Source organism: Pyxicephalus adspersus, chromosome 2, assembly GCF_032062135.1.
Source record: "Pyxicephalus adspersus chromosome 2, UCB_Pads_2.0, whole genome shotgun sequence".
In the NCBI taxonomy this organism is placed as follows: domain Eukaryota; kingdom Metazoa; phylum Chordata; class Amphibia; order Anura; family Pyxicephalidae; genus Pyxicephalus; species Pyxicephalus adspersus.
In genome coordinates, this window is record NC_092859.1 from 38,897,386 (window position 1) to 39,041,564 (window position 144,179).

The following is a 144,179-nucleotide window of genomic DNA, read 5'->3' on the forward strand; positions in this document are numbered from 1 at the left end:
TTTTTTTTGCTCTTTTAATGGAAGGCACAAAGACAACTGTTACACTTTAATGAAGAATTGCCATTTTTACTTTTTCTGTATATTTCACTTAGTATGCAGCATGACTGCATAATATACAATGACTTTAGGGCTGGATCCTAAAGGACACACGCACACACACACAAAAGCTAGCGTTTCCCTTTACCTGCCCTATTTGCATTTACCCTTATTTGCATTTCCTACTTTTCATAGCAACATGGTCTTATCCCATTGGGGGAATGGGGGAGAGGCAGGAATGAAGGCCTGGAACAACCAATCATCTACAAGACTTTGTGATGATGCTTTAAGATAAGCTTTTAATAGCCCTTCTTTTCTTTATTTTTTGCAGTGGAAAGGGTAAAGTCCCAGCTTAAAATATTTTTTTTTTTGTTTTAGTAATGTCTAATTGTGCTTTTATACATTGAAAGGAGCATAAACCGTATAATATATAAATACATACATTATATCAAATCATAGTTAGCTGCGGACAAGCCTTGATTGACCTACGTTTGTTTGTATATTGGGATTTGACAGCGTGCCAAAATTTGGTTTTGGGTAATTCAAGGAATACCTAACCTGGGCCCAGATTGTTGCAAGTGGATTTGCCAGATAAAAGACATGTAATTGCCAGCAAATTAACTCAATAATGACTTTACTGAAGAAACACAAATATTAAAGCTTTACAATTATACAAATGTATTTTATTTATGCATGTACTGTAGTTAACTGAATTTGATTTGCAGTCCTCTTTGTAGTTCCGCTCAGCTTGGTAGAGCGAGACAGGACTGTGCTTACCAGAAAAATACTGACAGAAGTGGGTAGAAAGTTGACCTCCTCAGTCTTTTTAATGTAGGATCCTCAGGTTGGGTCATGTGATTAGGGATGACCGAAAAGGCCTCTGATAGTCTCGTGAAAATGTCCTCAAACTTCTTTTGGGTCTGTGAAATTTTGGCGTACAGAATTTGCGAATTAAATTAAAGTCACTGGGCCAACTTTAAACAATAATAGCAAAGCCCCTATACATGTTAGAACCACCAAATTTGCTAGGTATGTGTAGGAGAACAATGGCAACAAGGGAAAAATACAAAAGTTCCAAAAAACCTTGTGTGTTTCCAGAAAATGGCAGGCAAGGAAGGTTTGACTCGGTATCTAAATATGCCTGAGTCAAACATTCCTTCACAGTGGATGTTCAACGAGGAAGAAAACCTCCTGTCACCATGGAAAACAAGTATACATCAAAAACATTATTCAAAAACACACCATATTGGTGTGTTATCTCCTAGCCAACGACAGTCGTGGGTGACCTTTAGCATGCCTTTATCTTCAAGCACCACTTGACTTACGACGATTTTAAAGACCCCTTGTTCCATGGTGAGGATGTCACATGTACATTTCTTGATTATCAAACAAACAAGATGGTGGTATTTATACAAAGTGAAGTAGGTGGTACACAAAGGAAATTAAAGTAAACAGTGATTTTTCAGGAATCCAGAGTCGTTGATAACCATGAACAATGCATGGTCCTGATGTCCAGGCTGTCTCCACTCATGCCCCAGTTTATTAGCCATTGTTTCTTATTTTTTTTTTATACTTTGGGTATTGTCATTGTTGTTACTGTTTCCTATTTATACTTTGGTTATTGTCACACAAAAGAAATTACATTTAGATTTACAGGACAATCACTCTTCACAATGCAGTAAGCTTTCCTGATTTTTTTTACAAAATGGCGAGCAATGGTCAGCTGGTTACAAGCCTGAACCCAGGAAAACAAAAGGTGTAGATTAAAAAGTCTTTTGTTGGTATGGGACAAAAGTCTTGAATATAGTATACTTTATGATTCCTTCTTATATATCAAAAAGTCCACATCATTTCCCTCCTCAAGTTCATTCCCTGAACTTATAATACCTTCAAGGATTTTGTACTCATACAAGAGACTTGGGGAATCTGCCACCCACACCACTTACTTGTTGGCAACACCGGCTTAGATTCAAATTGGGTGTTGGAAAAGCAAAGGAAATTTAAGGGTATCTAGCACAGGTAACAAAGATGCCAGGGAAGACTGCAGGTCTGGAGCCTGCACTTTGCATCATGATTCTCTTGGCATTACCAGGAAACCCTCACAGGAGTACTCTTTCATACTTCTGCATTGGAAGAATGAAGTAGTGCCCTCATATGTGAGATGATGGTCTATGGTTCAACTGGGCTGGTCTCAGGACCTCCTGGAAACTTTTTTTAAAAGGGTAATGGGTCCCTCCAGCAATAATCTTCAGGTGTGGGTATAACAGGGACAAGTGTACCTTAGCCATCTTGGATAAATGCAAAATCCACAAAACATTTAATGATATTGTAGTGCCCTGGAGCAATGAGTATTTTTGACTATTTGACATTTGCCTATTTCCCCTAAGCAAAGTTAAAACTTACTTTATTTCACCTAAAAGGGGTTGACTTGCGCTGTTTATAATGTGTAATTGCATTTTATATGTTGTGATATATATTCTGTTCATTATCACTGTATTTACATGGCTCTGTGGAAAGGGTTAATGAATACTGAGAGACTATTGGAGAAGCTAGTCATTTTTCACGGCTGCCATAGGGTTTAAAGAAGACTATGTTTTGGAGGGAAAAAAACAGACTTGTTTACCATGTTTTTGAAGGAAAAATCCAGATTTGTTTACCACAAAAAATCAGACAGCCTAACCTTTTAAATGTTTGGTTTTAGCTCTGCTGTTATGTCTGAAATTTGTTTTTGTCTGGAATACCTGCTGTGTCATTGCCATTGGGTATCATTGAAGTTATAATATACCAGACAGGAGCTGAAACAATGTATCTGTTTGTGCTGAGCTTCTCCACTCCACCCTCTAGAAGGTTCTAGTCTAGCAAAAACTGTATATAAAGAGAGCAGTCAGAGCCCCTAGTGTGCTGCAGTTGGGGACCAGTGCTTCGAAGAGGAGACTCTGCCAGACTACTGAGTGACCAGAAGAAGACGCTGAGATGGGGATCACCAGCCTTGGACCAGGGTACCAGCCTTGTGAAGAGAGAGGGACAGCTAGCTCAGGCCTTTTCCCAGCATCAAACCCTTCTTCTGCCAGGGCGGAGACTGGAGAAGCCAGCCTAATGCTTTGCCTGTTTTGTTTTGCACCTGAATTCCTCCAGTAAAGGAGCACCCTGGTTTACTGCAGACCCTGACTCTCTGGGCTTGTTTCCCATTGGGGTGCACCACGCCTTACTATCCCTTCCGTAGAGCAGCAACACGTAGTGACACCTCAACGATGTCAGGGGGACCCAGCCTAGTGTTGGGACACACCAAACCCGGCCACTGCAATATTCTTCAGGATAGACGAGGTCAGCACTGAATAAAGGTGATTTAGCATGAGTTGAAATATAGGATAAAAAAAAAAAACGAAACAAAAAAACTTTTAAGGATAAAAATGTATATAAGCAAAATTTTAGCAGTAAACAATATAATAACAAATAATATTTCATAATAAATTCAGTGATTATATGTTATGCTTATATATTATATCAAAAATGTTTTAAATATAGCAATCCTTCCTAAACTGGGCAATCAGAGTCACTCCCTGTACATGCACTTCACCAGAAGGATAATCCTTCTGATATAGTGGGACGCAGGCCCTTGTAGGCACCTCTTTCATCCCAAGGGGGTTGACTGCCCACATTTGGCATACCTGTTATGTTTATAATGAGATTCAATACATCTTTCTCAGAGGTGATCAAGCTCAATTGATACAATTGCAAAACAAAGCAGGTGCCCCCTTAGACGTCAGGAGTTGGAGGGTCCTGTTGAAGTGTTGTCCCTATGTTGTTCATCGCTCTTACTGTTCAAAAGGGGGTATCTAGTAGAGGTACATGCTTTTATAGTTTTTACACTTAGTTTCTTAATTTTAAAATACATGAATATCATACGCAAGTAAAGCAATACAGTGAAAAAAGTAATTTTGTTGTTTTAGGACTGTATCCAAATAAACTTTCCCACCAAGGTACCTTGGCTTCCTCCTCAAGAGCATGTGATACCCGCAACCATTTACTTAGATCATGAGTCAGACGTATGGTTGCCTGGTTTTCAAGCACCCTTGGTGTGTTCAATATTTCAATTTCTTTATCAAAATTCAATAACCAAGCTTTTAACTCAGCTCCAAATCCCAGAATTATTTTCTGCAACCTTACAGGGGTATCAGGTTTGATGTCTAACCCTTGATTGACTGCTACATTTAGGGATGAGTGAGAATGGCAAAATTTCGCGAAACCATTGGTAATCACTATAGGAGGATTATCACTGCTGCATTCATAAATACAGCCATGGGAATCCTCCTGTCAGTGAACGATCCCCGGGCACTACAGGTCAGAATGAGGGAAGCCCTCATTCTAGCCTGTAGTTCCCAGGGATCCTCACTGAGAAGAGGATTAGCGCGGCTCCATTCATAAATGCAGCCACAATACTCCTCTCAGAGTCCCGAGTCATGCGGCTTGCCTTTATGAATGAACACGGCCGTGGGAAAAATCAGAGGATTTTTCCCTTGCTGCATTTATTCATGAGCAGCCAGCGAGACTTACAGTTCCTGGATAGGGGAATTATCCAGTAACACACACAGGACTGCAACAGCAATCAGAGGAGTGGAGCTGACAAAGGAGCTGCTAGCAGTTCTGAAGCTAGGCGTGCCTGTTTCCAACTTTATCAATTCTGTCCAATCCGCTGGCCAATCAGAAGATAGCCTCTTGATCAGCCCCGGCTATTTAGCTGGCTCACAGGCTGCACTTTGTGTTATTGCAACAAGTCTTCCCTAGCCCCTTGCCCTGTGAACTAGTTCCCGTACACCTGTTGCTTAATCCAGTGTCCAGCTCCTGTGTTAACCCCTTGTTTGTTGTTTCCCAGCCAACTTCCCTGTGCTAATCCAGTGATCCTGTGTATATCCCTGCATCTCCTGTTGCTTCCAGTGTCTCCTGTGTTCCCTGTGCCCGCAGTGGCCTCTGTGTCACTGCTGTCTGTCTCCTGGATCTCTGGCTATTGACCCCTGGTGTGTGACCTGACCTATCTTGCTTGCTGCCTGTCTTGACCCCGGCTTACCTTGACTATCCTCCTGCCTGGTGATTTTGTAGGTGCTTGCCCACCTTGGTGTGCCCAAGGACCACAAACTGGCCGTAACCAGCAGCGCAACATTCTCACCATCAGAGGCTCTGGAGAAAACCTGGTTATGGCTTGGACTCCGCGCCTTGGACCTTTTCAGGGCTTGCACGACCTTCATACGCCACCTAGTGGTCCTGTCTCTCCCTGCATGACAATAAGATAACTAAAATCTGTGATATCTCTGAGCCTCTGATTTTCCTACTCCACTGAATGAAACCATTGATTTGTTGGTTGGTCCCCACCTGGTGACGGCTTTCAATGCAATCTCACAGGGTCATGAGCTTTCCAGGGACGCACTGTCTGTTTACATTTATGTCATATTGAAGCCTGATAAGGATCCTCAATTATGTTAATTGTGCTAGTTATCATTAGGGATGAGCAAGAATGGCTCGGAAATTCTCGCGAAAATTTCCTCGAACTTGGGTCCGCAAAATTTCTGGCAAACAGATTTCGCGGATCAATCGGAAGATCGAGGAAATCATTACAGGAAGAGAAACCCTGTTCGCGAGCCCTGGGCACTAGGAGTTAAATGAAGGCAAGCCAGTCCTCCAATCTAATGCTGCAGTCTTTACCTTTAGCAGCCCCTGCTCAGCTTTAGGAGACTGGTTGCATCCCCCAAAACTCTCTGTTGCCCCAGGACTTAGTGCGCAAGGGATGGTGTCTGGGGATAGGCCAGCAGTTGACCAGGAGCCCAACGATACACAGTACAGAATTACCAGGGAATCCAGAAACAAGCCGAAGTCAAACACAGGAGATCAGTAAACCAAACAAAGTGGTACAAAGGAAAAGTCACAAGCAGAGTCGGGGTCACAGGCAAAGGTCAGTCCAGGCTGAGTTCAAGCAGATTGTCAGGAATGGGCAAAGTTCGGCAATAGAAAAATACTCAGAATCTCTCCAGCACAGATAAGCCCAGCTAAACGCTTTAACAGGCACTGGTGAATGGGAGCAGAAAGGCTTTAAAGTCCCAGAAGCCAATAGCAGTGCAGGACTGTGTCAGGAGCTGATCAGCCTTTAGAATCCCCTTCAGCTGTGCACAGCCTACCAATGGATGCTGGGGATGCCATAAATCCATCGGGCTGCATGGCTAAAGGGAAGCAGGGGCTGCTGCTGCTGCAAATGATATTTCTGGACAGTGTTTTATATTGTGATGGCACACAGTACAGAGTCGTCGGCCAGATGAGCATCTCCTAACACTCTGAATATCACTATCCCTAAATCTACTCAGGTGGCATTGACCCCATCCTTTTCCTTCAAGTGGGCACATACGTCCATCTCGTATCTAGGCTTCCAGATCCCTGTGAACTTGTCGCGCACAGTTGAGCTTAACTTCTTACCGCTGCTAAACCAAATTAGAAAAGATCTTCAAAAATGGAAACTTTACTTGGGCCTTTACTTGGTTTGGGTGCTGTAACATCCAGAAAATAAATGTGATGCCCAGATTGCTGTATGTGTCACAGGCTCTTCCAATATAAATTCCGACCCAAATTTTGGACAAATTCCGATCAGAATTGATAAATTTCAGCATTCAGGTTCTCTTCGGATCGGTGAGAAGATTTTGAGGCTCCCCAAGGCTAGTGGCGAGATGGCGTTCCTTGACCTCTTGCTGTATTAGCAAACAGTACACCTAGCCAGATTACTGGACTGGTGTTCTAATGAGGGCTCCAAGGTTTGGGTTCGCTTGGAAGATGCCTGTTCACCTACCACAATCTATTCTTTAGCATGGGCCCCAGATTTTGTCAAAGTCCCAGTACTGCAACATTCACTAAATCGAATGACCCTAAAAGTAGTTTCCATATTTTTCAGCTTTGGGAATGTAACTACTTACCCATCACCTATCCTGGGAAATCCAGAGTTTCCTTACAGACTTTCTGACCCAGTTTTCCATCTCTGGCGTGAACAGGGTGTTTACAGAGCCATGCGTTTTCTTCAGAATGGGGAATGGATCCCATTGTCCACTTTGCAGTCTGACAGGGAATTGCCCTCACTGACCCCATGGCGCACCATACAGCTCTCTTATATGTTCAGGTCACTACCGTGGCCACGTAATTTCAGTCGTTCCATGCTGCCACTAGAATCACTTTGTGCTACTGCGCAGTCATTAAGAGGTACCTTTTCTTACACATACCAAATGCTTCTGACAATACATGCTCCTGACTCTCCTAATTTTGTAAACAAATGGGAGGCAGACCTGCATATACAATTGACTGAGGCACAGAAGGAGATGCTGCTTCATTTCAGTCATAAGGCTTCCATATGCAATAGATATCAGGAGACCAACTACAAATTGGCTACCCGCTGGTATAGGACGCCCTCTAAACTCACCAGACTCTTCCCTGATACGGATGGTGCTTGTTGGAGATGCGGGGCAGCACAAGGCACACTCCTACATATTTTCTGGGAATACCCTAGATTACATTTATTTGGGTCCTTAGTGGCAGACATTATTCTCAAACTTACAGATGTTGACATGTAGAAATAAACCTGCCTTAGCTTTACTCCATGTGTCTGACTTATCGAGAACGGTATATAAGCACTCCCCACTTAGACATCTCCTTAACGCGGCTAAAGCATACATTCCAGCTTGTTGGAAGAATGATAGCTCACCGTCTTTAGGCCACTGGTTAAAAAGGGTCGCTGATGTCCACTGTATGGAGGACATGATCACCACTGATTCCAATAATGCAGCCAAATTTACACAAATGTAGTTCTACTGGATTCAATTTACCACTTCTACTGAATATTGTAGGTTGTTACAACACTCTTAGTCTGATCCACCACGCTCGCCTCCAAGTGAGGTTTAATAACTGTAACAGTGATTAGTTATGGATTGTGTGTAAGGTAATAGGGTCAGTCACTTATTTTGGTCTCCCTCACCCCTATGTTCCTTCTCTCATCCTATTTTCCCATTATCCCTTTTGTGTTAATGTTTCCACTGTTATTTAAATCCACAATGTTCTTTTATGTACTGTTGTTTATCATTGTATGAACTTTAATGGGTCTCAATAAAAATTATTTTTCAAAAACAAAAAAAAAAGACTGTTAAGTCTACCTGATCAGGTTCCTTGGGAGAGGAAGTGGCCACAAAGATCTCTGCAGGTTTGGTACCATTTACACCATGACATTAGCTTTTTCATGACCCCTCAATTTCAACAACTGGCCAAAAGCATGACATATGGCAAAGATATACTGTGAGTCAGTGTACCTTGTACCCAAGTTCCAAATCTTTACTGGAGCACAGTTTTTCAAGAGTCCTCTGTTTCTCCCTTAGCTTAAACATCAGGACTTGTTAACAAATCACTGGGTAAGCTGTGGTTCCTGAGTTTTTCTCTAAAGGACAACCAGCTGTGATGCTATCCTAAAGCTACGTACACACTTCCAATTATTATCGTTGGAAAACGAACGACGAACGTTCATGCACGATATATACGAACGATCGTATAGCACCGATCCTGCACATAGAGTTAACGACACGATCGTTCGTAGATATTGTACACACAATAGATAATGTGCCATTGATTGTCCCCTTCTGATCACTGACTCACTTTTTTCTGGCTTCTACGGCCGGGTAACAGACTCTGTTAGGACAGGGATCAGCAGCTTGCTTGTCCTTTGAAGTTACTTTCAGTTTCACTCTGCACTGCAGCCAGCATTGAGGAGTCACAAAGATGTACACAGTATCAGGTATCAGAGGATGTCTTATTTGCGGGGGTGCTTTATTTTAATTGTTTGAGCAAAAATCGGGGGGTGGCTTATTTGATGGGGATGCCTTATCATAGGGGAAACACGGTAGTTACAATGAAGTTAAAGCATTTATAACAAGACCATTCTGTGCGGATCTGCCCACTGGCTTTCCATTCAAAGAATAGGGGTGTCTTGACATGTGCCAGAAGCGAGGGTCAACTGTCTCTTTTACAGTTAGATCCCTGTCAGTCAAATCTACACTCTGCTTCTGTGTGAAACCAACTTAACCTCACAAGGGTGAGTAATTCTGCTGATGTAATACAGTCACAGAATACAGTTTCTTTCGATCAGACCACCACCCAGACATCGACCTAATGATGTCCTCACATACAATATATATTCCTAGATAGGCTGATCGATCCAAAAACTGCAGCAAACAATACCCACATAAAGGCACCACATCTGGACTGCAATAATGTATTATCATTTTCACTCCCAGTAAGGCTTTATAACCTCACTGTATGAGTACATCGGTATCATGCAACATTCATACAAAGTATTAGTTTATAGCAAGAAGTGCAGGTAAAAACCTACTGTCTCAGGTGAGTGAGCTGGTGGAAGAGAGCAAGGTGAAAACAGACATAAAAGATAAAAATGCTTACAAAAGCAAGCTGTGTGTCTGCTTTGACTGCACTCACCTCAGCCTTAGTTGTCGCTCATCCAGGAGTTCAGTCTTTCTTCATAACCGGGCATCAAAAACTGTTAAAGATAAATGTATTCTCCTCTCGAAGGAACAGAGACTTTTTGCTATAGAAGGAGCTTTTACAGACACAGTGAGAATGAGCAAAGGTGGTTATTGTTCTGATTTACAAGCCTGAACCCATAAAAAAAGGTGTAGATTATAAAATCTTTTGGTGATAGGAGTCAAAAGTCTTGTATATAGTATACTTGATGATTCCTTCTTATACAAAATCATAAAGTCCACATCAACTCCTTCCACACACATACAATTACTGAATTATTAGTTTCATTTATAGTCATACCACACACTTTCCTGGTATCCCTATTGGCTGAATAGATGCACACTTATATGAATGGCTGCTTCTGAAGCAATACAAATAAATCTCAATACAGCAATACAGTAGGATTCAAATTCTTGACGCTCAAGTGTAAATGTTGGACTTTTTTCTGAATCTTAGGACACACTGTTATCTTGTGTTCTACAGGTTTCCTGAAATTAGTGGTGGATCCCTCATTAGGTGATATTTATTGGCATGTTTCTCCAGGAAAACCATGAACTGGTGGTTGGCATCCTTGTTGGCATCAATGTCTTGCAGATGGCTCCAGTACTTTTTAGTTGATTTATCTGTCTCAGTAAATCAGTAATTCTGAATTTCCAAAGAGTGTGCCTGGATTAGGACAATATGTCCCATACACCTTCCCTTCTTCTTTGACTCTGCCACAGGAAAGGTAATGCTTTGAGACTATTGTTGTTATGTACTTGGTGCAGTACTCTTCCCATTCTTTACAATCATTCAGCATACAAGAAGCATTCCTAGCTTCTAATCCTGTTTCTAAGAACCTCAATCATCCGTCCACTCCTGCTGCCCACCTATGGTAACTTTAGTCACCTCTGGATTAATGTTTTGGGGATTCCTTTGATTTGTCCTTTTTGTCCCAGAGCCCTAAACATTATGAATTAGCTTATTTTAGACATGGTGGGCAGTTCCAATGTAATGGGTAACCTCAGCTCATATTTCCCTGTTGGGTCTGGAACGGTTTGGTAGTTGTGAACGGTGACAACGACCTTGTGCCCTACGATAGAAAGGACTTACTGAAGTTTCTGGAAAGCAGGCATATATATAGCAAAATATTTTCTTACACACTTGTTTACATTTGAATTGAATTCGAATGAATATCAATAAAGTTACAAACATGGACGAAATTGGAGAAATCACAACTGTTAATAAAATAACTTGAAAGTGACAAAAGTAAAAAAAAATGTCAGTTCTTTCCATTAATGATCAATAGGATTTAAATCAGGGCTAAAAGGCCACATCACAAATTTTCCATGTTTTGTTCTTAGCAAGTCTATGGTGCTTTTAGTTGTGTGTTTTTGGGCAAAGGAGGTTACACCTACAGTACCATGGACATTAAACTTGACATTTACAACTGTTGTCATAGGAGCAACAAGCTACTTGGAGATGGGCTTATAGCCTTTTCCTTTACCACACTGGTCTTCAACCTCTTTTTTGATCTCAGACTATGCTTCATTTGCTTTCTTTGGTCCATACTTAGTTTAGCATACACAATATCAGACCATTTCAAAATATTTTTGTTCAATAACCATTATGTTTTACATTTGCTTTTCTTAAATGATGTCATATCAAACGGGCATTCAGGTATACACTGGACAGTAGCTCTTCAATTATTTGCATGATAAGCCTTATGAGCTCTAAAAGTACCCACAAGTTTGTATGTGTGTGTGTGGGGTGGGGGTGATTGCATTAATCATTAAAAAGACAAGGAAAATGTATCAAATATTTATTTTCAAGATGAAATAAAGTGCACCATTAGGTTACAATTAGTCTTATACCATATATTAATAAATTAATAAATTCTACTGTTAGCAAATTAATAATAATTAACATAATAACATAACCTTTTTTTAATAAACATAGGACTGAGCTGGTCACATATGAATTGTTAGTGTTTGTAAACCATTTCTACACATGGCTAAAGATTTTTCTTTTTGTTTTGTTGCTTCCAGCTAATTTGTATCTTAAAACAGATGTATATTGTCTTTTCATATCTTTAATATTATTCCTTTCATTTTGTATTAATAAGGATATAACTGTCAAATCCAAATTTCATTAGCATTAAGAGCAGTTTGTACAGTAAGTCACATAGTATTTTCCAAGTTTTTACCCAGGTTCATGCAGCTTTGTTGAAGCCTTTTTCAACCCTTCTAGCTCAGGGGTACCATGGCAATATTTGTGATATGCACAATTCATGGTACATTGGCTCTTGCTTTGTTACCCAGGGAGAAAACATCACTGTTACAGATACCCAAATAGATCATTGGTTTTAGTAGTAAGTGATCTGAGAGGCTCTAACTGCTCATTGCTCAAGGAAACCCTTGCAACCGCTGGGCCAGTGTTTCTGAACCAGGGTTCCTCCAGGGATTTCTAGGGGTTCTTTGAAATATGAGCAATCTGTCTGGCCTCTCGAAGCAGTTTAAGTGAAACCAATAACCATAAGGGTGAGATTCTTCCCACTCACCATCACACTATTGTACTAGGAGTTGTAGATGATATAGTCATTGTAGCAGAAAAGTTGTTTTAGGGTTCCCTCATGTTAGAGGACCTTCAGCTGCAAGTTGGGGAATGTTCCACAGATGTTGATGCAAATACTGACTATCATCTTAAATATGCTGCCAGTAGGCTTCAATCGTGAACAGAAGTTTGGTGTCCATATAAATGTCACTTAAAAGCATTTAACAAAGGTGCTTGAAAACTTGTAAATACTTTTATAAGCTTTCTGTACACATTGGTCCTTCATAAAGTGAAATCCACATGTACAGGGCCTAGGATTGGCTAAAGAAAGAGAAACGGACCCTGATGAACACAAAAAACCTTTCCAACTTTTGGGGCAGCACAGTCTTTGTCTTGGAAAACAGTAAAGCCAAAAGTGGTCAGTATTGGCAGACTCAAGTACATCTATAATAAATTGATTAGGTATTTTTCAATAAGGCTACTAAATACTGAAATACTTTGAATTGTCCTGGTGATCAGTCTGATTTCTTGGTAGGCTCAGGAATGCTTTGAGTCAGAGGGGTGAAACCCAACAGTAAGATATGTCTGTCATAGGCTTTGGTTTGCTTGAAAACCAGGTCTGTGCCATGTAGTCGGTCAAGTACTCCCAATACACCGTAACACTGGTTAAACCTAGGTAATAAGCATATTATACAATTGTTTATCAGGCCAAATGTAAAGAGCTTTTGCAGTGTGTAGCTTTGAAAAACAAAACAAAATAAATTAAGTTCATATCTGCAACACTCTTTTTTGTCCAATGTTTAACCCTTCACAAAAGCTAAAAGTACAAAACATACCCCAAAAATCCAATAACCTTTTAAATTCCTCTTTAAGCTGCCAAATACAGTGCTTCTGCTGCAAATAAATCTCAAAGTTTTTTTCTATAATAACAGCTGATGTCAAAAGCCTTCAAGTAAATCTATTGCTTTGCCGTTCGCAAACAAAGCCTAAGTGCAGTTTAAACACAAAATGTAAAAATTAAACCCAGGCTGCTTGACTTACTTCAGGTGGTGGAAGTCATGAAATTCTGGAGATGGCAGGAAGGGGAGGTGGTAGCCACAATGTGAAATGGTAGTAGTGATCAGTGCAAGACAGAACCACAACATAATTGTTGCTACGTGGGAGCCCATCAGCATTGGTCCAGCTATGGAAGGCAACATGTTGGAAAGCTGTAGTAAGACCAGAAGAAGGAGATTATTCATTATAAAACCCTGAAGCACAACAGCTGCTCAGCGTTTCTGGGACAAAAATGCAGTGGAAGTATTTGTTTTTGTTATGATCCTAGAACTTAGTAAGCAGCAATTAGCATCCACATCTTATCCTGCCTTCTACATAATACTATTAGATGAAACTTGCACTAATGGAGATCATTCATTGTGCATATTTTGTAAGTTTTGTATACAGTATAGAACAGCAGTTGCCAACTGGTGATGGTCCGCAAGAAAATGTAGGTGCTCCATGGCTCTGCCCAGTGTGGTACAACCAAATGGTTTTTAAACAGTCCAAATTCTAGATAAAATATACACTTTTTTTTTGCAACCAACATGAGCAGTGATATACATGGAACAAGAAAAAAAAGCACCTTGCCATGCAAAATAACACAGAATGTTAATCCTCATGGGAATGCACAGGTTTTCAGAGCATTTTTTACTGCTAGTGAAGACCTTACCATAAATCTTAGCATAGTTTTACAAAAGCAATACTGCCTGAAGAAAATATGAAAGTATAGCTTCATTTCTGTTAGGTAAAAAAATAATCCTCCCTAGGTAAACTATGTACCCTGCAAGGATATTAACACACTTTGTATAAGATTTAAATGTTTCCTGTTATAAAAAAAAATAGCTGGTCCACCAGGTCCTATGGAATAGGATTGCTTAACCGGAATGTCTGATCCAATACATACAGCTGGTGCACTTTATGTGGAAAGCTGCATGTCTGCATCCTTTTAGAAGTGATTACACCTTGTGGGGTTTTCACCAAAACAAACTCCTATTGCTGGGGGTGCCTAAAATTTGACTCGTATTTTAGGGATCTATTTTAATCTAACATTCCCTCAGACATTCCCTTGTGGGGATGAATTACTGCCATTGAAACACAAGGACTTGGAAGTCTCCTACAAGAGAATGTTTGAGGAGATGTCTGATTCCCTGTTTTGTAAGTAAAGCCCTTAGTACAGACTTTTGGGAAAATCAGTGAACCATTCCCCTACACAGGAAATAAAATGTCTGGGGACTTTCAGGCTGCTATAATAAAATTACCACTGTAGGGTTTAAGGTTATGTTTAAGTGGCCATTAGAGGCCTTGCGACTCGCGATATTATCCACCATAGGCCAGGAACATTGACACCTGACAGCCTCCAATTACCCAAAGTGGAATATGCAAATGCTGTCTCTGTTACAAATGAGTTGACTTTTTTGGATGTCATTTGCTTTGTTATATGGTTTTTACTGAATTGTTTGTTCTCTATTATTGAAACTAAAATCACCACTGTAATCTAAAAACCGACAAACAAATATTCTGTATTACTATTAAATTACAAACTTAATTGTGGAGCAAATACATATTTATATTTTATTCATATATATTTTAAACAAAAGTAGAATTACTTTTCATATAAGGACAAAGTTGTCACCAAATAAACAGGACCAGAGCAGAAATAAAAAATTAGGCTATAAAGATATAAAGAGCTGAAATGGTTCCATATATCCTTTTCAGGCAGAATGGGAATATTTTTGATCATTAATAATAAACTAGCACCACTGAAGCTACTTTGTTCAGTTATTGTCTCCTACTTACAATATGTTCCAGGGGATGAGCATATAGTGACACTACTCCCACAGGGGCCGTCCACTCATGGTGCTGTTTATGGACATGTTTGTAAATGCTTGGGTGATGAAACAGCCTATACAATGCAAAACATATAACCAGTTACTGCACAAATACATTTTAAAATGTACCCCTATAAAGTTCTAGGTTTGAAAAGGTTGAGTATGGCATGCACTAGAACCTTTGTTGGATTTGTATGTTTATCCACATTGTAGATATATATATATCTTTAACTTCCTCTCGGGACAGGAAGTGCAGTGAAATGTCTCCAATGTGGACAAAATACTAAGAGATCTTAAACAAAACACTTTTTTAGTAAATGACAAAGGGTTGGTACCTCAGTCAGGATATTACTGCCTGTGGCTTCTTGTAATATAACAAACGCACCCCTCATTTCATGTCTTGCAGACAGTAATAAAAGGCTGACAGAAAGTCTTCCCAAGGCATGCAGGCCTGGAATTCTGACTCTTCACTAGCTGCATGCTTCCTCCATGTCAGTGGCCCACAATGTAGTTAAGCCAAGATCAGACCTGTTTTGTCAAGGTGCATGTAATCAAGTTAAAAAAAAAAACATATGCTTTAGTTCTATCCCAATCAATCTTTACCTTACCTGTGAGAATAGTAGAATAGTATTTCTTCAACAAGTGCAAAGATGGAGAGTTCCAGGAGGACCCAATGGAATGTGGGCAGTTCTGTTCCACATGGATTGCCCCGCCACTGCATGAATGGGTACATGAGAAGAACCATGGGGAATGAGAGGAAGACTTGGTTGAATACCACAACTTTTACTGCATGTTTCAGCTTACCAGGGTCCACCTAGATGCAGGAGATAGAAGACAATGATGTCAAACCAAGTCACATTAAGCAGTAAAATAAAGACAAGGACAACACCTTTAAGAACAGAAGCAGTTCCTAAATTAGTTCCTGACAGTTTCCATCTACAAATAGTCCTACAAATCAGTAAGAAGTAAAAATAAGCACTTTCATAGAATTCAAAGATCCATTATGTACAGCCTAGACCTAAGATCCAAACTTATTCTATACGAACAAAGTATTAAGGAATTAATGTGAATTACCCTTTGAACTAACATATTTCTAGGACTAAATTGCTGGCAACTTGTGGAACAAATGGGTGGTTGTTACTTTTTAAATCTGGTTCGAAACCTAGGCGTAAGCTGTGTATTTGACTTTACCCCAAAGCAATGGTTAAATTGTATGTAAAGCTAGGACTTTTTATGTTAAAATAGCAATTGGTTAAGACCCTGTAAGGATTTTGTTCTGCCATTGGGAAGATTAACACTTACTTCCTATGAAAGGTATTCTCCCCACCCACTAACTTAACCAATTAAAAAGCTTTAAAACATTGCCTAAAATATGGGATTGCATGTTACATCTTAGGCTTTTAGACCTAATGGCCTTTGCCCAAATAAACACTGCAATCTTTTGGTGAAATCCCTGGTGAAGGATTTGGGAGTTCACTTTTCCCCTTGCATCATTTTGCTGCGAGAAAATTCTTTCACTATCTCTTATGTCAGACTTTGACTGTGTTTAGACTAGTGGCATAAGTTCACATCTTTCTACAGAAATTAGAAAATGCCTGTGTAAGTGTTTTTGGCTATTTTAATACCTAAAAGTCTTCTTTAACCCCCTAATATGGAAACTAGACTAAACGGTAGTTTGGGACCTTTCTGGATAGGAAATGGGGCAGCAAGTGTATGTGCCAATTATCTTATTTTTTAAAGGTTCTATGGAATTTGTTATGCTGACAAAGGAAGGGGGAAAAGCATGTACCCTCCCTACCTTTTGGCAACAATCATATACCTGCCTATCCCCCTTGGGGACTGCCCCAGCTAAATGCAATGATGTGAGTTCCACCCACTGGGGCAGATTTTATGTTATTGTTCATGTGTTTAACCAATCCAACAGGACAGCTGTCCTTTGCTGGATTTGCTGAAAGGAAGCATCAGAAAGTAGTCACTGCTGGAGGGAATAGTTGTTTTTGTACCACACAGGATTTTGTAAGTATTAGTTAAAAAAGGAATAAAGATTTTTTTTTTATTCTGTGGTGTCATTATTTCCAGGGCTTCATTACCCTATATGGAAATGGGAAAGGGGTAATATGTACCCATGTAGTCATTACCCAGGGTAAGGAGGTTGATATTTGACAGGCCCTTATTAAAAGTAGATTTCAAATAAGCTTCCCACCCGCAGACCCCCACTATAAGGGGCAAGCACAGGCCTGTTTTTTTTGCCAAAAGTAAAGGAAAACCATGTAGACCCCTTACCTTTTCTGGAAAACCAGATAAAAAATAAACAAACCTCTTCATGGCAATTTTAACTGTTTTTTTTTGCAGGAGGTTTTGAGTAGTAAAACTTCTTAGAAAACCTGCTAGTCAAAACATGTCTATATTTGCTTTTGCTAAATATAACTGAATTGACAATGTATCAACATTTGTGTGCTATAAACCTCACTTCTCCACTATCTATCCTGCTCACTAATTTTAGTGTCACCCCTATCCCATGTATCTAAATTGGAATCCAACACCTCCAAATGCTATACAAATATAGCAACTATAGAACTAAATCTTTTCTCATGGTGGCATCTTTTTTCATCCAGGATCTTCTACCTAGCTACATTGTCTTTTTGAAAAATATGGATTTCCAGACAAAACATTATGTCTCCTACACATACACATACGTTTTTTTTTTAAACTGAAACTACCAGTATAACAGTTTGAATACCAGTCAAAAAAGCCCTGTCTAACTCAGGTCCGAGTACTTTTACTTGGGCATAACATTTCCCTAAAACCACAAAATGCCCCCCTCTTCCTGCATTAATTTCACCTTCTTCTTTCTCACCTCACCCACCCATCCTTTCTTGTGCCCCCCCTCCCAAAAAATTACTATCCCATCCACTCTTCTTTATTTTCTGCCTTTGTGACTTACTTAAACTCTGTACCTAAATCCCTTACCCATTCTTTCTTACACCTCAACCTCCTTATACAACATGTCTGGACAAACTTTTTTATCCGCTAAGTGCTGTAGCAAATTAAAAAAAAAAACTGCATTAATAGCAGTTAAAGTCTCAACCCTTAAGGAACAGCCCAGCTCTCTGAAATGTCCCTTTGAACACCTAATCAAAAGAAGGAGATGTTGATTACAGGAGAGCTCCGCTGGACACTGTAGAGTTTGTGAGAACTGTGGTCTAAGCAGCACTTTGCCCAAAAAAATTGTCAGTTTTTAAAAGTGACAGTTTTTTACTGTATTTTCAGTCTGACTGGGATCAATTAATGATTAACATGTTTCCACCTCAGAATGTGACCTGTGCTACTTTTATTCAAACAGTATGGATATTCAGCAAAACCTACTGGATCATTTTTTTCTGGCTGGATTTTGTAGCGGGTAATGAAGTTCGGTTTTCCAGTTAGGTCGATCATCATTAGCACAGCATTATATATCCAGAATGACAAGCTAGGGATCAAAATTGCTCCTGCAGGACAGAGAGAATGACAATTCATGTCCGGTGTTTAACATAATATAAAAAAATATGTAGACAATTTCAGTAAGGAAAATAAGATACTTGTCAGTTCAACACTAATCCAACTGCAGCTGTCATGTTTTGTAGTAGTGACAGAAATGTGAAAATATTTAATTAGTTGCCATGACTAATAAACTGTCCTTCCTTCTTGTTCATATATATGTATGCCAACAAAAGAAATAAACATGACAATACCAAAAGATTTGTAAATGCAACAATTTTGTTTTGGGAGAAGTGGTACATTTTCTGATATAAATGTAGGGGTTCCAATATTTTAGGTCATGATTTATATATATATATATATATATATATATATATATATATAAGCTGTCAATGAAGAAAATACATGTATACCATTTCCAAGCCATTTGGCAGCTAAAACCAGAATCTTGAATATAAAATTAATGCTTTAGTTGTTCTTAAATCACAATTGAAATGGTTGAGCTAGTCCTGAGATGTAGGTGGGCTGGTGCCTTTACTTTTCTTTTCTAGTCTCGTAGATTGTAAGCTCTTTGTGGCCTCTCCTCCTTTGTCACTGTCTGTACTTGTCTTTCATTTGCAACCCCTAACTATTTAATGTACAATGCCTAATAAATTGGCACTAAATAAATCCTGTTCATTCTTCTTCTTCTTCTTCTTCTTCTTATTATTATTATTATTATTATTATTATTATTATTATTAATAATAATAATTTTATTATTATTATCATTATTAATGTTATTATTATTATTATATTATTATTATTATTATTATTATTGTTATTATTAAGAATAATAATAATAAGGCATTGCAGTTTGGTCACAATCCGCAATGCCCTCCCCACCTGTGTATCGACAGTGAAGAAAAAACAATGGACTGAGAATGGATAAGTAACCCTCCCATTTCTTTTACTGTCACTAGATTGCTTATTATAACATGTGCATCCAACAGCGTCTGATTTGTTCAAAGTTTGTTATAAAGACAAATTCAAAGAATAAATACAGACAGTAACTGCCTTAAATTGTGCATCTGAATTAAACTGGAGTGTAGCTGTTAAGCTTCAGAGAAGTAAAACAAGACATACTGGCTCATAATGAAGGACCAGTTGTATGATTACTCACCCAAACAGTATAAGGCTAATTCATTTCCACCATAGTAGCTGTGCAGCTTCACCCACTGGGCCTGCCAGAAGTCACCTGATGCTCCCCAGAAACGCTGAAGGTGCCTAAAACAAGGATACAGTCAGGAAAAATAATGTACAATGGGATAGCTTGGGTTCAGGATGTCAATATATAATCAGTGAGATATGCATTTAATTACTGCAACTCCATTCCTCTGAAACAACCAGCTGCAGCTTAGTAAGAGTATAATAAATAAACATTTAGTTTGAATTCCAGACAGTTATTAAAAATACCATTTACACTAAGATGTAATGGTAAAAATAATACAATTTTTCCTATGCTATGTCAATTCTAAATTCTACTGTTACTGTGCCACTAGGTAAATCTGCTTCTACCAGGTCCTTCCCAGTGACATCACACCTTCATCACACACATTGGCCTTCTCCTATATCTGTCTTCCAGAACATACACATTGGTCTTTCCCCGGAATCCCTCCTTCAGCACATACACAATGATCTTCCCCTTTCATCTCTCCTCCAGTGCATGAACATTGGTATTTTCCCTGCATCCCTCCTTCTACACAATCACATGCTAGCCCTTTCCCTGTAACTTATCTCCAGCACACACACATTGGTCTTTTTTTTCTGTATTTATCCTCCAGTACAAATATGTTAGGACCTTCCCCTGTATCCCTTCAAAGCTTTGCTCAATTTGTCATGTCTCTAGCACTACCTCCACTGTTTATGGACTCACAGTCCATGTTAATATCTTGATTATATTTTAGTGTTTCCTTTTTAACTCCCTTTGTCCCCAATTGTATTAGCACACTATGTTTTAGTATCCTCCCCACTACTTTAACAAACCACAGAGCTGCTAACACAATTGGTGCTACCCCCACTGTCCAAGAATAATCTGCTCCATTTTTAGCATCTTTATTTACTAAACCTCTGAAAAAACATTTCTGTATAGATCTTAACTTCCTGCTTCTGCTTTTTAATTATTCAGTTTTGTTAATGGTAATATCTGCACAAAATAAATCCATGGAAGTAAAACACAGATACACACTGCATGCATGTGAGTTATTTATTTAGCCTATTGCCATGAGTTCAGAGTTAATGGGTCATTGACTTGTGATAACATAGATGAAAAGCTGCACTAAACTACAGTCACAAGACCAAGTCTCACATAATAGGAAGCCACATAAACCAGAATAGATTCAGAGCTGTCTAGAACTGCTGAAAGCTTTAGCTTCTACATTTAACCTTTATGAAGACATTTTACTATTACTACAGATATGGGATGTTCAGGAACATACTGTACAGGGTTAGTAACTGATAGCTTTTACATGCGGAATCCTTTAAGGATCATGTGATATACAGTAGCTAAGTATATGGTTTTAAGGCAATCTCATTTTCATTCTACCATTTCATTTCTCCTTTTAATTATTTTGCATTTGAAGCATGTTTTGTGAATATATCACTTGACTTTACATTGCTGGTCAAACTGTGCACAGGAGATGGCAGCAAAGATGTCTCCAGTATCCCAGAAAAAGTGCCTAGGAAAAGTATGAATTTTGTTTTGCTTTTTATGGTCAAGCCCAATCCATGAATTTTCTGCACATGCATACTTTCCAACTTTTTGGAATGCAAGAAAAAGGACACCTTTTAGCACAAAGTACATGCCCCCGACAATTCCTCAGTTCGTTAGAGGATGTCAGAACTAGAATTGAGGGAAAATCTTCTCCAAGGACATACAGATATTATTTAGGGCCAATATAGACGTATGCCCTGTAGGCATGCAGGTGTGTTCCTGTATAGCATGATGTGTTGCCTTAGGCAATCTCTACTTAACTAAGCTGCCTGGAAAAGTAATTAATTAATTTGTTTAATCATCACTCTAGAGACTTCTTTTTTAACTTGCACACTTTACCACCATAGGTTAAAGCTGACTGATTTCTGTGTGCCTGTTAGTTGATGAAAAAAATAAAATAATCAATTTTAAGAGGAGGCCTCCAGCACACATATCTCATTGGAAACCCAACAACTGTGTTGTCAGGTGTTGTGCAAATAAATTATTTGGATTCTAATAGAACAGATTGTCTCTGAAGGGAAACAATATATTTAGGTATTTATTGTGGAGTTACTTTAATGAAGGGAGTTTTTTTTCTTGAACGTATCACTAAAGTACAGCAGCCAAGAGCTGTGAAATGGAACTACAAAGATTAAAGCTTTCTATCTGTGCTGTTTGACCCTGCACCTTGCCAAATTGCTTGCTTGTTCCCATATGGAAAAGCACTAGACCAACCATGCCCCAATAATTACATTAATATATAACATGGATGTAGCTGATACATTTTAGAGACACAAAATGGAACATAACAGATTTCTGTGCATAACCTCACCATGTGACTGTGTTTCTGAAGGCAGCAAACGTTAGAAGCCCAGTGCCTATTACAAAAGCTGTTTTCTTCACGGAGTCCCAAAGCTGTCCATCCTACAGTGATGTAAACACAGCAACATGAACAGGATGTAAATATGGTATCTGTTAAAATGGTCCCATTATAAGCTGTTAAAAATATAATAAAAATATGGATGTTTAATACATGTGAAAAGAGTATTCCATACTCTTTCATATATATATATATATATATATATATATATATATATATATATATAAATATTTATTCTACCTTCAACTTTTTGTGGGGGATATATTTGGGAGCATGTCCTGACCAGGGATCTTTTAGATATTCAAGAAGAGCATCATCTGTCAATCATTCATTATAATATTCATCATATTGACAGTAATATTGGACATTGACATTTACCCCTTTAGACCCCAGGTTTGCAGGTTACCTAACAGGAGGCACGGCTCTTTTTACATGTGCTTTTTTGTTTACCAAGGTGTTCTAAATAGCTTGTTGGCAATGGTCACCAACCTTTCTGATAGCAGGGCCTGGAAAAATAGAATAGCCCGGAAGGATTGGGGGATATCTTGCAGGACTGAATAACAAGGAGTGAAAAAATGCCACACTGGATTACTATACAGTTAGTGAATGTCTCTGCAGGGACAGCTGCCAGACAAATGTCAGTACATGGAAATGCAACCTAGGAACCATTCACAGTTATTTTAACCCAATGTGTGCCTGGATCCAGGGCATGAAGGGTTTGGCACACATCACATACCCACTAGCTCGCCATTGGCTGGAGAGGATGCTGCTGACTTACTAAGAAAAGTCATTATTTACATGAAGACACATGCTGTGTGCGGTATTGATCTGGTTATATATTATCACTTTCTTGGGGGTCTAAATCAGTCCATCTGGAAATGTCAACATGGCGATTCTCCAGAAAGATGGTGATCCAATGTTATATGCTGTCCAATCAGACACAACCTGAGTTTCACTTCTGCTGTCCAATTGGAAAACCCCCAACATTACAGAGATTTCATGATGTCAGCTTTATATAAACATTTACTGATATCATTCACAGGAATTCTCTTGACTTCCAAATTTTTCCATATACATACAGTCCAGAGTCCATATACCTTAACCAGCCAAGGAAACTACATTTCCCACTGAAAGTGGAAATATGGAAAATGTAACAATTTCAGGTACTCTCTACACATGTGTGTACCTACCTCCTACCCATCCAAACCTAACACTGGGTCTAAATAGGTTAATGTCAATGTCCGCATCCGTCTATTGCCCGGGGGTTGAGGATCTTTGGTCTAGAAAGATCAGTTGTTGAAACCAAAATGTACACAAAACTGAAAAGGGCATTAGAGCGGTAAATCATGCTTTATCAGATTGCTTGGTCTGAAATGTAATTTAAACAAAGCCAGGTACATTGCAGTCTGCTAATGCTGTGTTTTCATGTTAGCTTACCTAATCATTAGTCATTTAATAAATATATATAATATAGTATCCACTGGGACATTACCTAATCTATATTTCTGTCCTTTCCCATGGTTTATTTATATTCCTAACTCAGGTTCCACACATATTCTCATAGGGCTGCCACCTGAACATGTAGCCCATACTTGGGAGTCTGTAAAGCAGTAAATGTCACTTTCACCAAACATTCTCTGTTGGTGAATCAGTCACCTAGAAGATTCACCTGCAGTAAATGTTTACTTAATGTCATATTCATTGCTTTAAAAATATGTTGTTTAAAGTTTTCATGTTACCCGGCTTCTGCGTTCCAAGGAAGTAGAGGTGTCACTTTTTCCCATCTGTAAATAGAAAGACATTTACCCATCAATTTTAGGCAAAACTATATGAAGAAGCACTTAAGGTGGAACATGAGGCCTATTATCAGATGTTGCCTTAATGTAAAAAAATAAGGTTGTTCCAAAAGCTCAATAGTTGAAACTAGATTTACAAAATAAAGTGAATAAAAGCAACAAATCCTCCTCTCCCTTGATTTGGCTCTGACCAAAGTTTTAGTCAATTGTATTCAGAGACAGCATAACTGAAGCAACAAAACAATTTAGCTCTTCATTAAAGAATCCATAGTACAATGGACAATGCTTTGGCAGGGCTATAGTTTGTATTATTTGAAAAACAAAGACTAAATAATTAGTAAAAAGTTAGAAATCAATACAGTTAAAATGTTTGAAATGTAAGACAAAGAGACCCAATGTCCATACATTGTCAGAGTTTTTTTTATTATTATCTTTATGCATGGCGTCACTAACACAAAACACAAGGGCTGCACGTACACTTTGGTATCAGTTTGTGATTACAGTTCAATATCTAGTAATACATACCGGTAGTATACCCAGTGTTTTCAACACTGACAGAGAGATACTGTATCAGTACAGCAGCACTACTGAAAAATAACAACAAAACCCATTCACTCTGCTAGGAGTAGACAAAATGAAGGTAAGGGTGGCACTATAAGTGAGCGTGGTTACAAAGAGTCCGGGCCTACAATAACCCATATAATAATAAATACCCCACATCAATAACCTCCAAATAAAAAAAATTTAAACAAAGTGACATGAGTGCCAGTGGGAGGAACCACAAAACACAGCAGGAGACTGGAAGAAGGGACACTCTCTGAAGTGTCAGTTCTGAAGAAAACACACAATATCTCATCATCAGAATGACCTTTGGCAAAGCAAGCGCGAAGGTGAGGAGCCAATCTTGACTCTAATAAAAAAAGTCCAAATATGCATGTCTCTGAAAGGACTGATTGTTATGACAGTTTTCACCTAAGTTACTAATTTACAAAATGTAACAATTGATAACCCATTATATTACAAAGACATATAATAAATTATAATTATGAGATGGGTTATTTATAGCTATGTTATTTATATGTCATGTAAATTACAGTAATGTGGGTGGAGATGCTGTTAAGGCATCTAGATGGGTAGATATAGGGTATTTTGATGGATCAGTGCTCTGCTCTGCATGTTTGAGCCTCCTTTAGTTGTGTTAACAATAACACCTTCAAAGTAGGTGCTAACCTTTCCCCAATTTTTCCAAAGTATATTTTTAAGTGTTTTCACTTCATTGGAATTTAAATATGTATGTAGGTCTTGCTATAATTTTCTTTCACAATAATGCTCATTCTAGTGTTGAGCTTAAGACCTTTTGCTGATAGACATGTTTCTAAAGCTAGGTACACACTTGCAATAATTATCGTTAGAAAACGAACAACTAACGATTATGCACGATTATTTTGAACCATCGTATTGTGCACAATTCTGTTGTAACAATACGATAGTTCAAATATAATCCACCAATAGTGTACCCACGCTAGATATGATCGTTTGAGCGCTGCACGTGTGACATGTACAGGAGAAAGTGTATTGCAGAACCATCCACGATCACTGAACGACTGTACACACAACAGATAGTGAACGATCCTCGCCCAATCAGATCCACCGGGACAGTCGTTCGTTTCCAGCGACAATCCCCGTTCGTCAGCGTCATTGTGCACTTTTTTTTGTTAACAATTATCGGACGATTGGTTGTTAGTCGTTCATTTCCAACGATAATTTTTGCAAGTGTGTACGCAGTTTAAGTGCATGAAATACAGTCCTTACATAATGCTGGTGTTCAGCTCACCCAGGTATCAAATCTGTTATTGCCTAATTAATGTGTATTGTTCACAGTGAATATCCATAAAGTCATCCAGAGACAGGACTTCTACAGATATGTCATTACTTCACCAATAAAAGGTGTCAACAGAAAACATGTTTATACTGTGTGAAAGGCACGGGTGACATTTTACAGTGTCCAACATACTCAATAACCACCTGCCTGGAGCTTGAACTAGCTGCACCTGTTATTTATGATTCAGGATTTGCTGAAACAGTGTACCAAGCATTAAACTAAACAATACTTTCAAAAGTCTAAATTAAAAATTCTATTTTTCTAATGTGCTTGAAAATTACGCTGAATTACATTTTCCAACTTACAGCTGAAAGCAGTGCTGGCCAAGTTTATTGATATAGTGACCTCTAGTTCAGCCCCAACATCAAGAAGGGGAGGCTCATATCTGTAGAGACTGCAAATATACTTCAGAAGATGTATCATGATAAGGATGCAGACTGGTCAAAGAGTGCAGCCATGCTAAAGGAGATGGTCAGGGTCTGCGACCATGCTATGGATGTTGTTGGAGACTAGAGGCATGCTTTAAGAGACAATCATGGACTGGAAACTTGAGACTGCTTGAAATCATTAATAATACAGAAACCTTAATTTTTTTTTTGACATTTGTTTTCTTTAAAGCACAGCAGAAAATGGATATAGTGCAGAGAAATGATAATGTAATGTTAAAAATAAACCAAGCCACAATTTTTAGAAGGCCATCATAAGAAGTTTCCTTCTGCTGCCTTGATAATCCAGGCACCTATGTAAGAAAAACACAGACCAATGTCTGCAGTTGCCCTGAAGTTAAAGACCCACAGTCTGGACATTGATTTAAGGGATCATGAACTTTTAGGACTAAAACCCCCTGCCCTTCCTTCCTTCCTTCCATAAGTCATGGGTCTGGGTGGGACTGAGAACTTTTGGAATGGGACATAAACACAACCAACTTGCCCTTTCATGGTGGTGTCAGCTTTTTTGTGTTAAAGAAGGTAGACTATGTTTGCCATGGTACAGCCAAAATTGCACTTGGTATTCAATTACAGCTTTCAACATTTAATCACATGACAATTTAGAGCTGCAGTAGTAGTCTCTGCTAAAAGACATCCCTCTCTGGATGTAGTGGTCACAGCTCTGGACAGGAAGCAGGTAACTTTATGTTGTGAAGCAGCTGTCACCGACTGGGAGCCCCCTCTGCTGTTTTTCTCCACTTGAGATCACAAACCCAACAAATCTTGTTTCTACTGGCTTAATGGGCGAATGACCCATATACCCAGATGAGTCCTTCTCTGACTCAGCCATTGAAACCATAAATAGCCTAAAGTATCACTGGGCTGCTGAGATCTAATTTGCACTGCTCTTTTATAGCTATTAGCCTTGGCCCCTCTACATGCAGTTTGCAGAATCAGATAGCATGGTATTTGATGATTGCTTCAAGCTTCATGCTGCACTTGGTAAATTCTTTATTAGGGATGGAGGTACATGCATTTAGCTCCAGGATCCTGGAAATGGTTCAGAACCAACTTTCTTTTAGTTTGTCTTACCTGATACATGCACATGGGACTTTGCATTCCCCCTAGCATTAGAGGAAGCCAGCATACATATGTGTCAGAAAACATGAAGCAATAGGGCTGTGTCTTCATAGGCAAGTGGGGACCTGTCTGTTTTTATATTGTCTGTATTGTAAAGCTATCACTGCTTTAGATTTATTCTCTAAAACACAAATAAAATAGTAATAGGCAAAGCCCCTAACAAAGGAGTGGGACATCCCCATAACATTTCTAACAGAGATGAAGACCTGGAAACCTATTACGGGTAATGTTAATTATTTTTAATACATCTCTTTATACAATTTAAAAGAGAGAGAGACTCCAAAGGAATTCACTTTGCTAGAACCCAGCACTGAATCATATTGCATATTACACAACATATTACAGCACTGCGTAATATGTAGGCGCTATATAAACCCTGTTTATTATTATTATTAATATAATAATATTATTATTAGTTGTCTCCCTTTCACTTTCATTACGATTGTTCCTTGTCCATCGTCCGTGGTTCTGCCAGGACGGTTGTTCAGGCGATGGACGACGGGCGCTGTACACACGCCAGATTCTCGTCAGATATCAGCCCTATGCCGATTTTTGGGTGAGAACCATTGGATGTGTTTACGTAGCTTTAGTTATAATGATTTGATCCTGAGCCTCTAAGATTGAAATAAATAATATAAAAGGAAAGGCCAAGCAATTTCATGAGACTGTACAACAATCCTCCTCCAAATGGTACATAGCTAGAAATGATCAACTCAGTCAGTAGAGTAAAAACTACCAATAATGTCAAATGGGTGGGCCTGGAAATGCATTTGCAGAAACATGCTGTTTGACTTCTTGGTATGTAAGGCTAGGTACACACAGCAGATGATTCTCGTCCGACAATTGCTTTAGGGCTGATATCGGACGAGAATCAGGTGTGTGTACAGCGCTCGTTGATCCACGGACGACGAACGACGAATGATCCTAATGAAAAGGAAGGGGAGAAAGTGCACCCCTACCCTCTTTATAGAACAGAATAGCGCTGTATGTACAGAACTCGTTCATTCATCGTGCAATCCTTTCCAACGAAATTATTGCAGGTGTGTACGCAGCCTATTTGAATTGAGCTATTGTTTAAAAATCTGGATATGATAGCTGGTAGTTGGATAAAAGGGCATTATATCGCCAATACAGTGATTTTAATACCATAGTGTCTTCCTCAGAATTGGTCACTTCACTGGCTGCACATAAAGCAGAGTTTTTTTTTTTTTGCTACAGATGTTTATAAATTATCATTCATCTTTTCCTGATAATACTGATTGTTAAATAAATAACCAACATAAATAATTTTTAAATACAAGTTTTACATGTAAAGCCTTTAAACATAACACATGGAGCCTGTTCTACAAGTACACAAAAACAATATTTGTAATTTACAATAATAAGAAATTCTAAACTTTCTGACAATAAAGGAATGAATTCATGAAAGTGGGAGATTTCAAGTTTTCATAGCTTACATTTGAACACTTTACCTTTGCTTCTTCTTCCTTTATCTTATCCAGGAACAGCCAGCTCTGTTTCTTTGCAGATCTTTATTGTTATATCTTTTGACTGCTTCTCAAACCCTGAACTGGGAGTCCACGCCTGCTTATGATGCTGAGCCATAGAGCAAAGAGTTACAATAAAATCTTGGAACACCTCTTAAAGGGACAGGCCATACTGAACTCAGCAAGCACAGCTAACACTGTATATTGGTTTACAGTATTTAAAGTGGAACTGAAACCTGCTCAGCTTAATACTTGGTATGTGGCAACAATTTCTTAAATCACCAAAATATAACTGTTTCCTGACACCCTGAGATGCTTAGGTATCTCCCCTGGGTCAGATGTAGAATGAGCCTAGATCAGGGGTGGGCAAACTTTTTGACTCAGGGGCCACAATGGGTTCTAAAGTTTGACAGAGGGGCCGGGCCAGGATCAGATGGATGAAGCGCCAAGACGGGTGTCACTGAACGTGACGTCATGATGACATAACACCGTCATTCTCCCATTGTTGCCTCGTACAGTTCCCGCTCATCAACCTTTCTACCGACAAGACCAAACCACTGATTGCTATTTGTGACCACTGATACCAAACTCCTTTATACAAAGGTTCCAGTTTTGGATTCCCACAAGTACAGATCATTTCAGAACTTTAAATTCCCTGCACAACACATATATTTTTATCAGACAATAAGCCAGATCTTTAGAATAAAAAACACCAATCACAAGAATATTTTGTGGTGTGTCCAACAAGCAAGGACACAGAGTTTACAGGACAGATCTTCAAATTCCTGACTGTCCATTGAAAGCAGGGGCACTCTCCCATCACAGATTTGAGCCTGCCTGGGATTTGTATAGGGGACCACCAAACGGGCCTGATTAATAGGCCTAACGGGCCGTATATGGCCCGTGGGCCGTAGTTTGCCCATGCCTGGCCTAGATTATTAAGGCAATAACCTATGACTGATACTAATTGAAGGTGTGTGTTTCACTTCTAATGTCTTTTCGTCCCTTTTATGACATTGCAGTTTGTTTTAGTACATGATTTTGATGTACATTATATAGTCCATTCTTTGTAAGATGTTTGCTGTGTTTTACAATTGTAAATATTTAATTATTGCCTTGCCTAAATAAAGAATGTTTTTAAAAAAAAATTAAATAGGATTGGAAAAGTTTTGAAGGAAAGACCTATACTATTTTCTTCTGCCAAAAATCCACTTTCTACAAGCAGTGTACACAAAATATATCTGCAAGTAGAAAGGAAAGGTAAGCCAAGCGCGTAAATATAGGTGTTTGATTGTAGGGATACATCATCATTCACTACCCTATGAATAAAGAAATACAGAGGAAAGTGGAGAAGATAGTAGAAAAGATGGGGAGCGTATATATATATAATGGGTGTGTGTTTTTATAGGAAACGTTTGCTATGATGCTACAGCAGCCACTCCAGCCTCAGTAACAATTTAAATTAAATAAAATGTGCCATTGCTGAACTCCCTGAGGAATTTTAGTTATCCGCCTGTCATATTGAACTTAAAGCTCCTCTTTTTGGGTCTGATTTAATATGGATCTTCAAGACTGGAAAAGATAGGCTATAATGGGATAAACTGGGTGATCCAGCAAACCTCAAATGGATCTTGTCCAGTACTGAAACCCTTTTTTTCCAATCAGATAAATACATTCTGGATGGATCAAAGCAGGTGTACTTAGTGGTTCTTTAGACCAGTGGTGGGAACCACAGTTCTTGTGAGGGTTATGGAGGCTAGCAACTTGCCAGCCAACTGCAATTCAAAAATATTGAAGAGATTAATGCATTTAGCATTTTATGAAGGAGGCCAGCAGTGTTGGCCAATGTTTTTGTCTCAAGAAAAACACATAATGTAAATACAAAAACAGTCCTGTTGCCTATTCAGGGCAAAGTGAGAGGGTGTTCTTTAACGTCCCCTCAACCTTATAGTCACCTTTATAAAATACCCACTACCTCTGGCTACAAGGTAACACGTAAATAAAAGCCAAAATGACAGGGTCTCTTTAAGCACACACATTAATGCCAGAAACATCCTATATAAATGTTGCCTGCCAATCCACATATAGCAGATTTATTACTTAGCTAATGTCTCTTTACACAAGATCATATGGCTGCTGGCAACCTGGTGTATCTGCCCCTGTACTTATATAAACAACAGAATCTCAAACACAACTGTTATTGCCAAACGCAAAAAAAGCTGCTTGCTTTGCATGCTACAGAACCACCTCTTTCCAATTACACATAATTCTGATTTGATGGTCTGCCAAAATATGTATTTCCCTGATCAAACTCCACTGCAACCTCCTGACAGCACTTGTTGGAGGAATAAAGTTTGCACAACACAAAAAGACTCTCAGTCCTATCCTGAGTAGCCTGATCCATAGCCTTGCTAAATCTGAATGCATGGGGCACACTAAAAAAGGGGACAGTCAGGGACAAGACAATATGGTCACTTTTGCATCACTAGATTACCTGACCCCCAATTCCAGAAATGACATCAGCAAGGGACCTGGACATTGAAATTAGCAGAAGAAAGCAATTCTTCATATGATATGTTTACAGAAAACAAAATTGAGTTACACAGAAATGGGATTTTGAATTGAACTTTTTTAAAGTCAGATAACTACATTCTGGATTCATCAAAACAACAGGTGTACAAAGTCTTGGCAGTTCTTCAGACAAGTGGTGAGAACAACAGTTCCTGTGAAGGCCAATAGGCCACCCTCACAACTGCAGGAGTCCTTTAATGCAGCGGTCCCCAACCACCGGGCCGCGGCCCACTACCGGTCCGCGGCGGTGTTTTCAGTGGGCCGCGAGTACATGATCCATTATTGAAAACGAAGCAGCACCCAACCACCATCCGCGGACCGGAAGTGGTCCGCAGCGGTGTTTGTATGAGATGCCGGTAAATGTACACAGTAGTCTGTGTACAAGCAATGGGAGCACATGACATGCAGCTCGATTGGCTGTCAGATGTCATGTGATCGCTTTGAAGCAGCAGAGGTGCACAGAGAGAAAAGAGAAGACGCCAGAGTATGTCTTCTCTTTTCTCTCTGTGCAGCCCCCCCCCCCGGTCCTCAGAGAAATTTCCTTCCGTGAAACCGGTCCCTGGGGCCAAAAAGGTTGGGGACCGCTGCTTTAATGCACCAGTTATTAAACATTTTACAAATGGCAATGCTGAACTGATCACTATTGCTCCTTCCCTATGGGAAGATGCAGATAAGATTCACTATGTGGCCTCTCAACTGTGGGTGCCATTCACAGGGGTGAGAAAGTAGTAACCACAATGCAACCTTACTGCCAGTCTGCACTAGTCAAGTTTTCTTTAAAGCTGGAAATGTTTTCCTGCTAAATATTTCATAAAAAAAGAAGTTTATTGTAGAGGTACTCAAACAGGATTTCTGTTGCCCACAGGCATCCCCTACTGCCATGACTGAAGTGTGGATGCAACTCCAGGACCGAATCCCCATCAGTATTCACAATACTTCCTAAATGCAAAGGTCGCACTCAGCAGGTGGGGACCGGCTTTAATACTCAATTGGCCTGATTTATTCAAGCTTTCCAAGGTTAGAGAGAATACTCTTTCATAAGGGAAGCTGGGTGATCCATCCAACCTGGAATGAATTTCTTCAGTCAATTGTTATTAGCGTATACTCTCCAGCCTTGGGGAGCTTTAATAAATCAGGCCCATTGAGTATAAAAGCCGGTCCCCACCTGCTGAGTGCGACCTTTGCTCAGTGTGGGAAAGCACATCCCCTAATAAGTCAGACCCCAAGCTCTTCAATCAGCAGGAAGCATGAACTTTGCTGATTGCAGAGTTTGAATCAGCAGTGACTGCACTGGTCAGCCAATCATAATGTCAGAGCACATGTGGGGTAGGGAAGGGAGAGTCTTTAGACTAGACTCTATTTCCCTATACCCATTAGTACCCAAAGTAAATCTTTCCAATCGGTGAACAATACAAACAATGGGAGAAGTATGATGATTCATTGAATCTGTAAATGTGTCCTAAAGATTGTAGTTATCTGTTAAAATTATTTTGTTCTATCAGGCAAAAGTATGATTTGAAGGATATCCAATGCAGTATGGCAGGTCCTCATTAATGCAGGCATATTGCAAGATTTAGATTTCCTCATACATATGTTAGCAATGAATTAGAGAAATACCTTTAAATGCTTATTAGAGTTAGAACTGATGGATTTCACTGACAAGCCTTTTCAGGGGATTTACTCAGAATTATTTTTGTTACCAAAGAAACCAAATAGCTCAGAGCTTTACACTGTTTTTAATTATGTCCAGGCAGATAAAATAAAGTCATTTAATAATATAAAATACAACATGTTTGATAGTCACTTATTTATCTAAAGTAGTTTTACGATCTTGTATATTTCTCATCTAGCAACTCAGCTCCTAAATATAAATATTCAAAACAAAAATATAAATTCTCTTCTTTTTCTTTTTCTCCTAACCTAAAACAGAGCTCAGTTTAAAAAATTCAATATAACATAAAATTGCTACACACACATTTCTAGTCCAACTATCTAACAGCTATATTTTATTAATATAAAAAACATGGCTTCTTTGTAAGGGGGTGTTCTGTGTGCATCTGGAGTATGGAACTCCCCTATATCTGTCATTTTTGCTCATTTAATTGACATTACCCACAGTCTGATCATGTGACTATAGCAGGTAGATTTGCAAACTCTGCATTCAGGAAGTATTGTGAATACTGAAGGGGATTCAGTTCTGGAGTTGCATCCACATGGCAGTAGGGCAGGACCTATGGGCAACAGAAATCCTGTTTGAGTACCTCCACAATAAACTTCTTTTTTTTATGAAATATTTTGCAAGAAAACATTTCCAGCTGTTTCAGATTTCTGACCTACAACAACCCTTACAAAATCCAAAAGTAAAGAGTGATAACAAATTACAAACGTATTATTTCATCCAGCAGAAAACCATCCTATATCCCAATAAGTTACTAACAAAAATGTTCTCTATATGCAGTACAATCTGACTGTAAAATCTTTCATATATGATGTATAACTGTGACTTTTTATATATATATATATATATATATATTTAAAGGCACATATACCTGAAGCAATATGAGTGTAATCTTAATATATTATAATCTTTTCTAATTCTTTATAGCATTTTGTAATGCCCAGCTCAGACATTAGCAGTTTCAGTTGCCAAATTCACATCACAAAATCCTTTCAGATGTTGTAAGAAGCCTCCAGAACATAGAGAATGTAGGGAAAAGGTCAGTGAGTTAGATTTGCAACATAGGAATTTGTTGCTTTGTCCAAATGAATAAAACAGTCTGAGACTGATAAATATCCAATACCGAAAACCTGAAATAACACACTCGTGTAACTTTAATTTTTTTATTTCGTAACTTTAAAATGCAGAGAACAGTGTCTAAACATATAATGAGATTTAGAGATAACCCATACAAATACAAGAAGAGAATGTAAACTTCATGCATATAGGCTTCCTGATGGGAAATAAGACTTAGACCGCAAGGTGAGTTTGTTAGCTACTTAGCCTACATGTAAAAATACAGAATGCTAAGTATTGCTTGTGGTCTCCCTGCATCTGATTTTTATATTGACTTACTACCCTTTGTTCTGCACTGTATAGTTGTGTGTGTGCAGCCATCTTAATAGAGGCAGAGCTTTGCTTCCACATGTCAGAGCCTCCAGCAAAAAGAAGTGTGCAGCACAACAGTGACATCAGCAGATCTCTCATTATCAGAGGTAACAAAGCCTTAGAACTCACACTGCAGATATAAAGCTATGATATTTATACTGTAGCATGGGGGTTACGATAGCATTTAGGCAAGTCTAGTGACATTCTCATAATTTCACCATTAGTTTTTTTGTGCTGTACATTATCTTTACATGAAAGCAGCAAAAGCAAACTTTGCCACTAGATGGGTGAGTAACTATAACATAAAATTGAGGAACCCTCGCTACTGGGAGCAAACCTAACATTTTTCCCAAACAACACAGCACTGGATAGAAAACTTTTCATCATTCCTTTCCTCATTCCCACCACAGACATGAGGTTTCCATAGAAGGACATATTAGACTGACCAGATCTGTTCTTTTATGTTAGCTGAGCACTTACACCAGGGAGAACACCAAATCCCAGATTGGATTTTTTAAATGGCAGTGCAGGGGAGAGAAATCTGGGACATATGTACAGACCATCTATCACTTTCCCAGACACTTGACCTCTGCAACTGCCACACAACACAACACAATATCTGTAAATTATGGTCGTAAAGTTCCGATGAGAGTTGATATGAGCCTGGGTCAAAGGGCCTGGGTTAACCAACAAAGGGGCCAGGCGCAATTGTTGGGTTTGGAATAGGCAGCAAGGAAGCCTGGTGCAAGCGCAGGGTCTAAATTACCCAAAAACGGAGCCAGTTGAAAATGGAGGGACAGGTTCCACTTGCACCTAGCTTCCTTGCTGGCTTACTAGACCCTCCACTTGCACCTGGCTTTTATTTATGGCTAGAACAGACCCCTCATTTCCTCCTTGCTGGCTAGCCAAGATTCAGAACATGTACCTAGCTGCCTTGTTTACTGACCAGGTGCAAATGGAGGGTCTGGGCTAAACCAGCAAGGGAGGCAGTTGCTGCATGTGTCTGGTTTAGGCTAAACAGCAAAAAAGCCGGGTGCAAAGACGGGTCAGGCTAGTAGGTCCTGTAAGTAGTGGTCCTGTAAGTGCTATGACCCGTTGCAACCAACAAAATAATCTGGAGTCAGTCATGAATAGAGGCCTAGCATTAGTTGCTACTGGTTAGAGCATTTAGGGATACACCTGGGTACTGTATATGGCCTCAAATAGAGGAGAGAGTCACTGTGGAAATCTAACAGAACACCATCAAAAGAAGTGGCTGAGCTGCTGCATGATGACAGTCAACCTGGCAAAAAAAGAAAAAGGTTACATAGACTTAGCTGCTCATATCTATGAGGTTGTAAGCACATGAGCATCTTCACACACAAAGAACATATCAAATCCTTTTTTTCAGATGCATTTTAAAGCCCATCTCTGGGCAAAATCTATACCTCCCCCCTCCCTCATCTTACCTTTTTAGCAGCTGTTTATTTTTTCCCTTGACTCACTTAGGTCTGCTGTCTGGGTACTGGCACCATTTTCAGGTGCTGGGGTGAGTAATCCAGGGCTGCAGATGTGTCTGTGCCAGTTGGCCACCATTGGTAACCTTTTCTGGTGTTGTTGCCAGAAGAAAGGCCCTGTTTCATGTAAACAAAAGAAGTGAAAAGATTCAGGACTGGACATAGATTTGGGCTAGTAAAATGGGCATTTACATAACGATTAGAGGAATGTGGGGTTGAGAGTGATGGGGGTGGTGGAGGAGCTGGATTTTCAGCTTGTTCATGTCATAGGAAATAGGGCTATTTGCCTAGTTCTTGCATTAGGAGTACCAGCATATTGTAAGGAGGCAGGTTGTTTATTGCAGAAGAGTCAGGCTATGTCTCTTATGCAATAAGATAAACTTACCTGCCTGTATGAAATTTTTAGCTACGTTCTCCTATCCTTGCTCTGTCATGGGCGCTGGCATGTTCACCCAGTTCTCCTTTCAGGTTCAGGATCTTTAGCCATCTTGACTGGCCAGGCCAGAATTACATAAATCTGATGCATGTGAACATAAGTTTATTAAATCCTGGAAGCTGGATATGCAGGGATCCTAGAAGCCAGGATCATACACAATACTGTGTGTGCATGTTACAGTAAACATTGCAAACAAGCAAGTAAGTTTGTTTCTTTTGCAGAATAGACATGACCCATCCCTTCAGCAATAAACAACCTGCCTATTGCAATTTTATTTTGAAAGTATAGTTCTACTTTAAGGCCAGAAAATCATAGGATTTGCATTTCAGAAGAGGCATATTACAACTTCTGCAAATACATCAAATACATACAGCAATGCTGCTTTAACTTTTGCAATGTTTTGCAATGTTTCCAAAGACACTCAAAGTTCAAAACTGAAATGTATCTTAGCCTGAGATCAGAGGTTTGAGCGAACAGTGATCAGCGTCCTTGAGAAAAGTCCAGTGTGGATATATGGAAATTTTTTTCTAAACCATTGTGAAACAAGGTCGACTAATATTTCACATGCACTGTACAATAAAAGATAACAAAGTGTGTTCTCTGCAGGATCAGCTATCTGCCAATGATAACACACTCTGTTCCATCAAATCATTTATACTGTAAGATAACAAACTCATCGTCATTCAGCTATGATTATAATTTATGTCTGATAAGCGATTATTAATATGAAATAGGGAACATTCTTCTCTCCTTTAGTTTGGTATTTATGTTTGATAAATTCAGAGCTGTCCTGTGAACACTTCCGATGTTAGCTCATTTTAAAGTTCTGTATTACAGAACAATAAAGGCCTAATAAAGGTGTTGGTTCCTTGTCCCTCTCCACAGAACAGAATGGAGCTGTGTGTACAGCACTTGTTTGTTCACCTGTCAATGGAAATATTTATGAAAGATTGTTTCCCGTGACAATCATCTGGCGCCTGTTTAAGGCTTTACTATATCTCAAATAGGTTGACAACCTAATAGTCAAATTACAGTTTGAGGGAAGTCAAGTAACCTACCAGTATGTTATTTGGGATATGATTTGCAATATATACTTGTAGTCATTTGGAATATATTCTGCTGACAAGGGGAAAGAATGGTAAAATGAAGTTACAAAATTGTTAGTTAAATTGCACAACTGTTTATTCGGATACAGATAGGAAGCTGAACTTAAAGTTCCACTAAATTCAAAACCATTTTAATGACTACAATTAGCATAGCCCCATTTCCCCTTCTTCATCACTATGCTGTAGAGCCTACAAATGTGAACCATACCATTAATGATCCACAATGCAAGGAATCATGGGACATGTAGTTTTCTTGTAGACAGGAAGCTAACATTGCAGTCCCTCTGCTACCCCCTACTGTTCATCCAGAAATATTATTATCTAGCAACAGCTTCTACACAGATTTGCTGCATATAAGAACACTTTTCAAAGAATAAATATATTTTTGTGTTATTACTTAAATATGATGGTGTTTTTAATTGCTAATGTAGCTGTGACTTCAGATTCCCTTTTATTAAAAGTTGTGAATTTTGTAGAAACAAACACCAGTAGACTCTGTAGAACATATTGGGGACTGTGTGTTATCCTGCATAGATTGTCGAAGCATTTTCATTGGCTAGGAACAATATTTATTATTTTTGGATTGGCTGTGTGTTTGACATGCAGTGCTTGGTGTGTATTGGCTGGTGCTGGCACTACATGTATAGAGGAATTGCAACTCCAAACATTAATAATGAAATCTGTATAACTTTTTTTTTAATTCATAGGGCTCTAATAATAAAACAGGGAATCTGACATTCCCTCAAACATTCTCTGATGGGAATCTTCCAGGTCTATGTGTTTCAATGGCAGTAATTGATTCCCATCAGATTCCCTGTTTTATAAATAGAGCCCATCATGTCCTAGATTAATTCTAGGTATAAGGGACCAGTAATAATACCTAGGAGTGTTTCGGGTGAATGTACAATAATTTTGGATAGAACAAGGAAGTGTTCCCATTTCTCTCAGGTTTATACTTCTGGGTCTCTATTGTGGAGACTTAACCTCACTTCCTGTCTGGACAGGAAGTAAAGGGAAATCTTTCCAACAGGAAAACACATCTTTATTAGGAAGGGCCGAAACTCCAGGCAATGATGGTATTTCTGTCTTTCCAGGGTACAGAGGCAGGACAAGAAGAAATTTATACAATGGGGTCACACAGAGGGTAAATATATACAGAAATGATAACTCTTCCTTACTATAACCAAAAGAAAAAAAAATGGAGTTTTGTAAACAAAGTCCGGCCTAGCAGTAGGAGTTTGTTTGGACTGGCTGACCAAATTGCAATGTTAGCAGGTAAAATGGTTCCCATATATGTGTTGTATCTTTGTATTCACTTCTTGCCTGGACTTCAGGTAAGACTCACATATTTAAAATCATTTAAAATCACGGAGTATGAAAGTATTAGAATTCCTTGCAATAACTTCCACACTTCGTTATAAAATAACATTCACACAGCCACTGGGCAGACAGCGCATGCGCAGTAAACATGGCAGCTCTACCACAGCACACGCGCGCCCTGACTCCGCAGTCTTGCAGGTTTTTTTTTTTTTTTTTTGCTCATTACGACGCGGCATGCGATTGGTTGTTTCAATTCAGTCCTCCCGCACCATAGAGTCGGGCGACTGTACCATCGAGTATTCGCTGCGTATCCTACACACATCTGTAGGAAGAGGCTTATTTGTGGCGGCTCGGGATAGAAGATCCCGGGAGGTAAGGGAATGACAATTATCAGGCTTTTAGGTTTACCGGGAGGGAGATAGGTGAAGGTAGTGCACGTCCCAGGATACCCTGCTATGTGTACTTCCGCCGCAGCTGTGCCTGACCTGTACGTGTATAAAGCAGCTACAGGGCCCCGGGCCCCGGGGTGTCCTGGAACTTTACTGGAGCTGAACAGTCACCATGTTAGTTATATATGGAAGCTTAGCTATCCATGTTATTGGCTTCATCTGTACAGTTCAGGGGAGGCTGGGTAAAGATTGGGGAAAGGCCTGTAGATTCACATTGGATTGTATTAAATACAAAGAAATCCTTAACTTTAAATCTGCATAGAAAATCCTTAGAGAGCCTTCCATCAGCATCTAGTAATCCAGATATCAGAACAATCTGCTTTTACTGATTTTACTTTCCAAACTATTTGTTTGCAATGTGCTTTAAACTTAGTAAAACTTATAAAAGTCAGATTGCTAGAAGAGCCCCCTCCCTTCTTATACTGCATAGCCCTCTTATCTGTTCAGAGGAACAGGAAGCCAAGAAATATCAGACAAAGCCAAGTATCCCCAATACAAAAACTGTGATCAATGGTGAGGGCCATAGAGGAGGACGTATAATTCCTGTACAATATTATCAGCTTGCCATGTTAGTCTGTATATTACAGATCATGGGTGGCCTATGTAATTGTGAGGAGTCTGTGTATGTAGTGTGAATTCAGAGCACCCCATAGGGTGACAACACTGTTTCTCTATAGTCCTAGAGTGTGGTCACTCTAGGACAGGAAGCGAGGTATTGTTGGGACTCCAAGAGGGAAAATGGCCAGAAAACGTGTTACTTAATTTACTTTAGTTTGCAGATCTTGAGAAGGCTAGAACACTAGATCAATATTTCTTATCCCAGGTTGCTAGGGGTTCCTTGAGCAATAAGCAATTTTACTCTCGATTCGCTTTAGCTTTTCTATCTCTAAGGATGACATTTTTTCTGCTGGCCAGCAATGTAAGAAACATTCCACTATAATGTACTGTGAGCAGTGGATATAGTAATTACTTTTAATTAATTTTAATTATTTAATCTATAATTATAGACGGGGTTCCCAAAGACCTGAATGTTGTTTCAAGGGACCCTCCCATGTTAAAAAGGTTTCTTTACAGTCATTTTTCTTTTTGTTATTTCTCTTACATTTTGTGCACAGCTTTAAGGATTCTTCTCCCATTTAGGTTTGAGTATCCCCCAAGGAACGCCCCGCCTCTGTATATACCCAATCACTTTGTACCACTTGTTCATCAGCCCCCAACAATGCCAGCTGCTGTGGTGGACAACAGCCAGGTAATATGTGAGGTATGGGCAGTCAACCTGGAAGAGGAGATGCGCAAGATCAGAGAGCTTGTTCGCACATATGGATACATCGCAATGGTGAGTGCATTTCTTTCTCTATACCCGGGTTCCTTCATCAGTGGGATGTTTGTGCCTCTCAGGTCAGTTAGTGACCACAATGATCTAAGGTATCTGTAAGGTTGACATTCTTCCCACTGGCCAGCAATGTAAGAGGTGTTTTTACCACTGACCACTACACTAATGTATTGTGAGCTGTGGATGTAATAATTATAGAAGGGTTTCCTGAAGATCTGAAAGTCATTTCAAGGGTTTCTCCAAATTAAAAAACAATGAGAGACTGCACTACACAATTGGTTTGTGTATTTTTGCATTTTTTTTAAGATTAGGTGAAAGAGCCCAGCCTGGGTAAATAACCTGGTTAATATGTGACAAATTTTTAAAACCCTTGTGTTTGTGCATTTTTTTATATAGGAGAACAGCCCTAATTGATATATACCTGATTTAAACTGCTAAATAATAGTTTCTGTTGATCTCTCTACAAGTCTACAGATAAGTTCTGCCTATTTGAATACAATAGATCTTGTTTGTTTTATAGACATCCACACTGCCTCTGGTAGCAGACAATGCAATCTTTGCCAGTGTTTAAAGAGAAAGTAAACTCAAAACCCACCCAGAACAAAAAAATACACTAACTTCAATCCTACAGAGCAGTCAGTCCTCAGGTCTCTTCCATCTGGTCCCAGCATCCGTCTTTGGATTAGGGGGCGGTGCTGCACCTTTATTTTTTTTTTTTTTGGGGGGGTGTTGAACTTAAAAAAAAAAAAACAACAGAATTTTTACCTTACATAAAAGGGTTGTCAACCCTTTTATGTAAAGTGAAAATTGTGAGTTTAGGTACACTTTAAGGTCATATAAAGGATCCTCATATTAGTTCACAATATTAAAACATGCTTTTTTGGACTGGTTTCCCCTAGTGCTGGGATCACAGTGACACATGACAAAGCAAGTCTGCTTGTTACCAGTGCAGGGGTTCCCAAAACAAGGCAAACCAATCCCAGCTATAGTCTATCACTTTTTGAACCTTTTATGCCAATGAAAGACAGTTTTGCTATGGGGCGACCTGTCAACAAGGTCAATGGCTTTATACCCTGAAAAAGGCTAGGAATATGGAATTACAAGAAAGAAAGTTTGTATCGTTGGAGGTGAGAGGAGTATAGGAAGTCTACTTTCTCTAAAATCAGTATACACCTTCTTCTTGTGCTGGCTCTGTCCCCTGCTGCTGGTCCCTTCCTCATGTTCACATTGGATGATGGCCAGTTCTACCATTGGCAGTAACATAAGCCAGAGGCTTGGAATTTATTCAAGGAGAATTTCCACTTACATCCTAAAGACAGTGGTCAGTGAGACAGGAAGCAGGATTTTATTTTTACCCACTTGACATCTCTTGCAATTTCCATATCTAGTTTTCCAGGACCTTGGGGTATGTTAGTGGATGTTGGCAGGTAAAAGGCCTTTGTTTGGTGCTGAGCTATTCTTGTCTGTCATGTCTATGATGCCTTATTTTTTTGTTTGTTCCTGGCACATTTGTGCTGTATTAAAATACATGAAAAGTTGCATAGTGCTTTACTAGGAAGATTTTGCTTCAATTTCTGCTGACTTTTGTTTCTGCAGGATACCGAGTTTCCTGGAGTGGTTGTCAGACCAATTGGGGAATTTCGAAGCACGATAGACTATCAGTACCAACTTTTACGTTGCAATGTGGATCTGCTGAAGATTATTCAGCTGGGTCTCACCTTTATGAATGAAAAAGGAGAGTACCCCCCTGGCATCAACACATGGCAGTTTAATTTCAAGTTTAACCTCACGTAAGTATCTCCAACTTTTCAACATTTGGATAACTTTGGACTTGTTGGTGGACATTTACAGGTCTATCAACCAGAGATCTCCCACTGCCCCATGCTGCGTATTACTGAACTGTATTTGCTGTAAGTTTCTGATTTGCAGATGTTACTTGTAGTGTTGGACAAGCTTTCTTTAATTTATCTGGTAATTATGCAAAAAAATACCCTTCTGTCAAAGGTCACCTACTGTAGACTACTTTTTTCAAGTCTTCAAACTTTTCTTCTCAACTCCAAAACATGGGGAGGGTAGGATTAGTAGTTTATATAAGATTACTTGCAATCAGGGGATGCAAGGGGGACTGATATACTGTCAAAACTGGGGCCCTGCAGCTAGGCTTTGTGCAGAGTTCTGTCAGTAAATCTTGGCAACCTGGCTGAGATGTGTACATTTTGTATCATTCTCCTTCAGAATCTCTGAGCAGAACTGACAGACTGCAGGGCCACTAAAGGGCACATATTTAACTCCTTGTCGCCTACAGAAGAGCCCTGGTGTACCAGGCTGTAGATTTGCCTTACAAGGGCAGGTTATAACCTATGACAAGAGCAAGCGATCCTAAGTATTACCTAGCAGCTGGCATCTTGCCAGCCACTTGGCATTTGGACTGGTTCTTATAACCAGCATTTGCAGATTTAACATCAGATGGTCCACTCAGTCACCCCCATCTCCATTGAGCTGCTTGTGCTTCACTGACTGTAACTGCACTGCATAAGCATAGTCAATGTTTAACATTGCAACAAATAGTTTTTTTTTTTTTTGCATTCACATTTTTTTTAAACGGTTTCAGTAAAAAAAACTTTACTGGGCCTTTGTAGCCAATTATAGACGCCTGAAATAGCTTACCAGTTACCACTTGTTATCATACCTGGGTGCCTAGTGGTTGCAATAAGGGCTAATGTGATCTATGTCTGAATTATTGCACTACATTAATTTCACTATTATACCCCCAGAAGAGATCACACTATACAAAACATGGGACACTAGGAAGTGGGGTCACAATGCATGGGCAGTGGACAAAAAGGGCATAATACAAAGATAATAGAAAAATAGATGTTCTGGCATTCAAAAGTTAAAACCAAGTATAGAGGTGCAGTAGAAAGCTTACACAATTATAGTGAATAACTATGACATAAAGAGCAAATTTGTTGTGCGTTTCCCTCTTTACTTTTTGACCACCCAGCTACAGCTACTCATCTGAAAAAAAAATTTCTGGGTCGAACACTGTAGTTGGAAAGGTTTAAACTAGTGGCCTGCGGGGGAACTTCTGATCTGAGCATCTGGAGGAAGTCAGGATGGAGGTGGCTGGCTGTTTGTTGTGTTGGTGTTAAAGATGGCAGTAAAAAGATGCATGATCCCACTGATCCCCTACTGTGTGGTACAGCACTGCCCTCTCTGCCCCTCGTATTGATGGTGTCCTGACAAATTTTACTACCTGGAAGGATAGAAGTGTGGAAGGTTAAGGTAAGGTAAGGCTCTAAGCAAGAGCTGTAAGGTTAGGCAGTGGGCAGGAGGGCTTTAAATTTAGGGTAGCCACCAAGAAGGATGGTTTGGGGTTCATAGTTAGGCAGCACTATGGGATTTTAGCACTAGAGGTGGCAAGATCTGATAGACCAGTGGCTCTCTCTACATGCAGCCTCATTTAGTACACAGGTTTATTCCTTAATACTGTAATAGCATGTATCCTCTATTTATGGCTGACTGACTCCAGATGAATTTTTACTGGTTGTGATGGGTCACTGAACTTACAGGACATGCTATCCTGGCCCACCTTTGCTCCTGGCTTCTTTGTTGTTTAGCCCAAACCTGACACATGCAGCACCTGTCTCCATTGTTGGTTTAGCTCAGACCCTACATTTGCACCTGGCCAGTAAGCGAGGGAGTCGTGTATCAGTGCTAAATCTGAGCTAGGTGAAAGTGAGGGGTCTGGTCAAGCCAGAATGAGAGCTGGGTGCAAGTGCAGGGTCTGGTTAGTCAGCAGGGTACAAGTGAAGTCTCTGACCTTCCATTTGCACTGGTCTCCCTTTCTGGCTAATCCAAGCCCTGCACTTGCACCTTACTCCCTTGCTTCCTTTCTATTCCAATCTCAACAAATGCACCTGACTCCTTTGTTGGTTTGCCCAGGCCCTTTGACTTTTGCTATGATGGAAGTAGAGTTAAGATATGGGGGGTTGGGGGTCCAGAAAACTTGCATAGTAAGGGGCCCAGAAATTTCTTTTGAAATTTCAGAAATGGTGGCCCTGTTTGCAAGAAAGATAAAAATGTTTTATGCTTTAACTTTAATTTAAAAAAAAAACACAAGGACACTTCTGTTTTTGGAAAGATGCCAGAAATGTTTTTGCCTAAATGGTCTATGGGTCTAATAATTGAAGATGCCTTGAACAAAAAAGAAAGGAACCTATGAAGAAAACATTGTTCGACTCCCATATGTTACATACTCTATATCACTTTACGTATCTCCCCGTTAGTGCTATGCTGTGCCCTGCATTGTTACTGCTTGCCCACCAGCATCTAGCAGGGAAAATTTAGGCCCTCCATACCTGCAAGGTTCATCTGCCCGCTTTTTTAGCTCTGAAAGGAAAACAAAATTGTTTTTTTTTTTTTTTTTTTTTTTTTTTTTTGTTTAAATTCTATTTTACTTGTTGGTGTTGTAACCCAGTGTTAACACAAATGTGAAGAGTAATTGTACAAGAATATTTTTGACGCACTGATTGTTGTACATTGCTTTGCTTTTTGATGATATTTTTGGTGTTGAAGTCATTGGCGCATGCAGCCTTCCCAAGTTGAATTCTCTTGACAAAAGCTAAATTATTTCAGAAAACTTTACAATTCAATTAAGATTTTCAAATAAAGGCAACCTTTGTTTGGAAGTCATTACAGTTTTGATTTCTGTATTTTGAACTTTTGAAGCTTTATTCTGTTTTTTTCTTTCATCTTGCAGAGAAGATATGTATTCTCAAGATTCAATTGACCTGTTGGCAAATTCTGGCCTTCAGTTCCAAAAGCATGAGGAGGAGGGCATTGATACCCTGACCTTTGCTGAGCTGCTTATGACTTCTGGGGTGGTTCTATGTGATAACGTCAAGTGGCTTTCGTTCCACAGGTAAGCACTGCATGTTATTGAGAAAGTTGTCTTGCTCATGGAGAGTTTTATTAATCTTTCCTAGCATAAATGTAAAGCGTTTTGTGTAGGTTTCCTTCATGTTTTAAAATGCAAGAAATGTCCTGGGCACGAATGAGCATTTCTAGTAGAGTGAGGAACTTCGGGGACTCGTCTGGTTTTCTTTGCTTCCCTCTTAGTGAGATTGTAAGCAGGAGAAAATTGATTATAGACACAGCCAGAAACCCAAGGCTTTAGCACTTTCCTGCTCCAATCCAAAACCCTTTAATTTAAAGAGAAAGTTTTATTCACTTATATTTTGCGTTTCTTTGAACTGGTAACATCACCACTGGATCTTGGTGCATCTCTGCTGACAGTATGCCTGTGTACTCTTCTGAAAATTCCCCATCCCAGATACAAGCAGTGAGCTGGCTTTTAGGAGGAGATGTGCAAATATCATAATGCTCTAATGGGTTTTTTTCTGGAGCAGTCAGCAGTAGGTAGACTTTTACCTGCACATGTGATACTGAGTCTCAGTGATTGAAAGCCCTGAAATTCAATGAATGAATGAAAGGATGGTCTAGTGACAGTAATGCTGGGTTGCCGGTCGAACCTGCCAGGGGGCGTTGGGAACTACCAGAGCCGCTGGAGCTCTGGTGCCGCCTCCTTGCGTTTGCTCCCCTGTTTACTGCGGACGGCATTGATACTTACGCCGCCGCGATAAATAGGGAAGGCTACCTGATCGCAAATCCCTCTCCTCTGTATGCATTGCAGTAGGACTTCACTTCAGGGGCGTTCCCTGGTGATGGGCAGAGCCATTAGGGCGGGTCTCGATCCGGCCTAGTGTGCTCCCACCCACCCCTGAAATGGCCCAGTGGCCATAAAAGTTTGTCGACCGCTGCTCTAATATTTCACATGTACACCGTGAGAAGCTTACAGCATGCAGTAAAATTTAAAAGTTAAATATAATTTAAGAATCTTAGAAGCAGGCACAGCTGTTCAAGACAGAGGGTTAAGCTTTGTCTGATTCTGTTTTAAAATGTTTTTTTTTTCCCCCCTACAGTGGTTATGATTTTGGCTATATGGTGAAGCTTTTAACAGATTCTCGTCTCCCTGAGGAGGAACATGAATTCTTTCATATCCTGAATCTTTTCTTTCCATCAATTTATGATGTAAAATATTTGATGAAGAGCTGCAAAAATCTGAAGGTACAAAAAATGTAGTTCTTGTATTGACCAATTACTTCGGAAAATGTGCTTTATAAAGGATAACTTTCACTATTATCTTTGAATACTTTTTCTGCCAGAACGCTTAACCATGTCCTTTAAAATTAGGGCTTTATCAGTGCTCTGAAGGGTAGAGGGGGCAAAGAGTAAGATAGTGTTGTAGTAAAATGCACTGTTTTCTTTTTTGTTTTCTAAAATAAACATGTTTTTTAACCACCTAAGCGTTACACTGAGGTCTAGATTTCTGTACCAAAAGTGATCCACTGTTTTTCATGAAATTTTTTTTTAAATTGTAGACCTGTAACTTACAGAAATATCCGAACAAGGGTCTAGTAGATAATATGAATATAAAAAATGTTTGAAACACACAATCATGTAAAAAAAAAAATTACTTTTAATAAAATTAAAGGAAAAACACAAAAATCAGCAATGTAAACAAATCATAAATACTGAAAAAGCAATAACTCTGTATATTGTAAAGTACTATATTATTCTAAAACACCTCCCTAGTGTGGCAATTTTTAAAACTTTGATTGTGTATTTATTGGAGTTTGTTTTGAATTATTTTGTATTTGATTGGATACGGGAGTTTGTATCCAATCCAATACAAAATAAGAATTTGAATTTCCAAGTTATTTACTTTTATTTTATTTTTTTGTATTGGATTGGATGCTGGAGTTTGTATCCAATACAAAATGAGTGTTTGAATTTACCAGGTATATACTTTGTAATTATTTGAATTATTTTGTATTGGATTGGATACGCAAGTTTGTATCCAATCAAATACAAAATATAAATTTGAATTTCCAAGTTATTTACTTTTATTTTTTTTTTTTATTTTTTATATTGGATTGGATACGCAAGTTTGTATCCAATCCAATACAAAATGACAGTTTGAATTTACCAGGTATATACTTTGTAATTATTTGAATTATTTTGTATTGGATTGGATACAGGAGTTTGTATTGAATCCAATACAAAATGTTTGAATGAGATTCAGTTTGAATTTCCCGCACACGCGCCGACGTCATCACGCACGCAGGGAGAAGCCGTCCGGTTTTTTTTTTCTCCGCCGGACGGCTTCTCCCTGCAGAGATCATCCGGCGCTGGAACGAGCAGGACGTCGGACGATCAGCGGGACCAGGTAAGAAGCCGGCCGGCTTCTTACCGGTCCCGCTGGCACCCGACGAAGGCACCCGACGCTGGAGAGATCGGCGGACGATGACCGATGGAGGACGACGCTGGATGAGCACAGGGGGACCAGGTAAGTGAAAAATCTCGGGCTTAACCATCCTTGCAATTTTTTTTTGCCCGAGCGAAGGTCGGGCTTAACTGCAAGGAGGTTAAGTGTGAAAATAATGAAAACAGCAAACATGTTTATATACAGCAAACAAGATATATAGAATAGAAATAGGCCAGTTGCAAATATATTAGGTTTGTGTAACTACTTTTCAAAGCTATATTTTTATTATATTTAAGCTTATATTTTTTATATTTTTGTGCTCAAACTCAATACAGGCCTTTTTTTTTGTTTAATTGTAAGCTGGCAGTACAAAATGAGGTAGTAATTTATAATGTAACAAATTTCAAAACAACAGTCCAAAACCAAGTCTAAAACAACAGTGACTGAACATGCCATAGATTTAGAATTGATGTGCTATTGAAGTGCTTACTTTTTCCCTACATTTTTGAATTGTAGCTTTAATGTCAATAAGGATAGGTATATTTAGAGGGAAGATAATATGTCAAGAACCTGGCAAACCTCCTAAGTATTATTAAATAGAGGGTTAAGCCCAACTGCAACTCAGTTTTTATTATCCCCATGTTGAGATCTGCTTTCAGTACTGATGATACCCCATAACAATTGCCGTCAGGACAGGAAGTGAGGGGTAATCGCTCCAACAAGCCCAACCAGACATAGGAGAGCACCCGATGGTGGAGAATTTGTTTGCTATAGACACCAGATGCCATCAATAAAGCATTATGGTTTTAGATAAAATAGAAAACTAAAAAAAACAAAACTTGAGCATACACATTTGGACATGAAGCACTTTTTTTTTGTCTAGGAAAGAGTTTAAATGTAATTCTTTTGTGACTATAATATAATTCTCTCTTTTACACAGGGTGGTCTGCAGGAGGTGGCTGATCAGCTGGACCTGCAGCGGATTGGTAGGCAGCATCAGGCTGGTTCTGATTCTCTGCTCACTGGCATGGCTTTTTTCCGGATGAAAGAGGTGAGCTTTTCACATTTTGTAAATGTTAATGTAAAAGTTAAAAATGTTACTCGTTCCAATAATTATCATGGTGAATTAGTGTGTTTATTTATTTATGCGCTATTGGGGCTATGTTTAGAGCTAAGCTTAACTTGGCCATTAGCAAAGCTGATGGAATTCTTTAGGGGATCTCACTAGGGGATGATGAGTTTGTCTGGTATCAGTAGCCCTAGCTGTTTCACATAGAGATTTACAGTCTTGTGCCACTTCAACTATTTTTGTCATATTGGATGAAAATAGCACAATGTCTTGGCAGAATAGATCACTTGCAAATGAGGTGAAGTAGTTTTGTGCTTTAGAATGTGTGTGTTAACTGTCGCAAAGTTATGAGATCATCTTTTCATCCAGGCAGTTAGCTTTTTGTACGAGTTTAACATTTGCAGCCACATATTCTCTGTGGTAGGTCTGCTTTAAATGTGTTTCTGGTACAAAATTGGAGAATTCTTTATACACATACACATTTTGGGTTGAGGGGGATTGTGAAATATGAGCTTAACTAAAGGCCTGCAGGAAGTGTCTAGGTCACAATTGGTACTCTATTTATTGATATGTAATCACCTTTCCTAAAGAATTCCATCCCCCCGAGCTGTAGTTGATAAATAATAATTTTGTTGTTTTCTTCCCTAACAGCTGTTTTTTGAGGACCACATTGACGATGCCAAATACTGTGGACGCCTCTATGGGCTGGGAACAGGTGTGGCTCCAAAATCCAGTGAGGATGCCGATGAGAAAATAAACATTATGTCTCTTATCAACAATGGACAACAATGATTGAGTCATCTGGTCTTCAACCTTCACATCTGCTCCTCTCCACCGTATGCTGCGCACACCTTGGAACAAGCTGAAAAGTAAAAAAAAAAAAAAATCAGTAGAAGTGACTGCTTGTATGAACATTCTGCCCAACATGTCACTTATTCTTTGTTTTAAAACTTTTACGAAAAAATATCAACATCTAATGGAAAGAAAAAAAAGACAGTAAAACTTCTCTTCTAGACCACCCACCTGCTCTTCAACCCTTGAAGAACCATGCGGAACCTAGTTCTAGTGACATCTTAGCAGTGGCTCCAACGGCATATTTTTCCATTGTTTTCTGCTCAGATGGTTCATGTTCCTTAAGTAGACTTCATGTTCCTGGACTAGGGCAGTGCTTGTCCTCATAGGTAACAACAAAACCAAGCACCTTTAGTATCTCTAATCCTGTACTGGACTTGGCAGAAAAAAGCTTAAGAAGGTTTAAGGAGACTATAGTAATTCTGCTGACTTAACATATACAGAGCATACTAAATTTAATTTTAAAAAATGGAGGAAAATAGGCGGTGAAAAGTTAAAATTTATTACCGGCTAGAAATTAAAAACAAATGTTAATTGGATTCTGGATTGGTTCTGTAAGTGAGATGTAATTTTGTACCTTTCCTATTTCCATGTCTTTCGTACAATATGTAAATACACTGTAAACAAGACCATCATCCTGTAAAGAAAGCTTTATGGGCCCTGTTGCTATTCTAGAATTTAAGCAGCTACATCTTATAATAGGAAAAGGCTTTCTAGGAGGTGGTGAGTCCAATCTTTTATATTTGCAGTTAGCTGAACTGATGATATCCCCACACTTCTGGTGTCTGATGGCATGTCCATGGTAGAATGCTTCTGAGCATGCTGCTCCTATAGTGTCCTATAGTGATGTACCAGTCAGTAAGATTAACCATGGTAGCCAGAAGGAAACTATCTGGTACACCAAGAAATGTTGGATAGAAGCAGTGCTGTTACCTGTGACACCGAACAAAAAATACAGGTATTTTTTTTTCCTAGAAAGTGAAAATGTTTACTATTCCATCCACTTCTGAGAAGAAGCTTTAATTTTGGCTTGGTTACTTCATATTACTGTGGAAATAGGACTAGGAGTCTAAGAATACAAAAATACTTATATGCCTGTACATGTACCCTCCAATTTTTTTCTTTATACATAGTAACATATGGAGTCACAGTGATTACTTGGTCTGGAAGCCTAGCTCTCTGCCACAGCCAACAGAAATATGATGAGATTGCCTTGGTAGCATTAAAGATCCAGTAAGACATTACTATACTTCACGCTAGTTGCAACTGAGAATATTCAAGGTGGATTTACAATTTAGTTTTCTATGCATTTTATCTGCCGTGCCTGCATTACCAGACCTGCCTTTCCCAACTGGGCAAATTCTTAATTTATCGAAAAAAAAATATCTGCCTACTATGTAACAAAATAGTATTTATTGTAGGCTATCAAATTCAATGTGCAAAACTTCCAGAAATTATCTTTTTTTATTTTATGGATAAGGTGTTTGTCTGAAGGTCTCTTGCCATTTTAAATCTCAGGAATATGGCCTTGGACCTTTTTTTTTTTTTTTTTTTTTTTTTTTTTTTTTTTTTTACTGTAAATTGTCATATTTTTATATGTGTATCAACTTGTAAAGCTACAGAAATGAGAACAAGCACTGCCCACACTCCTCGAAACATCATTGTTTATTAATAATAAAAAAAAAATGATGAAAAGCCGAAAGCATTGGAAAGATACTGTGTTATGATACAGTTGTGGTTTTAGCAAGCCAAAGTTTTGTAACTCATATCCATTGTTGTAAGCTGGAGTTTAAACACGTGTAAATATTATTTATGTTTTTAAATTTGTAAAATAAAATAAATGTTTCATTTTTGTTTTTTTAGTGAAAATAAGTATGTTGCACTTTAATTTTAAATTTTGTCTTTTAAGAAGTCTTCTAGCTTTTACTATCTCATATCTCTGTTTTTCTTAGCATTTTGAATTACCCTCTGCACACTGCCACACACCCTTATAAATTTCCTGTTACGCATATATTTCAGTATATGTTAAAACTGGACAACTGTGAAATGAACAAAGTAATCCCCGCGTGTCCAGACCATACTCTGTATGATAGCAAATACTCCTAGCATACTTTAGTGGACATGGAGCAGTTGGACACAAATAGAGAAAAGCAAAGAAACTTTGGGCTGGTCACTATCCTGTCCTATGCAATAAAAATGTAGAGATGTCTGTTCAAATCCAGAAAGGTGAACATTCTAAATTCACATAGAGATAGATATATTATACATTTCAGGTGTTGCATAGTGCAGGGCAGTGACCAGATAAGTCTGTAGCTCTAGCACTCCTCCTTCCTGTTTTACCTCATTTTGGCATTGCTTTCAGCAAGTAAATATTTGAAATTTTGCACAGTAGAGTAAGGACTGGCTAGAAGGGAATCACTTTGACACAGTTGCAACATATGCAAAACTAAGAATCTCTGTTTTCATGCAAATATTTGCTAGAATTATGTCAAAGTGAATAGCAGCATTTTTTTTATTTAAAGTTTATTATTAAATTTAATAAATATTGGACATATTTCCGTCAGTTATGCCCAAGAGTTATAGGCCTACAATGTAAAATAAATGTTCATGAAGGACACTTTACTGCTTTTATACTTCAAAATGAACCGCTCAGGAGGTTAATAATTTTTAACCTTGTGGTCAGTGTTTACAAGCTTTATTAAGTATACCTTGTTAGTACTGGTTTGGTTTCGCATTTTGCTTTAAGAACTAATGTAATTCTTCATGTCAAAGAATCAGCAAAGTGATGGAAACATTCCTCAAGGATTTTGGTCCATATCGATATGATAGTATTGGCCAGTTTCAGATTATTTAGCTGCACGTAGATGATTCAAATCTTCCATTCCCCGACATCCCAAAGGTGCTCTATTGAATTGGGATGTTGTGACTGTGGAGGTCACTTGAGTACAGTGAACTCAAATTGGATTCGAGAAACCAAATTGAGACGATTTAACCTTTGTAACATGACACGTTATGCTGTTGAAAGTAGGCATTAGAAAATTGGTACACTGCTATTTTAAAGGACGGAAATGGTCAGCAACAATACTAGAGTAGGCTTTGGCATTTAAATGAGGCTCAAGGGGACTGCATGTGCGTGGCCAAGTAGGAAGAAATCTGCCTTGGCTCCCACTGCATGCATTTAAAACTAGATGGTGGCACAACAGGACATCCCAATGGGTTGGAGATCTCAGCCAAGTCAATGGCAGTCATGTTCGAGCCAGCAGACTCAGGGCATTGGATTCTTTTTTTTTTTTCCTGCTTGCACTTTCTAACTGATTGCATTCCCATCAGAGGGCTCACTGAAACTATTTCACGTAACGATTTGTCAGCAGCACCAACTTCCATTTTCAATTCTCTACTGCATGCCCATAAGGATGCCACCATTGAAATTGATCGTATTCATTGCTCACTGGGCCTCAAAAGTCTTGACTTCATCATCTGAGAGTCAACTCATTTCATGTTAAAGAGACTGTTGTGAGGGAAGCCAAGGTCTCAGGATTCTGTCAAGTTTCAGGAATCGGAGATTCAAATTCTTTAGGACCTCTCTCACCACACTCATTTGGCTAGCCAGACCCATAAATCGGTTCTGGATCTTTTACAACAGAACCCTGTTCTCTAAAAAAAAATGTTTCCCTTTCAGCTGGTGGCCCACAAGGAAGGAAAATTTACAATTTTTCGCCAAGCCTTTAACATACCTTCATTTTTGGAAGTGTTTGGCTTTCGCCTTGTTGCCACTCTCGAATGGTCGTTGGAATTAGATCAGCTCTTCTGGATCCCAGTGGTTCAGGCCTCATAAGAGCTCTAACTGTAGGAGGACCCCTCTCCAGCTAGACAACCTGGCCTGACCATGTTTTTCAGATTTTGTGCGTCTGGCCTCTTCTGCTTCCTAAGACTCTTCACTTTAACACTATGGGTTTTTGCCCTTTGTGGACTTGCTGTTAACTGGCTCTGCTGCAGCTGTAAATGTATCCTTTGTAATGCTACTTGATTACTGTACTTTTAGAGACTAAAACTTAACTGACCTTTTTAGTTACTGTTTTCTATAGATGTCTGTGGGTCGTTTATTTATGTTTGCCACACTTTTGTTTTTATGATCATTATCCCTGTAACTCTTCTCTGTAACTTTTCCTACACCATCCCCTAGTTGTTTTGTCTCATAGTAACGTAAAGACATACATACAGACACTTAGGGCATGGTGTTTGTGAAAGGTACCCTGGCAGAGAGGCCTGAAATTTTAGCTACAATCTATACCCCATTCATGGGCCAAACTACCCTTCCATGTATTTCACTGGCACAGCTGGAAGATTTTCATGAAGGTTTTCTTATTTTAGATTTTAATTTTGTCCCTGATCATGGTCTGAACATGATCGGTTCTGTTCACAGACCTTTGCCCACTATGGGAGATAATCTTAAGCATTGTTGTCACATTTTGAAATGTTGGATGTGTGGTGGATTTTATATACTACCACAAGGGATTATACTTTTTTTTCTCTCGAGGGCACCAGGTGTACTCATAGATAGACCAGTTTTGGATTCGGCATAAGGATCTTTCTCAAATAATTGACTGTTCTATCGGCACTCGGAGGCTTTCAGACAATACTTCAGTTTTCTTATCACACTTATCACTTTGTTCTTGGCGTCAGAAACTAAAAAAATCCCTGCTCAAGGATGTGGTGGTGGTGTCTAACCTTGCTACTGAATTACAGCATTTTTTTCTTTACTAATTGTGGCTAGTAATGTTCGCTTACAGTAGTCTGTAGGCCGTAATGAGAGGTCTATTTATGCACCATGGTTCCAGGATTTAAAAGAAACATGTCAGAAATGTCCAGGCATCTTTCCTGTTTTCGGGAATTAGATACACTTCACAAAATGAGTGAAGATTTAGGGAACAAAATTATCGTTTTTTTGACAAATTAGCAGCCCTATGATCAAAGCTAAGGCCATTGTGGCTACGTGTAGTCCACTATATTACGAACATTTCAACAAAGTGGGAAACTATTAACTAGAGGCCTGTGAGAGTGCACTCCTGGCCCCAAGGTTTCCCCTTCATGTACTACAAGACCTTTTATGATATTCAGGCTCCACACTTTGTGGCCACCTTTAATTGCTTGACAGCTGGAGACCGGCCTTGCTTCCACTGATGCAGAGAAGGCCTTTGACAAGGCAGGGTGGACTTTTATGATGCAAACCCTCATACACTTTGTCTTGGGTGACAATTTTTTGTCCTGCTTGTTAGCTCTTTAACCCCACTTCTTCAGTAAGGGTCTGGGTATCTGTATTTTATTCTTTACTTCACAGCTTTGCATGTGGCTCCATCTTAGACTGGTGCAGACACACTGATAATAAGCAGTGGGTTCTGACTGAACAAGCGTTTAACCAGATCCCTTTGGTAGCCTTGCCTTGGCATCTCAATTTAGATTGGCTAGTCTTTTGCATGCACCCCTCCATTTCTGGGACCAGGTCACTCTGTAAAAAAAAAAATATATATATTTTAAAGATTTCTGGTCTTCCTCATGCCCATCATAGGCAGGCTGACCTTTCCTCTAGGTCTGGAGAACCCAATTTTTCTTTAACTGGATAGAGATGGTTCTTTTAGCGCTCTTCATTTACTACATAAGGGTAGATGGATGGATAGAGGAAAGCTGGGCTCAAGAGCTCTGGAATATAAGCTAGGTTTCTGAAGAGTTATCCAGCTTTCCTGTCTTTGCATTCACTTTCAGGGTTCAACTTTCAACCAATCGAATACAGCTTTTGAATCATTTATACATGCACGGGAACAGGAATTGGGCTGCATGTTCAATGCCACCCACAATAAAATGATTTGTAAGCTGGAGCATAACTCAGTAGCAGATATCCCACTGGTATAGAACATCTGCACCTCCTTTTTTTCCCTAATAAATTAAAAATGTGTTGGAGATGTGTTGTGTTGGAGATGGGATCCATGCTGCATATTTTCTGGTCCTGCCCTCTTTTCTGAAGCTTCTAGGATTCTGTGCCTCTTCTAATGCAAAAATTTACCACTTACACTGCCACACCTGATCAAATTGCTTCATCACAATTCTTTTCTTATGCTTCTTGTCTCTGCTTATTCCTGCTGCTATGTTGTCAGCCTCATGAAACATTTAGATATACAAGATTGGTGAACCAGTTCAGGGTTGGTTCCATATTGAAGTGATACATCTCAATTCAGTATGATATACTAAAAATAGTCTCTTTAGAGAAAGTCCATGTCATATTGCCTTCTCTTTCTGTATAACACTTGTTGAGTTGAGAGGACTAGGTTGTTCCATGTAGTTCAGATTTGTCACCTAGTCTCCAAAAAAAAAAACATTCCTCCCAAATAAAATTTTTTTGCATTGGGTGCATCAATTCCTTCACTTAACTAGGCATGCTTTTATTTACTTGCAGGAGTTTGGGATTCCCAAAATGTTCCAGGGAGTTTGTAGCATTAAGCAAGCATCACTAGAATGCACACAAAAAATAACGTTGAAAGGTCAGAGTGAAGCAGGCCCCTTTAAGGCACAGGGACATCGGAGTCTTGCTCTCTGCACAGAATAGAACATTTCTGATTATTAGCTCCACAGAGTTCTCCTGGTTCCCTAGGACTGATTTGTTTTGATCAGCTTCACTATTATAGTTTGAACAGTGGTTAGTGTATATAAGTTTGAACTATGTCTGTAGGACATTAAGATCGGTATTTCAGTTCTCCTGCCTAACTTTCAGACTGCCTCTGGTGTGTCATTTGCAGGTAATGTTGATAAATGAAATGGTGTCTCATGCTGAGTTTGGTAGACCTGTGGAAACCTTCAGTCTTTACGGATGTTGTACACTACTTCCCCTTTTTTAGTTCACTTTGGATCTCCCTTGCCATCAGTGGTTGCTAGTTGGGGGTCCAATAGCTTTACTAGTATATACTGTCCAGATGATCAAGACATTGGTTTACAGCCTTCATGTTCTGTCCTTTTCATTCTAGGCCAAATAAACAAGTCTTAATATTTCTATGTGATATGTTTTTGGTTGGTTTCCATTGAAGTTTGGATCACATCACTTCTAAATGTCTGCCACTCTATAGCATTATAGCACATTTTTTGTCATAGTTTAGATCTGATTTTGGATCCTGAGATGTTGGTCACTTAAGTAAATTTGTTGATCAGCTCCTCAGCTCCTGAAATGTATACAGTTGTATATTTTCCTAATTTTTTATCTTTCTATTTTAGAACCTGAACAGAACTAACAGGTGGCAGGGTCACTGAAAGTACAGATAGTTAACTCTGTGTTGCCTACAGTAGAGCTCTGGTGTACCAGGGTGTAGGTTTGCAGTACGTGGTCAGTTTTAGACCTAGGGCAGGAGCAAACAATGCTGCGTCCATCACCTAGCAGCTTTAACCTTGCCAGCCAATCAGCACTTGCACTGCAGCAATGGTTCTTAAACTACCATATGCAGACGGCCACTCACAGCCACCCCTATCTCTACTGGGCTGCTATGGGAGATGCTCCATACCATGCTGGACACCCCTAGAAGTGGAGTGGGGGGGGGGGGGACACCCTAGTTGGAAAAGTTCCACTTAGTAGCCTACAAGACAACTGATTGCAAGCAGCTGGTGGAATTTGGGTAGGTAGGAAGAGATGGAGGGTGGTTGCCTGTTTTGTTGTATTGGAGCTGGTGGTAGAAAAAAAGTGTGATCCAGTACTTGTGTGCTAATAGCACTGCCCACCCTGCCGCTCCCATTGATGGTGTTCTATCAGATTTTTCTACCCATCATATTTTGCCCCCCCAGTAGGATAGAAACCTGGTAGGGTAGATTAGGCACTGAGCAGGAGGGGTTTGTATTATTACGGTTTATAGTACTTGCTTATATAACAAGCCCGGAATGAGGACTGGTGTGCATGAACTGTAGGTATGCATTACTAGGTTTCATCAGCAAAAATATTCTGGGTAGTAAAGGAAGAAAAGGGGTGATGTTGCCACATGGGACTGGTGCCTAACTAGGTCAGACCAATAGGAGGGCTTAGCCACAGGCCTCAGTATTTTTTTAAATATATTTTTTTTGGAAACTGTATGTAGGAGAACAGTAAATGATGATTTACTATCTTTGTGTTTATGCAAGCACGTATTTTTATGTTTTAGTATAAAAAAGACCAGGTCATTGTAGCCTTAGCATAAGCAGATGAAAGAGAAATGTTACAACAGACATATACCGTACATGGCTCCTTGATGAAATTATGAGTTTCTGATATCTATAAATTACAATATATACAGTTTCAATGCCCACCCCTTTTTGTTAAAAAATGTAATGCCTTTGTTAAAATAAAATTCCATGTAGTGAAGTTTGGACAAAGATAGGCACGTTACTGCAACACAGGTTGACACAGAAACCCTACTGTGGTGCAATTCATTTTGAGTGGCACCCCCAACACACTAGTACAACAACATGAAATGTGCTAACACTGCAGTTGCTAACATGGGCCAACAATGCACCTCAAGAAAAACCTGTTGTGTGCACTTTTATTTACTTTATGTGCATTAGGTAAAGGAAACCTGTTTTTTAATTGCCCATGCCTGGAATGTATTTTGCTGTAAAGGTTGGGACTAATGTGTGTATTGTGGTACACTACGTTTACTTAGTCTACTGGGTGTAAAGCCCAAATTTATTTGGAGGCCTCAAATATACAAAATCTGGTAGCTGGTGAGTGTTGAAAGGTCGCATGTGACCAAAATCACTGTAAGTGGGCAGCAAGAACAGATCAAATAAAATTTCACTTTTTACTACTAGAGGTCCATCGCAAATGCTTCACCAGGAACCTAAAAACCAAAAAAAATTTTTTTTGCCAACCTCAGCTTCTTAAAATGCTATATACCTTACTCTTCTGATCTGAAATCTACTTTTTCAGTTCACGGAGCCAAATATTAAGGTCAGTAAGCTAACAGCCAGACAACCAGAATTTTCAGAAAGTCAGCAATGCCAATGACTTGTTATATGGTCATTTAAATATACCAACATAATTCACATATCATGTAGGATTTATGTTCTTTCCTGATACAAAACCAAACTACAAAAAAAACACAACTAGAAAACAGCAACATAAAGCAGGTTCCTTGGCATTATACTGCAGTGCAAACAGCATAGGTGGCAGATCAAAGGAGCCAGATATCTCCAGGTATAGCCTAATAAATAGTCCAGCTTGAAAGAAAATGCCTTTTGTTTAAAGCGCTGATCCCATGCACCCGTTAACCTCACTGGGCCATAATTACCAATGCCATACCATGGAAGAGTTATCTTCGAGGATCCCTGTAGCCCATAGTAATTAGATTCTTCCTTTCAATGCACTGGGAAAAGAAAAGGGAGAATCTAACTGGCAGAAAAAGACAACAAAGTTTGCCCTCTGCTTAAATATGTCAATAAGAGGCCCAATGAGTGTAATATTGTTTCATGATAGCAATTTGCAGCTGCTGGCTACAAAGGTCAAGGCAGCTTTTGGCCGGTGGCACTAGTGTGGTAGTTATTGCAGAGCTGGAAGCGGAGGACAGCCCTGATTTAGGCTGTATGCCTTGGTCTTTATGATGATAATGAGAGGAACTTGCTGGCTGCTTTATTGTGATCAGGTGACCCCGAACTGTGTTTCTGTAGGAGTCCTATTGCTTGGGCCTTTAACTCGGAGGTCAGCATCGAAGAAGGGAAATGAAGTAGCACCAGGCAGCTCTCCAGTACATCTGGAAATGGTAAGACCTGTGAGGGAAAAGATTGAAACTGTAATGTATAACTAATAGTTGCTTGAAAAATGAAACATTTTTTACCTAGGTGGACAGCCTGGCTAATCTTAACCCAAGAAAAAAGTCCCAGTCTAATAAGTCTAGGTGGTTGGAGTAGGGTAGCTAAAAGTGCACAGTGGTAACCAGTATATATATCTCGATAATTTACCTGGTCGAGCACCTTTTGACCAGTGTATGGTCGGAGTTGAGACTGGTAAGATGCAATACATTACATTGGTGATCTTCAGTTTAGATAGTCAATATATGTCAAACAAAATGTATATTTGTAGTTTTATGTTGCACCACAGATCTCACCTTTAAATACTCTGGATATTCGGCCAACTTATGGTTTGCAGCAGAAAGCTTCTTCATTAGCTCAGCCAGGGAGACTGGACTTGGGGCAGAACTGGAGAAACAAAACAGTAATTAGTGAAGAAACCACTATCAATTATAGGGACAAGAACAGAGTCTATTGTAACTTCAGAAGGATAGACAACACTATGTATTTGTAAAGGAGAAGGAGCATCTGGCTATCACTTATTAGAACAAAGAGCAGCAGTACCCGCTTCCAAACAGCATAGATTTTTAGAGTAAATTTTTAGCACTAAGATTGTTTCTTCTATCGTTTATCCTTAAAAAGGTCTCTACTCACATCTGGCTCCCGCTGTCAGGACATTTCTCTGGAGTTTGGGCTGAGCCTGTGTCAGGGTCTTGTTCTAATTCCAGAGAGTTATCTTGAATCTGCCGGCTCCTCTGATGCTGCTGTATCATCTCTCGGAGAGCCATTTGAACATCTGCAATTTCTCTCTGTGCATTCTGAAAGCCAGCATGCAGTTCTGAAAGTAGCACCTCGAAATCAGACATTTTGTCATGAACGTCCTTTCCTGCTACTGAGACATCCTCCTCTATTCCAGCAGAGGTATCCATCATGATCTCCTGAGATGTGTGATCTGTGTTTTGACTCCACCATAGCTCATACAGTTTCATATATGCTAGGTATGCCTGCAGACTGTCACAAGCAGAAGAGCTTTGTTTATTTTCTGGATTGAGGTTACTTCTGAGCTCCTCACAGCCTAGATAAAAAAAAAAAAGAAAGAAAAAGAATATTCCTGTTGTGAGAATCATCATTGTCAAGGCTTAAATTCTAAATAATAATAAATCAGTATGGCTGGTGCCCAAGATAACCTGGATCATAAGGATAACTAAGTGAAGGTGCAGGGTTTAAGAAATGTCCACTTCATTTAAATCCTGCATATGTACAACATTTCCAATCCTGTACTGTTTCTTCTCTCGCTTTATTTTAACATAGTTTAAAAACGAATTCCCAAAAAAGTTGTGTAATTATGAAAGAATCTGGACCCTTACTACACTTTTTGATAAAAGTATTCGAAAAAGTAACTACTCCTAAAGGAACATTCCAGAGAAAAATGCAAACACAATTATTCCTCCTTAATAACTGATAACTGCTAAGTGGTAAAACAAATGTACAGGTATGTATGTATGTATGTATGTATGTGTATGTATGTATGTATGTTTTTTAACAACACTTTAGCACAATCTGTTGAAATATCTGTAGTTATTTTGTTTTATTAGATTTAAAATCAATACCTTTCTGTAGTTATTTTATTGATATAGAAAGTTAAACTCATCAGACATCATGGGTAACAGACAGCTATTCTTAAAAAAAAAGAAATTTTTTAGCAAATACTTTTTATTTTTTTAGTTTTGTCAGGTTTTTATTACTGCCTGTGTCCCCAGTTGGTAAGCTGCCCAGCCAGTCATGTATTGCTCCCCGCTCACCATTCCTGTACCAAAGAGCAGAAACTACACCATACAATGCATCCTGTCAGTTTTAGGGGGAGCTAATCTTTTTTGTACCCCAAAATCTCTTGCTATGGATACATCCAGAGAAATGCAATTCATGAGACAGATAGCCAAGGGAGACATGTTCGTACTACTACATCTTCAGGTCTGTACATCTCCCCATTCCTGAGAAATTAGGGTTCACATGATGTAAGTGGCCAGCTACAGTTAGGTCCATAAATATTTAGACAAATAACTAAATTCTAATTTTGGTTCTGTACATTACCACAATTAATTTTAAATGAAACTCAGATGCAGTTGGACTGCAGAGTTTCATCTTTAATTCAGTGGGCTGAACAAAAAGATTGCATTAAAATGTGAGGAACTAAAGCCTTTTTTTTTGTACACAATCACTTCATTTCAGGGGCTCAAAAGTAATTGGAAAACTGACTAAAAGGCTATTTCATGGGCTGGTGTGGGCAATTCCTTCGTTATGTCATTATCAATTAAGCAGATAAAAGGCCTGGAGTTGATTTGAGGGGGGTGCTGGTATGTGGAAGATTTTGCTGTGAACAGACAACATGCGGTCAGAGGAGCTCTCCATGCAGGTGAAACAAGCCATCCTTATGCTGCAAAATCAGAAAAAAACCCATCCGAGAAATTGCTACAATATGAGTAGCAGCAAAATCTAGTTTGGTACATCATGAGAGAGAAACGAAGCACTGGTGAATTCAGCAACGCCAAAAGACCTGGACGTCCACGGAAGACAACAGTGGTGGATGATTGCAGAATATTTCCATGGTGAAGAGAAACCCCTTCACAACAGCCAACCAAGTGAACAACACTCTCCAGGAGGTAGGCGTATCGATATCCAAGTCTACCATAAAGAGAAGACTGCATGAAAGTAAATACAGAGGGTGCACTGCAAGGTGCAAGCCACTCATAAGCCTCAAAAATAGAAAGGCTAGATTGGACTTTGCTAAAACATCTAAAAAAGCCGGCGCAGTTCTGGAAAAACATTCTTTGGACAGATGAAACCAAGATGAACCTTTACCAGAATGATGGCGAAAAAAAGTATGGAGAAGGCGTGGAACAGCTCATGAGTCAAGCATACCACATCATCTGTAAAACATGGCGGAGGCAGTGTGATGGATTGGGCCTGCATGGCTGCCATGGCACTGGGACACTAGTGTTTATCCATGATGTGGCACAGGACAGAAGCAGCTAAATGAATTCTGAGGTGTTCAGAGACATACTGCCTGCTCAAATCCAGCTAAATGCAGTCACATTGATTGGGAGGCGTTTCATAATACAGATGGACAATGACCCAAAACATACAGCCAAAGCTACCCAGGAGTTTATTAAAGCAAAGAAGTGGAATATTCTTGAATGGCCAAGTCAGTCACCTGATCTGAACCCAATTGAGCATGCATTTCACTTGTTAAAGACTAAACTTTGGACAGAAAGGCCCACAAACAAACAGCAACTGAAAACCGCTGCAGTAAAGGCCTGGCAGAGCATTAAAAAGGAGGAAACCCGGCATCTGGTGATGTCCGCAAAGAAGTGGAATATTCTTGAATGGCCAAGTCAGTCACCTGATCTGAACCCAATTGAGCATGCATTTCACTTGTTGAAGACTAAACTTCAGACAGAAAGGCCCACAAACAAACAGCAACTGAAAGCCGCTGCAGTAAAGGCCTGGAAGGAAGGAAGGAAGCCCAACATCTGGTGATGTCCATGAGTTTAAGACTACAGGCTGTCATTGCCAGCAAAGGGTTTTCAACCAAGTATTAGAAACGAACATTTTATTTTCAGCTTTTTAGTTTGTCAAATTATTTTTGAGTCCCTGAAATTAAGTGATTGTGTAAAAAAAAGGCTTTAGTTCCTCACATTTTATGCAATCTTTTTGTTCAACCCACTGATTCAAATCTAAAAGTCTGCAGTTCAACTGCATCGGAGTTGTTTCAATCAAAATTAATTGTGATAATGTACACAACCAAAATTAGAAAAAAGTTGTCTCTGTCCAAATATTTATGGACCTAACTGTATGTGTGACAGAGTAGCACGGAATGACAGGTATAGTTTTTCTGATCTTGTGATGGAGCCGTGGAGATGTAATGTTAGGGAAAGTTAGCCACACCTGTCCTGCACTTGCAGTTGAATTTCATGGGGTTCATGGAGAGTAAGGGGATAGTTATGTGTGACAGGGTTGCATGATATGATGGGTATAACATTTTAATGGGGAAGGTGGGGGACAAAAGGCATTTCCTACTGGCTCCCAGATTTCCAGTTGCCAACAACCCTCTGTTTCAGAGAAATTGGAACTCACAGAAGGTAAGTGACCAGGTATGTGTAACAAGCAGCTCACCAGCCACTCAGTCCCTCGCAGATTTGACTTTCAGGCAGTTGTGAGGGGTACTGATTGTTTCCCCCTAGGCAGTGTTCTATGGCATGAGGAAGGGGTAACCGCACCAAAACCTCACCAGCAGTCTGAGCGCAGCCTTGAAGTTTTGTGAACGAGCAAGTATATATTTGGTGCCACATAACTGGCCACTTACCTTCTGTAAAGCCTAATTTCACAGCACAGAGCGAATTGACAGTACTCGAAAGCTGGTTGCCATTGAAGTTGCTCCCAGGGGTCCCTAATATGCAAACTCAATTTGGGGGCTGTGGTCTTGAAATAGCATCCCTTTATGTGAAAATATCCCTGATTGTTATTAGGATTTTATGCTTGTGACCCCGTACCTGGTTACTTGTTATGTTTAGGTGAATGAAATTTTGCTTAGTAGCAGCTCTCAAGGTCCCCTGTATACCCTGAAAAATTTTTGTTTCTATGGCAATTAGTGTGAGAGATATGAAGGTTTATACATGGGGATAATGACAGCTGCATGGACACAGCAGGAAAAACACAGCTTGCTTGAGTTGCATTTTTAGTTCCAGAAGTCTATTATATACAATCCTCCTACCAAATTTCCATCCTTTTAATGATTAGCCCACTTTGAAGTTGTTTTGAGTTTTTGATGGCAATGCATAACAAATGTCGCCATGTTAAACCACATTGGAATTTTAATGGTATAGGGCCCGATTTATTAAAGCTCTCCAAGGCTGGAGAAGATACACTATTTTCAGTGAAGCTGGGTGATACCATAAACCTGGAATGGATCTGGTCCAGGACTGAAAACATTTGCTAATATTATTATTATTAATAATGAACAGTATTTATATAGAGCCAACATATTATGCAGCGCTGTACATTAAATAGGGGTTGCAAATGACAGACAGATACAGACAGTGACACAGGAGGACTGGAGCTTACAATCTAGGAGATTGTATCAAACGATTTTGAAGAAATCCATTCCAGGTTTGCTGGATTACCCAGGTTTACTGATGAAAGTGTATCCTCTCCAGTCTTGGAGAGCTTTAATAAATCTACATACAGACACTTTTATGATATCTTTTTGAGATGGTCAGAAAACCAAACTATGACTTGATAATATCATCAAAGACAGAATGCTGGCATGGAATTCAACCTACTAATGCCCACTGAAAACAAAGTAAAAAAAAAAGTTTAGGAGGGGTAGGAAAGGGTAAGTAATTGAAGTTTATAGTGAATGCATAATTATTGGTTACAGTTTTATTTATCACCCATGTTTTCAGTTTCAGAAGTATTTGCTAAACAGGTGCCTACATCAAAGAGTTTGCATTGAGAACAAGATATTGTACTTCAATTTGGACATCCCACTTCCCTTACCATTTGGAAGCAACAGTCGAGCAGTGTCTTGCATTAAAGTGAACTGTCCAGCTTGAAGACATCTGGAGAGGCTGCGAAGTAAGGCAGATGCAGCTTCATCCCAATTCTTTAGGAGGTAATTGAAGGTGGTTAGCGCCACCTCCTGGGAGATGTGGAGCAGCAGCTGAATGGGTAAAAATAGAATAGATATGAACAACCACAGTTTTAAAAAGCAAATTTTAAGAAATTGTATTAATTCATACTATATAACCTAATGAGCACTGCTAGACAAACTCATCACTTGACATTTTAGAAAAACCTCTAATTTAACATCTGGGCATGTGATTCTGTTGTGTCTTTATCATAGTAACTGAGAACATAACTTACAGAGAGCAAAATAAAGGTAGATCCATTAGAAACATACAGGAAGACCTTTTTCCCTGTAGTAGCCATATATAAAATTTCAATTTTATAAATATTTTCCTTAAAAGATACATTCTTGCGCCTCATTGTTGGAAGCACAGAGATGTCCTGAACAACCTCACTTTTTCAAATATCTATGTAAAAGTAAGGCAGTGCCAGTGTCTAGTTGTGTCAGAGTGACCCTGCTGCCACCTAAAATGAAAAGTTATCAACAGTGACATGGATTTTCTAGCTGTCACTATTGTGTCCCTGTGTGTCCCACACAATGAGGGATGCAGACAACCAACACTCCTAAAGGTGAAATAGAGTAAAGATTGGAATCATGGAAAGCTGGACTGATAAGTAATAATATAGGACTTTTAAACTTACTTTAAATCCTTTTCTTGAAGTTCCTTGATGAACAGATTTATTTCACTATCTGGTTATACTGCAGCTCACAGGAAGTTTTGACATGGAACACAAAAAAAGTGTACGCCAGCCCAGTATTTCTCCTATTACCCAGCATGCGTCTGTGTTTTTAGTTCAGTATTTGTAGTATTCAGTGCATTACCAAGGGCATTATCATAAAAATAGATGGGTAGGACCTTTGTCCCCAACAAATTTCAAGAATAGGATTTGACTGTAAATTGGAACATCTAAGAACAGTCCAACTGAAAGGTTGGTCAGAAGTAAACAAATGGTAACAGCCCATGAAAACAAAAAGACTGAGAACTGCTTGCAGCTCACACAGCCACCTAAAGGACCTTACATCCAAGATTCTTACCTGTATGTTCAGAAAAGAGTGCAGGATGTCATCTATTGCTTAGTCCTATAGTATTTATTACCTCTGCAGCAACAAGCAGCAGTAAACAGTAAAAAATGAGGCAACACCTGGTGCCAGATTAGTCTTAAATTATTCATTAGTCTGGGCAAGTTCAGAGTCAATGGCAATGTCTCTGGACCTAAAAATGCACAGTGGCCAACTTGTTACTAGAATATGGCTGCGTTGTTTGACAGCCGTGTAATCCTTTTGCGGGTAACACAACTCCCACATATTTGCATTTCTTCTGTGTAATCAGCTCTTGCCTTGAGCTTACAAGACATTACTATTTGATGTTCTCCTCTAAAGTCTGAACAAAATTTCCAATTCATAATGTGCCTAAACTTGAAAAATCCTATAAACCAGTATAATTTCACCTATGTCATTTTATACTGCTTCAACGTAAAACAAACGTGGACCCCATTTCAGAAGCTGCTTAAAGTAGCCATCCATTACCTGCTTAGGGATGGTATTAGGGGTGCTTGGAGGAGTCTCAGATGAACAAAGTTGCTGATAGGCCTCACTGTACTGATCTGCTGTAGACACTCCATACTCCTTCTGCCACACTCCAGTGAGCTTAGTTATAAAAGTGTCCTCAATGCCACTGCTAGCCCATTCATGAAAACATGGGGTGGCCTGTGTCTTCCAATCTATTGCAGTCTTCTCAGTAGTGTGACTATACAGAAGTTCACTAGTACATAGTAACAGCCTCTGCCCCTGTATATAAAAAAAAAGGAAAAAAGAGATTTAAAGATTAACTTTTTAAACAGAGAGATGTGTAAATCTCTCTCTTTATTTGAAGAAGCCAGAAGCAGAATTTTTTCTAATTATCTATGCAGAGCCATTTGTGTGGAGTTCAAGGGACAATTTTTATGTATGTGTATATATATCTATATATATATATGATTGTTTCCTAATTACACATTCTGTGTGTTGGCTTTCCACCACTTAGAAGTTTTTTGAAACAAAAAAATTTTACCTTAGTCCTATGAGACTGAAAAAACGTTCTACCAATTTGCATTTTCTTCTGCATGGCCAGCAACAAATTTCAGTCTACAATTTTTTTTGTTTTCCAGTAATGGCTTGTGTCTTTTACATAAACCTCACATGGGGTTAAGGTCTTCCAATGCCCTGCTTACTTTGTGATCGAGTTTTAGCAGACAGGTATTACTAGGCAGAATGGCTAACTAAATTCTATTTAAAACTGGCACTAGGGCTTTTATCTGTTGCCTCTTTGGTCAGACAATGAAAATATTCACCTGCATTAAAGTGGAACCAAACTATAATGCAGTAAAAAGTCTACAGTTTCATTATTGCAGAAGAGAAAGGTGATGCAATAAAATACCCACACCTGCCTGTTCACAATCTTTTTCTCAATGTACACTGAGCTGCGCCTACACAGCTCAGCCGGTATACAATAAAGATGGCTCAAGATCTGAAACACAGATGAACACCAATTGAAGATGTTGGCACCTGGACTGGTGCAAGAACAGGTCAGTGTATTTGAAAAAAAAATTGCAGGTACATTTATTTTATTGATGAAGGGACATCACCTGTACCTTCTGCAATATTGGACCTGCTTGGTCTCCATTTTCACATTATTAGGTTTAGTTCCATTTTAAGCTAGACTGGATTTTTAGTGTGTTGCTGTGTCCTAAGCCCTAGGATAGGGCTATACCCAATGTAAGCCTGCTCCCAATTTATTTTATGCATGCCTCACTTTGAGAGTTCAGAGTTTGGCTAGCCATGCATGCAATATTTTGATCAATTAGATGAAAACCTTGAAAAAAAAAATGTTGTATTTAAGTTAGATTTTTAGGGAGAACAATGTTTGGAATTAGTTTTAGAACCACACTTTGCAGAGTGCCTTGGCACAGCAGTGTGACTTAATATATATTTGTGAACATATGCAATAAAAACTGCTATAATAAATCTACATATTAGAAGAAGTTAGAAGAGGTTTCCTGTGGTGGCTAGATGCACTGAGTGCTGTGAAATCAATTACCAGCAGGCTTGAATGAGGTTGTAGACACTGCTTGGCCCCAACCCAGTTTTTCACAGTGACATGTTCTTGTGCACAACGCAGTGCGAAGGAGGCAGCCAAGTCTTTCTCTCCCGCTAGTAAGGCTAGTTCAGAAGCAGTACTCAGAGACAGCAGATCCCCTTTTTTGGCCAGGACTTTAGCTGCATCATAAGGAGAGGATGCCCCCAAGTAACTATGGGAAGGAGAAAAGAAATTAAAACAAAGATTAAAAACAAATTTATTTAAATAAAATGATGATGAAAACAGAAATTTAAATTTTTTTTTCAAACATGCAGCAGCCTACAAATCTAGTAATTCCATTAAAAAAGTTCAACCCTAGCCAAAAATGTCTATTTTTTGGATAAAGCAGGAATGCTCTGTGATAAAAGTTCGCCTATGTCACAACCGACATGAACAAAAACCCATTTTAGTAGAGTAGTAAGGGGTTACAAATTCAATACTGGAGTTCTTGACTTTCTCTTTCTGTCCTGTTGACAACCACCCCTTCCATGTCTTCCATGGGTTGCACAGGGATGAGAAACAAGGGATCTCCCCAATGAGATAAAAACAAAAATCTTTTAGAGATATTAACTTGGTTGTAGTTAAAGTGTACATCTTGGCAAAATAATACAAACATACAGTAAATCTTTTATACACATTTCTCATGTTTTGTCTTAAAAATGCTGCATATAGATGTTCATCTAGTTATCGCCTAACTTTATGGAGTGAGCTGACAACTCTACCTCTGCTGCACTGAGATCCCAAGTATTACACTGTTCTTCCTTGTTAGAAAACATGACAATCAAAGCACAACTTAAAAAGAAAAAAAAAAATCACTCACCTTTACTTACTTACTGCAGAGGTTGCCTGAATTACATCACCCAATCTCTCACTGTGCAGGTGCTAGATTGGGTGACGTAGCCTGCGGTAAATGGGGGGGGAAAAAAAAGAGTGCCGATCTTACTGCGCATGCATGAGATTGGCAATTTTTTTCTCCACTGAAGAAAAAGCTCCTTCTCCGCAAGCCCAAGATCAGGCATGCACAGAAGGAGCAGCCTGTGCTCCCATTTTGTCTTTATCATAATGATTTTACCTTACACAAAAGGGTTGTTTACAGTTTTATGTAAAGTAAAAAATTTAGTTTAGGTCTGCTTTAACTGTAGTCCAGCAGAGGAACCCTTTAGTGACGTTTTAATTGAACCATTAAGTGGTAAAGAAATATACTAAATATCCCATGTATTCCATGTTTAGTGTGGATGTTTAGCTCATGAATATATTCCTGGACTTTCACCAAAGCCTTTTTAACCGTTATATACAGTATTATGTGTGTATACATCATTTACCAGTCCTTAGTGCTTTACTCAGAATCCACCTAGTGCAGGGGTCAGCAACCTTTTCTATCAAAAGAGCCATTTTGCCTCCTCTTCCACTAAAGAAAAATAGTCTGGAGCCGCAAAACATAACACTGATTATAAACTTTTAAAAGTTTTATTATTTTTTAAATTTTACCTGTTACAACAAGTGTGCATGTGTAGGCCTACTTTGAAATAAATTAAACACTGAACTATTCCCCTAGAAGCCTCCAGCTTCTAACATATCATCCTGTTACATTAGAAGCTGGAGGCTTCTAACGTAACAGGGTAGATTTTTTTGATGGGCAGAGTTCTTTATGTTCTGACGATGCCTTAGCGATTTAATTGTAGGTGGTGTTAGCCATAAGTGTCCCCCACTTGCACCTCTATTTTGGTCACCTGTACCGCCTCCCCCCGTTCCAGAGAAATTGGGGTTCAGATGCTAGATGCTTCCAGCAATGTGTAACAGGATAGATTTTTTTGATAGGCGGAGTTTTTATGAATTTTTAGGAGGTGTTAGCCACAGGTTTCCCGTACTTGCACCTCAAATTTTTTTCACCTGTACCCCCGTTTCCAGATAAATTGGGGTTTAGGTGCTAGAAGCCTCCAACAATGTGTAACAGGGTAGGGTTTTTTGATGGGTGGAGTTTTTAGGAGGTGTTAGCCACAGGTGTCCCCCACTTGCACCTCTAATTTTTTTCACCTGTACCCCCTTCCTGTTTCAGAGAAATTGGGGTTCAGGTGCCTCCAGCAATGTGTAACGGTAGATTTTTTTGATGGGCAGAGTTCTTTATGTTCTGATGATAGCCTAACAATTAAATTTTAGGGGGTGTTAGTCACAGGTGTCCCCCACTTGCACCTACATTTTTGGTTTTGTACATCTTCCCATTCCAGAGGAATTGGGGTTCAAAGGAGGGGGATGTCATTGTACACACCCATTTGTACACGCCCCGTGGTAGATTTATTTCACTGGTAGATTTTTTTCATTAGAACACCGGATAGGGAATCCCCCTCCTCCGCTGTGTCTTGGGAGGAAGGGGATCCGCCATCAGAGATCTCCCCGCGGCAGCCGAAGGGAGCCACAACAAGGAGGCTGAAGAGCCGCAGGTTGCAGACCCCTGACCTAGTGCCATATACTATTAGATATAGTCAGGTACTTGCCACTTAGCAGCCATAGCATAGTGTCCATCCTGCTCCAGAACTGCAGCCCAGCTGGTGTATAGTTCACGGAGAATAGGGTCATCTGACAGCAGGCGTGCTTTAGCCACAACAATAGCTTCCCTGAAACAAACAAGAGGAGTAATTAGAATCTTTCAGCTGTTTTGCCATTACATGATAACATACTCACCATCTTCTCAATAGTTCCTACAAAAATCTATGGTGACTGTAAAAATACATGAATGGGAACAGTAGAATAAATGGGATGTTAACTGCCTCACTGCTGGGGCGTTTTCACATGCATGCTAAGACATACATTTTTGCTCTAAACATTCTTAAAACCCCCCACAAAGTATACATTTTCTGAACCAAAGCACATATAGATGAAAAAGATGGCAGATTCAATTTTATGCCAAACAACACTCAATAAGTGACCTTTTAAGAATCTTTACAGATCACATTAGTATAAACCATACATAGTGGCCAAATAATTATTCCTCTAAGTACATTTATTTACTTTATTGGAATTAAATGTAACACCTTTTTCCCATTTAATTTTTTTGGCTATCAAAATGGACCTGACAAGTGAACACATCACTGCAAAGTATAGTAGATCCAGTGGCTGTATAGTTGCTCAGATCAATTCTACATTTTAGCCTGGCCGATCTATGAGCAACTCATGGGGAAGAACCAATATAAAAGTCAATAGAGGAAAGCACAGCAGTGTGCAGCTCTCTGGATCTCCCCATCCCCTCTTCATAGAACAGAACAACACTGTGTACATGCTTGTTCATTCATCTGTCACTCTCTGCCACTGGAAACAATCATGACAGATTGTTTACAGCAACGAAAATTGCATGTGGGTACATGGCCTTAGTCACTTCTAAGCAATAGAATAAATGATTATTAGTTAAGTACCACTGTGGTATAGTAAAATATAGTACCACACCTACCTGAACAAATGGTTTCCTTTCAGAAGCTGAACAGCCTCATATACTTTGTTAATGGACAACAGGTGAGAAGCAGCTTTTGTGTATTGTTCCTGGAAACACAGCTGCTTTACATAGGATTCAACTGCCCAAACCCAGAACCAGTATCCAGCTACAGAAATAAAAATATTGAATAATTTTAAGTTACTATACGTTACTATCAAATCATACATACAATCCTTGTATAATCAATGCTAGATTAACCAAAACTATCCAATCAGGCAAGCCCTTAATCTATGTTGCTGTGGATTTATTACAGAGTGCAATATGTGTTTAATAAAGTCTTTTTAATCAAAAGAGTTTGAAGATGATAGTAGTACATCTGCAGCCAACTATCCTCTGTATACAGAAAATATTAAGGCTTAAGGAAGACGGAATAGTGTGCACATGCAAATGTGGTCAAAAATGAGTGTTGTCATTCTGACCCTCTTACCTACCCATGGGAGACAATGCCACCAGCTGGTCCGTGAGTTCGCCTCGCTCTGCGGCTAATTGTAATGTTCCCTTTAGGTCCCCTTTCCACAACATGATATGGTGCTGAAGGTCAGGGTGTCCACTGTCCAGATGTGCTTTTCCTATCAATAAAGCAATAAAAAAATTATTTAAAAAATAGTTGCATAGTTTAGATTGTTTTTTGCTTTAGAAAACACTAAATACAAATAATTAACATTTGGAACATAATCTCAAGGGTATTTTTTTTCTGTTTGCTATCTGCATTTTCCTGCCAGTTTTATATACTTTTGGATCGACTTTTAATATACTTTTGGACTTACTTTTTTATATACTTTTAGACATTGTTGGTAAAGGGACTAAAGAATGTGTTCTCCAAGCTTGTACCAGATCCTATTAACAACTATAGAAAAACACCCTTCAGATCTTTGGGGAGATTTACAGCTCAGCTAAACATAAAAAAGTTTATTCTAATCATATGCCAATTCAACTCACAACATTACTTTAACTGTATTTAGGGGATAATCAAAAGCCAGTAAGAGGTAAGAGACCATTCATAGCAAGCAGTATTTGGTCAAAAGAAAAAAACGAGTTGTACAAACCTTCTTCCTCCATGAGTCGATGTAGTGTAGCTCTATCACTATACAGACCAAGGTGAACAGAATCTTCCAGCAATGCATGGGATCCATCAGCTACAGGAAATGAAAAGCAATTATTATACAGAAATATATTAATATATTTCTATATATGGTGGTCCCCACCGAACCACAATTTAGCTTATATATAAAATACAAAATTTGAGCTCTTATCACCTAGCAGCAAGTCTATTAGGCTACTACAGTAAATAAATAAAAGGAATATAAGTAACAACACATTCACTAATTATACCGTGCACCAATACTTCAAACTAAAACTTACACAAAATATAGTACAGTAGGTCAGAAGCTAAATAAATGTACACTTTTGCATTAAAAGTCCATGTTTAACCAATCCTACACTTGGGAGTTTCATTGAGAATAGGTTGTAGATGTACATTTCAGGAAAATATAATATGGCTAATGTGTGTCTAGTTTAAGAATGGTAAAGGGTTAGAAAATTGGTCCCTGCCATCAATGTGTGCCTTCCTTAGTGCTTATTGTTATCTGTATACCTATCAAAAAGACACTCTAGTCTAATCCAACATAAACACCTAAAAGCTGTTAGGCTCTGGGATTTATTTTGGCCTTGGATGCTATGAAAAAAATGTATAAATGGCACAACGGGTGCAACAAACTGGAAACATTTTGAAATCATTGCTGTATCATTGCTCCTGACTTCCCAAAGAAGGTTTGTGTATCAGTTTCTAGTTCTTGGCATTTCTTTGTACATTATCGCACAAGTATTCCCTTACCTCCCTTGCAACAAACTGCTGCTGCCAGCTTCACACAATCCCGATGCTGTTCTTCCTTAGACCGGTGATCTTTGCTGGTACTAATAGGAAGGAGAGACTGAGACTTCTTCTTTCTCCCTCGTGTATCTGTTAAATGAAAACAAAAAGGATTTACAAAATCAAAGGTAGAAATGATTTACTACTACTTTAAATGTCAGGTCATCTTGCTTGTTACTGTAAGAAATACCTTTCATCTATGAGAGGTTCAAGGTAAAAAAAATAACTATCAACTGAAAAATTACCCTGCCACTAAAGACAACCTCATTTAGGGTTGATGGATGGAGTCCTGCCCTGTCCTGCATCAAGCAAATACAGATATTTCATGATTTTCTTGCCTGCTTCCTCACTGTAGCTTTTTCCTTCCTGTATCTACCCTACGATATCCCAGACCTAATAAAATTTAAAGCAGGATTTGAAAAGTTGTTTTCTGGCTCTGTATATTTTTTATATTGTCTGTCTCTTTTTATAGTTTTTAGGTACAAAAGAAATATTGCATATGAATATTAACTTTTTTGATATGCAGCCAGATGTCCAGTTTTGAGTTCAGAAAGATTCAGGAAAAAGTGCTTTGGAATTCCTGCATCATGGGTGAACCATGTGAAAAACAAGCAATTAAAATGTATAACATAACCAAAAGCTTAACCATTATAAACACCTTTTATTGGTTAGAGTTAAGTTTAGTCAGAGTGTTTGGGTAAGGTTAAGACTAATAGCAGGGGTTTATGGATAGCAGGCAAGTACAATTCTATATACCTATTTACTTAATATGCATGAATATATTTTCCTGCCATAGTTTCTGTCCCTTCCCTGCCACAAGGCCATATTAAAAATACCAGCTGGACTCCTATTTTGCCATAATGATATTAATCACACAAAATCATTTGAACATAAGTTCAATATTTTGATACAGTTATAAATTGGGCTTAATAAAACAGGTATGCCTTTGTCATCCGTGTGTAGTTTTTTTCTGTTTACATCACACAATCATACCCATCATTACAGGTGTCTGGTCTTTTACCAGAGGTCCGTACCAGTCTTGAGATGAACGATTTATTTATAACATTATGGGCCTCTTGACATGACCAGTAGGAGTCTTTGTTATGACAATCTTGGCACTGTGATGTGTTACACTCCACAGGTCTGACATCTCAGCACCTGGATTTTTCCAGGATCTTGTAATAATGATTTCTTCACTAGGGCATTAGAAAAGGATATTTAACATCTATCATAACTTTATCATAAGTTACCTGTCTTTTCTTTGATGTGTTCTTTCTTAACAGCCACTCTTTTTATGGTTGGACTTGGACTACGTGCTTCTACTGTTGGTATTGATGGCGGCATATATGTCACAGTGTCAGACTCTCTGGTGGCTGTAACTGTAAACAAAATATGTTATTACACATAAAGTATTATATTTAGTGATGTGTTTTGGTGCAACCAGGCCTCCTTCAGTGACAGAGAGAACAAATAATAAAAATGAAGAGGTGGGCCAATGTTCCTCTTCTAGACCCTAGGTGAGGGTAACCAAAATACTCCAAAGATTCTTGTAACACAACTGGTGAGAGCAATTCTTAAAAAAAGACAATCTACTGAAGTGCAGAACCTAAACATTAGCTAAATGTTTTTATATTCCAGTTTTATTGGGTTTAGAAACAGTTAATCACTAGTATGGCAAACAATTTGGAAGCTACAAATATACCAAGCATTTGGATCTATCAGTGATACTCAAGTAGATCTGGATCTAAATTCTTAGCTGAAGTACAGTACTAGAAGCGTTAATCTAGGAAGTTCAAGTTATTTTTAGATGCATCCTCTGTATTTTTAAGGGATGTCACTAGGCCTTTTATTAGTTTTTTGTCTTGTATTTTGTTGAACCAAAACAAAATACACACCCTGGCAAAATTAAATTCCATTATGTGCTCACACAGACAGTAAGAAGCAATATGAATGATTAGCTTTTTGTGCACTACACTAAGGCTTAGTCTACATGGACATGTGTTTCCCCAGCATTTACGCTGAGCATTTAAATGCCCATGCTTGAAATTCCCATGCATTCCAATAGGCTAGTCTACACCAGAGCGTTTGCTGGGGGGGACATTTTTTAGCATTTAAGAGAACACTACTTGCTGCGTTTTTAAACCATTAGTAAACACCTATACACAATAAAACACCTACAAACGCTTCCAATGAAATCAAAACATTTAGGCCTGTTTTTTTTTTTTTTTTTTTTAGTTACGTCATCTGGTGGTGCTGGAAGACATGTCTTTGCTGTAACGCGGATCACACAAGTGACCATGGCGGTTGTTCTGAATTAAACATGAGGCTAGCGACAAGGACTTCACCGTGGATGATGATTAAAGTATCCACAAACTGACATAACAAACATACAAAGAGGCTCTGGCAGTTATGGAAGGGTTGAATGGTCAGGACTTCATGGTACAGCCAGTCAGCGTGAACTAGTGTTTTGTTCTGGGACCACCAAAGTAGAAGTGATGAAAGAGGATTAGAAATCCAGACAGGAGAAGCCATTAAAGATTCCCCATCAAGTGTTTGTGTTTGTTATTTATGTATTAGTGATTTCATTTGGGTTGCTGTGGAGTGCTCACTGGAAATTATCCTTCCAAGGGATACCATGTTAAAAAGGAAAGTATACACATTGAAACACAAAACACTATATATTTTAAACTCCTGTAAACACTTGCATAAACTCTTATAAATGAATTTGGTGCATTATGGGTCTTAAGAGTTTACAGGCAAGCTTTAAACCTTATGTAAAAGCTTGTATAAATGCAGGTAAAAGCAGTAGGAGCCTTTATATTGGTTTAAAAAAAACATTCTTTGTAGACTTAGCCTACACGAAAGCCTTTCAGAAAGTGTGTAACAGTCCCTTGTGGCTCCCTGCAGTGCCAACCTCTCCATCTCTGGTATGTAATTATTGAATCTGCCTAAAAAAGTTAGAACTCTTTACCAATGACACGATTTTTGTATCCTTGTGCCTATGTTGTGATTTCCTCTAATAAAAGTGATTACTATGATGTAAGAAATTGATAACCTTGAATTTGCCTTGCTTCTGCAGTAGTAAATTTGGGGATCTTTATACCAGATAGTCAGGACTGAGAGTAAGATGTAGGGAATAACCTGCCTAGCAATTGTGATAGTCACTCCTACGGTTGGGTATTTCTGTACTTTTTGTACGGTTTATCCAGAGCAATTCAAAAAACCTTATAATGGTAAGCATGGTCCAATTTGCACCAACAGGCAAAGAAAAACTATTTTGATGTCACAATAAATATAATACTTAGTTATATTCTGTGTATTTAGAAATGCATCCAGCGTGTTTTTAAAACAATCTTTTACACTTGCTAAAGATTTCTCCTCAGCTTCACAGTAAGGTACAATAGTAATACCTGTAGATAGGAATGCATTTGAGTACTTCCCTATTACACAAGTCGATTTCTTTAAAGGCTTGTACAAAGAGTTATTTGTTAATTTCTTTACCGTAAGACAATATATTGGCTTGAATTATATTCATGAATTAGCTAATTATTTAATATTATATGGTGTTATTTTATTCATGAACAGCTCAACATGGCACTATAGAGTAAACCAAATGAAATTCTGAATGCAACATCCAAATTTATTTATAAATAAATTAATTTTTTACAGAAATTATTATCTTAAGACACCTCATTCAGATTTCAAATACATTCAAAAGTCTTGAGCTAACCCAAAGCTTGTATGTATGTGTATATATATATATATATATATATATATATATATATAGATTTGAATGAGAAACTTAGGATTTTGTCTCGCTATCACAAGAGGTATAGAACAGTAATACCTAATTGAATGGCCAAATGAAGCCACATTCAATAAACACATTTCACCAAGGGACCATTAGAAAATTCTTCTTCTTTTGTAAACTACTTTGTTTACTTGGGGAAAGTAAGCAGCTGCAAAGAAAGCCAGCCATTTTTGCTGTAACCAAAAGAGTACACAGCAGCTGCATCTGGACAATTCAGGTTTAGTAGGAGCTTACACCTTGACCATAAGCTGCTTGAACACATCATCTTTTGGATTTCTTTAGATCTGATTTCGGATACTTTTGAAGCCAAATTTTGTGGAGCTGTTGAAGTTAGCCTATTGTTTACGCTTAGGATGTACACTGTAGACAAGGCTGGGGTATCAGGTTGTACCCAGGACAGGATTCCATCTAGCCGTTTTGCTGTATCAAGGCTCGCTTTTTAAGCTTGGTGGGATAAAGGTTTAGGCGGGTGACATCCCCTGTGTTTTGGGCACTGTGACCCAACTGCTCAGTAACCACCCGAAAACAGACAGGTGGTTACTTAAATATGTTGAGTGGTGCACCCAATTAAAAGGGGCTGGGGAGGACACTGCTGTCACTAAGCATGCTACAAGCAGCTACAGTGCACTTTGGTCCAGCTGATGACAGCTGCAATTTAATATGAAATGAAAGGAATTATTACACATATTGCTAACGGTTATCAGTGGCCCATTGTACAACCTATTTAATTGGGATAATTAACATACGCATAGATGTTAAAGTTAAACTGAAAAAAAAACCCATTATCCTAGTAATTTGACAGGGACTGACGATTCCAGACATTCAAAAAGGTCCCGAAACTTTACCAATCCAACTTTAGGTATTAATTACCTTCCTGTTGCATAGTCTTGTCTCCAGTCACGATTTCATTAGAACCCCGTTCCTCATCTTGATCAGATGTCTCATTTTGTGCTGATGGGAGAGGACTATCATTCTCTCCTCTAACTACATCCCATCCATGTTCCTGTTTAGGACTATCTATCTTCTTTTTTTTCTTTGTCTTGATTTTTGGCTGCAATGATCTTTTCTTTTCCAGGTCAGCTGCTTTCTTTCCTGTTGAAAGAAAATACATTTAAAGGAAGGCTCTTTGCACTGCATTCACAAATGCATTAGGAGCCATTTATCAAAGTTTTATCCCAAGACATACATATATTTTACATAAAATATCATTAGAAAAGTGTGTGATACCAGACCAAAATGTCATTGTGCCATTTTCAACTAGGTTCAACTAGGTCATAGTCTGTGAACATTAGTAAATGAAAGTGTTATTTACAGCATCAAAATATCCAATTTTGGACATAGGAGACCATTATCAGCACATTAGGACGCAGAAAAAATTAGCATATAGCTATAAATTAGTAATAAAAATAAAAAATAGACATAATATGATACAGCTCATTAAAACCTTTAATATATTTTTTTTTACAGAAAATAAACATAACTACCAAAGCCTAACTTAATACCAACCTTCTATATTCTCTCACAGTTAAAGTGAGATTGCAAGAGTTAACATTGACAGGCAGGGCTCTAATGCTCTGCACAGCCCCAGCAGTGAACATTCATATAAAATGGCACAGTACAAGGATGACTGGACTGATGTTTCTCTTTTACTGACCAATCATAGGCTGTCATACATCCTAGGCCAAAGTCAAGGTACCTGGATCATAATAGGAGTGGCTGAACACAATTACTTTCTCTTTGGAAGTACAAAAGCCCACTTATATGTAATTCAAACATATATCTCAGTGGTTAAAATGCAACTCCTAGGCATCTCTAAACAGATAAACAAGTCCAGAAGATGGTACTGACCTTTGGGTGGCCGGCTGTGCTCCTGCCTGGATAAGAGCCAACTGTGTAAACAGAAGTCATCAGCCCCCGTCCACACCTGGTCTGCCTCTACTGGAGACCACTGAACACAGAGAAGCCTCCCCTTGTGTCCACGATAATTACTGAGAGGTTCTTCCTGTAGAACATCCCAAATCTAGAACAAGACAAAGGTTTAAGGACAAACGTTTTAGGGCAAAGGTGACAATTTAAAGGTAAATCCGTAACATAATTTCATTTTTGATGACTGAACATCCATTATCCTGCACTTGGCACCCTAGAATGCCTATATGTCCATCCCCACTGCTGCTCCAAAAATTACAGGAAACAGAAATGCTGACATTGGCCATGTCTTTAGCATGCCCCTCATTACAGCTTGATGGTTAGATGCTCACTTTTGAGTAGAGTCAATTGATATGTATGTCATGCCAGACCCAGAAGAATTTTGGTTAAAATTTTACAAACTGGTTTCTGTCAGTTTTCCTTTTTAATTCCTCTGATTTATTTTCATAAAAAACAACCTACAGATCAGAGATAACAAAAGTATCTACAACGTTACTGAAGCACCTACAGCTGAGTTCAGAATAATATTATACATTACAATACAAATATATAAATGCATTGGAAACACTGCACATTTTATTCCAAAACAAACCATGGGAAAACATATCAAATTTGTGTTATTCCTTTACAGAAAGCAAAGAAAAGGAAAGATTAGGCTGCTCAAAATATTAGCAGTGTGGAGTTCATTCATTCTGTGACAAATCCGGACCTTATTTAACAAAGGAAGGCAGCAAATGCTGTACATGCTGGGTATAGTGCATTTCTCTCTGGCAAAATGGATTGTTCCAAACATTGTTCAGAAGAACAGCATACTTTGATTAAAAAGTTGATTGAAGAGGTAAAAACATATACAGAAATGCAGAAAATGAAAGACTGCTCAGCTAAAATCACCTCAAATGCTTTAAAATGACCACTAAAAACTACCATTCACATGAATAGAAAAATAGCCAAAATGGCAAAGCTCTTAACTCCAGGAGGATCAAAGAAGGTTACCTGTAAGTGCTGTTACAATTAGAAGATGTGATATGAAGCCAATCAGCAAGAAGCCCCCACAAAATCCCAAAGTTAAAATAAGGTGTGCCGAAGGGGTTACAGTTTGCCAAAGAACACACTGACTGGTCTACGAAGAAATGGTGCAACATTTTGTGTACTGTTGAAAGCAAGATTGTTACTTTTGGGTCTAGGAGCAGCAGACAGTTTGTCAGATGACCCCTAAAAACTGAAACCAAGCCAAAGTACACTGTGAAGGTGGAACAAGCATCATGATATGGGGATTTTTCTCATACTAAGGTGTTGAATGGTATCACATACCATCATGGATCACGGATCAGTTTGAATACATTAAATACTTGAAGAGGTCATGTTAACTTAAACCAAAGAATACATGCCCTTGAAATGGGCGTTTCAAAAAGACAACAGCCCCAAACACACCAGACCAGAGCAACGTCTTGGTTCCAGACCAACAAGATTGAAGTTATACAGTGGCCAATACCCAGACCTTAATCCAATAGAAAACTTCTGGGGTGACATCCAAAATGGTGTTTTTGAGGCAAATCATGGAAATGAAGAATTGCGGAATGTAGTCCAAATATCCTGGGCCGGAATACCTATTCACTGGTCCCAGAAGTTGGTCAACTACATGAAACCCTGATGTGCAGCTTTTCTCAGAAACAGTGAATATACAACTAAAAATTACTTCAATAATTCAAGGTAAAACAAAATCTTTAAAGATTTTTTAGTTTATTCACGTCAATGTTTGTAAAGAAAAGAATGCAGACACTGCTATTTTTTTTGAACACCCTAATATTTCCTTTTCTGTAAGGGAAGAACGCAAACTTGTTGGAAGAACACAAAATATGCAGTGTTCAAATGCATTTGCGTTTATAGAAATAGGAGCTATCGTAAAGATTTGGAGCTTTTTCACCCACATGCTATATATTATCCTTATGAAAATGATGAAAATAACAGTATATAAGAGTTTCACACCACATTAAAAAAGTTTCAGCTACAGCATTGTATAAATGCAGGAAGTTAGGTTTTGTACATGCAGGCATCCCATCGGCTTGTACAAGCAGGGTGTACAGTGAGCTTTTACAAAGACTGCATTGCTCTCATCAAGTTTTACAAAGCTGTTTCAAAGCAATCCAAAGCTTCATTTGAAAGAAGTTTAACCTTTAAAATGTATTTTCTCACATGCCTTTGAAAAGCTGTACACACTGCTCCTATTCCAGCCAAGGCCTGTATGTACAAAAACCTGAACTCAGGCATTTATCCACTTCATTTGTTTATGAAACTTTTTTGGATTATTCTTGGATGCAGTGCAACAATTGTGAATTTCATTGTAAGCAGCAGAGTTCACTGCATGGTGTCTCTTAATGATCTAAATACATAAATGGAAATATTTGGGTACCTAATAAATGCATGCCAAAAACAGGCTACATTTCTGGGAATAGCTGCTGCCTGTGGCCTGCTTCTTGTGTATACATTACCACAAGAAACTAAAAGATAGTTGCATTGCTTAAAAACTATGCAGCACTATTCATATATGTGTTTATATGATTGAAACACAATAGGACCAGAATAAGGATATCTTTACCATGTAGCTCATCTCACCTGTGATGTACCATCATAGCTGGCAGATGCCAGCCTGGCATCATGATGCGGGCTCCATGACAGACTTGTGATCTTTGCTGTGTGCCCACACAGGGTTCTGTAAGGCTCTGTAATTGTGATGGGGGCATCAGAGACGTTTTCTGGGGGAATAAAAAGAATTAAAAGTTTTTATTTACCAACTAAAAACAATATTCTTTTACTGAATTACAATCTGAATGGATAGTATTATTAGCCCCAGTGTTAAACATTTTCTGCAGCGCTGACTGTAAGTGAAATCAGGTACTTCAGCATTAAAAATAAATTTTTTCATGTTTGTATCACTTTAAAGTATGTATAGGCACAACTTTTTCCTGTAGCTTTGGATAGAATAGGATAGCGTTTGTAGTCTGTGTCCTGTTGAGAGATTTTTTAATGATTTTCTGTACCAAATACAATGGAAGTAAGAGAAAATAGGGTCACTGGAACAGATATTACTGCTATATTATATTTGGCACTATAGTGTGTTTCCAACACTTATTTATGAAAAAAAAAAAAAAAAAACAGGACTCTTTAGGCATCCAAGTTTAGATACTTCCTTGCACAATTTAAACAACCAAGAACAATCATACTTTTTATTTTAATAAAAAATAATAAAAACAATTTAAAACATTTTATTGGGTTGATCCCAATTGATAATAAACTCAAAAGCTTTCCTGACCCTCCAAATTCCGATACCTGGTTAGTATCAACAAGCAACAATCAGGGGCCACCTCAGTTAGATCCCACATAACAGAGGATTTCACACTTCCAACAGAAGTAAGCTGCACCATGGATGATGCAGGGAGTTCATTTGGCTGCACTAGGCAATAAAACTAAGAGCGGGTATCCTGGGCCAACAATTTTTTTTCTGTTTGCCAGTAATCAACCGTCCAATAGGCAGCAGGGAACTCAGGAGGTATAAAAGACTTTTTTTATTCTTCTTTTAATGGACAAGATAGACGGACAGATTTTTATCAGGACTGTTGCATGTGTGGTGTATTAATTCTTCATGTTATAATCTGCACCATGCAAAACCACAAGATTTATTTTAAAATTTGGTTATAAACCCATATGAAACAATTTGAAAGAAACTAGCAAACAAACATAGTCCCAATAATAGTTCAAATGGTTAACAAAATCAAAAAAACATGTCCATTAAACAGACATAGATTTTTTAGAATACATAGTAGTTTTGCATTATCAATATGCGTTCTCACCCAGAGGTCCCTTTAGGTTGTGCACATAAACCATAGCATTGTTGGATCCTGATGCCAAGAGAAAACTTAGGTTTGGGTCCTCACTGTGATCATGATGCCAGCGAAGAGCATTCACCAGTTTATGATGTTGTTGGATAGTGCAGATCAGCTGAAGATTTGGAGCCCGGAAGATTTCAATACTCCTATATACCATAAAAAACCACAAAATCAAATATACAACTTGTAATTTTCCAACCCCAAAAAATGTAAGAATATTCTTTAGGGCTTTGCGATTTGCCATATCCATTTAAAAGTTCTGTGCATCCTAAAATAAATTTATAATAACTTCCTAAACCTGCCATCTTAGGGTTAGAAGATGAAAGATTTCAGCACAATAACCTGTACCTTTTTCAGCACATCCTGAAGTGTGCCTTGATCCTTCATTTACAGCATTTTTTCAAATATATTTTACTGTCTGCTCCGGTAAAGTGCTCCATTCATCCTGGGAGAGCCTCAACGAGTAATTGACAGATTTTGTTTTCTAGTTTTGGCAAACTGTTCCTTGTAGTCTTGGAAATGTAATGGAGTATTATTCTCCAAATATTAAGCATGGACAGGTTTTCACAGTGCACCAAATACAACAGCTGCTCACTCTAGTACTGTATGTTAAAGAAGGGCGTCATGTTAAAAATCGTAAAAAGCTGCAGATTTCAGCAATGACTTCCCACAGACACAGTAAAGACAAGACGTGCTCATTACAAAACCAACCTGTTGTTGAAATGTTTCTAAGGTTGTAAAATACTAGTGTGAAAAGATAGTATGACCCAGGTACTAATATTTGTTACAATATAATATTATTTAGATTTGACAGTATACTTTTCCAAACTTTCTGTTCCGCTTTAAATTAAAAAAAAAATTTACAAGGATCCAACTAAAGTTTAACTTTTCCATTATTCTGTTATTTTACTACAAGTCACTTACCCATCTTCATTGCCAATGGCAATGTGCTGCAAGTCAGGTTTCCAGCTCAGTTCAGTGTGTACAGGCAACTTGTGCTGATAAAACAGAAGAGAAAAAAATATCACACCACACATACAATATTTATGAAAGGAAGCATTGTCCCAGCATCAAAACTTTATATGTCACTGCTAAGAGATGTGACACACCTACAGCTGTGGTACTTATTAGTAGGATGCCACAGTGGTAAATGTTAAAAACTTACCTCAGAAAAATTCTGTGTGGCCTAAAGGTGTCATATTTAACCTACCAGCAGCAATGCAACTGAAAATATATTCTTTTTGGGTGGTATAGCCTATTAAATTCCTAGTAAAGTCAATAAACAGGCATTTCTAAATATCCTTACCATACAATTAGGAACAGAATGAGGCTTTCAATATTATTGGCCTAAATCCAAGTGATGAAAATTCTTAAATTTGGCATTAGCCAGCAAAGCTTTTATACTGCACCAACAGATAGTGCTGTAAATTTTCTCTTTAGAAGTGATAATACTCACTTTAATGTCATTGGTGTCTTGGATCAGCTTGTTAATATCCTGAGCCTCCAATGAAAGTTTCCAGGGATGGTGCTGGAAGATGATTCCTTCTCCCCCACAGCTGTACAGAGTGAATTTGGAACAGTCCCCTTCTGCTCCTGCACATAATTTGTCACAAATGAGCTTTCTATCACATTATGTAATGTATGATTAGGAGTGTCATAACTGTAAACTCACCAAATGAGAATGGGGGCAGTGGTGGACCCCAGCACAAAGAATAAACAGTCTTCTTGTGGTAGGTGCTAGAGATCTGTGGGGGCCTAAAGTTAAAAAGAAGCATATTCAAAGGCAACATACGGCAACACTTCATCACACAAAAGGAATAATGAGCCATATAAAGATGACATCTGCACAAGCCAGTTCACCCTGTCCAAGCAACTTGTGCCCAACACTCACCTATGCTTTCTTCTATCTTGGGGGGAGGGGGGGGGGGTTACAGCAAAAAGCAGATAATTTGGTTTAGACAAGCATATAAATGTCACATGCCTGTGATGCAAAAGTTATAACATTGTCTCCTCACCTAGCCCCACTTTATCACTTGAGTTTGAGTATCACTAGATGATGTCCTTACACTTAGCTCCATTTCTGTACATAGATAATGCTAAAAGTATCAATGAAGGACTTTTGGAGATAAAAAGTTTTCATTTTTACCTATAGCATAGTTCCTGAGCCATGCTTTGACCAATCAGTGCAGCTAAAGTGACCCTTCTACCTACTACTATGCTTACCTAAGCATACATACAGTAAGCCCTATTTATATTCTTTCCATTGTGCTTATAGATATGGTAAAATGCCAAGTAAAGTGCATGTTAGAAATGTTGTTTATACAGTTCAATGAAACCTGAAGGCAGTAAATGGGGGGGCTTCTCTAAACTCCTTTTCAGGCTCCACTGAGCACTGCTATAGCGGAAAGGGCTTAGGTGCTGTGAAAATTCTAATTTATACCTCTTAGAATTATCATGTGCTCACCTTGCATATTTTAACAAAATGCCTTACGCCACAAAATGCCTTCTATTATCTTAATAGGCATTTTGCATGCCTTTTCTTAGTTGTACTTACTGGAACCTGATAAACTACACCAAATGCTGCTCTTCTGTGCAACAATTGTGCCCTAGTGGACACTGGTAAATGCATTAAGCAGGTCACAAAGTCAGGCTTCAGTAACAAAAAAGAAACAAAATCATAGGGGGACACAAAAGGTTATTTCTAGATTCTGTGTCTGCACTATTACCATACCTATTTAGGATAGTAGATTTAAAGCTAGTTGTTCTGCATCATAAGTGGATTCTAATTGCTGCCTGAGGCTCCCAGCTGTTTGCCTGGAGAGCCGCTCTAACCATACTAATGTGTTATTCTCTTACTTGGAGGAGAACACATCATAAATCCCAACCTTGCCGTCATCTGTACCAAATGCCAGGCTACCTTCTTTGGTGGGATGCCAGGAAAGCTAGAAAGAGTAAAACACCAAATCAGATACAAAGAAAAAAGAACAGATATTCGCCTTATTGTCAGCTGATATTTTATGCTCTTCTCATTATCCTACCGTAGCCTCCCAAAAAGGCAGACTATTAAGGACACAAAATTTAACCTACGATCAAAGCTTTTTTTTTTTTTTTTACTATTTTGTGCTCAGTGTCTTTTTAAGACTTTGTGATCAAAATGTAATGCTTTTTTTACTATAGGTGTGGAGGTACAAAAAGCAAGCTACTGCAGCAGGAAATAGCTGGACAAACTAGCAATGATATCACAATGATAGTATTTAAAAAAAACATATGCAGGTTTTCCCATCAAATAAGTTTATTTAGACACTTACCGCAGTGACTTTGGACTTGATGCCTTGCCACAACGTCTTCACATCATAGGAGTTTACAACAGACATAGTGTTCCATACGCGGATCATGCTGTCACCTACTCCGATGGCCAAGCATCCAGCAGCCACAGGGGAGAAAGCCAGGCAGTACACAAAGCCACCCAGGGAACTCAATGTCCAAGAGCAAGAAAGGGAACCCAGATCCCAACATTTTACCTGGAAATAATTTGAGAATTCAAAAAAATCCAACAAAGCAACATTTATCAAACATTATAATAAAAGTACACTATAAATAGATCTTTTACCATCTGAATAAATAATGGATACATGAATCTCACAGTGGCTTTTAATACTTTTACATGCTATGGTTACCTCTCTACTAGGTTTCCCCAAACTCTACTCCCCCTGTAGCCTATAAAAAAACTAATACGTCTAGGTACTTCAGTGAATAGTCACACCCATGTAGAAAAGGGAACAAGAGGTGAAGCGATGAGACCTCCAAGGTAAGGCTGATGCAAAACAGTGAAACTTGGGAGAAAATTTATCACTGGAATCCCCCAAATATACGGTTAAGCTTTCATAGTACCCACCTATAGCTGCAAAAAATTCAAGTACAGACAGTCCCCGAGTTACATACATGATAGGGACTGTAGGTTTGTTCTTAAGTTGAATTTGTATGTAAATTAGAACAGGTACATTATTTTATTAAAGCCAATTAGGACAGATGTTTGTCTCAACATTTTTTTAGGCAGCATAGTGTCAGTTACTGTATAAAATCCTCACTGTGAGTTAATCACAAACAAAGCAAAAAAAACATTAATTAACTTCTGGAGCAAGCTGTGCTTTACAAATTACAAGAGCTTGCAGAAGATCTATGTCTCAGCTGTGTTTAGCAAAAGATTTCTTCTGCAAGTCATCCAACACCCCCCCTCATCAAGCCTCCATCCTGAACAGGAGCAGCAGGTTCTGTGTCTAGGAGTCATCCGTATGTTGGATGTCCTTACGTTGGACTACCTGTATTACCAAAAATTAGTTATGAAATTTAAAGTAAAAAAAAAAAAATATCGGCATCAGGAATAAAAGAAAAGGGAAATCTGAAGAGTTTTACACAAAAATTAATGCGCTTTCATTATACAATTTCCAACATAAATTTAGAATTTGATTGCTTGCTGTGAATATTGGGCAACTTATTTCCTATTACAACAAACTAAAACCTATAAAACTATAACAAACTAAAACCTTTATATACAAGACAACCAGAAAGGACAAAAAATATTAGTAATCAACAATGTCCACAGTGTGATTAGTTTGTATGAGAATCTGATATCTTGATTGAATACTTTACTGCCATGGAACACTATTTTACATTAAGAGAACAGTGTTGCCTACAAACTCAACATGAAGAAAAAAAGCAGGCAAACTTTGTCTGAAAAAGCATTTTACAGAAAGAGCTTTATGGGAGAAATGCTAAGGCTACTGCCCTGAGATTTATGTGACTAAAATAGCTTAAGAACTTGATTCCATCTGTCATATGTCCCAAGTACTGATTAGTGATTTAGGTATGCAATCATATGCCATGTCCAAGAAACTTAAGCAGATTCACCAATTGGAGGATGCAGAGTTAATTGATTTTCTACACTGAAATATGTAATACCTGCTGAAACCTACAAGGTGGGGTAGGGCCAACAAGGGGAGAAGCCATGTACTTTTTTTCTTCATGTTGAAGGATGCACTCTGATTAAAGGGTACACTGCCTTGGTGTAATGAAGACTGGCACATTTATGACTTTCCCTTGGTGATGTATTTAGAATCACACACACAGTATTTTTGCAACTTCATGGCAAATCTCTGGGATAAGGGGCATCCTCATTCCCTTAGAAAAAAGAAAGAAAGGTGTAAATTACTGCCAGTTTGAGAACAAGCAGCTTTTTCTCTGTAAGTTAAACAATTATCATCGAAAGCATGCAGATCCACTCTCTGGCTTGGTGCAGACAAATGCCATTTGAGCTGCCTTTATTCTTTTATAGTTTTGTAAATGGGTGGGTTGAAGTTGGGGAGACTGCAAGTGTGGATTTCATAGCAGACCACCTGATGGTAGTGCTGTGCAATATGGTCATTGTTGTTTTCTAACAAAAATAAAATGGACTAGATCCAACACATTGGGGCTGATTTCCTTAACAAGTTAGGCTGCTAAATCAGCAAAGTAAATTATCTTCTTGCAATGGATATTTCACTTAGCCAAGTGATTGTGGTGAAAATTACATTTTAAGGTAATATCCAATCACGTGTCCGTAAAAAAAAGCATGCAATGATTTGAAGTCAGCAGACGTTTGCCACATTCACAAAGCTAAATGAAAAAGTTGCAGTGTGAAAATTCAGGAACAACCTAAATTCTTTCAGTAAATCAACTCTATTGTGTGCTCAAGTGGAACTAACCAGTGTCCTAACCTAAATTTAGGTCTTTGACAATTGCCACTGCTTCAAACTTACATCTCGGTCCATAGATGTAGAGATAAGTAATTCCCTCCCTTCTTCTGTTACAAGTGAACACAGATTAAAAACAATTCGAGTATGGTTTTGTCCTTCTGAAGCGCCCAAGAGACTCCATTTTTGTTTTCCAGACTTTGTCAGATCCCACAAGAGCAGCTCACCTCTAGAAATAAAATACAAAAGAAAAGTCAGATGTCATTCTACGAGATAATAGAATGTCCTTTTACATCATAGAAGAGATCAAAAACCTTTATACAAATATGTATTAATTTAATTATATACTAATATAATATTTAATTATATAGACGCTGATAATCCTATTTTACAACACTCACTGAAAGTATGAGACAATGGTAAGTACCCTTTATTCCCACCCCAGATTTGCAAAATTTAAACCTGGCACTTCGGACTTAAGCTTACAAGGATGCAGATCCAGGGGTTCTCTATACCATATTTGGAGTACCCCGTATAAAGCATTTTGGACAGAGGTTTATCAAATTATTTATACTCTTCTTGGAAGAGGCTTCCTGAAAGACCCCTTAGATGTGCTCCTGCTCCTTCCACCCTCTGGTTGTCATAAACATCAGACAAAACTGTTAGGCTTTGTGTTCATGGGGGTGAAACAAACCTGGTGGTCTGGTTCCCCATCTGTCTCACAAGTAAAGCAAAAGACCCACTTATAATTTAATAATGAGCTAATGGTGAGATTCTGCAAGATATAGTCCCATGGTTACACCAATTATTTACTAGGTGACTTTAAAACTGAATTTTTATTTATGTGATGCCCAGTCCTGGCACTATGTAGTGGGGGGCCTTGGTGGCGCAGGCAGAGGCGAGTCTCCTCATACCTTGCCCCCCTCTCCTATCTCTGTCCCCCCTCTTCTCCCGTTTCATGTCTCTCTTCTTCTTTTCATTCTTCCCTTTTCTTTCTAATTTGGGTTATACACACCCCATCCCAGCCCTTGTTTACCATTGTTGTAGAGGGGTCTCCTTTTTGTTAGAGATAACCTCTGTAAATTGTGGTGTGCAATCTTCCGTGCCACTTTCCAGACTACACATTTTGCAGAACATAGGCTGCATACACACGTGAAAAACATGTCATTGGAAAGGATCTTTTACAATCCTTTCCAACGACTGTACAATGCCTGAACAAGCACTGTACACACTGCGCTGTTCTGTTCTATAGGGAGGGGAGGGGGGAGAGCGACGGAACGGCACCCCGCTGTGCACTCTCCTTTCACTTGCATTATGATCGTTCCTCATTTGTTGTTCGTGGACCTGCCAGGACCGTGGTCCAGATGACGAGCGATGTACACACACCAGATTCTCATCCAATATCAGCCCTGAGGCATTTATAGTACGAGAATCTTACGTGTGTACATAGCCTTACTATTGGACTTTATGAGCTTCCTACACATGGCTTTAGTCTCAATGTTCTTTCACGGTCTACACCAAGTGTACTTTAATGTCATGCCTTGAACTGGACGAACTCCACGTTTACGTTTTGTAAATATGGACTGTAAAGACTAATGAATACTGACTTCTCTGTAACTCTTTTGTCTTATAATCTGGTTAACTTATTATTACAAACAAATAAAATCAAACTAGAGGCATCTTCATTTGTACAGATTTGGTTAGCATGTTCATACCTTTACCCTTTAAAAGATAACAAGGTGCTTTCTTACAACCAGTTAAAGATACTCTGATTAGCATTCCCAGCAAGTAGAGAGGTAAATGTACTTCCAGTTTCCTGTTTCAGAAAGGCTGCTCTAGATGACACCACTGTATGCACTTTGCATTAAACTGCAGTTCAGCCATAGAAGCCTCTTTGATGCAATGGGGATCTAGCCGTACAGCTTCTGCTGTCCTATCCAGGGAAGCTAAACAGAGTGTTTTTAATATATATTAAGGAAAGCACACAGTTAAAAAATTAAGGGAAGAGGTGCACACATTTTGCATTACATATTAGGTTATCACAAACTATAAAAATGTCAATATCTGGGCCTTAAGATAATCTGCAAAACCAACTTAACTTTTTTATGTCTTACACATGATAAAATAAAGGATTCTTCAGGAAGATCAATTTGTTTTTTACTTACCCAAAAGTACTGGACAGTAACTGTGTTGGATGTCCATGTGGCCAGTGGAGAGTAAGCCACAGGCGCTCCTTGGTGGCTGGATCAATACTACCTCCACGGCGCTTCAAATAGGGCAACTTCAGTGTGGAAACACCTATAAATATTACAGAGATAATAGTAACAGGAATTAATGAGAGGGCTCCCCAGTTAGAAAATATACTAAACAAACAATTTTTTAGGTAGAATAGGAAAGGTTTAATACTTGTCTGCTTGCTATTTAAATGTACAAAAGCTAAACTCGTTTTTTCTCCTTTGAATAGAGTAGGATAGGATTAGCAACCCTGTTGTTGTCGTAAGGAAAAAGGAAGCTCACTTCTAATTGGAACACTTTGTTCCCTTCTTCTTGCTCTTGTTGTGTGTGGAAACAGGTGGTAAAAAGAACTATCACATGGTTTTAGTAGTTTCCTAAAATAAGGCATTAGGTATACCTTTATGTCTGTGTCTTACTGTGATGGTGGTAACAGCTCTCCTTATTTCCTGTCCTACTGTCATGGAGAAAGCGAGTGAAGTAAAATGTCACTATTATTGCTAAATATAACATTAGCCTTAATACCCAGTTATATTCTGTGCTCCTAGAAAAGCATCCAGCTTTTTCTTAAAGCAATCTATAGTAGCTGCTGAAACTACTTCCTGAGGGAGTCTATTCCACATTTTCACAGACCTTACAGAGAAGAATCCCTTCCTTATCCGGAGCTTAAACTTCTTTCCCTCCAGATGCAAAGAGTGGCCTCTTGTTCTTTGTAATGATCTCAAAGTGAATAATGGGAAGAGAGTTCTCTATATGGATCATTTACATATTTATACCAGGTGATCATATCCCCCCTTAATGGTCTCTTCTCAAGGGAGAATAGATTCAGTTCAGCTAATCTCTCCTCATAGCTGAGCTCCTCCATTCCTTTTATTAGTTTAGTTGCCCTTCTCTGCACTCTCTCCAATTCAACAATGTCCTTTTTGTGAACGGGTGCCCAAAACTGGACTGCATATTCCAGATGTGGTCTGACCAATGCTTTGTACAGGGGCAGGATAATGTCTCCATCTCTGCAGTCTATTCCTCTTTTAATACAAGAAAGTACTTTAATACAAGAAAGAAATCTGCCTTGTCTTTATAAGGGGCCTACATGCTCTGATCTTTTTGCTAATAATATATTTAAAAAATATTTTTGGGTTTGCCTTACTTTGCTTTGCAATCTGTCTTTCGTTTTGAAGTTTTGGACATTTTATCTCCTTTTTACAGCTTTTGTTATATTCTTTATAGTTTTCAAATGATGAAGGTGATCCTTCACTTTTGTATTTTTGGAATGCCCTTTTCTTGTTCCTTATGGCTTTTTTAACAGCTGTCTACAGCTGTCCACAGCTGTGAGCCACATAGGTTTTAATTTTAGCCTCTTAAACTTATTACCCATTGGAATATATTTTTCAGTTTGCTTTTGTAGAACAGACTTGAAACATTCCCATTACTGTTCTGTGTTCTTTGAGGACAATATTGTCTCCCAGTGTAAGTCACAGGGAGCCGCGCTTAATAATGGAAAATCTGCTCTCTTAAAATTAAATGTTTTTATCTTTCCTGTTTTTGCTACCTGTTTACAGCTTACATTAAATGAAATCATATTATGGTCACTGCTACCCAGATTCTCTTTTATATGCACATTTGTTATAAGCTCTGCATTGTTAGAAAGAACTAGGTCCAGCAGAGTATCATTTCTAGTTGGGGCTTCTATAAACTGTACCATAAAATTATCTTGTATTAAATTCACAAATTTCCTCCCTTTTGCTGTTCCTGTAGTCCCATTACTTCAGTCAATGTCAGGGTAGTTGAAATCTTCCATGATTAAAACGCTTCCACTTTTTGCTGCTTTTTCTATCTGTGCTAGAAGATTTTCTATTTCTTCCTTAGCACTGGGGTAGCAGACTCCAATAATTAATTGTGTGTTATTCAACCCCACATTAAACTCCACCCATAATGCCTCAACTTAATCGCTTGTTCCATCCGCAATTTTTTTCTTTCACATTCACCTTTAGATCACTTCTCACATGCAGACAGACACCACCACCCTTTCGTTCAATTCTGTCTTTATGTCATGGTGATAAAACTGGAGGAATTCTTAGGTATTATGGCTTCAGACAATCCACAATTTATTATATTTGGGTTTTTAAAAATACTATATACAATATATATATATATATATATATATATATATATATATATATATATATATATTGGTATTGTTCTCAGCCATGCTTTACTGTATCAAATGTAAGCTCACCGGTGTAGTCTCTCTCATTTGCAGTGTCTTTTAATATGACATTGCTCACCGATTATTGTAACATGGCAGCAGGTTTTTACAATCACTTCTTACTTTCTTTTGGTCACACACTCCTAATAGTCACTTACAGTCTCTAATAACACAGCAGTAATCTTTTGCAAAGTCTTGTAAATAGCACCAAATCACTTACAATTTCAAGCAACATAGCACTGGAAAATTCGACATTTGGGTAATTAAATATATTTTTAATATTATTCAAATGGTGTTCTGCTACAAACTATATCAGTGTCAGCATGCTGAAATTCTGCACACACACATGGTTTGCATAACAATGCAGCAAAGTATGCCAGTCCCCAGGCACTCACCTTTTCCTGTGGATGAGTTCCATATACGAATAGTCTGATCTTTGCTGCCTGAGGCCAGGTAGCAGCCCTTGTTCTCAGTCTCTGGCAGGAGGTCGCCGTTTGCTGTGTTCTGTTCAGCTGCTGATAAAAAAGAAAGGACATATGCTCAGGATGGGATACAGCACAGAGTACACAGAGCTCAGACAGACATGTACAGAGCTAGCCTTTTCATTTTCCAAGTTTCTAAGGAACCACTTTAGATGGTAGGTGCCTTTAGCATTTAGAATAAAGTTATTACTCAAATTAAGGAAAAAATCTGTTTTGGCAGCAACACATTTATAGTTTTTATTGTAATATTCACATTATAGCACTATTTTTAACTTTGATTGCCATTTGAAGTCTTACATTTTTTTAAGTGGCAGGAAACCAAATTTTTGCTTGGAAGTACCTTAAAATACTTTTTAGCGGCAAACATACTACTTCTCACTCCAGGGCTCTGTGCTGGCAGAGCTAAGTGACAGCCACAATCCACAGCAAGTGTGCTCAATCTAAAACTGGTGACTATTGGACTGCACAGCCATATTTAGACTGCTTACATAACTTTTGTAACAGTAAAAAGGGCATATGCAATGGGCCCACAGAGACAGTAAACCAGAGAACTCACTGGCTTGTTGGTTTACATTTCTGTTTAGCTATTCTGGGTTGGACTTACAGCTAGAATAATTTTTTTTATAAAAGGTAGGCTATGTACCCTTAGAAAGTTTAACTACAAAGATTGTGTGACTGAACTGATATAACTTTAAACAACAACTTCTAAAATGTACAGAATACAAATGAAGCAAGAGTGACTGAACAAACCGACACACAGTAAGAATGGCTGAATAAAAGATGCCTTTTATCTCTGCAAGCACCTGGATGGTGTGTTTATTTTTTTTAAGATCAGCCAACTGATATACCTGGTGCATCTTCCAGCTTTTGATTCAGTTCTTCCTCTCGGGGATGAGGGCACCATGCCAGGCAGTGGATCTCATCATCGTGTCCACGCAGTCGATGCACCACATCTCCTCTGCGGCTGATATCTATGAGAACAATCATGCCGTCCTTGTACCTGGGAGAGATGAGAAACATTGCTAACGTTGATCCCAAGATAGCAGCATCTTCTGCCAGTCACATCACGTTTAGCTGCAGCTCTGGGCAGAATTAAAAAAAACGGGCACTTTATAGCATTTATCATCCATGGCTAGCTTTATCCCTGGATCAGATAGAAGTATTATGTGGATAATGCCCATGGCTGGGCTGGCAAAAGAAGCAGCATAGTTATGTGTAAATTGTGGTATTGTATTGTAAATATTGGCAATGACCTTTTATGAATGATTAGATAACATTGACAAAATATCAATGCTGAACTAAATGCTCAAATAATGTTCCATTAAAGATATTCTTTACTAATTACAAAGCATATATTGTAAATCCACTTTTCATACTATGGATGCCTTTGCACAGATATTTTGAGGAAAAAAACTAAATTAGAATGTGGAGAAAGGAACAAGTAGATTCTCCTAATACAAGCTAGAAATCTAGAGCAGGCGGATGCAATAGAATTTAGTTTAACAGAATGAAGTTAATTTATCATAAAACAGAGATGTGCAAATAACCTACCCAACAGCCACTAGATCCTCCTGGTGTGGAGAGCAGGAAAGGCAGAAGATGGTCCTTGGCTCAGGAAAGAACTGCTGCCCATCATTACGGTTACTCCAATAGCAAACCACTATTCCCTTCTCATCCCCAGTCACCAACAAGTCTTTCACCAGTGGAGACCAATGCAGGGAAACAATTGTGCTCTGTTGGAGAAAAAAAAAAAAACACATCCATTACATCGTCTGGTCTCTTCCAACCAAAAGAAAAGGGGTGAGTTTTCCAGAAGTGGGGTTCAAAATTTTAAAGAATGTGGGCTGGACTTTTCAGAAGTAATAGTTTATTAAATGTTCTTTAACAGATTTCCTTAGGTAAGTTACTCTCAACATTTTTCAGACTTCATGTACAAAGCAAAGGTGCCTGGCCTCTGAGACTATAGTTCGATCCGGCCTAACGTCCCCTGGCCGACAACCCGTGGCTCCGGACCACGAGTTGCTGGGCATATCTGCCAGGGGGCGTTAGGAACTACCGGAGCCGCTGGAGCTCCAGTGTCGCCTCCTTGCTATTGCTCCCCTATTTACCATGGCCAGTGTTGATACTTCTGCTGCCGCGGTAAATAGGGAAAGCTCCCTGAAGGGAAATCCCTCCTCTGCAATTCATACGGAGGAGAGGGATTTTACTTCAGGGGACGTTCCCTGGTGGTGGGCAGAGCCATTAGGGCGGGACTCAGAGTCCGGTTTAGTGTGCTCCTGTCCACCCCTGAAATGGCCTAGTGGCCATAAAAGTTTGCCGACCCTTACTATAAATGTTAAAAAAAATCTTGTGGTACAGTATAATGATGAACCCTACTAAGCTTTTTTAAACTTTTGAGCTCTGACAGAAAGACCACTGCCCCCAAGTTCCCAGTTCCACCTACCTTTTGTATTACAAGGATGTTGCAGCTTGATTGTCACTATTGAAATATTTAGAAGTGAAACCCTTTGCTTTGGTCCTGTATTGACTATGATGTGATACCACAGTGTTTGAATTAACCTCATGACGCCAATTTGGGGTAGACTGATGCCACCCTTGGAATGTTTATGGCTACCCAATGTAACAGCTAATTAAAACACACATAAATTTCACTGACAGACCTTCCATCATCTTCCTATCTTCTTACAGTAGCCTAAGGTAGAGATCCTACAAGAACCTGTACTAAAAAAAGATATGTATGCTGTCAGTGCTGACATCCAAATATGCTAACTCCAGTGATCAAGAAGCAGCCTGGACATTTTTAACTTGTCTCTGATATTTCTGTAACCAAATGACAAGTTTTTTTTTAAATGAAACCTGTCAGGACAATTTACTTGTATATTCAGAAGAAGCTAAAAAGAAGACCATAAATACTTACTTCTGGATCTTTTTAGGAAATTGCAGCATTAATGCTCTCTGTCCAAATTTTCAGCCAGTTTGATTTTTCAAGAAAATATTTCTTGAAATATTCTCTTCCCAAATATTCAGCATTTTCAAGAAAAGCGCAAAGATGCAGCATGCAAAAAACACAGGAGGAAGATTTTACCAGCATTGAAATGCATTTCTGAAGAACCTACCCGATGGAGTTTGTGCTCAGTCACGATGCTCTTGGTGTTAGTGTCCCACACCTTCACAGTCCCATCATCAGAGCTGCTGGCACAGATGTGAGATTGACCAGAGTAGTGGGAGAAGGCAAAGCCAGACACTCTCTCTGTATGTCCAACCAGTTCCCCTGAAAGAGAAATAGAAAAAAATATTCCTTATTAACAGGAATACTACAATATGGTCACATACAAGCAATATATCCAGGCAACAGAACAGTTTCAGAACGAGTGCTCCTTCAAAGAACTTCTGCCAAATTTTATGAAAACCTTTACATTTCAAAGGTACTTTCATTGGTGACTTTTAACTCACCATAGTACTTCACTGGGTATCAAACTGATCCAATCACTTCAGTACTTTCTAAAGTCCTGTAAAGCTGTCTGATGAGCTCTGTGTACACAGTGTCGTTCTGTTCTATGGAAATGGGATGGGGAAAATGAGAGAGTGGCCCTTCACTGTAATCTGCTCTATAAATGGACGTGGTTTGATAGACAATGAGGGCCACTGTATGCATATCAGATATTAGCACGAGACGAGCATGTCCATTTGTATTGGGTGAGAATCATCTGACATGTGTTCAAAGCTTAAGTCACTGTCTGAGAACAACTACACATAGGAGTTCAGCTTTCCCATTACCTCAAAGCATATTAATGTCTATATTTAGCTTTTGTCCAGAGTTAAATCTTAAGCGTAATCCATGCTTAACTTGTGTTGTTCAGACTAATAAATTCAATCTAGTTCCTCCCAGCCTAACAAACTTACCTTCTTTTTAGCCACTGGGAGTAAAAGCAAAGCCCCAGGTAAGTTACAGTTTGCTACAGTCATAACTTACACAGGTATATAGAACCTCTGTGACAATACTGACCAGCCCAGCACTATACCATGTGTTACTCCATGTCCATTAGTACAGGACATCTCCTTCAGCTAATCAAACTACAGGGAGTTTGGAGGTTAGCAAAGCACATGTTTGCTTTAATGTGGCACTTAAGCAAATGGGCAGGTCTTTATTTCAGAAACAAAGTGATGTCCCTTCTGCATAGTTACCTACCTAATCGTAAAATCTTGATATACAGAATTAATGCTCATTAATCAGATTCTAGTGAGATGTTAAAAATGTGTAGCACATTACCATAGAATGCAGGCTCCTGGGGGTTTATACGCATCAAATACACAGAATTACGAGCAGTGAACCCAAAGAGGCCACCGGCTGCATCACTGGAACGACTGCAGTACCAGTTTGGGGATGCACTAAGCATCCGGTCTGGGTTGCCCATCCTTGTGTCACCTGCAAAAAACAATAAAAATGTCACAAAGAATATATTAAAATGATACATGTGATGTGGTACAAAATTACACAGCAATAATGACTATTTGAGGAGAAATTCCAAACATCAATCATTCAGCAAGTACAATGGTGAAAAAGTTCACTGATTTTAAATTAACCCAACTTTTCTGTAATTCCTGACAACTAACACTCATGCAACTCCCTGAGGCATGTACTCTGTACTATTTTTACTTTGGATAGGGCAAGTTGGAGCCTCAGCTTTTTATTGCCATCAGTTTTCGCCTAACTTTCTATTCCAAAAACACCTGGGCAGGAAAATGGAAATTCCACCTAAAGTCCCAATAAAACCTACCCAAAACTACACACTCTTCTAGCCCTTACTGATGCCTGTGGCCCCATGGGGGAGATTTCCCTCCACTGTCTATTCTAACACCTGTCAAATAGGAAATTGAGGGCTCTGTTAGAGAAAATTGTCCTCATTTCCTGTCTACTAAAACATTGGGCAAATCTTCCATACAAAAAAAAAAAAAAACTGACTGCGTTTCCTTTCAAAGTTCTACGTTAACCATACATTAGAATGTCTAGAGGATCCCTATTGGAGACATTTCACCCTTAAATGATTCCATTACAGAAAAGGAAATGATTACCCCCATTGATCCAGAGAAATCAAGAGTAGGTAAAAGGTACACGAGATGTTATAGCTTCTTATCTCACTGGGGCAGGAAGTGAAGGCAAATTTTCCCAAAAAGGTAACAATCACTAATAAAAGCTGACAGTGGTCATGTTTTTGTTCAGGATGGGAAATATTATCTTTAGTACTAAACTGCTATATATTCCAAAGGCACGTTTTCCTAATCCGGGGGCTGGATGTGTACTTCCTGTGTGTTAGATGTATCTACCTGCATGTATAAATGTGTTCAGAATAATAGCACTGTATTTAGGTGAATGATCCTCCAAATCAGCTTTTATTTCCAAAGGAATAACACACATTTCATGTTTTGATTTGGAATAGAAGTGCAGTGTTCCCAATGCATTTATGTGTATAGAAATAAAAGTTAGTTTTAGCTTTATTCACGTTTTCAAGACAGTGTTATTATTCCGAACACAACTGTATATGTCAGTCCATATATAATGCATATCAATAGGCTGTGTGTGTATATAGATATATATATATACACTAATATACACACACAATATATACCAGTATATTGTCCTTTTATACAGTATATCTAGATATTATCTATGTGTATGGTATACATTGTATATTATCAGACTATGCATATATATATATATACTTACACACACACATATATATATATATATATATATATATATATATGTTATATATTGGGATAATATGTATATACAGGCAGAATATTAGGACATTCTCCCATAGTATATAGACACTGCTACCAGAACACAATATGTATATGTACAGTGTATATTGTGCACACACAGTGTATATAGCACAGCCCCTCCATGCCGTATCAGCATGGTGTACAGACATGAACAGCCTCCCTCTTACCTCCTCTGCTGCAGCCTCTCCTCACAACGCTGCCTGTCGTAAAGAGCCGGCTGTGACATGTGAGCGAGATTTTCGGAGCAGGCGCCGTAAAGCGAGTCCAAGATGGCGGCGGCCATGGCTTCGTGTGAGTAGAGGAGAGGGCGAGGGTGACAAAACATTGGGGTAACTCTGTGAAGGAGGGGTTCGTACTGTGGAGGTTTTGCACTGTTGTTAAACCGAGTATATTAGCTGTGGGGGTGCAGGACTATAAATTACAGCATGGGTATTAGGTCTGTAGGTCAGAGGTCAGGTTTTTGGGTTCTGACAGGAACATTTTTGTCTCCTATAGTAAGTGTCAGCTGGGATTTTTGCAGCAATATGAGGCAGAGGAGGTTGTTATGGGCCACAAGAAATAATCTGATATTTGACTCAGTAATCAATATGGATCCTTAGGTTGCTGCACAATGATTGTAAGCTCTTCGGGGCAAGGTCCTCTCCACCTGCTGTCTGTATCTGTCATTTACATCCCCTAGTTACTGTACAGCGCTGCGTAATATGTTGGTGCTATATAAATCCTGTTTAATAACTAATAATAATGATAGCGCCATAGAGGAGAGGAAATATAAAATCAGATCTTTCAGTGGTTGCTTTGTGTATGAATATCTGAAGCTATATTTCAATCATTGGAATATTTCACAATGGTCTCCAGTATACCAATCAATGTACGCACATGTCCTATGGAGCGGGGAGGACGAGCAGGTGGCACCCCACCGTTCTATAGGAAATGATGGCACTCAGATGTTTTGTGATTCACCTGGCAGAAACGTTGTCCGAGCACCACTGTACACATTGTTCACCCAAGGTGACAGCAAACATTCATCTTGCTGGATAATATCCAGATTAAAATGCAACTAATTGCAAAATTGGTGATCGGGCAGGTTTTTATTGCAGAAAGATCTGTCTGATCACACTGCCAGAGGTCAAATCTTGCTGAATGTGCAACTCTGCGTTACCCAGCAATCCTGGCTTCCTTTGTACATACCAGGAATGAATAAAATACTACACGCCTATCATGATGACTGCAGATCGTTTTCAGGTTAAGGACAAAGATGGTGGCACAGTGCAATGTAATGGGGACAGGTGAGTTTCACCTGATTTCATTCCACTGCAATATGCTCCCTATAGGTAGCCTGGAGCCCAAATCCAGGCAAAGAATTTGTTATGGATACTGAACAGACTACATAGGAGTCAATCCTTATGTCAAGATTTTATTGCTGTCTGTCTTCAGAAGAGAGATTTTCTTTTTCTGTCCCACTGACCCCTAGACATTTGGGTGCAATGTCTTCAGGATAGGATTAAAAACCTGGCAGAGGTGTTCTAGCTCTGTGCCATTCTACTAAATGTCTTTTAGGTTTTGTCTTTTCATCATTTCCGTGTCAGTACTGAAAAAAATGAAAGAAATTTTTCAACTGTTCTAAAGAAAAATACTAAAAGTTATTGTGCATACTATATGCTATATTATAAGAAGCTAATAAATATGTAAATAGCAACTTTCTGGAGGCTTTGGCACTCCATCCGTTCTTTCAGACTAGACTTTAGATTGTCTAGATACTGTATAGGTCATGGTAGTATTGGCAAGGGGTGTTCACACAATATATATTGGTAATAAAATAAATATACGGTATATTGGAATACAGAATTGTTGATTTAACATAAGTATAGACAAAGAGCTATATTACCATTTCAAGAAGAAAATGTTCAGATAAATGATGGAATGTGATTTTCCATGCTGTTCTGATTTAAAGCAGTGTAATCAACATTTACCATTTGTGATTCAGACATAAATTACATTCCACTTTCCCAGTGCTTCAGTTCTTTCTGGCATTCCTGTAGTTCAGCAACCCACTTAATTTCCTTCAACCTGGACATTTGGGAAAACTTTTTACCTCTGATGCACTTGGGGGATTCCCAAACTTTCACCATAACCCTAGTGTATCTTTCATCAGTTACAATCAAAGAGAGAAAAAGATTAACAGCACTGGCTTCCGAAAGTACAATAATCATTGAAACATTCACTGCAATACCCACCTTCAATCTGGTGCAGCTTTTCCACTTCTTTAGTGCATGGTGCTGCTCTTCTGGGTTCAATGATAATCGGAGGTTTTCAACCAGTGGGCAGTCCTAACCCCTGCACTGAACAGTAATAACATGTAAGTGGTGTTATATGCTGGAGTACCGAGATTCCAGGCCAAGGGTGTCCAAGTCCTTAAAACAAATCTTAGATCAGAAAATGACTTTATTGTTCCTGATCCCTATTGGTGCACCCACATGCAGGGCTTTATTTATTAAAGCTCTCCAAGGCGGGGTAGGATACACTTTCATCAGTGAAGCTGGGTGATCCAGCAAAACTGGAATGGATCTGGTCCAAGATTCAAAACATTTGCTAGCAATCCATTCCAAGTGCTTGGAGAACTTTAAAAAATCATGCCCACATAGTAGTAAAAATGCTAAGTGTTTTTATTTTTTACAGCTTTATGGGGGTCACTATTCCGCATCCACCGAGGGTGAGTAACACTTATTGCTGTTCTCTTTTAACAGTTGTGTAAAAGTTGTATTTTAACAGTATATTGTTATAGTTGCTGTCCAACATCAGTTTGGGTAAAATGATCCTTTACCTAGACTTTATACAGATTAACTTTAGGATTGTTATTAGGTAATTGGCTTTCCCTCAAAAATTTACTTAGACTATGTTAATGACCTATGTCTATGACATTAGATTGTTAGCCCCCTGAGGAATAGTGGACTTTCTAAAACACAATGAATTATGTCTGTGCTATATAAATACTGGTAGTAATAATAATAACCTTCCTGGTAGGTAAAAGCAGCCCTGCCAAAATAAACGTTAGAATAAAAGTCCATGCAATAGAAAAGCCTTTATACTTCCCTCTTCTGTAAACTATGACCCCTACCTTTCCTCTGCTCTCTGAGTCCTCTGTGTTCTATATTTCTGAGAGTTTTGGAACACAGCTGACAATACAGGTATTGATGAGCCCATTCTCTTACCCTCATGTCACTGTAGGACTGTGCGGTGACTTAGGGATTTGGTAGTAGAACCACAGCCCTTAGCAGGGTACACTTCTGCATCCTAGTGTAAGTGTCAGATTCTTTTACCTCTGACAATGGCTGCAGTACTGTATTAGAAGGAATGTATAAGACATGTGCCATCAGAGAAGTGAGTACTGTATTACCACTCTTCTGTTGCAGAGACTTCTGATTTGTGTTATCCTTTCCTCAGACAACAGTACGGCTTTAAGCTAATATAATTTAGTTATATTGAACATGTGTCTTGGTGATGGTAGTCCTGTGTTTTAGAGAACAAATACATTTGTGATGTGCAAAGTCATTTTTAAGTAGTATAAATTTAGGGAAAGGTTTAGGGAAAGGTCTCTGTTACACAGCTGGCATTTAAACTTGTGCCACTTTCCTGGCCTTGGAGCGGTGAGCCATTTTTCTGGGCAGCCTGGTTCTTGATAATGATTGGAGAAGGAACTGGTTTGAAAAAAATGGACATTCATTTTTGTTTTTGTTATCTTTTTACATTTGCCAGGCGGAGTGCAGGACCTGTAATAAAAACAAGATTAGCTTTTTCCATAAGCTACATTACCATAGCATCTAAGCTAAGAAGCACTTAAAATATACATTTCCCTCTTTAAACCAGGAAATAGTTTAAATATTGTGTCCAAAAATGGACAGGTGTTACAGGAAATAACAAGAAAACATTTTTTCATTGGTGAACAGGTTTAGGCAAAATCTGTTAGATTATTTTTACATGTGGTCCAATCTTAATGAATCCTGTTTTCACCAGGCCTTTGTTGTTTGAAAACAGGCAAAAATGACTTTAACATCTTTTTTTACACAACAGCCCCCCCCCCCCCCCCCCCCGTTGAAAGTAAATCTCCAGCAGAAAAATTGTCAAACACAGTGCATGCAATCAAATTATTGATAAACACACCTAAAAGTAAATAATTACAAGCTGTCTTTTAAGGATATATTAGTCTAATGCCATTGCTTTGTACTTTAGGGTGTCTGCTGCAGGCTGCTTACTTTCTCAGAGCTGTATCCACACTACTGCTGCTCTGGAGAGGCATTCTTGGGAGATGAAGAATAAAGTGGTTTATCCACCTCAACTTCCTGATGAGCCTCGAAGGCCTGCGGTGAGTCCAGAACATGTTGTAAATAGGATTTTCTGATGTGTTCCTATTTAACTCAGGGTTCTCCCCAGGCCCTTTTAGCTGGGTGCACCACCCGACACTTTTCAGCACCCACCCGGCTGTTTTTAGGTGGTTACTAAGGAGTTTGGTCACAATACAGGGGCTGCCACCCACCTACAATTTCTTCCCACCCAGCTTAAAAAAAATTCTGGGTTGAGCACTGTAACTTATTGGTGAAAGGTGAACGATAGCCTTTTCAGTGTGACTGGTGTTGTGATCAAAATGTAGAGGACTTATTTGTGGCTTAAAACAGTAAATCCTAGTTTAAATTTTAGATGCCAGCAAATGCCACTCAAATGAAAAGTAATTGTCCCCTGAAGTCTCTTTAGAAACTAACACTTCTGTAGTGTTGATCTTTCATATTCCCTGCATTCAGCGATTTCTTTTCCCATACCCTATGTCACTACTGGATACAGTAGTAATATTGGCGTCAACAGGACGAATTACTGAATACTGTCAAAACATGTAAAACATGATCTAAACTAAACTACATCCAGAGTGGTGATTAATGAGTCCAAGTATCATTTCTTTGTTTGCAGACGACACCAAACTATGTAATGGAATTATGTTATTACAGGATGTCTATAATCTACAAGCAGACTTTGATGCACTGCACGGGCAGCCAAGTTGCAAATGTAATTTAATATAGATAAATGTAAAGTTATGCACTTGGAGGCTAACAACGTGCATGCTTCATACTGCCAATCTGCAATATCTGAAGCTAGCAACCTACTTTCTTGTATTAAAAGAGAAATAGACTGCAGAGATGGAGACAAAATCCTGCCCCTGTAAAAAGTTGTGGGCACCAGTTCACAAAAAGGACATTGTGGAATTGGAGAGAGTGCAGAGAAGGGCAACTAAATTAATAAAAGGAATGGAGGCGCTCAGCTATGAGGAGAGATTAGCTGAACTGAATCTATTCTCCCTTGAGAAGAGACGTATAAGGGGGGATATGATCGCCCTGTATAAATATATAAATGGTCCACATAGAGAACTCTCTTCCCCATTATTCACTTTGAGATCATTACAAAGAACAAGAGGGCACTCTTTGCGTCTGGAGGAAAAAAAAGTTTTAGCTCCGGATAAGGATGGGATTCTTCACTGTAAGGTCTGTGAAAATGTGGAATAGGCTCCCTCAGGAAATAGTTTCAGCAAATACTATAGAAAAAGCTGGATGTTTTTCTAGAAGCACAGAATATAACTGGGTATTAAATCTTTAAAGTAAAGACAACAGAGACTGTTGATCCAGGGAACATCCGATTGCCTCATGGAATCGGGAAGGAATTTTTTCCCTCTGTTGGAGCAAATAAACCATGATTTATAAAGGTTTTTTTTGCCTTCATCTGGATCAACTGTACTTATATGGTTTTATCTGTGATATACCGGTTGAACTTTATGGACATGGATGTCTTTTTTCAACCTAACTATGTAACTGCGCAGGGAGAGTAGAACTCCCATGTTGTGGACTCAACGAGTGGGTGTATTTGAAAATATACACTCATAAATGTGGGTATTTAAGCAGAATAGGGATTAGTATGCCAGCATCTGGCTTGCTCAGTGTTCACATTCTGATAACTTGACAGCAAAGACTGATATAATTTTTTAATCTTTTTTTTTTCATAAAGGAAGTATACCACGCTCGGAGGCAGATCAAATACAGCCCAGATAAGATGTGGTATTTGGCAAAACTGGTAAGCTGCATTTACTGTACATCATTTATCCGCCTTATTACAAGCATTTCTGTATACATTGCTTAAATTATTTGTAGTTAGTAAAGAGACGCTTATTCTTTAGACTTCCTGCCCTTATATAAAAGTTCTATAGTACACAGCAAAAAAAAAAACAAAAAAAAAAACATCAGACATTGGGGAATAAAAATATACACCCATGGTGCCTAAGCAAGTGGCTCCTGAGTATGCATACAGATATCATAGATATGTTTACATTTGTATTTTCTAAACTTCATTGAGGTATCTATCTACTTGACACATTTCCAAAATTGACAAAAACTTTAAGATTTTACAAAAAAATGTGTAAATTATATTGTGTTCGTATGAACACTAAAACTAAATAAACTTTATTTTTAACTAAAAATAGATTTCATCAACTATCACCCCCATACTGTGCAACACAAAAACTGCAGGTACCAGCTTTTATTTTATAATGTGTGTATGTACATATGTAAATGGAAAATAAAAACAAATACCCTGGCATCCAAAGGGTCAAACTGAATAAAACAACAGTTGGTATATATTTTTTTATTTTACTGCAGAGTCTTTCTAAATTTCAGGATCCTGGGGGCAGACTGTAGATAAAATCTGTCTCCAGTGGTCTGACACTCCCCACCTTACCACAATACAGATGTCTGTTAAACACCAATGATACCTAAAACCTAGTACACATGGACAGATTTTCACTCCCATTAAGTGATTTCCATCTAATGGGAATGGTTAGATTTGAGTTGAATCTGAAGAGAAATCAGTAACTAACGGTTTGTAAGCAGCTGGTAAATATCAATTGAAAGTACATGTTCATGTGATTTGTATGAACAGATCAATACTGATAGGTAATCTGGTGTTTTCTGGTGATAACCAAGAAAAACCAATCCAAAGAGCAAATTATTGCTCACATGTGTATAGTGAGACTGCCAAGAACGGGACCTACTTGTGACAAAGCAGGGGAGCGTATACCCAATGGGGAGAGATACGTTTGGGAGGTTTTCCTTCCTTTTATGTGGCACTGGTCACACAGTGTAATACCACAACAAGGATAATAAAAAAATCTAAATCAGTTCCCCATCATCTTCTACTCTAAGCTAAAAGTAAATTTTGACTAACACTCCACTGTAGGATCTAACATCGGTTTATATTAATGAAAGTTGCTTCAGGTGAACTATATACATTGCATGGATTTTAGCCAGCCTCTTCCTAAATGTATATATTTTACTGTTCGAAAGGAATTGGTGTTTGACCTTGCCCTTTAGTACTTTGATTTCAAAATAATAAGGCCTGCCTTTAATCTAACCACCGGAGCAATCTCAGTGCAGCAACATCCTTTAGAAGCATATATGGTGAATAACCAGTTAAATACTTTTCAACATAACATTAAAAACTTTATTTATTAAATGTTCTTTAAAAGCAGAATTTCTCGAAATAAAAACAAGTTCATTAACAGTATACATCACTAATGATCTCCTTTTAGAATACACATTTTTAGAGTATTTCAAATTTCTATGCATTTCACGGAACTAAGTTTGCTTCTTCAGGAAACAAGAGATCTACAATCGTAAAAAAATACATAACATAAATTCCTAAACCTCACAGCATCTTTAAAAGTGAAGATTAAAATTCCAAAAATCCTAATAGCCATCATTTAATTAACATATCCATACAACTTACATAGATGTCCTGGGTGTAAGCAATGACATGAAGTACTTCTCACATGTGGGTATCCTAAAAGAAGATCATTGTTGATGTATACTGTTTATGAACTTGTTTTTATTTTGAGCAATTCTGCTTTTTAATAACATTTAATAAATAAAAGTTTTTAATGTTATGTTGAAAAATATTTAAAACGTTTTTGGCTTTAAAAGTCCCATCAACTGGTTATTTACCATAAATGCGATTTGTTTGCTTTAGAAGCAGATGAGCCTTGGAGAGTATCAGTACAAAGTAATTCCTGCAGGTTATGTCTATAACTTGTCATACCAGCAGGAAATTACATTTTTGTGTTAATTCTTTATACTGACTACAATCGTAAGATGGCATCTCACAAGGGTGCAAAATCTTCACTTTTAGCAGTTTTAGAAAATTGTAGCATCTGCAGTTTAGAGTAAAAGTTAGAACGTAAAAACGTTTCCACTTACATTTCATTAACATTTGTGTGATATAATTACCTCTTCTGCTTTTTGTGGGTAATTATTATTGTCTTGTTAACAATTTCATTGCCAGACTAATAAGCACAATTCTCAAGTGTGTAGCATCACTTACAAGTATCAGGCTGTCTTTGGTGACATTGACAGCAGCTGCTTGGAAACATCATTTTTCCACCAAGGCTCTGCCTGTAAATTAGCATGGGCTGTTTGATTAATTCCGTTAAGCAACATTTTGTAAATTAAATCTTTGCCGGTTCCTTGTGATTAATTCCCTAAATCCAGAACTTTGACTGGAACAGCAAACATACTTCTGTAAAATGAGTTTCTTGGTCATCAAAGTGAAAAAGGAGCAAGTTATTAATTCATCTAGATGGTGGTTGAAGATATGTAAATGATTCCGAATTCTCATAGAATGTATTTTCATGGAGGGAGCTGTACAGCACTGCAGGGCCTGTGGAGCAACGGAATAATAACTGATGAGCACATGGTGGTGTAGGATTTAACTCTTTCCTTCCTTTTATAGGTCAAAGGGATGTCTATAGACCAAGCTCTTGCTCAGCTAGAATTCAATGACAAAAAAGGTGCAAAGATCATGAGAGAGGTAAGACTTTTATTGCCATCAAGGGGAATTTTTTTTAAGCTGTTGGCTGAAATAGGCATAAGGAAGAATCTAAATAACCACTTTTGGATTGTCGTCTCCCTATCGCAGACATGTGTGCTGATACTCGCTTGTATTCTTTCCTGCCAGTTTAGCACTGATGGCCTAGTGCCCCAGTGGAGGCTGACTTTCTCCTTCATAGGTTTAGGTCTGAACAGGTTTCTTTTATGCAATCATGGGAGAATCCTTGTTATAAGACAAGTTTTGATTGTCTTTCATAAGATCTCAGCCCTGGCATTCCAAAGGATAGCCTTACAACCTAAAACTTGTGTTCTGACAAAAACAATTAATGTTAATAAAATAATAAAAAATAATTTAGGAGGAACTAATCCTTCTTATGCTCATCAGTCCCTGATCCATCTTGCTTATTCTTTGCTTTCCAAAGACGATCTTCGGCTATCTTGATTGGCCGACATGATGTAACTTAATTGGTTCATGCATTTCTGGCAAGCGCAGTAGAAGCCGGGATTCCTGGGTTTCTCTGACAACAGTTATTGGCGAAGGGACATCACCTGTCTTTCAATACCAACCTACCTGAATGGCGCATGTTAAAAGTGTGACTTTAGTTCCACTTTAAAAGGCTGTAATATTATATTAAACTAGAGTAGAGTAGAGATACAAATTATTACAAAGGATCATTATAGATTAAAAAGATCAATATTTATTAATTATACATTTGTTTTTTAGGTTTTTATTTCTGTGTTCCTATTAGGAAGCTTTTTCTTTATTTTGTGACCCAACTATATCACAAGAATCCTCTTCCTTTACAATTTTTACTAGAAAGTGTGTTTTGTTTTTTTCATTCCTACTGAAAAATAGAATTACCTCATTGTTTGCTCCTTGTTACATAAAGTGAGGGAAAAATCTCTCTAACTGGAACACAGATTATAAATGCTTTAATAATATTTATTATAGATCTTAACCCTTCCCCACATATAAAATCAGTTTCAGTTTTAGCTTGTGTTCCACTTAAAGCAGAACTTTAAAAAACAAAAATCACTTTCCCTGTGAAAAGCCCTTGATCCGTCCGCAAACCAAAACCAGGGAGGTCCTGTGCTGTCTTGGTTTCCCTCCTTTCTGACGCTCACCATTCCATCCAGCATCACAATCTCATTTCTTCTGGGTTCTTCCTCATGTCACCCAAACTCGCACTGCACAAGCACGAAATCCGGTGACCTTTCTTCTGCCAAATGTAAAAAAAAAATGGCCCTTTTTTTCCCCCTAAATTAGAGGAAACCCCCTTGATGACAAGTTCTCAAACATGGGCAAAAGGAGCAGCCCAGCCTTCTGAAGTATGTGACCGTTTCCTCTTCAGTCTGGGGACCTCACCAAAAAACTAGTGGATAGCCCACTCTTTATATAAGGTTAAAAATGTGATGATAGGTATGCTTTAAACTACAGTGGTTTTTAGTGTATTCATGAAAAATTCATTTAACATGGCAGTTAGATTACTTGTCACTAGATGGAGTCGCTGCTGCTTGAATAATGAAGAATCGTAGGCTTTTCATGACAAGCCTTGATTTTTTTTTGTCTGATAAATAATACTATGTACATATCTAGTCAGGGTATTATTAGGCAAATTCCATGGAAAATGATGCTTATCTTTTTCAAAATATTTTTTTTTTTTTATTGCACTTTGGTAGAACAATGAAGGATCACATTTCAACCCATTGCCGTTGCCATGAGTCTTTAGGAAAACTGTAGTCACAGTAGAATGTAAAATCTGAGCCAAAAGTAATTACACCTAGGTGTCAAATGAAAAGAAAAAATTGTATATCTCCTATTAAATGTTAATGGTTATGCACTTTACTTGTGTATTTATTTGTTTGCTTGGAGTTCCACTTAAATGGTGCTAATGAGGGGAACTTGCATCATGGCGTTATATTGAAATGCATCCTGTATTTAAATGCTAACTTCATGCTTTAAGCAATTAGAACCTTTTTTTTTGTCGCCACTTCCAGTGGGAACACTATTGTCTAAGACCATAGCCCCAGGTCTTTATTATTCTCTATATCAGTTTGAATGAGCTTGTACAGCAAATAGTCAGTGTTTTGTACCTAAAGCTCAACTGCAGGTACAAAAACTTTCAATAGAAATCTTCTTTAGTAGCCAAAAAGTTTATTTCCGTGTGCACCAGATTCCTTTGCAAACCCAGCTTGTAAAGCAGAGTCAACATCACTGTTCTCTACATTACCTGTCCAGAGAGCAAAACTGTGGGAGTGACCTAGCAGTCCTGTCCACTGCAAACCCCTTTGCAGAAAATACCGGTCACACTGCACAAGAAGAGAGAGCAACAGTGCCTGGCCTTTTTAAAGAGGTTTCCTATATAAAGACCAAGATCCACACTGATTATCTGCATACATTGAAAAGTTATACACAAGGCATATGAAGATTCAAATAAAAATGCACATTTCTCTTTTCTTTACAGTATTTGCATATTCCCTTCTTGATATTGTATAGAAAATTATGTATTTGTTTTCTGTACTGGCTTTTCAATCATTAATATACAACCCCATACTTTTTGGTTATTATGAATAATATAGGTCTTACTGGAAGCCCAGGAAATGGCTGTAAGAAACCACCATGTGGAGTACAAGTCCAATCTTCATATAGGTAAGCTTTGCAGTAAACAGAATATGTCATACGGTTTGTTTGTCTCTGAATGTTTTATGCAAAGAATATAGTAGTTATAAAAAAGAAAATGATAATTTAAAAGAAGACGCTTAGTCACCAGTATTTGATTATTTCAATAAGCATTACTAAGTCATAGTTTCCCTACTTTGCTCCAGGTCAAGGGAAATCAGGAGCCAGCAGAGAGTATCTATACTCTCTTAGATAGGTACAAGGCTTTCCCATTTGCTTTGGACTCCTACAGAGCACATCAATTATCCTTTTTTGCAGTTGTGCTTCAGCAGGCAGGAACTTCTTACATCCTTTACTGGTGATTGAATCATTAGTAGCTGGATCAGGGTGGCTTGCCTAATCCTCTCTTAATTTTATGCTGTTCTAATGAATCCTGCAGCAGACTAAAACCCATCTTACCTGGACACCTGGGAATTGGAGTTGGGGGTCAGGTTCATCTCTTCTCAAAGAATAATTAATCTAACATTGATCCATACCTCCTCCGTGTGTAGTACTAGGAGTTGGGCTATTAAATATTGTCCAGATAATATGGAACACCAAATAAGTGCACTGTATGTATCCACAAATTACCAAATCTTGTTGGGGATGTAACAATGAAGTAGGTACTTTGGAGAACATCTCATGCTCAATGCTAAAAAAACATTTTGAGACTTGACTGGGGTAATAACAAAAATATTTTGCCAATCTCCAATATTGGAGTTGGTGTTGTCGTCTTTCACCACAGTGCTCTCTGTTTGAAGTCCTACCAGAATATGGTAGTGAGACATTTGGTGAATACACCTAGGGCTTGTATTCCACTGTTTTGGAGGAAGCCTAATCCCCTTCCGATAAGACAGTGGGTCCAAAAGGTCATTTTCATAATGCTTATAGAAAAACTTACCAACTTCATTTTTCAACACCTTGTTTTTTGGAAACCATTTCAGGATACCCAGAATTTAGAGCCTGTAACCATCCGGTAACATGTGTAGCATTCTCAGTGTACATATGATATTATTGAAGGATGGTATTCCACCTTTGTATCCCTCCTTCATACTTTCTCTTTTATTGTCACTTCCTGTTGCATTTTTTCTTTTTGTTCAGTTGACACCACCAATTTAGTTCTAATTTGTCTGGTCTACTAAGATCCTTAAAACTGCTGGGGTAATGCTTTGTAACCCGTGGTCACTGTGCAAATTAAGGTATTTTCCATACCTTCTCTGTGTGTGTTGTCCAGTTGAGCAATCAGTTAGACCTATATCCTGTATCAATATCTGTACCTGGTTATGTACGTTTACTGTTTGTCTTTGTATTGATGCTGTTGGATATATTTAAAAATCCTTAAATAAAGAATGTAAAAAAAAAAAAAGAGGAGGAGAAGTCTATGACAAGCAATGAGAAAAGGGGTTTGCTAGACATGAACATTTTCCAAAGCGTCCACTCCCTAACAGGTTCAGAAGCACGTTGCATGTAAACAAAAACAATTTATTCAAATACTGCATATCAGCTTTTAAAATACTTTATTTTTATTTGCTTTAACCAGCCTTTATAACCATTTTATGCTTGACGAGCCCTTGAACCCCCTTTCAGTTCTTGGTGAACTTATGAAATATGTACAGTTCATAAGAATTAATGTGATCTGTGAGGTATAAATTATATTATAAAAAATAAAGAGGTAGAGAAAGCTAAAACCTGAGAAAATGACTGGGACATTGATAGCAAGGGATGAGAGACACAGGAAGAAAAAGGAAGGGTAGGATAGAAATGAAGAGAAAGCGGTAGAATGGTAGAAAGCAAAAGGAAGGGGGAGGGGCAGAGAGGAGGGAGTATGATAAAATGGCGAGGAAAGGAAGAAGTGGGGAAAAAGTCACAGGGAGCAAGAAAGGAGGGAACAGTTGAGGAGAGAAACTGTGAAAGAGACAGAGATGTAGGGGTGTGTAGGGTAGCAGGGATAGAGGTAGAAAAGTGAGTCACAAGGCAAAAGAGAGGAGATAGAGAAACTTCTAAAAATACAGGGTATTTGCACAAACAGAAGAATAAATTATTTGTGATGGTATATTTCCCTTATCTATTTTTGCACTTAATAATGAAAATATTACAATCTACTGCTTCTTTCCCTGTATGTCCTCTAACATTAGCTGCAGCATTTTTAGTTTTCTGAGATATACACATCCACATGGTTTCCAGCTATTAGCAGCTGTGGGCTCAACATGGCATGCGTGTAACTTTTAAAGAACAGCTATTAGTGAAGAGAACAGTGTGCTGAGTGAGGGTAAACTCACTGTGAAGTTCTCCTGTCTCTTGCTCACCCACTTATTTGAAGCATTCTCCTCTTGCTTTTCTTCACCTTAGCAATTCCTAGGCTGAAGGCTCTCCCTGCAAACCTGTGTAGCCTCCTCTGCAGGGAGGAAATTTAGATTGCGTGGGAGGAAAGAGGTTCTAATTTAATCACATTTCAGTTAATATAAGTCCTAACACAGCAGTCAAGGTTGTGAGAATATCAGGGCACACAACAGTGAGTCACTGGAGGCATGCATCGTTTTTCATTTGTTTTCACCAATTTTCCATTTTCAATAGAATTGCTAATAACAAGTTCCTGTTTTCTCTTCAGCTGAATCATTATCAAATAAAGGAAAATATCTAAAGAGGATTCGCTACCACGCGCGAGGTCGATTTGGCATCATGGACAAGGTGTACTGCCATTACTTTGTGAAGTTGGTGGAAGGTCCCCCACCTCCTAAAGAACAACCCATCTCAGGCTTCGAACAGGCAAAGGAATATGTAGAAAACCTGAAAAACCGCAACATCATTCGCAGCCTGTGACATTGCAGACTTTTCTGCAGCTACAGTGATGGGCATTGCAGCATATTATTACCTTCTTTTGAAGTCTTGTCTATAATTGAGATGTATTGCTTAAGTTTATTAAAAAAAATTGTTTTTCGAATATCAGTGCTGTGTTGGGTATGGTAAAAAAAGAATGGTGAAAGAGAAAGCCAAGGTTGTGAACAGAAAAAGATGTATAATTTTGTCATATTCTGAGCACAGCCCTCTAGCTCTTGAAGGGGAAAGTTCTATAGTGTGACATGTGACAGAAAGCTACAGTCCCTCAATAAAGCGCTACAAAGAGTGGATTATATAACAATCTGACTAATAACTCTATATTAATAAATAAATTGCCACCAAATAATGCAGCTTTTATTTAGAAATATACCACAATTTGAATCATTTAAAAATCCATAGCTTTATTGATAACAGCATTTTAAAATACAAACATACATCATAAAAACTAGCTATCAAGTGACTATTTTTCTATGTACAAAATTACAATTAAAGTTTCTTCAAAAATGGTATCTAATGATGACGCTTTTCACAAAACAAAATGTCTCCACCAGACAAAAAAACCATGAGCTGTGTAAATCATCAAATAGAATCATTTGGTATGGTATTAGTTGTAAGTCATGCCATTAAATTATCAATGTTCACTGCTGTCTGTTCGCCCCCTTTAGTTAGATTACCCCATGCCCTGTATTGGGCCAATGAATAGTATCTTCTAAAGAAGTCGAGCAAAGATAGAAGTCAGATTCGTGAATTAGATCCCTCAAGTGTACTTGGCATTGGACATACAGAAAGTACTGGAGCAGCGACAGCACTGGGGCATTCTGTTTGAATATTTAATAAGTCTTCTTTATTAAAAGTAGAGTACCTGTTTTTTGCAACTAGCTTAAATTTAAAACTTGCTGCATCACAGCCAATGCTTCACTTTTTAAATCATTTGTGCATTACTGCATATAGCTGACTGGTTCTGTCTCCTAAATGAAAGGCCTACATTCCCTACTCAAGTACTATCCCACCCACCTGAATTTTTTTTTTATGAAAGTTTTACACTGCACAAGTTTACAAGATTACAAAATACCTCGATATGTAATACATGTTTTGCATATCAGTCATTTGGGGCCCAGTGAGTTACCATGAATGAGCAAAAAATACCAAGTAATTCAGTAATTATTGTTTACCCTCAAAGTTTATTAAAGAGGATACTTGGTTTAATAAATCTCATGGCGCCAAACCACCTTTCAGCATTCTGGATGTTTAACATTTGGGCAAGAAATAAATTCTATACGGGTTCTGAAAAATTGATAACTTAGGATGATAATTGTGAAAGCTTTAGTATAAGGCACCCCTTAAAGTGAACCTGTTGTTTCTTAAATGGTAAAAACACACAACAAAATTATCCCCATACATTACATTTTGCACCACCTTTATAGGGTTACCCTATAAAGTTTGTGAAACTCTCAAAACTGTTTGCAAAACTGTCTCGAATAAATGTAATATTATAAGACCTAGTACCTACATTTATGAGGGTTTAAGTAACAGTTTCTTTGAGGTAAATGAGTTTGCAATGTAATACATCTGTTCTGAGTAGGAGGACTTTTGCGTTTTTAGAATGCACTGCCTGGACCTTTTTCACTCATGAAACCTGTAATTAGACAAATATATTTAAAAAAAAACTATACACAGTAATTAGTATGTACAGTGGCAGCATCCAACATCAGGGCTCTATTGAGCAGCTTTATTAGCTGAAAGACATTGATACTGATAATTGAAGTAGAACTTCACAATGACATCTTATAAACAGCATAAATTAGAGTTACGATAGAAGCCTGTAATTAATCATCCTCTCACACTATTACACAGACAGCCTAGGCTACTATGTCTGACTGGGCTCTGGTTGATGGTTTAAAACCTTGAATGCAGTTTTAACAATTTTTTCAGGGAAGTAATAGGTTCTCTTGATCGGTCACACTTTTACCCACCTACACTTATCTAGAACCAGTTCTGGAGATCCGCTTCAGTTTTTTTTCCTCTGTGCTGCAGGAATGAAAAATTGGCCTCTCGGCCATTATGAAAATTCACTATATCGGTTAAGCATATCCTAAATATTGCTGCTTGATCATTAAAAGTATGGGCTCCCTCAGAAATTTGGGTCTGCCAATCCTTAATAAATAGTTGTCCTGCTTATGGGAAAAAAGTTCTGTTAAGCTTATTGTCATTCTTTTTGAGATTTAAAAGTCTTCCAGTGACGTGTCTAGATGGGTATCTTGCATAGTTCTCCATTTTCCCCTAGTGTCCTATTACATATATATCAAAAGTGGTATAGAAGTTTTTGCTTAAATAATCTTTAATTACCATCATGGCTCAATTATGAGGTTTGTCTGGTCTTTCATACCCATAAGGTCAAGCCCCAATATTGCATTGTAGCAGGGACAAAAGAGTTACGCTGGATTCTAGCAGAGCAAGTTGACTTTCAGTGATCCTCTGCACTGCGTAGAGAATGCTTGATGCTCACAATTAAAGCCACTTGCTGGTGTCTCTAGATCCATGCACGATACCCAGCTGAATGTTGCCGCAGACTCCCTCAGATCAGCCTGATTACAGGATTACAGTAATGTAGTGTTCAGAGCTTTGTAACTGCAAGTGTTGCCAAGTCCTTGTTTCCAACGGATTTGTGCTCTAAGTACGATACAGCAGAGGGAGCTACAGAATTTCAAACCAAATCCAACAGACTAGAGCGTGCGGAGACTAAAAATACAACACAGAGGACAAAAGGCCTTGTAGACTATTCAGAAAGTCACCCTCATGGGGCTGAAAATATAGGACATGTGCCTAAGGCAAAATTAGTATGAGTTTTATTTTAAATTATAGTAAAAAGAACAGAGGTGTGCATTAACCCAATACTATGAATGAGAAGTCACCTTCTATATGTGGTCACAAACTGTAAGGTAATGTTGGGAAAAAAATTGCCTTCTTAAGTCCCAGGGTCAAAAAAACCTTTGTGGACAACCCAAATTTAAAAGTAGGTACTAGTATAGTCAAAAATATGTTTAAAAATAAGTATGGTGACATTAGTGACAAAGAATTTTGGTACTTCAATAGTTTGATTCAAATATGATAGTGTGTCCCGGAACAGTATCATTTTAAACAATCCATAATAAAACCTAAAAACTATTATATTTGGTATCTTTTATATAAGAATAAATGAAAATTTATTTTTTTTATTTTAAAAATGTCCTTTAGTTAAATAAGCTTAGCTTTGGCATGGTTGTGATTACAAGGCTTGTATATTGTTCATTTTAAAAGCATTAATGTTTTAATGCTTTGCATCACAAAATCATTTTTACATCATATTTATTAGCAAATATAAGGTCTTAAAATGTATACCTCTTAGCTATATATGGAAGAAATTCACCTTTCAGCACCAACAAAGAACGCAGTTCTTATGCCTTTAGTTAAGTGGACCATAAAGAACAATATGTATGCTATGATTGGTTTTGGATTGCTTTCTTCACCACTTCTTTTCCTGGATTTTCAAACTAAAGCCAACCCAACGAGTGGTGCAATTTAGTAATAAGTATATAATCATCACTCACAAATCCTCTGCTGGTAGTAACTCAATCTCAATAATCCTTATATCCAAAGCTTCTAGTGATCTTCCGCTTTGGTCTTTTGCTAGCAAAAACACAGAAAACACACAGAGTGCACTAACCTTGTGAAAATCATCAAGGGCAGTTTTATCAAATAATAAAATAATACTCAAAAGATATTTTTATTTAGGATCACTTCTTTTGTACAAACCTCTGAGGCAGTTGCAGCATAGTTCAATTTGTTTCAACAGAAAACAACAACAGGAAAAGTGCATTTTTATTAGAAGCCTTTGCATTGAACCAGAAAGAGACAACTAAGCTGTGCAGAAGAACACAGGAATTTGGTTCTTAACCCCCCTTGTGGTCTGAATAATAAGTATTTTTAAATGTCAAAGCGGTACATTAGAAAGACTTATTATTTTAAATTTCCCGCCTGGTTCCACCCCAGCCGCACGCCTAAAACTCCCTTGCACTTTCAGCTTGGCTCAGGGTTACCACTTTTGGTACTGAAATTTAACCCCGAGCCACACTTGGGAATACCGCCAGGGAGGTAATGAGGGACAGTACCTTAAAATAGTGGACAGGAACTTAACATTTAGTAATTCGTTTTTTGTGATGTAGTATATAGTTTGCACAATACATAATGTATTTTGAATATTAAAACATATGTCTAACTAAAGCTTTTTTCTTACTTTTATGTACAATGGGGAAGGGGTTGTCCTGCTGACAACATTTTACCAGGCAGGAAGAGAGAGGAAATCCCAGCAACACAAATAAAAATGCTTTAGAGGATGATGAGAACCCCTGTCAGACTTGATTTTGCCCCTGTTACAGATTTCCTCCTTTTCCTGTTTTGTAAAAATGCTTTTTATTTTGAATACTAGCAAAAAAAAAAAAGACATTTCTGTTTTACTCTATCCCTAAATTTATATACTACTTCAATTTTTATTAAACTGTTGTTTCCCAATTATTCTGACTATAGGAAACCTAAATATGTAAAAGTCTAGACATGTTTCGTTGATTTGTGGTGCTTATATTTTTAGATTTGTAGATATTAGGCATTTTCCAGTACTGTAAAAATGGCTGTAATTAGCTGATTAAAAAAAACATAAAAAATTAATAACTTATTCTACTTACCGCTAATTAACTATAATAAATTACCTGAATAAAACACTAGCCTACTAACAAGCTATCCTACATTCTTGTCAAGGTGATGTCGGGCTTCAGATGTATTGCTTTAGGGGTTGTTGGGACTGCCAGTGTTTCTCCTGCCCATGCTGCCATTATATCAATGAACCAACGCTTTAACATTTTACATTGGTCAGTACTAAACTACTCACTGCCACCCCCCACATTATCTGGGGGTGGCATGTAGCATCTCACCCACTGGGTTTGGCTCAAGGGTGTGAAGAAATTGCCTGCTTTTGAGCTTTTGATATTTTTTATCTGTTTCTGGGTTTCAAACAGCTTAGGGCAACTGTCATATTTGCATTTTTTTTAAACTAGCTTTCTTTGATTGACCTTTAGTGCAACCATCAGACCTTTGCTTATATAGATACTAGATACTATATAGATACTAGTCCATTGAATTCAGATAGCAGACCCTATCTTAATCCACTGGCTCGCTTTATTCAGACAGCAAACTACCTCTTTACTACCATCTACTAGGTCATTTTGGCACCAGACCCCCTCCTTATTCATCAACCAGACTGCTTCATTCAGACATCAGACTCTCTGTTAACTCTTCTACTGGTTCTCTGCCTATTCAGACACCAAACTCCCTCCATATTCATCTACTTACTCTCTTCGCTTTGATACTGGACCCCCCTTCCTTTGTGTCTATCGGCTGTCTCTTAATTTCAATACCGGTACCAAACCCCTCCATATTTATCTATTGGTTCGCTTAGTTCAGATATAATATGCCCTGCCAATTTATCTGCCAATTTTCTTTTGACCCCCCAACTTAGTCACCTACATAATAAATAAATAAAAAATAAATAAAAACATATAAGGTCCTCAATCAGCTGCCGACTCTCTCTTTATTCAGGCACCAACCCCCCCCCCCCCCTTATTCATCTGCCAACTTTCTTCTTTGGGACATAAGCCCTCCTTTTTATTCATCTAACCACTTTTTTCATTCCTCTTCCTTATTCATCTATCAGACATTTCACTCTTCATATTCAACTTCTGTCTCTCTTCATTCAGACATCCTACTCACTCCTTAATTATCTACTGTATCTTTATCAGATCCCCACCCTATTCTTCTACCAGTTCTCTTCATTCATTTACCTTCTTTATTTTCTACATATTCAATTCATCCAGATGTCAGACCCATATATTCAGCTATAGACTCTAGACCTTTGTTTCTCAACCAGGGTTCCATGGAACTTCAGGATTACTCCAGACGTTGCCAGGGGTTCTCTGAACAATGAGCAGCCTGTGCCCTTTGGATCAATTTAAGTGACACCAATGATCTGAAAGGGTGAAGTTCTTCCCACCGGCCATCAACGTAAGAGACATTCTTACCACTGACCACCACGCTAATATTCTATGAGCTGTGAATATAGTAATTATTCAGAGAGTTCCCTGAAGGCCTTAAAGTTATTTTAAGGATTCCTCCATGTTAAAAAGGTTGGGAAAGGATTCTCCAGACTAAAGGTTCTATAGATACCAGACACCCTTTTTAATCATCTACTGGGCTGCTTCATACAAACATTAGACCCATCTTTATTCAGCTATCAGCCCATCTTTTAGACACCAAATCCCTCTTTATTTATCCACAAGCTCTCTTTATTAGGCTAATACGTAGACTGCCACTTTATTAATCTACTGGAATGATTCATAAAGACAACATAGTTTTTTCAACTCCCATTTAGAAACCAGATCTCCTCCTTTTTCGGCTACTGGACTACTCAAATCAAATACCAAAACCTCATTATTTATCTTTTGATTCTCTTCAATGGGACCCAGACCACCTCCATGTGACTCCTCTTCTTAGGTTCGTGCATTCGTTAATACAATGCAATCCCATAATGACTAGTACATAATGAAAGTGACGGTAAAGGGAAGAAATATTACACAATGAATAGAGACTACAAAAGCATGCAAAGTTCTCATGAAATGTGTCCATTATTTATGACTGTCCCCAGAAACATATATCAGATATGTCACCTTTTTTGCACAATATTCACACCATTATTTTTTTATTTCCTATACAGTGAATAACAAAAAAAATGTATGTGTTGATATGATCATAAAATATGATTATATTAAAAAAGATAGGCATCATCTGAGAAATAATTGAACAAACTGAATCAACAATCATATTAAAATATAAAATGAAATCTTCTACAGTTTGACCTAAAGGCTCACACACTTTGACAGTGAATGTATTGGAACTGTACACTAATCTGCTAAAATTGATTTTTAATTGGTTGCTAAGGGCTCGGTATGTCATTGTGCTTTTCCGTTGGTCATTAAGATGGGCTATATGTTAATGATTACATCTGTCAAACTGAGAAGCCTTTCCTAAAGATAAATGTGTTATTAAAGCAAAACTCTAGGCAGAGATAAAAATTAATAAAAATCACAGTTTAAACCAAATTTAGATTCAATAAAATCTTTAGTAGCTCAGTGCAGCCCCCTCAATATCAGTGCTCAGAGCTGGAGAAGGTAGGGCAGCATCCTGTAATAATTAGAACGCTAATGCTTTCACCAGGGCTGCCATGCTTACTGGGAAGGCACAGAGATGGTCCCATCAATGAGCTGCTACTCTTTTTACTGCTCAGTCCCATACAGCTATAGGTCCTGGACCAGAGAACATTGACATTGGCAAAACCTAATTCTGTGAATGATAAGACATTCAAAAGTATCGCCAAGCAATGAAGAATATATTGGATATATATATATTGAATCCATAGGAGATAATAGAACACAAAGTATTACTTATCATATTGCACAGTCTTTAGACAACAATATTTAATCTTGCCATTTCAGGGTATGATGACCAGTCCCCTAAACTTGCGACTTTTGCTTGTCTTGTACTTGTGGACACCCCTCTCAATGATGTTTTATGTACAGTGACGGACCAACGGGCAACATTGATATGGGAATGTCTGCTTATTTTTTAACTTTTTAACACTGGAAATCAAATGTTTGGACTGCTGGCTATGGCAAATCTGTTAGGTATCATTGTTTTAGATCAAACCCTACAGAAATGGTTGAATAGGGGAGCACAATTGTTTTTTTTTGTCTTTGCCCAGAGTGTACATTACCTGCAGAAAGGTTCAGATACTGGCAATGCTGTTTAGCAGAAGACGGGATCACACAATTTGACATTTGCAATTAATATACATTTTTTCGCATAACAAACAGATGATCAGTTATTAGCACACCCGCATTTACTTACTCTCACCAACATCTGCTCTCTAATATATTTTAGTTATGCCCTGTAATAGAAGCTAGCTGGGAAATCAGTTCTTGCAGTATTACTATAAATTAACTATTGCTGGTCCTTTTCTTAAAAATTAAAATGAAGCTCTTGTTCTTCATGACTTCATGTTCTTCATGACTCACAGTCCATATTTTCCTTAGATTTCAGTTTAAAGATCTAAACAAGAACATTTCAAAGCTGTGCATTGGCGTTCGTTACAACAAAGTGTCTGTTGTATCCTCTAAAGTCTGATTAGTGGGGGCCTTTTCATGGTGTTTAATGAACATCTAACGGCAAAGTGGTACCACCAATGTACCAGATCAAGGTGCAAGCCTACTTTACATGTGGTGCTTTCTATTTGTACAGATTTTTTTTTTTTATTTCAATCAGAATCAAGTATACTTTGTAAATAGATTTGAGCAAAAATTAGCCCCTAAAAAATGTGAAATTTGGGGACAATTTTTCCATTTTGATGAATTGACGTCATTGTAAGGTAAAAAAAAAACGTTTACACTTCACCTGAAAGTATATTCATTAAAAAACTACATCTAAAATAAGGAAGTTGTAAACACATCTTAGGTCCAAAACGAAAAACATAACTATGAATTGCTGCTCAATGTATTGTGTTCCAACACAGGTGCATTGCCTTAGTACACCATTTTTTTCCTTTTTAACACAGGGGAACCCCTTGAAATAAATATTAGGTTTTCAGTAAACCTTTCTACTTTATCCACAACTTACAGCACATTGGCTTAGTGGTTATTGGCAGCAATGCTTCCTAAATTGCTGGCTAATCGGAAAGATGCTACCCTTATAGATAGCCAAAAAGATCATTGGTGTGAGTTATATTGACCAGAAAGTCACAAACTGCCTATTTTTCAAGGCAACCTCTGGCAGAATCCTGGTTGAAAAACACTGCCTTAGTGTATTGGGGTGCAGCATACCAATTTTATGTGCATTGTCACAAGTTGCCAAACTTTTTTCTATAAACGGTAAACTGCTGTCAGGTTTTTTTGCCATCTGTGTCTCATGAAGGAGACAGCTGTCACGGAAACAAGTGTCCCAGTTGTAAGATTTACCCTCCATTACTGTATTTGTGGTGACTTTTGGATTTACCTATACTTTTACTTTTATACCCAGTGACATCGATGATCAGGATAATTATGGAGAGCGAATTCCTCTATTAGGGACATAGGCAGCAATAAAACCTGATGGAGGTTATAAGCACATTATAATTCTATTAAAAAGTTTTGCTTTATTCTTTTGCAATTTATTCTTTAACTTCTGGTAAAGATTTTTTTGGGAGGGGGATAGCCAAAGGGGAATAAGGCAGTAATCCTTCCTTGGTACTTGTCATTGAGCACAGTTGATGCTATATGTTCCTGTGCTGTAGAATTGCACAAATCAGTACATTTAGTACATTGAGCTGTGTGCAGTTTGCAGAGCTCAAGGTTATGTTTCTGGAACAAAAAGATGTCAGCCTATAAATCAGCCACAACATAGCAACTGTGTGAATGTATGAGATCACTGTGTGCTCAGCACAGGAGCTGTAACATTGGAGGATTCTTCATCTACAGCTCTGCAAAATGATTCTTTTCAATGCATTTTTTTACTTGATTTTTATAGCATGACTCACCATCCCTATTTTAGCAGCAAATTCTTGAGAGTTTCCTTGGGACTGAAATCCGGATCTCCTGACTGTCATCTCCTATGCTGTTGATCACGCTGGATGTTTGGAGCTAAATTTAAAGGTGACAGATTAAGCTGCAGCCTAGTGGTACTTTTATGCTAATACTTTACCGTGCACCACACCTTTTGCTTAAAGCTGAACTCAGCACAGATATCATTAAGGTGTACCTAAACTCTGAATTTTTACTTTAAATAAAAGGATAGACAACCCTTTCGTTTAAATTAAAAATTCTGTTTGTTTTTATTTTTAAGTGCAACACCCTTTTTGCAGCACTGTCCCCTTAATCGACCGCCTAGGCAATGGGAGCTCAGTGCCTCATGGGATACCTACATCATGCATCCAGGGAGGCTCTTGGCTACTCCTTCTGTGCATGCCCTAGAATCTAGGGCATGCGCAAAAAGGTGCTCTTTCATCAAATGGAAAAAAATTACCAATCTCACGCATGCGCACTGAGAATATTATTATTAAGTTTTTTACCCAATCTACGGCACCCAATCTTGCCACTGTGCAGTGCCAGATCAGATGATGTACAAAGACAAACCAGGAAAATAAGAGAGGAAGATGTGCTGAAGACAGATACCGGGACGACGGGGGACCCGATGGAAGAAACCTCCCGACGGATAGACTGATCTGCAGGATTAAAGGTAAGTGTGATTTTTTTGTTTTGGGTTTACTTCCGCTTTCACACACTAAATTAAATCATTAATAATAATAATAATAATAATAATAAACTAAAAGCAGTACCTGCCTGTGTAAGTGTCTTCTTCCCTGCTTCTTCTTTACTGTCTAGTCACAGGCTGACCATCATTTAACCTAGGACTGTGACCATCTTTTGGTAAAAAAAAAAGTAATCAGGGGGAGAGCTCTGAATTAAAAGTATGACAGCAAAGTCTTTTTTATTTTATGGTTAGTTTAATGTCATTTTTGACTTCTGCATATAATATATACAGAATATATGTACACCTTTGCTCCTTTAAAATATCTAGGCAAACCATGCAAATGGGCAAATATAACCTTACCCATCTTTTCAATTTCTTTTGCCATCCTTTTAAACATTGCACTGAACAAAAGGTCCAACAAAATAAAAATTCATTTTAAAGTTTAACCCCCCTGGCGGTAATCCCGAGTGTGGCTTGGAGTGAAATTTCATTACAAAAAGTGGTCACCCTGAGCCACACTCGGGGTTAAATTGAGGGCTTACCTGGTTCCTACCAGTCCACAGCATCCTCCGGCGATGCCGGCCCTGTATGTGTCCACTTGGTGATGCCCAGCCAGCATCTGTGTCCCCTGGCCTCGCATCCTGGTGTGTGAACGTTGGAGACGTGAGGCCAGGGGATGCTGATGTTGGCACGGCATGTAACATGTGTGCAGGCGACATGTGTGCAGGCGGCATGCGTGCATCAGGGGGCACGGGAAATTTAAAATTAGAAGTATTTTTAAATGTCAAATGTACCGATTTGACATTTGAAAATACAAAATAATCATACCGCCAGGGAGGTTAAACAGATCCTTTGAAAGTACAGATTTGTATCAATCTACAGAGGTCAAGTGAGAACAGAAAACAACTCTCCAATTTAACAGCAGTTTTTCCAAACACAAATCTAAGTATAAAATGTATTTTGGTTAATAAACATATACATTTAAATAATTCCTTTTTGCTTTTTAATTGATGGGGGTTCGGATATTTTACATAATAATAATAAGAAAAGAAAACAAAGCCAATATGCCATTTTTTAGGTTGGTGTAAGGTAAATACAGGGACTCAATTCTTTGTTTTACCTTTATTCTTGAGTGATGCTTTTGCTTCCCAGGGCCTCTAAAAACCATCATGTGGTTCCAATATCCCTTGTCCTGCAGTATGCAACAAGGGGGAACAGGGAGGGTCAGTGACTGAAAACGAGTAACCATACTCAATTAATATTCACTTCTCCCATTTATTTACTAATGTAAATCCCATTCCCCCATTTATCCTTATATGAATATCCAGATATATTCGGTAATGTACTCTAGTGTTAGTTTTTAACTAAGTAATTACATTATACAAGGGGTGAAGCTTGTATAACAGCACTATTTGTGCCAAAACACAGTCTTAATTATTAGAGGCTAATTTAAAGTCAGATTTAGGACAGTGTGATAGTGATAGTGTGAAAATAAATGTAATGAATTTTTAATGAACACTCAGTGAGATTAAGTTGTGTTTTTATATCTTGCTTGAGTTTAGGAGATAAATATTTACAAAAACGTGTTGTGCAGGTAATGTGCTTCTTGACCTTCCACCTTGAATTGCTTTGCCTTGTGATGTTCAATTACCTTTTTTTTCGCAATGTCCAAATTACTGTTCCTGAATATGATTCTCTTTACAACTTTACAAGTTTTCTTTATGTGCCTTTTTTGTTCTACAAGGGCATACCAATGAATTCCTTATTTTCTGAGCAGAATGTAATACTATTGTAAATTGTAGCCTAATTCTTATTCTCGTATTTGTGTGTATCTCCAATGGCCGGCCTTCAGCCTGGGGGCTGCATGTGGCTATTTATTACTTATTGTGTGGCCCCGAAGGTCCTTGCAGACATTAGTCTTGCCTAGCCTGTTTCTTAGACTAGTAAAAGATATTTTTCTATATATTTTGTCCATAGCATCATGCAGTTGCTGCAAACTTGTAATCTGCATATCCATGATGCAAATTTCCCATTCCACCAAATCCCAAAACTAAAAGAACACAGTGAAAGAAACTTTCATGTTCATGAAACCAGTCTTAGATGATTTGAGTTTTGTGACATGGTATGTTATCCTGCTGGAAGTAGTTCTTGTGAAGATGGGTACACTGTGGTCTTAAAGGGATGGAACTGGTAAGCAGCAATACTAAGATAGCCTGTGTCATTTAAATAATGCTCAGTTGTTAATAAAATGTGCCAAGAAAAAAAACCCACCCCATTACACCATAACCAGCCTGAATCCTTTTATATAGGGCAGGAAGGATCCATGCTTTCATGTTGTTGATGCCAAAATCTCACCCACCATTTGAATGTTGCAACAGTAATCAAGGCTTCTCGGACAAGGCAACATTGTTCCAGTCTGTTTTGTTCAATTTTGCCGATCCATCTGCTTCAAGGTTTGATGTGTTGTGCTTTCAGATTCTCTTTTGCATACCTTTTTTGAAGATTGTTACTGTTGCCCTCCTATTAGCTCAAACCAGTGTGGCCATTCTCCTCTGACCTCTGTCACCAATAAGGCATTTTGCCCAGAGAATTGGGGCTCACTGGATGTTTTCTGTTTTTGGGACCTGTCTCTGTAAATCCAGTAGATGGTTATGTGAGAAAATCCACATAACGCAGTGCAAGTGGCCAAGTGGCTGATAGGAAGCCAGCTGCCGGGAGCCATGCAGGATTGCTTGATCTCAGGTCTGAACCTGCTATTACTATTGGTCTATATGGTTCACTATAAACAAGATGCATTTTACTTGAGCAGCAGAGAATCCTGTGGCTTTTCCCAATCGCTACCTGTCCTGTCTAGAAAAAGAGATCAAAAAAATCCTGGCAAAATCATTAGGGTGCTTTGTAGTCGCTCTCTCTAATTGTTTTGTAGTTGGCACTGGTACTCAGATGCCCCATGGTAAACTTGGCTTTACTTTAACACACCTTTTACTTTTTTGTACATTTCTACTAATGGCAGCCACGAGCATTAAAAAACAGACCTTTACATTCTAAAGTATTCACTTGATTAACTCACTTGGGATACCATTGTCTTCTGTTCTATCCGCAAGCCTCAAGGTTTGTTAATGAGAACCTCTTATCTTGTCTACCTCCTGATATCTGCAGAAACAATCAAATATTGGAATATTTTATATAGATCTACTAGACCTCCAGCATCTGTACCAGCTGTCATAACATCTGCTGAGGTAAAAATGACTATATGTAATTGATCGTTAGGAGATCATCATTACTAATAGAAGTGCAAATCTGCAGCTGTATTTTCCTAATTGCAATCATTTTTTTAAAGTGCATGAATTTATAAAAACAGTGTAGATACTTAAGGATCCAGGTCAAGAAAGTAGGAAATAAAAACGTGTGATTATAGATTGAACCAGTAACAACAGTTAATTAAACACCGTTGGGGTCCAAGGCAGGGAAGATTAAGGTTAGCTTTAAGCTAAGTACACACATCAGATACAGAGAGCATGACGGTTTCTCTTGAAAATCTGTGAAAACCTGACATGTGCTGCAGTCCCCCACCATGGCGAAATGTTGCATGAGCGATTGGGAGAGGACAGCGGGCTGTAGTCCACTCATCTCCCTTCCCTCTCCATAAAACAGAATGACGCTTTGTGTACAGCGCTGGTTCATTCATCTGCCACTAGATTCAATCATAAAAAATTGTTTCCAGCAATAATCCTCTGACATCCATTGGACTTCTGCACAAGACTTTAGGCTAGGTCTGAATTTTAGGAAACTATGTTTCAAGAATAATAAATAATTTTGAATAAACAATCTTCTGTGATTCTGTGATTTTCCTATGAAGGACATGTCGCAATGACCCAACATGTCGCAAAGGGTACCACCTCACTGTTAGAAATGAGTACAGGGGTATCTAATAATTGTTTAAATAAAAGCACAACAAGCCATTTGTAATACCATGATTCATGTTCCCAAATGTAAATTTTCCATTATCCTGTTTTACAGAGATGTAAATCCACCCCAATCACAACTAGCACCGATCATCAGTGTCAAGATACCCATTCCTGAAAAAGAGGGATATACATGGTCTATGTTGACACAGTGCTGGAGTTCTACTGGAGTTGACATTTGTAGAATTTTTAATGAAGGCAATAGGAGACTGACAGGGAAATGGATCTTCTAATAAAATAAGAAGAAAAATACTGCTTAAGATAACCAGCACCACCCATTTATTTATTGCTATCTGAGACAGAAGCCTCATTTTACCCCATGGATGGATAACCATACATACACTGATCCACCAACACAAATAGACAAGCTGTGCAGGGACAGCACTATGCTGTGTAGGTTGCTGTGTGCCATCCATGAGAACCATGCTGCCCTAGGGCATGACCTGTGTTTACCTATGCAGAAATCCTGCCATGTGGAAAGTAGTTTTGATTTCTAGCAATAAAAAAATAAGTTGGTATGTTATGCTGGCTATTTTTCCTATCATTATACACATATAACTAATTTTACTACACGTGTGTATGTTCCTTTTGTCGGGAATGAAAAGGTTACAGCATGGCCGCACTCTGGCACTGAATAATGGCAGATCATAAGTTGGGTGGATTAGGTCACAAGGTGACTTTATCTCCACTCGCTCAAACAGCATGGAGCAAATGCAGAAAACAATTGTGTTTGGGGAAAGCATGGATTAGGTTATATTCCTAGTGGCATCTACAGACAAACTAAATAGAGACCAAACAGCAGGCGATGTAATGGCAATTACTGTCTAAGCTGGTGCCAAGGAGAAAAGGACAGAAAGTCGGAGGAAGGTAAAGAAAAAGGAAACAGGAGAAGCTGTCTGCACACCACTCAAAAGCCTCAAAAAACATTAAAAACATTATAACCCATGGCAAGTTCATCCAAACCAAACCTCAGAACAAAATCCAAACATAAGAACAAAAATCTAACATATTTTAGTATACACATTCTCTAATGTGGTGACTATATATTCTTTTTTCAGGCCAAGCACATGTAATTCTGTGTGAACTGAATATAAATCTCCAATAATGTTGTCAGCTTTCTTAGCTACAAAGCAATGGAGATGAGGTGAGCAGGTGTTTGTAGTCCAAACCAGACGATCAGCCTGAACAATGCTTTCTGTAAAGCACTTTTAAATAATCTGTTTTACAAAAAAGAACAAATTTTCATTGCGAAATTTCTGTTGAACCAATTACACTGCAGTTCGTCAATTCATCTATAACATTATATTTATTAATAGGCTTTTATTTTTTCTAACCATATGCATCTAAATGTTTTTTTTGTATAACAATATAGAGAAGATACTTTGTCACCCCACCAGTCATTAGCGGTCCCTCTTCCAGGTAGCAACTCAAGCACATCTGTATTCGGCATGCCACCAGGTTTGTGCATGTCCCATATCCTTGTAAAGTTCAGTGATCATTTGCCCTATGTCTGTGGTTGCCCCTGGCTTTACCTGTATTTCTGCCTAGCAGTGACAGGCCAGTACATTTTTACCATGAATCCCCTTTTAGTCTATCAGAAAGCCCCTAACAACCATGTATTTGGCTTGCAAAAGGAATCTGTAATTGGCTATGACCTCCTTTGTCTGCATACCTATTAATGACTTTATCTGGCTATAGGGAGCAGTGATCAGCTGATACAAGGAGTTAGATTATGACAAGGCTGTCTTTTATAGTAAATTTACATTTAATACAATATTTGTTTAAGTCAAAACCATTTTAAGGCCAAACCCACTGGCAAAGCAGGATGGCTACCTAAACCAAAAAGCATGTGCACAGCACAGATCCACGCTGATGTTGTACACTGAGCTGTATATTCCAAACTTAAGTTAAACTGTCCAAATATCCTCCGTCAAAATCTGAATTTAGTTTTATTTTAAGATACCTAACATGGCAACTTGCACTGAAAATGTCTGTAAGGGCGCTAATAATAAAACAGGGAATCTGATATTCCCTCAAACATTTCCTGGTGGGAATCAATAACTGCCATTAAAACATATGGTCTCCCAAGAAGGAAAAAAAGTGCTAAGAAGAAACTAAGTCTGTAGATAGGGTGAAAGCTGACTGGCAGATGGGGGTACGAAGTGGCATCTACTATGGCTACCAGGTATTCTTAGTTGTAATCAGCATGATAAGGCAAACATCTCTGTGGATGCTTTAGACATTACCTCACCTTTAATTCCTTGCATGTGTTTTGTTTATTCTGTCCAGTCAGCAAGGTGCTGATCCAGAGCCTTATGGCCTGTGCTATTTAACTCCAAACTTGTACAAGAAAACATTGCCAAGCACAGATAAAACAGCTGTTATTCAGCAAGCAAACCAGCTTCCCTGTTTTAGAATATTGCCTCAATAAAAGGCTCGTATTTCAGATCGTTTGAAATATTAAAAAGGAGAGGTTAGTCATATAAATTGTTAGTGATATGCACATAAATAAATCTCTGCATCCCCGCTACATGAATGTCATTCTCATTTATTAACCCTTTTACCTAGATTACTGGAGCCTGGACTGAAGAGCTGAGGACCAGCTAATTTATTAACCTATAGTCTTTGGGGGCTGACAAGATGACAGCGGAATCCATCTTAGAAGTGCTATTCATGCTGTATATGGCATTCTGAGGAAAATAATATAATTAAAATAGGATAAAAATACATACTGGTATATATTAATACCAATGAGGATAACAAGTAAAGGGGAAAAAAATTACTAAACACAGTACAATTTAGAGAGATTTATCATTCATAAGGAATTTGATCTGTTTTTGAGTAACGGTAAAATAAAGTAAAGCAGTAGAATAGGGAATAGGATTACTTTAAACCTTATGGTTGTTAGTGGCCGTGGACTGGTCCAAGTATTTCAACAACTGCTGATCTGCTGGAATTTTCTCACACAACCATCTTTAGCGTCTACACAAAAGTCTGAGAAAGGCAAAATATCCAGTGAGCTATGGATCCTTGGGTAAAAATGCCTTGTTGATGCCAATGGTCACAGTTGTTACCAGACCAGTTGTATTACTCATGTTGTCAATATGACATCATTTTTTGGAATCTCCCATCACTTTCTGTCTCAGTAGCAATAGTCACCAGAATGGAGGTGAATCTTCCCAGTATGGATACAGACAATAAAAAATAAAAACTTGATAGAGGAACAAAACCATACCAAACCTAACTTTAAGAGTTGCCTGTAGTGTAGAGGAAGTAAGATTTCTGCTAAGTTTTTATTTCTGCTTGTGACTCTGCCAGGTGATTTGTCCTCATTTTCTGTCCCAGTGACCTCCATACAAGAAATGAGGGGAGAAGTTTTCACACTTAAAGTCACATAGAGCAATAAATACACTGTGGTCATTTCTAAACATTATTTAGCTAATTAACGTGCTGTTGTCTGTGTCTATATTAAATAAATTCCACTAATTACGATTCAAACAGTACCAAAAACCCAACACAGGTTCTAATTACTCATCAATCTATCAAAAACAAAATAAAAAGTTTTGGTGTTTAAGTAGGTGGATCAGGGACACACAAACAAAGAAGGGCACTTTCTAAAGCTGGTGTCAGTCTCTTCAGGGTAGCAAAGTTTTCTAAAAGGACATAAACTGCTGTTTCTTTCTTCATTTTTTGAAGCAGCTGGATGATTGATGTCATGCAAAGAGACATTGAGAGTAATAAGTCATATGCTATGTGTTTTTAGTAGGAATAAAAAGATTAATAAATGTCACACATTTGATAAACTTGCTTCAGTTACAGGACCAAAGACTTTACATGTCCGCATTTAACCGGAACAATAGATCCCCATAGAACATACATTATTCTGGAAATAGAAGATAACCTGACATGTACACGATTATTTTCCAACAGCTGGGGTCCATTAAACCATCAGGTTAAACAGGAGGGAATAAAAATACCTACAGGAGGCTTGGAAGGGCTTTTATATAACAGATGTAGCACTTACAAAAACATATGTCTTACTGTGAGAGTATCTGCGTCTGGCCTGAGATTTAATGATAGATAGGACCTATACCAGGCCTCCACTAAGAGTTGTCATGCGGTGAATAAAATATCAGCCTAACGTTCCATAAACGCACAATAGTAACTTATACTATCAAATCGAAGAGTCAAGAAGATTGACATTACTGGATAGAGTACGGGAAGGTTACAACCTCTGTGTTGCCATCTGTGTCTCATTGGGGAGATATTCCATCACTTCCTGTCTTGTAGACTCAGCAGGAAGCCAGAGGATTTCCTTTTAAAATGAGGGAAATCCCTCTTTGACAGCTGTTACTGGAACAAGTGCCTGCATGGAAAGATTTCCTTCCTATTCCTGTTCTGGTGTCGGCCCTCTGCAGACTGAGGGAAAAACAATACTTACATATTTAAAGTGTATGGTAAAGGCATTTTATTATAGTTTTGCATAGTAGGGAAGAGTTAGACCCTTTGATCAGTTTTTTGTTTTTGCTGTTGGCGCCCCAGATTTACCCCCTTTTCTTTGTCCATTAACCATCGTCACTAAGTAAGAGACAATCCGACTTATCATCAGAGCAATAGGTGGGAGAAAATCTTTTAATGGGAACACTTGTTCAGGGGCCAAATCTCCGGAATAAAAATGTTGTTCACTTTGGAGAGATTTAGTGATGTGTTTTTAGAATACCCGAGTGGGGTAAAGACAATAAAACATGGGCGTTCATGGGCGTTTTAAACACAAACCTATAAAACAAAAATCTTTCTGATAATACACTTTAACAGCAGCAGACATCGATGTAAGGCAAAGCAGTGTAAATCTCAGAGTTGGACCAATAAAAATTATTTTGCCCTATAAGACAGATATGTGTATTTATTTCATCAGTGTATTTAGCTGTTTGCCTGGAGGTTGGATTGAAGCATATGATGGATACAGAGGGTTAACGTATAGGAGAGGCGCTCAGCACTGAACGGATTTTGCCTCTTTCAGGCCACGCCGGTAATTTACAGGCTTCAGCACTGGCCATGGGGTAATGACATCCTGATTGGATGTTCTGGCTACAAGGAAGACATCAGAATGAATTTTTATACAGTGAAAGGAGGAGATGGCGCCTCTTGTCAGCACATCACAAATACAGGAACATAATCATAAATAACTTTCAGTTAATCTGGGGAAGACAAAGACGTGATTTCAAGGTGAATGAGAGACCACCAAGAATTGATTACTACTTCAAACATAAAAGTGACGAATATCATCCGGGTGTCACAGGCCACCATGAACATAAAGGTATCTTGCAGGGAACTAGATTTCGGGTTCTTAATTCCTTCTAAAGAAATGTGAAATCCTCAGTATAACAATGACACCGGACAGAAGCTGTACTGAGATCACATCTTTACAAAGCTTGATAAAAGACAGAAGCCATTGTGATAATATAAAAATGAAAGATGTGAGCAATCCCTGAAACAGGTACATGGTAAAAGGGAGCTTGCCGTGCATTTGCAGTAAGCACATAATATGAATTAATATTGGGGTACTTACCATAATGCTAATTACAGATAAAAATGACACAAATTATTGCAGCTCTGTAATCATAAATACATCATCTCAATTTTTTTTACAATTTTCTATAGCAAAGCTTAAAGAGAAAAAGTTAGAAGCATCACAAGGAGTCATATGAATTGGGTGCATATGCAATGAGCAACATGGCTTTGCCTATGTACACTTATGACCACATGCTGCTCAACAGCAAAAAAAGCTTTTACAACAAAAACTCACAAGAATTTTGCCTTTTTTTACATGAATATCTAAAAAGTCTTTACATTTCCTTTAAGAAGTACTAAAAATTTGTGAAAGGCTGGATAGATACATATTGAATTTGTGATTTATTTTTCCAATCTTTAGCATCAACATATATTTAGGCAGACCTGTAAAGTACATAAGATCATTGACATCCAACTCTACCAATATCTATTCTATTATTATTATTATTATTATAATAATTACATAGAACCACATTGATATGTTGCAGTGGCAACTGTGCCCATTTGACTTGGGGCCTTCCCTGCCAAACTGACTCAGGGTCCCTGTGTTGACGGATGGGTACCTATGTGCAGTGACACACCTTGCACCTCCTTATGTTTGGCCCTGGTACATTGTCAACTCTTCATAATACTTATGTATATCAAACACCCTGCATTTTAGGCCAATGAGACCTTAATGGTACAGATGCCACATCCCAAAATTCATAACCAGTCTCAAAAAAAGGACAAACAATAACATAAAGGGACTTTTAAGGCATCAAATTACATCACAAACCACCTTACTTTAAAAAACATTATACATCTTTAATTTTTAATCTTTACAACACAAAACATAAACACTGTACAAATATTGAATTATTGAAAGGACGAAAAATCAATCTTTATAAAATCTTATCTCATTTAACAAATGTCTCAGAAGAAATGCTCGACGCGTTTCACAGACCAATTAGTCCATTTTCTCAGGAGAGTAATGGGGCATATCATATGTTTTTTTTTAAACAATGATACATTTCTAAAAGAAACACAAAAGCTTTTTTTAAAAACAAAACACATACGATACAAAAAATTTTATTTATATGTTCATTAGTCATAAAACTATACTATACATGATAAATTAACTCAAACTTACCTTATATGATCCTACAGAAAACTGAGAATATTTTTAACCCAATCCACGCTATATATTGTTAAATATGTTGAAACAACTGTCAGTGCGTTTTGGTCCTATCAACCCTTTGCATACTAAATATTACTTATGACTAGTGTTGGTCGAATATCTCACTATTCGATTCGACAGCTATTCGATCGAATAGTGAGATATTGTTCAGGTGATCAAATGCCGAATTCGAGCACCATTGAAGACAATGGTGGGAGAATTCGGGTTATTTTTAGGAACTATTAGGGGCTGCAGGAGCAATCAGATTGCTCTTGCAGCCCTTTACTAGTTGTATGTGTTCTTGGATAGGGAAACTCTATCCAGAAATACATACTACGGGACTGCAACAGTGATCCTGATTGCTGTTGCTGCACTGTACTAGTAGTATGTGTTCTTAGATAGAGTTTCTTTATCCAAGAACACAGGGCCATAGATGTGATGAATGGGGAAACTTGTCTCCATTCAACCTCCAGTGCCCGGGGATCGCCTGCAGTCACAGCTGTGACCGCAAAGTTCCCACGGGAACTCTGCAGTTCCACTACGATCCCCGGGATACTACAGGTTAATTACCTGTAGTGTCCCGGGGATCGCAAACTCTTCTCAATGATTGCAGCCACGGCAATGTTTTATTTATGAATATCTATAATTTACTTTGGATCAGGTCTTCACCATATGGGTCAATCTTTTGATGCTTCTAGGGATGATTCCTCCTCCTGTGTCTCTTGGATGCTTGCCTAGTTTCTCTGGAGTATGGCTGTGGAAGTCTGAATTATTTTTACATCTTTTGTGAATCTATATTACATTAGGGTAATCAAAGAATATATGTGTATTTGTCTATACATACATTTATTCAGAATAACTAATTTATACATCTTCCCAAAGGCTACATATGACATATGGTATCAATCTCTGTGACTGTTTCTGGAGATTTTAAATATTTAGGGTTCAATTATTTTTTTATCCCCTGACGAAGCAAAGAATTTAATCTGGGAAATGTGTCAGGTTCCATCATATGACTAATAACCATGATCATTAGGGAGGTTCTGTACCTGCTAATGTTCAGCTCTAAAAAAATGTATTAACCTCTGAAAATGTGATGGATATATGTAATATTATGACTCACCTGTGTATAAATGTATTGAGATTGAATTGGTTATATGGTTAAAAAATAAATATTTATTTAGTAAAGAAATATTAAAATTAACAATAAATAAATAATTATTACTTTTTTAAGAACATAGATAAATAGAACATAGATAAAGAACATAGATAAAGAAAATACACTTAAAACATTTGGGATGTTTAGCCAGTAGTCCCTTGATTTTCAACCAAGATTCAATAGCATTTCTGCTACTTATCACATCACTCTTTAAACAGGATCATTCTTAAAAAACATAACTGAGCCATGTAAAAATAATATCAAACAGGATTTGCCCATCATTTGTTTTTCAATAAATTAATGCTTTCATTTACTATTTATCTTATTTTCTTACTTAACAAATGTTGATTTGTCCAATAATCCAGTCAATATTCTCCCATTTTTGACTTGTACAATATTAAAACCTAAAATAAAGAGGAGAATTTGTATTGTGTAGTTGTATTTATCTTTTGAAACTGTAGAGTAAATTATTAAGAATACTAAACACGTGGTTTTACTCCATTGTATGGGGGACCAGCCTGTAAGCTTGGGGTACTAACAGGTTCATTTGGGGAACGATAAATGATATGTATAAACAGTTTCAGCACCATGGAAAGCAATTATTACAAGGTGAATGAATGGATTCACCTTTTTCACCTTGCACGAAAACAATAGCTGCTTACTATCCAGAATAACCCTGGTGGGATTCGCCCTTGCACGATTCATGTAGTGAATGTCATAAATTACATATATTACCTCTTATGCATTACCTCTGTCAAATCTTACCTGGCTAAATTTGCCTAATTGTTCCCTAGGTGAAATTTGAAAGTGAATCTTTAAAAATTACATCCCTATATATTTTATTCCCTCTTTTATTATTTTTATCTTTAAATATGCAAGACACAACCACCCTTCCATCCGATGGACATGCCATCTGATTACTACTTTCTATAGCCTGATTCCAGTGGTTAAATAAGTCCAGTACCCCTTGTACCAACATGTGGCATCACAACCAATCAGAGAGTCTCCTTTGCCTGCAAAACAACCACATAAACTGTAGGGGACCTTATGGCAAGTTGGTAAAGAGAAAAGGCCGGGCTGTAATCTGCTGGTAATTTTTCATCCTCAAAATCACAAATATCTCTAAGATCTGGTTTCAGTCAATTTCTAACAGCTTATAGAAAATTCTCTTACATTAAAAAGCTTGCAGGCTGCCACGCTTCTGCAGGAGGAGAGGAACTGTGGTTTCAGTGTCTCTATTGTGAAATTTAAAGAGTGCATAACTCCACAGTACCTACAGCTACATAAGTAAGTCAGGGCCTGTATTAATGATAAGTTTCTTCTTGTAAAGAATGGTCTGGACACCAAAGCACTTTAATGTGCGGTTGATTTTCAATGTCTATTACATAGCACAAATTAAAACTTAAATATCTACATCATTTCAATCTGCTCTGCCAATGTTGTGAACTCAGATCACATTTGCATATGTTGCTCAAAATAAGGGTTATTATATGTTAAACAGGTCTATATCATCCACCTCTCCCCCCTCCCATCCTTCCTACATCATCCTATTCTACAGAATAAGTCCTCAGGTGTTTGGAGCCCCAGTTTAATCATCCTGGATAAGATGGACATCTCAGGGTTATCAAGATCCAAATCACAGCTCTCCTCGTGGGGGGCTCATCCCTGACCACGGCCTGCGGTGGAGCCAATGATTGGAATGCGTACAAGACAGCTCATTAAGGATTTCATTAAGATGCTAATGTTTAGCGCTTCCTGGAAAAATGAGATTTTAGCTGTTCAATTATGTAATTAGAGTCATGGAATGAAGGAAAGAATTGCAAAGCAATTGTCTAATGGGAAAAACACAAACAGCTCCCAATAACACTGCAAGCAAAATGTGTGAATTCCTAGGGCCCCAGAGACTAGAAGCTGTTACTATGTCTTGTTATCTAATGTATGTTAACACTTCTGCTCTACACATGCCATAGCTTCAAATAACACAGAACAATGTCAAAACCTGCACTAGGTTGCACTAGCCTTCATCAATAAAGTATTTGCTGACAGGAACTCATTAAAATGCCCAAAATACTTAAAAATTCAAGCTCATGATAATGATAACTAATTTTCAGGCTAATTAAAAGTTCATGGCAATGATATACAATACAGAGTTTTTGGGTACACTTATCTACTCATACTCAATTACACAGGAATCAATCGCTATATATCTTGTTTTTCAGCCAAGGCTATATTGTAGATTGTCTATTGTGGCTAAAATCACATGCCCCCAAGATATTGGAAACATGCTTTTTTCAAACTGGCATTTTAAAGTTGTGTGATCCTTTTTTTTGTACAGGAAAGAATATAGCCACTGTCCCCTTCCTTTTTAAAAAGTGAATTATCACAAGACTATACTGTAAAATACATTTTTGTGTCTACAGTGAAATATTGCCTTTGCAACTCAAGCCTAAAGGAAGTGGAAGATTTGAGTACAATGCTTTTATTTGCTTATTTTTTGCAAGAAAGGAAACAAGCATCATTGTACACAGATAAGGAATCTGTCTGATAAAAGGCACCTTTTCTACCTGGACCACTTCGAATCCCTTTGAATCAGGCCACAATAGAGATTTATACATCCACACTTATATACTGGTAGGCATTCCAGAGCTGTAAGAAAAAATACATGGTACATCTGCCATATGAATAAAGTACAATGCTCTGCCAGCTAAAAGCCCCATTACAATTTATACTTCTGTGAGATAACAACTTACAAAGGATTGTTTCCTGCATATGTATATGTTAAATGGATCTGTCCTGTGTGGGAATAAAGTGGATTTGTAGTGAAGTAAAGGAGAACTATAACATCACTCACCGCTGCTCCACCATTTCCCCTCCAGTGCCAAGATAATGCACCTTATATACATAGACAAGAAAATTCAAACAAACCCTTGTTAATTTCTGTTCATTTATTTATGAATTCCGAAATGTATTCAATTGCACTTTAGAGACTAAGGCTACGTAGAACTGTCAGATGATTCTCGTTCGATAATCGTCTCATGGGGTAATATCGGACGAGAGTCTGGCATGTGTACAGTGCTCGTTGTTCATGGATCAGTCCTGCAATCATAATGGAAGTGAAGGGGAGAGAGCGCAGTGGGGTGCCGCTCCGTCGTTCTTCCCTCTCTATAGAACAGAGCTGTATGTACAACGCTCATTCATGCATCGCTCAGAATTTTTTGTCGTTGGAAAGGATTGTGAAAGAACCTTTCCAACAACAAACATTGAACATGTGTATTCAGTCTGTCGGAGCAAATCAGATTTCACTATATAAGGGTTTTATTGCCTTTTTCTGGATCAGCTGCAAGTTTCTTTTGCCTTCTTGATGTGTACAATGCAACATGTATCTACAATAAAAAAATTATTTTAAAATACTTAACTGTTTCAGAAAACAATACCCAGGGTTTCTACAGTCTATATTTTTTATTTTATGACCAATATATGGGACGTACCTCTACATATGCTTTCTGTGTTTTTTAAATAGTTTACTGTTAAATTCTATGTAACCTGCATTTTGATCAAAGTTGAATTTTACTGCAATGCACACTTAACAGACAGGGATTTTATAACTTTCACTCACCTTCCCTCCAGCAATGCAACATCTGCAGACTTCTTTAAAGTTTGGGGTCTTTTTTCTGTTTGATTGTTCGGGCTGGGGCTTTAACCTGCGCAGCACAGATCAGTACTGCATTGTTCCTGCATTTTGAAAATATATTTTTCATTTAAACAGAACAACAAATGACAACATATGGGAAGTGTACACCAAAGAACTCCAAACACAAGCAATTTATAATAAATGATAAAAATATTATTGGATTTGGGGCACTTACACTTTATTTCAAATTCTCTTTGAATTGTTTCACTTTTTCAACAAAATGTCCAAAGTTTAATAAATAGTATGAAGGCATCACATTACCTTGTAATTTATTAATCACCTATATAGGCTGCTTTTCAAGAAACTTTGATAATAATTTAAAGCACCTAATAACATGAAAAAACAAAATGAGATGTGAACCGTAACTGGATGATATTGAGTTTTATAAACAAATGGCATTTTATTCTTTTGGTTACTGTGATTGATGAAAAAGTTACTGTGATTGGGGGAAAACTGGGGAAATTAATAATGATATTCTTGGTAAAAATGCTGGTAAAAGTATGTGCTGTGGTTTTGGAAAATAAAATATTTTTAATGGATCCAGTATCTTTATTTCTCTTATTTATGTTTTTTTTTGCAATGGGTAAGGAGTACTATAAACCCCATGTGTTGATTCCCCAGGATGAGAGGGTGGATATCTGGGGGCGCCTAACTTGAATTCTGGGAAGGAAGAGGCCTGATATGATCAGGGGAGCTGGTGCGGCTACACACTTGCTGGTCCCCCTCATTTTTAACTGGCCAGGTTATAAAGGGCCAGTGTGGTCAGGAGGAGGAGGAATCTAATCACATACTACCCTCCCCTTTTATGGCACGCTCTCCTTTTATTGTCCAGCTTGTTTCAGTTCTCCGAAGGACCTGTTTTATTATTGGGTGGGGAGCTTATGCAGTTTTTTTAAATAATTTTCAACCATATTATTCTGAATGATGTCTACTAACAATGTTTTTCCTAAACTGCTGCCAGCAAAAATGCCCATTCTGCACAATATCAGAATTTCAAATTTGTAAACATTACCAATTGACTTAGGACAAAAACCCATTGTTGATGGAACATTGGAATGCTAACATGCTACATTCTGATGGAATTTAACTTATCAAGTGATTTAAAAAATTAATTTTCGGCCTGTACTTTACCTAGGATTCAAAGAAAAACAACATGTTTTTCTAATTTTGTTTGTATTTCAAGTTACACCTAACAATTTTTCTAAGTTGGATTTCTGTTGGAGATAACAGTCTACCAAGCCTTCCTAATGTGTGCTTATCAGCTATTTGTACTCTCTAAAGGAATCCAATGTGACAGGTTGATTACACAAGAGCACAATTAGGCGACTAGAAGAGAGCACCCCCTCCCATAACAGGAAATGTCTGGTCAAGGACTTTCACCCCAGGATCAGGGTCACTGAGTATTAGTAAATAAAAGCTACAGACGTTATATTAAAAATCAATTTTGGGAGCACGACTTTCCATAGTTACTAAATGGAACCTCCCTACAACACCTAATATGTCTGAAGTAAAGCAGAAGATCCACGCAAATTACTATTATGAACGTATTTTGGGCTAATGTAGATTTTATTCTCAAAACTTTTATGCAAATTGGAAATGTTAGGACAAATTCCTGCCTCTTATATCTAAATAAAAATATGGCGGTATTATATATATAACATTGTTATTCTAACTTTTTCTAATATTGTTAAGCCCTTTATATGCCATTGTATTCTTTTTATCTCTTGTTCCTTTTTTTATTGTTTGTTTATATTTTTGTTTGTTGTATTTTGTTAAAATTCAATAAAAATTAAAAAAAAAATAATTTTGAAGTCACATTTCCATTTTAACACTTACATGAAATTTTAGTGATTTGGTTTGACTATACTTTAAATCTGTCAAAGATCCCCACAGGTCTAGGTCATCTGTGCCTCCTTCTAGCTCAACCTCCTTGCAGTCCCCTGCTGCCGGCACCATCTCTGCCTCTGGATCCAACTCTCTGCACACTTCCTGGTCCAGGTCAGGTGATTCTCTGTCAGTTGCTCCCTTGACGCAGAGAACCAGGGTATTCAACGCACTCCATCTGTTGGCAGGCATCTGAATAACACCTGAACTACCTTATCACCAGCACTCCCTCTGAAGGTGGGATTGCGGCTCACATGACCTACACCTATCACCTAACATCCCGTTTTTAAAGAAGCAACCTGGCAACAGGAAGTTGCCTGGACAAAGGAGTTCCTTGTGGTTCCACTTCCAGGTTTCTACTGCTCCAGTTCCTGCGTACTGTTCTAGTGTTATCCGTGTACTGACCCCGGCTTGTTTCCTGATGACTCTTGTTTTCTGCCTGCCCTGACCTTTGGCTCATTTGACTATTCTTTTGGATTTCCCTCTGGCATTATATTTTGGTTTCTGCTTGTTAACAGTCACCTGCCTCGGTGAACACGGGGGCCGCAACCTGGCAGTAGCTCGCCGCACAACAACCTCTCCTCTAGAGGCTCTGGAGAAGACAGAGCTACTGCTTAGACCCTGCACCCCGTGCACGTCTCCACCCACAGGGTAGATGACACAGTGGGTGCACCACTTGGCCCTGTGGAGCCGTGACAATATCCTTTATAAGCTGTATATTTCTGCCTCTTACAATATTTTGAGCTGCTATTTCTCCATTCTTCTCCAGCCCTCCTTATTTTAGCCTGAAGGCACCTGCTCAAACTTTTTATTTATTTTTTTCTTGGGGGGGGGGGGATACAACAAATGTGTGAGCAACAGAAAACTAAGCTCACTTATCAGAAACATATACGGGGAGGGGGGTTGATCATAAAAAAACAGACATTTTAAGTGTTCTAAAAAGAATTTATTAAATACTTTACACAGCTTGTTTTGTTGCTGTACACTCTCTGTGTGTTGGATTGTTCCAAATTTATACACATTGTTGTATGATATTGAACTCTTCTTTGTAGTTAAAAGTACCATATTGTAATGTGGATGTTGTCACCTGTTTTCTGTCAAAATAACAATAAAAGTTACAAAGTAATTTCTAATCTACAATTCCCCTGTCTACTCCAGTAATCTTCTGATGCAATTAAACCTTCCCGTGTGTATTCAGCTGTTTCTTATACTCAGATATTCAGCATGTCATAGCTAAATAGTAGGAGACCAAACAAACCAGCTTCCATTGTGCTTTGGAATTTTGGCTGTGAACTACACCAGGCAACAGTAGCAACCAATTTTTTTTTATGTCCATGGTAAGTGCTTCTGACAAAGGTCCAAGTAAAAAAATAAGTGCAAGAAAACTAAACACTAAAAGGTGCACTAAGATGCAAAAGTACTCCTCCAAAGAAGAGGATCCCTGGGGGATCAATTTCCTGATTCCCCAAGTATCCTTACAGGGGACTAGGTGTCCCACTCGGCCGAAACCAGGCAGCTCCCGATATTCATGAACCAGCCAAAGCCAGTCCAAAAAATGCTAGGGTGGTAGCTCTACCGAGAGAGACTCCCACTTATAAAGGGAGAGCAACTAACCACAAGGCTGAGAATTTCCCCTCAAACTTCTTTTTCCCGTGTTTTGGCACCAATTTGTTCATTAAACAATTGGGCTACTAAAAAAAAAAGTTAAGTAATACATTATCAAGAAAGCCCTATGAATGTTATATTTCATTCTAAAGCCCAGAGTACAAATGTACAAATGACAAACTATTACACATAGTTCAGATAGTAGGAAATACTGAATTGGTTAGTGAGTAACTCAACATTACATCACAAGGAAGAAGCTTGTTCAACATGCCTTAAACATTTCAGACACCACACATTGAGCTTTATTCACCAAGAGGAGTTCAGGCTGTTTAATTACCATGGTGAATTAATAATTTGCAAAGGCTAATTCTCTTAGCTTAGTAGATGCGCTGACATTTGTCTTTTTGTCACTATGCAAAGAGTGCATAAAACACATAGAAAAATTGTAAAATAACACGATTCCTGGTTTTTGGTTGCACATAGTTGTATGAAGTCAGCAGAGCTTTAT

At 38.2% G+C, this 144,179-nt stretch overlaps 4 protein-coding genes across 6 annotated transcripts; 2 read left to right on the forward strand and 2 right to left on the reverse strand.

Annotated features, from left to right (window-relative positions):
- Positions 1 to 11,373: 11,373 nt before the first annotated feature.
- LOC140323438 (fatty acid hydroxylase domain-containing protein 2-like) lies at positions 11,374 to 28,909 on the reverse strand. 2 transcript variants are annotated; one of them, XM_072400483.1, is made up of 9 exons: positions 28,789 to 28,909; positions 23,810 to 23,854; positions 22,023 to 22,114; positions 19,622 to 19,725; positions 18,351 to 18,472; positions 15,593 to 15,798; positions 14,953 to 15,058; positions 13,159 to 13,325; positions 11,374 to 12,789 (listed from the first exon to the last, which is right to left on the reverse strand). In XM_072400483.1, exons 2-9 carry the CDS (start codon positions 23,852 to 23,854, stop codon positions 12,633 to 12,635), a joined length of 999 nt encoding a protein of 332 aa, XP_072256584.1. In that variant the 5' UTR covers positions 28,789 to 28,909; the 3' UTR covers positions 11,374 to 12,632. The 2 variants fall into 2 exon arrangements, with proteins under 2 accessions (XP_072256584.1, XP_072256585.1); XM_072400484.1 differs by having other exon boundaries at positions 28,774 to 28,874.
- Positions 28,910 to 39,072: 10,163 nt separating this feature from the next.
- CNOT8 (CCR4-NOT transcription complex subunit 8) lies at positions 39,073 to 51,725 on the forward strand. Its single transcript, XM_072400485.1, has 7 exons — positions 39,073 to 39,210; positions 40,428 to 40,623; positions 42,217 to 42,410; positions 45,383 to 45,544; positions 46,605 to 46,749; positions 48,891 to 49,001; positions 49,671 to 51,725. The coding sequence occupies exons 2-7, from the start codon at positions 40,507 to 40,509 to the stop codon at positions 49,809 to 49,811; spliced, it is 870 nt and encodes a 289-aa protein (XP_072256586.1). The 5' UTR covers positions 39,073 to 39,210; positions 40,428 to 40,506; the 3' UTR covers positions 49,812 to 51,725.
- Positions 51,726 to 57,994: 6,269 nt separating this feature from the next.
- On the reverse strand, positions 57,995 to 100,070 carry GEMIN5 (gem nuclear organelle associated protein 5). Of its 2 annotated transcripts, none has more exons than XM_072400487.1 (29): positions 100,037 to 100,070; positions 98,356 to 98,511; positions 97,202 to 97,356; positions 95,637 to 95,818; positions 94,934 to 95,085; positions 93,999 to 94,115; positions 91,331 to 91,463; positions 89,232 to 89,394; positions 86,745 to 86,957; positions 86,293 to 86,378; positions 85,109 to 85,191; positions 84,893 to 85,029; positions 84,361 to 84,434; positions 83,401 to 83,582; positions 82,166 to 82,305; positions 79,475 to 79,646; positions 78,497 to 78,718; positions 75,066 to 75,194; positions 73,780 to 73,905; positions 72,992 to 73,081; positions 72,377 to 72,514; positions 71,904 to 72,051; positions 70,954 to 71,073; positions 68,423 to 68,633; positions 66,874 to 67,134; positions 65,217 to 65,379; positions 60,315 to 60,735; positions 59,978 to 60,068; positions 57,995 to 59,639 (listed from the first exon to the last, which is right to left on the reverse strand). In XM_072400487.1, exons 2-29 carry the CDS (start codon positions 98,498 to 98,500, stop codon positions 59,469 to 59,471), a joined length of 4,425 nt encoding a protein of 1,474 aa, XP_072256588.1. In that variant the 5' UTR covers positions 98,501 to 98,511; positions 100,037 to 100,070; the 3' UTR covers positions 57,995 to 59,468. The 2 variants fall into 2 exon arrangements, with proteins under 2 accessions (XP_072256588.1, XP_072256587.1); XM_072400486.1 differs by having other exon boundaries at positions 93,999 to 94,118.
- Positions 100,071 to 100,082: 12 nt separating this feature from the next.
- On the forward strand, positions 100,083 to 114,386 carry MRPL22 (mitochondrial ribosomal protein L22). The gene is made up of 7 exons (XM_072400489.1): positions 100,083 to 100,160; positions 102,546 to 102,579; positions 104,097 to 104,229; positions 105,912 to 105,977; positions 108,684 to 108,761; positions 111,362 to 111,431; positions 114,049 to 114,386. Exons 1-7 carry the CDS (start codon positions 100,139 to 100,141, stop codon positions 114,258 to 114,260), a joined length of 615 nt encoding a protein of 204 aa, XP_072256590.1. The 5' UTR covers positions 100,083 to 100,138; the 3' UTR covers positions 114,261 to 114,386.
- Positions 114,387 to 144,179: the final 29,793 nt, after the last annotated feature.

Excerpts from the sequence above, each read along its gene's own strand:
- GEMIN5 (XM_072400486.1), bottom strand. The coding sequence starts at position 98,500 with ATGGGCAACCCAGACCGGATGCTTAGTGCATCCCCAAACTGGTACTGC. Across the intron at positions 85,030-85,108 it reads ACTGCCCCCATTCTCATTTG|GAGCAGAAGGGGACTGTTCC; the intron begins GTGAGTTTACAG and ends AATTATGTGCAG. Across the intron at positions 73,082-73,779 it reads AGCAGTTTGTTGCAAGGGAG|CTGATGGATCCCATGCATTG; the intron begins GTAAGGGAATAC and ends CATTTCCTGTAG.
- MRPL22 (XM_072400489.1), top strand. The coding sequence starts at position 100,139 with ATGGCGGCGGCCATGGCTTCGT. Across the intron at positions 102,580-104,096 it reads CTATTCCGCATCCACCGAGG|GGTGTCTGCTGCAGGCTGCT; the intron begins GTGAGTAACACT and ends TTTGTACTTTAG. Across the intron at positions 104,230-105,911 it reads ATGAGCCTCGAAGGCCTGCG|GAAGTATACCACGCTCGGAG; the intron begins GTGAGTCCAGAA and ends TTTTTCATAAAG.
- LOC140323438 (XM_072400483.1), bottom strand. The coding sequence starts at position 23,854 with ATGGGAAAAAGTGACACCTCTACTTCCTTGGAACGCAGAAGCCGG. Across the intron at positions 22,115-23,809 it reads CCTTGGAACGCAGAAGCCGG|GATGGACAGCTTTGGGACTC; the intron begins GTAACATGAAAA and ends ACATCACTGTAG. Across the intron at positions 13,326-14,952 it reads CTCATCCCCTGGAACATATT|CTTTCCAACATGTTGCCTTC; the intron begins GTAAGTAGGAGA and ends GTCTTACTACAG.
- CNOT8 (XM_072400485.1), top strand. The coding sequence starts at position 40,507 with ATGCCAGCTGCTGTGGTGGACAACAGCCAGGTAATATGTGAGGTATGG. Across the intron at positions 45,545-46,604 it reads AAGTGGCTTTCGTTCCACAG|TGGTTATGATTTTGGCTATA; the intron begins GTAAGCACTGCA and ends TCCCCCCTACAG. Across the intron at positions 46,750-48,890 it reads AGAGCTGCAAAAATCTGAAG|GGTGGTCTGCAGGAGGTGGC; the intron begins GTACAAAAAATG and ends TCTTTTACACAG.